The 144,179-nt window shown below is 43.7% G+C and overlaps 1 protein-coding gene across 1 annotated transcript; it reads right to left on the bottom strand.

Annotated features, from left to right (window-relative positions):
- Positions 1–25,630: 25,630 nt before the first annotated feature.
- LOC132871591 (galanin receptor type 1-like) lies at positions 25,631–81,184 on the bottom strand. Its single transcript, XM_060905869.1, has 3 exons — positions 80,224–81,184; positions 72,208–72,273; positions 25,631–26,220 (listed from the first exon to the last, which is right to left on the bottom strand). The coding sequence occupies exons 1-3, from the start codon at positions 80,929–80,931 to the stop codon at positions 25,909–25,911; spliced, it is 1,086 nt and encodes a 361-aa protein (XP_060761852.1). The 5' UTR covers positions 80,932–81,184; the 3' UTR covers positions 25,631–25,908.
- Positions 81,185–144,179: the final 62,995 nt, after the last annotated feature.

Below are 144,179 nucleotides of genomic sequence, written 5' to 3'. Positions count from 1 at the left end.
TAACAAAGTCCCCATCAGTAAACGGCTTTCCATGGGTAGCTAGTAGGTGAGCTACCTTATAGCTAGCTCAGACAGCAGCCTGGTTGATCTGGGTTTGGCAAAGGAATACATTCTGTTGTGCAGCTAGTCCGCATTTCATCCTCCGAATCCTGTCTTCTCTTGTTTGCCCTCGCAAACTAGCATACTCTTTGTGGCGGGTTTCGTAGTGACAACGCAGATTATATTCTTTGAAAACCGACACATTTTCTTTACATACAAGACAAACTGCACGGTCCTTACACTGAACAAAAAAATAATCGGTAGTCCACTGTTCTTTAAAAACTCTGCACTCTCTGTCAACTTTTCGCTTACCGCTAGCCATTTTGCTGTCCTGAACACTGACAGTTCTCTGCGCGTGCGCTGCCTGTCACTGCTTGATCGCGAGTATATGACGAAAATTCGGAAAATATGAATAGTTCATTTTATAACTAAATATCAATTTTAATTGATAAAATCAACAAAATACAAGATGCAGACATGTTATTATTTGCCAAAAAGCAATTGAAAATAAAATTTAAAAAAATAGGCCATGACCACTTTTGGGGATTGCCTCATAGGGCCGGTTCAAGTGGTGAGGGGCAGAGGGGCTGGGGGGCCAGTCAAAGGGGGGTGGCGGGCCGGAGTCGGCCCGCGGGCCGTAATTTGATGACCCCTGCTGTGAACAGTTAAGCAAGCTGAAGATGAAATGATTGCCAAAAGGCAAAAAGTTAAAGATGACTCATTCCTTTTATATTTAAAGCAAAAACATTTTTTTATTTTCATCTTTTGCATTTTCAAAATGACAAAAAAGGAAAAGGGCCCGAAGCAAAAGTTTGGGTACCCTGCATGGTTAGTACCTAGTAATGAGTCATCTTTAACCCCCTTTGGCAAGTATCACAGCTTGTAAACACTTTTTGTAGCCAGCTAATAATCTTTCAGTTCTTACCTGGGGGATTTTCACACATTCGTCCTTGCAAAAGGCTTCCAGTTCTACAAGTTTCTTGGCCTGTCTTGCATGCACTGCTCTTTTGAGATCTATCCACAGATTTTCAATGATGTTTAGGTCAGGGGACTGTGAGGGCCATGGCAAAACCTTCAGCTTGTGCCTCTTGAGGTATTCCATTGTAGAGTTTGAGGTGTGTTTTGGATCATCGTCTTATCGTAGGACCCATCCTCTTTTTAACTTCAACTTTTTTATGGATGGTGTGATGTTTGCTTCCAGAATTTGCTGGTATTTATTCGAATCCATGCTTTCTTCAACCAATGAAAATGTGCCCTGTGCCACTGGCTGCAACACAACCCCAAAGCATGATCGATCCACACCCATGCTTCAGAGTTGGAGAGGTGTTCTTTTCCTGGAATTTGGCACCCTTTTTTCTCCAAACATACCTTTGCACATTGTGGCCAAAAAGTTCTATTTTGATTTCATCAGTCCACAGGACTTGTTTCCAAAATGCATCAGACTTATTTAGATGTTCATTTGCAGACTTCAGATGCTGAATTTTGTGGCTAGGACACAGGAACGGTTTTCTTCTGATGACATGAAGGTCATATTTGTTCAGGTTTCGCTGCATAGTAGAACAGTGCACCACCACTCCAGGGTCTGTTAAATCTTTCTGAAGGTCTTCTGCAGTCAAACAGGGGTTTTTATTTGCCTTTCTAGCAATCCAATGAGCAGTTCTTTCAGAAAGTTTTCTTCATCTTCCAGACCTCACCTTGATCTCCACTGTTTCTGTTAACTGCCATTTCTTAATACTATTATAATCTGAGGAAACAGCTACCTGAAAACACTTTACTACGTTCTTGTAGCCTTCTCCAGAGGTGGAAAATAACGAATTACATTACTCGCGTTACTGTACTTGAGTAGCTTTTTTGTGTACTTAATACTTTTATACTTTTTCAAGTAATTTTTAAAGAGTGTACTTTTACTTAAGTATGTTTTCTTTTAAGTAGTGTACTTCGGTACATTTTACATCACAACCGTTACTGAGTAAAAAATAAATAAATAAAAAATAAAAAAAAGGCTAAACGGAGAAGGGGAAATGCGTTCTGGAAATGAATCACAGGAAGGACAGTTGTCGCGTGCGCGAGTCTCACACAGACGCTGGCGGACATGCACCGGCGCTTTAAGGGGGGGGCTTCAGGGGGCTCAAGCCCCTGGGCCACAGCCAATCAGGGGCCTTGTAATATTAATAAAATAATAAACTGTCGGAATCGTGGGCCTACATTAATGTACGGATAGAAATAAGGTTAGAAATAAATGAGTGCACAGTAGCCTGCTGTAAGAGACATGGTGGATGTGGTTCGCGAAACGAACACCCACAACTGGACCAGAATAAAATGTAACAAAATGTAACGTCACGCACGAAAGCGCGCCAAAGACTGCAGACTACAGAGACACAAATTTAGAGGCTTTGAAAGATGAAGCGTTCACGTTAGCGGGGCGCATAAAAGGAAAAAAAAGAGAGATGCAGGTAATGATAGAATCGTTGCCTAAAGTCACAGACTTTTTAAGGTAAGGATCACCAATCTGTTCAGAATATCAGCTACTTATCAATTATCAGCCTACCAGCAGCTAGGCTAGATATGCTATGATCTGTCCAACAGTAAAATAAATCAGTTGTGATTTGAATACGTGTCGTGTGATTTTGAGTTATAATCCTGTTAGTATAATAGCATATGTCGATGGGGATAATATGTTTAAAATGGCATCTACTGAAGAAATTGATGAAAAGATTGTAGCCTATAATTTTCACAGTTCGGGCAGCAGACAGAGTAAGCATACTGAGGGGAATAGCAATACAAAGCTAGCGCAGATCCACATTTCTCGCTAGCTGTGTTGGGTGTGTTGTTAACCCGTGTGGATTTAAGTGAAATACTTGAGAAGTTCTGTGGTCAAGACAATGTTTTAAGGTAAGGACACTTGATTATTAATGTTTGCCCGCTGTGGCTTGTTGTTGACGAAAGCCCCACATGATTTTGCCTTATGCAGCTACTGCTAGCGTCATGCTTTGAACTAGGTTAAGCTCATTTGCGCTAAAGGATGGGTTTATTGAAGGACTTTGATGTAGCTAGTTTCTTTTTAAAAAATCGTATGCTCAAAACAGTATGCCCATGTTCATCATGTTTAACTTTTTTCTTGATGGAGTGTGTGAAATATTGTTGCAAGTGGTATTTCGATGCAGTCATGTCAAAAAGGCAGTTGAATGCACGGTCTTATTCAAGGAGAAGGAAGACTTGCATGATGCTTGAACATAGATCGGTAAAATAGACCCTAGTAGGACTCGGTTTCGTGTATTTCGGTCTGTAGAGTTATGAGTTTGGCCGCTGTCCATGGTGTTTACGTTTCTGTGGCCGCCGAGCCAAGTACCTTCATCATCATCATCATGTTCCCCTGTCAAAAGTTAAACTCTCTAGGGGTGCTTCTGCTGTAGCAGTTGCTCAAAGTTTGATTTGTCCATCATCATACGTCTTATCTGTTGGGTGTCTATGCCCAGCAGATTTTCCCATTTCGTCCATTTGTAACCATTTTTGTCAAACAGGAGCTGCTTTTGCACTTGGTTATTGCCCATCCGGCAAACGTGAGCAATATATTTTAGTTGTTGTACGTAGCAGGATAGTTTTATATCCTGGGTTCCTGTCAGTTTCCGGAGGTCAGCATTGGACATCTTGTAGCTCCAGTCTATATCTTCATTTGTAGTGTTCTTTTGGTCAGGGGCATTCTTTCGTTTATATCCACCTTTAATCATTTTCCTTAGGAAGCCGTGCCACACTACCTCAATTTTGTGAATTTCACTGGATCATAGTTGCCATGCCTGTGTGCTGTACAGGAGACGAGATCAAGCGCATGCCACTAGGAACTTTATACGGGTTTTTAGTAGTATTCGGTGGTCAGTTAGAACGTGTTTCGGTTCATTCCATTTCATGAATGCAGCACTTATCCTAGCATGCAGGAAGTGTGAGGATTCATCACAGTTGCTGATATTATAACCAAGATATTTAAAGGTGCGGACGTTTTTAATATTAGTGCCGCCAAGGGAAATGATACTTGGTTTACATTTGATATCCTCATTGACGTTAAAAGCCATTGTTTCTGTTTTGACATATGATATTTGTAAACCAAAGCGGGTGTAGGTCTTATCATACAACTGAAGAATATTCTGAAGCTCCTCGATGGATCCAGCGAGTATGGCCTGATCATCTGCGTATAGAATCTCTGTTATGCAACCCTCTCCTGATGCTCGTGCTTTCGTACGCATTTCTCTTGTGGATACCTCATTTGGAATGCAATATCTGAACTTGAAGCCTGTATCTGGGTACAGTTTTGATATCTCATGCTGTGCAATCCTGACAACAAAGTCCATATAGATATTAAAAACTGATGGCGATTCTAGGGCACCTTGTCTTGCAGTGAATGTTTGTTTTCATGCCGCCGAGCTATTTTTATGTATTTTATTTTTTAAAAGGACTTGTCTGTAGGTGTGTGTGTTTTATGTTTACAACACATAGGTCTACATTAGCGCACGCGCGCTTGTATGGTTATCTCTGGCCATGCCCCTGCGTGAAAGTTACGCAGTATCACTGTCCTGTCCGTGGTAATAATCAGAACCGGCTCTGTAATGATAATGCGCGCGTTCTTCTCTCCCTCTGTCGTCGGATGTGTTGAGCGATGTGAGCGTGGGCCTTGCGCAGCTACGCTGAGCCAACTGTAACCTATCGTAGGCTTCTAGGCTAATTACGCGCTTACACTGTAAATGCTTGACACGTATTGCAAATAAAATAAGAGTGTTTTCCTGGCCAATGGTAAGGGTAGGGTTGACAGGTAGCCTATGAGGGGCCTAGCCCCTGGGCCACGGGTGTTGATAAAGTGCCCCTGCGGACATGGAGGAGACCGAGGAACCTGTGGTGGACGACCCTGCAGAAAACGCAATTTCTTCCAGTAATGAAGTGCACCCCTGGCCCTACATACGTGATCACTTCAGCTTCGTAGAGAAAAGGGGTGACAGTTTCATTATGCAATGCAGATTATGTGTGCCCAAGAAGACAACCATTGCAGCATACAAAAATTCGACGTCTAATCTGCGCAAGCATGTTGAGGTAAGTATTGTCATTGGCATCATAATCACGGGCGCAGATATAGGGTGCGACGGGTGGGATTCGTCCCACCCAGATTTAAATTCACCTCGTTCGGTCCCCCCCACTTATAGGGAGGAAAAAACGTCTATGCTGTCTTTCTTTGCATAAGGCAAACCTCACGGAAAAATCAAAAGACTAATTACCATTCGGTTTATTGAGGTGCACAGCAGTGTATACATAGTTGCAACAACTCACATAAAACAAAACAAAAACTGATATTCGGTTGGTTGAGCTGCGCAGACTGCACAGGTTACGAGCTCGAGCTTGGTTGCTATGGTTACCCACAACAAGTTTGACAGGCATATTGGGGTTGGGGTTGGTTTGCTGGCAGCTTTGTCCCCCCCAGTTTTTTGTCCCCCCCAGTTCAAAAAAACGTATCTGCGCCCCTGATCATAATGTTTCCTTTCCATAGTAAAACCGACAATAGGCTGGTTATATTCCAAAAATAGTGGATGGCATTGCTAATGTTGAAGTAGCAACCTGTTGGTACTGTAACATAACGGTAACTAGTCTGTTATTCGGCTGGCTAATCATGCAAGCAAGTTAGCTCACCAACCTGACGTGATCAGTCCTCCTACCATTCTACATCCAACAGGCCAGAAAGGAATACTAAGCAAAACAAATAATGTTTGAATTGAATTGTTCAATAACACACAGTGCACACAGGCAAGCTACGAGATTTCGGTGCAACATTTCACTTTCATATTTCGTGTACAATGCTTTGTGTGTGGTCAGGGCGATGTAAACGACATGACTGTGTGTATTGACCTTTTTTGTTTGTCTCAGTTTTAATGCAGCATTATCCTAAGCATTCAATTTGATACACTTCCTTTAAATAAAACATCTGGGTTGAGATGTACATATATCCTTGTTTCCTCTTCTTTTTCATTTTTGCACAACACAATGGAGGCAGAAAACACCCATTGTTAAAAGTAACGTTTTACTTTTACTCAGAGTACATTTTAAATGATCTACTTTTTACTTTTACTTGAGTAGATTTTTTGTCTGGTAACTTTACTTGTACTTAAGTAAAATTTCATCAGAGTAACAGTACTTGTACTTGAGTATAATATTTTAGTACTCTTTCCACCTCTGGTGATGGATCTATTTCATAAAAGAATATAGTTTCCATATGTATGTTTTTTTTTCTCTCCCGGTATACCTTTTCTGTTATTTCTGAATAATTCAGATTCAGTAATCACGTCTGTAAAAACAATCCTTTTGAGCTGAAACGCACTTGTGCTCTGGAAATCATTAAAACACAAAACTTGACCTTTTTTAAAATTAATGTTCTTGTTTTAGCTATAAGTCATAACCTCATGTGATATTTTTTCAGTGAAAACCTTTTACGTCATACCCGCCAGCATATCAGTCCACATGAGCTCTGTTAGACGTCCATAAACCATGATGTTTGTTTTACAATTTGCCTCTATTCAAGTCCATAAAATGCAATAAACATCATTTAAATTCATCTCATGATAAAAGGATTGTGCAGCCTGTAGCTGCAAAGTGTTTTTACTGTACTGATACATCTATATACACTCACTGTTCATGTTATTAGGAACACATGTACACCTGCACAGTCATGCAGTTACAGTATCTAATCAAGTGATCATGTGGCAGCAGTGCAATGCAAAAAAATAAAATAAAATAAATCATGCAGATACAAGTCAAGAGCTTTGCGTTATGTTCATATCAAACATCAGAATGAAGAAAGTGCGATCTCCGTGATTTGATTGTAGAATCAGAAACTGCTGATCTCCTGGTAATTTCACACACAACAGTCTCTAGCATTGAAACAGAATGGTGTGAAAAACATTCAACATTGAGCAAGTGACAGTTTTGTTGATGGATATGACTTGTTGGTAAGAGTGGTCAGAGTGTAGATTTATTCTGTCATACCTGCATTGGCTCCCAATCAAATTTCATATTGATTATAAAATACTACTATTGACCTTTAAAGTACTGAATGGTCTCACACCACAGTACCTGAGTGAACTTCTGGTCCTTTATGACCCGCCACGCCTACTTAGATCAAAAGGTGCAGGCTATCTGCTGGTACCTCGTATAGTGAAGCCTACATCAGGGGGCAGAGCCTTTTCTTACAAAGCCCCACAGTTATGGAACAGTCTTCCAAGTAGTGTTCAGGAATCAGACACAGTCTCAGTGTTTAAGTCTAGGCTGAAAACATATCTGTTTAGTCAAGCCTTTTGTTAATGGTGTTTATGAGGTAAAGGTGTAGATCTGGAGGGTCTTCAGACATACACTAGAGTGTTTTGGTAAACTGGGATGTATGGATGCTGTCAGTTCCCCACTCGCTTACTCACTTGAGTTTGTTGACTGTGTAGTGGCTGGCTGCTTTATGTCCTGGGGCTCCCTCATGTCTGTGTTACCTTCTGGCTCTCCCCTTTTAGTTATGCTGTCATAGTTAGTTGCCGGAGTCCCTGTTTGTACTCAGTGCAATATGTATACTGTTCCTACTTATTCAGGTGACATTGGGCATACCTAACAACTTGTGTTTTCTCTCTCTCTCTCCCCCTTCCCCAAATCTGTCCCTCTGAGTTACAGTGGTGCTTGAAAGTTTGTGAACCCTTTAGAATTTTCTACATTTCTGCATAAATATGACCTAAAACATCATCAGGTTTTCACACAAGTCCTAAAAGTAGATAAAGAGAACCCAGTTAAACAAATGAGACAAAAATATTATACTTGGTTATTTATTTATTGAGGAAAATGATCCAATATTACATATCTGTGAGTGGCAAAAGTATGTGAACCTTTGCTTTCAGTATCTGGTGTGACCCCCTTGTGCAGTAATAACTGCAACTAAACGTTTCCGGTAACTGTTGATCAGTCCTGCACACCGGCTTGGAGGAATTTTAGCCTGTTCCTCCGTACAGAACAGCTTCAACTCTGGGATGTTGGTGGGTTTCCTTATATGAACTGCTCGCTTCAGGTCCTTCCACAACATTTCCATTGGATTAAGGTCAGGACTTTGACTTGGCCATTCCAAAACATTCACTTTATTCTTCTTTAACCATTCTTTGGTAGAACAACTTGAGTGCTTAGGGTTGTTGTCTTGCTGCATGACCCACCTTCTCTTGAGATTCAGTTCATGGACAGATGTTCTGACATTTTCCTTTAGAATTCGCTGGTATAATTCAGAATTCATTGTTCCATCAATGATGGCAAGCTGTCCTGGCCCAGATGCAGCAAAACAGGCCCAAACCGTGATACTACCATCACCATGTTTCACAGATGGGATAAGGTTCTTATGCTGGAATGCAGTGTTTTTCTTTCTCCAAACATAACGCTTCTCATTTAAACCAAAAATTCTATTTTGGTTTCATCCGTCCACAAAACATTTTTCCAATAGCCTTCTGGCTTGTCCACGTGATCTTTAGCAAACTGCAGATGAGCAGCAATGTTCTTTTTGGAGAGCAGTGGCTTTCTCCTTGCAACCTTTCCATGCACACCATTGTTGTTCAGTGTTCTCCTCATGGTGGACTCATGAACATTAACATTAGCCAATGTGAGAGAGGCCTTCAGTTGCTTAGAAGTTACCCTGGGGTCCTTTGTGACCTCGCCGACTATTACATGCCTTGCTCTTGGAGTGATCTTTGTTGGTTGACCACTCCTGGGGAGAGTAACAATGGTCTTGAATTTCCTCCATTTGTACACAATTTGTCTGACTGTGGATTGGTGGAGTCCAAATTCTTTAGAGATGGTTTTGTAACCTTTTCCAGCCTGATGAGCATCAACAACGCTTTTTCTGAGGTCCTCAGAAATCTCCTTTGTTCGTGCCATGATACATTTCTATCAACATGTATTGTGAAGATCATACTTTGATAGATCCCTGTTCTTTAAATAAAACAGGGTGCCCACTCACACCTGATTGTCATCCCATTGATTGAAAACACCTGACTCTAATTTCACCTTCAAATTAACTGATTATCCAAGAGGTTCACATACTTTTGCCACTCACAGATATGTAATATTGGATCATTTTCCTCAATAAATAAATGATCAAGTATAATATTTTTGTCTCATTTGTTTAACTGGGTTCTCTTTATCTACTTGTAGGACTTGTGTGAAAATCTGATGATGTTTTAGGTCATATTTATGCAGAAATATAGAAAATTCTAAAGGGTTCACAAACTTTCAAGCACCACTGTACATGTCGGTCCTGAGATTGAGATGCTGACCTCTTCTGCTCCTTGGATCTGCTTGATCCATCCTGGTGTCCTGTGTCTGGTTGGAGTCTCATCACATCGCTCCTGTGGAGGGCGGCCCTATGTGGGCAGTTGGGGGTCGTGCCTGGAGGATGCTCTGGACTCTTGCAGTGGTGATTTTGTGGCTGGGGACTGCAGCTGACTTGCTGACTTTAGGGCTGCAGTTTAGGGCTGCGGTTGACTTGCTGACTTTGGGACTGCAGTTGTCATGAACGGTTTTGCACTCGGGTTTCCGTCGATAGGGGGCTTATAGCATCAACGAAGCTGACTTTATGTTAGGACTGTTAATGTTATAGTCATGTTGTCTGTTGTTGCCCAAATGAGGATGGGTTCCCTTTTGAGTCTGGTTCCTCTCGAGGTTTCTTCCTCATGTCATCTGAGGGAGTTTTTCCTTGCCACCATCGCCACAGGCTTGCTCATTGGGGATAGATTAGGGATAAAATTAGCTTATATTTTAAGTCATTCAAATTCTGTAAAGCTGCTTTGTGACAATGTTTATTGTTAAAAGCACTATACAAATAAACTTGACTTGACTTGACCTGTGTGAGTCAATGATCACACTGACTTCTATCAAAACTTGGTTTATTAACACTAAGCAGGACCTTGACATGGCGGCATGGTGGTGTAGTGGTTAGTGCTGTCACCTCACAGCAAGAAGGTCCGGGTTTGAGCCTCGTGGCCGGCGAGGGCCTTTCTGTGAAGAGTTTGCATGTTCTCCCCGTGTCTGCGTGGGTTTCCTCCGGGTGCTCCGGTTTTCCCCACAGTCCAAAGACATACAGGTTAGGTTAACTGGTGACTCTAAATTGACCGTAGGTGTGAATGTGAGTGTGAATGGTTGTCTGTGTCTATGTGTCAGCCCTGTGATGACCTGGCGACTTGTCCAGGGTGTACCCCGCCTTTCGCCTGTAGTCAGCTGGGATAGGCTTCAGCTTGCCTGCAACCCTGTAGAACAGGATAAAGCGGCTAGAGATAATGAGATGAGATGAGGACGTTGACATGAGACTGGTAAACTTGCATGGTCTGCCTGGTGGAACAGAACTAATTAACTGATCACAGAGCACATCAGTAGATATACATACACCTAGAGGTACGGTAGCTCATCATGGACATACAGTACAATAATTTCGTCAAATGATCTACATCCCTTTCCTTTAGTTTACATCTCTTATATAAAACACAATAACTTTGGTTAAGTGTAAACATTACAAAACATTTCTGTATGCTTTTACGGTTTCAGTGCACAACCCAACAAGGATACACCTTGATAAAACTTAAAACGATTCAACTGTAAATCAAGGTGGATGAACGTATCGCTTTAAGAAATAGGTTTATTCATAAAAACATACAATCACCATAGGTGCATAAGTGAAACAACTTAATGCAAATATTCAATTAACATTACATAATATACTGCACATTGGTAACTGTCACATGAACTGTGTTATGCACAGGAAAGGTTTTATTTTCATAACTTCCATTTCACTGCATATATTTTTGGTTTGGTCTGCAGATGCAGCTTGAACGTGTTGTGTAGTATGTTACTGTTCTCAGTGGGTAAGTATGCTGTGTGTGTTGGCCAGGGAGGGGATGTGTGTTGTGAGTGCATAGTGTTTGGCCTTGGTGTATGTAGTGTGAGGGGTGCACTGTCCATTATAGAGGAGTTGATGTTCTCCAAGTCTGGGTCCTCTGTGTGGAACTGTGGTGGTGGTGGCGGCTCTGCAACAGGAAGGATGTGGCAGCAATTCCTCCTGTATGTCTTCCCGTTGGACTGGATGGTGTAAGAGCATGGATCCTTGCTCCTCTCCATTATAGCCGAGCCAGCACACAGCTTTTGGTTTTTGTGGGTGGCCCGGTGGTGTAGTGGTTAGCACTGTTGCCTCACAGCAAGAAGGTTCTGGGTTTGAACCCAGCAGCCGGTGGGGGCCTTCCTGTGTGGAGTTTGCATGTTCTCCCCATGTCTGCGTGGGTTTCCTCCGGGTGCTCCGGTTTCCCTCACAGTTCAAAGACATGCAGTTAGGTTAACATGGGGTGGCCTTGGGCTGAAGTGCCCTTGAGCAAGGTACCTAACCCCTGACTGCTCCCTGGGCACTGTAGTATGGCTGCCCACTGCTCTGGGTGTGTGTGAGTGTGTTCACTGCTTCAGATGGGTTAAATGCAGAGGGTGAATCTCACTGTGCTTGAAGTGTGCATATGACAAATAAAAGGTTTCTTCTTCTTCTAGTCCCAAGTTGGTCATACCCTTTGGGGGTCTGCATATGAACCACCTGTCCCTCTGTTAAAGGCTGTAGTGGGCAACTTGACTTGTCGTACTGGTGTTTTAGAGTGAGCCTTTTGTTGAGGAGCTAGGCACTGACTCGCTGGGTGGCCTTCAGAACCAGTTCCAGTAGTTTGGTGCACACTGGAATGGCTGTGCGTGTTTGCCGTTCAGCAGGGGAGCTCAGTTTTGAATCACAGGGGAGGTTTCTGAGATTCAGGAGATTGAAGAAAACATCAGATCCATCTCTATGAGATTTCTCCATCACTTGTTTGGCACTGCGGACTGCTCTCTCTGCGAGCCCATTCGACTGTGAGAATTCAGGGTTGTTGGTGGTATGGACAAAATCTCATTGTTTGACAAAGTCCTTGAAACGGTGACTGGTGTATTACCTAGCATTATCAGAGAAGGGGGGTGTGGTGTGCCATGGACTGAGAAGTGTCTTTTCAGTTTGGATATCACAGCTGATGATGTTAGGTCACAGAAAAGGTCAATTTTAAACCAGCCAGAATATGAATCTATGTGCACTTGGTAGTGTTTGCCATGCCATTCGAACATGTCTGTGGCCACTATGGAGCATGGGAGATCTGGAACTGGTTGGAGTTGCAGAGGTTCCTTTTGCTTGTTGGATTTGGTGCTATTACATACTGCACAGGTGAGTAACTTTTCAGTGATGTTGTTTGACATTGTCGGCCAAAATATGATGCCTCTAGCTCTGTACTTAGTTGCTTCAACACCTGGGTGTCTTTTGTGCATGATGTTGATGTACACTTTGCGCAGAGACTGGGGAATGACTGTCTTGTGGCCTTTCATGATGATCCCATTCTCCACTGTGAGTTCATCTCTGTAGGGGAAGAAAGGAATGGCAGCAGGCTTGAGCTGGCTTTCTCTGGTGGGCCATCCTCTTTGAATGACTGCACTGAGGGTTTGTAGCACTTCATCCTCTGCTGTGTGCTGTCTGAGCTCTTCTAGGTGAGCTGTGGAGATGTAACTCACCAACATGACTTCATAGGCATTGTTTTCAGCAGGGCTCTGGGAGACTTGTGTATTTGGAGCTCTTGAGAGAGTGTCAGCCAGGTACATGTGCTTTCCTTTTTTGTAAACCAAGCTGATGTCATAGCTCTGAAGGCAAAGTAACATTCTCTGGAGACAGGCAGGGGCGGTGTGAATGGGCTTCTTTAGGATAGTCACTAAAGGTCGATGGTCGGTTTCCATGACTGTGGGCTTTCCTGGGGTGTAGTTTGGTGGTTTTTGCTAGAAACTGGCCTTACTACATCAACATTGGTAATCTGTGTGGCTAATGTTTTGCTGTTTTCCTCTGTCATTTCGTGACATTCGTGCCATTATCTTTACGGTCACAGATAAGCTCATCAGTTAAATCTCCAAATTGGCTTTGATCTTCAAGTCACCGTTGAAGGATTCTATCCTCTCACCTTGTTTCTGATTTCTTGAGTGAAACCTGTGTCTTTCCATTGTTATGTTGCTTTGGAGGTTGCACATTTACCTGAACTTCCTCTTCAAGCAGTCTGGATCCTCTCTGGACTCCGCTGGGGTGATCACTGCTCCATTTTCCCCGGGCACGTGCACTTCAGCTGCATAAACAAATGAACACTCCCATTCAATGGCTTCAGGTCCAGTAATGTTGAGGAGAATGTAAGCCTTTGTCTTTGCAGGCTTGTGTAGGTACACTCCCTTTAAGAACTACAAATCCCATCAACCAACTTCCGCGTTGACCTACGTCACGCCTGGACAGGATTACCTACGTCACATCCTCCCTGAAGCCATAAGTTACTGAGTCAACTTCCGTTCTGTCTCTTTGGGGCTGGAACCACGCGGGAACAGACATAAAGAGGCACTCTCTCATCGGACCGTCCAAAATCACGACTTCTTTCTTGCAAGAAGAGAGATTTAGCACGCTTTCGTTTACCATTGGCCACGGTAAAACTACTTGAGTTGCGCTCTCTCTCTTGGTTGAGTTATAACCGGTTTCATTTGTTTATTATAAGTAATGTTACGACTGCCGCCCAAAGCAGTTAATTAAAAGTTAGAAGCAACCGGATTCCTTCTGACTTAATCGCTGTGCACATTGTTTGATCAGAGACTTTTCCTGAAACTGCCAAAGCCTGCTCCAAAGCCTGAAACTGACTTCATCAAACTTTAAAGGCTGTCTGATATATACAACTTTATATATTCACAGCGCGCCTTTTGGCGGATGCCGCCTGAATCGCACAGATCCGGGGGTTTTTTTAGGAGGGGCGTTGGAGTGTCTGATTATAATTTCAAAGTAAATTCTGTATTAAAATTACTAAATAAGCAAATCCGTTACAGCCCATGAAACAGGAAGTATAAGGATGAGAAAAAAACAGTTTAAATCGGGAAGCTGCGCACATTTGCGCAGTCCTGCACACCGCTCGGGCTGCACAAATGTGCACAGCTTCCCGATTTAAACTGTTTTTTTCTTATCCTTATACTTCCTGTTTCATGGACTGTAACGGATTTGCTTATTTAGTAATTTTAATACAGAATTTACTTTGAAATTATAATCAGACACTCCAACGCCCCCCCTAAAAAAAAAAAATCGGATCTGCGCGATTCAGGCGGCATCCGCCAAAAGACGCACTGTTTGCATCCCAAACACAAATTAAATCATACAGAATAGACCTAAAATGTTTTTCAAAAATGACCCTTGCGTGAGTGAAGTGACAAGTTTCAAATAGAAACGTGACAAACGAGCGATATTAAGTGTACATTACAATGTAAACGTACACTCAGCGGTTCCAGTTAGGCATTTTCCAGAGATTGTTCACACGATGTTTTGGTTTCCAAAAACAAACTTAAACACAATTGATTGTTTATTTAAACAACTTACCACTTATAAAATGATCGAAGCAGACTTTGCTGTGTTTGGAAGGCTGATAATCCTTGCGGTTGATTCTCGCAAGCCATAGATTTCTCCTTTGTATGCTCAGTTTCTTTGTTTGCTTGCCTTCGTGTTCCCGTATAGTGGGAATTCCATAAAAGTTCCGCTTGACTTCATCATCTGACCTATTACGACAGCCGTGAATACAACAGGTGTGCACCATTGCTAGCTTTAAATAGTAGTAATGTAACTATAAATGTAAATAATATATAAATGAATGTAACTCGCGTGCTACAATGTGTGCTCAGTGACCCGTACGGTAAGCTTGCCCTCCAAGATGGCCCCCACCAGGGAATCCCCGACTCTGTGACGTCATGTGAAAACTATCTATACGCAGTGAGGAATCTAGTCTTCTATGTAAATCTATGTTCAAGAGAAGCAGCATGCGCGCAGTGTTGCCAGATTGGGCGGTTTTAATGCATTTTGGCGGGTTTTGAACATATTTTGGACTGGAAAACGTCAGCAGTATCTGGCAACACTGCATGTGCGAGACAATGTTTATATAGGTTTAAATTCTGTTACTGAAAGTGTGTTATGTTTACAGTGAAGGACTGTATGCACTTTACATTATTTTTTTACTTAATACAAGAAATTAATGGATGCCAACATTTTTGCCAAAATGGTATTTTATTTTCCATTGTTTAGGCAGCTTCAGCATCATACTGTGAGATTCTGTTCAAATTGGTTTTTTTTCTTCTATGAAGCCTGAGCCATTTATTTTATTAGTTTATAATTATTGTTTAATTTAGTCTTCAGGAGAGACTGCCTGCACACAGTACTAGTATTAATAGTGTTTTTTTCTTACATGAAAGCTGAGGCATTTATATTATATTTTAAGGTAACTTCATGTTGTGCTGTGAGGTTCTATGCACTTTAACTTTTGAACCAACAGGTGCATTTGGATAAGTAAAGCCTATTTTTCTGCATTTTTGTAGTCCTGGTAATCTTTTATATTGGTAAAGTTGTTTATAAGACAATTTCTCAGTGTCTTTGTTTCTTTTAATCAATAGTTTTTCGATAATAGCTTAATATTTAACATATCACTCAATTTTAATCACAAAAAGAGAAAATCGCAACAATTTCTCGCAACTTTCACTTCCTCTCGCAATGCAATCGCAACAAAAACCTAAAAAACACCGCAACTTTCATCGCAATTTTTTGGAAAACCCCCGCAACATCAGACATTTTAGCCCGCAACAATCACAAAAAAGGCCTGCGAAATCCTGGGGGGACTGAAAAAAGAAGGAAGTATGACCACGATTATTTAAAGTTTGGATTTTCATGGACTGGATCTGCTCCACTGCCACAGTGTGTTGTCTGCCAAGAGGTGCTAGCTAACGATGCTATGAGATGTTTAAAATGTGTAAAACAAGGTGTTTTAAAAAGAAAAGCACAGATGTTTAAAATGTGTAAAAAAAAAAAAAGATGTTTTAAAAAGCACAGATGTTTAAAATGTGTAAAAGAAAAAAATAAAAGTGTACAACAACCATTTTTTTTTTAAATACGAATGGAACATTAAGTAGCCAGGGGGGATCGGAGGGTTCGTTCGATCCCCCCCCCCCGCGACACCGCGCCCCGGACACACACGCCTCAAGATTACTCAAGATTTATTCATTTGTTCATGTCCGATGAATATACATTGATTCACATTTAAATTTACAATATCAAATCCAGACTAATCAAAAAAGAAAAGTAGACTAAGTGAGGACGAGTTAGAAAAACGGGTTCATTTCTCCTATGTTTATGTTTACACGTTTTGTTCAGACTGCTTTACACCCCAATCCAGTGGGTGGCGGTAATGCCCCCATTAGACCCCTTTCACTGACGTCACCCGAAACCGGAAGTAAACAAACCCTGCGCCACATTGGAAGACCAACAAACTCGTGATTTGGGGGAAATAAAGGCAGCGCGCGGTATGTGAACCCACGAGGCACTTGGTTCATCATAAACTTACAATGGTAAACTTTTGTGCTGTGTTAGGGTGGTCTAACAAAGCTGATGGGAAAGGTGAAAAGAAGTCTTTCTACAGAATACCAGCTGTGATTGAGACACAAGCAAACCAAGGAGCTTTCTGCCAGGAGACAGAGAGAGGATTTAGCTGCTTTATGCAGAGCGGATCTGAATACTTCAAGTCTATTTTGTTACTGGTAAGTCACTAGGCTAGAGTGTTGTAGAACATTTTTTTAAATGTTTACTGAATAAAAACATCCTTAATTTTATCAAATATTCTCTACTCTATATTTCATTTCTTTCTTTTGTTTTAATTTTCCTCCCTCCATCCCTCTTTGGATTTTAAATATAGTTTTTCCCCCCCCCGCGACACCGCGCCCCGGACACACACGCCTCAAGATTACTCAAGATTTATTCATTTGTTCATGTCCGATGAATATACATTGATTCACATTTAAATTTACAATATCAAATCCAGACTAATCAAAAAAGAAAAGTAGACTAAGTGAGGACGAGTTAGAAAAACGGGTTCATTTCTCCTATGTTTATGTTTACACGTTTTGTTCAGACTGCTTTACACCCCAATCCAGTGGGTGGCGGTAATGCCCCCATTAGACCCCTTTCACTGACGTCACCCGAAACCGGAAGTAAACAAACCCTGCGCCACATTGGAAGACCAACAAACTCGTGATTTGGGGGAAATAAAGGCAGCGCGCGGTATGTGAACCCACGAGGCACTTGGTTCATCATAAACTTACAATGGTAAACTTTTGTGCTGTGTTAGGGTGGTCTAACAAAGCTGATGGGAAAGGTGAAAAGAAGTCTTTCTACAGAATACCAGCTGTGATTGAGACACAAGCAAACCAAGGAGCTTTCTGCCAGGAGACAGAGAGAGGATTTAGCTGCTTTATGCAGAGCGGATCTGAATACTTCAAGTCTATTTTGTTACTGGTAAGTCACTAGGCTAGAGTGTTGTAGAACATTTTTTTAAATGTTTACTGAATAAAAACATCCTTAATTTTATCAAATATTCTCTACTCTATATTTCATTTCTTTCTTTTGTTTTAATTTTCCTCCCTCCATCCCTCTTTGGATTTTAAATATAGTTTTTCCCCATGTCCAAATAATGAGGTAGGGTGGCATTTAGAAACCCATAGCCTACTGCTGACTTTCTTTATCAATGCTGCATCAAATTAATTTTGGTTATGTTTTTCTGTTTCCATGTACAGGTCTGCGCCGCAGGAGGAATAGGCCACAATTATAAATAAATCATAAAATGTTTCTAAGAACTTGTTCAAGTGTGTTCTGTTCCTTATAAATGTTAAAAGTTATGCCTCATTAGATAGCTTGACAAACATTAGGAGAGGTGCATTGTTGCATGCATTTTTATATCCTGTTGTACATTAAACAGGATGTAGCCTACGCACATTGATATAAATTAAGTTTCACTTTCATGGTTGAAGTATGCATGTGTGTGTTCATCCTAGGCAAGAGCCCCGATGCTTTATTGTTAGCTAGTTTAATTTAGCCTGTTTTGCTTAATTTGTAGCCTTCCTGTTGTACATAAAACAGGAAGTAAAGTTGGATGAATCATCGCCGAAAATTCAACTATAAATCGACCGAAATACGTAGTTGAATAAAGGGTGAAAGGGGGTCTATTCTCTGTCGACCACCAGCCACTTTTCAACGTCGTTTCAACGGAAACTCGTATGAGCAAAGCGGTGTTGAATCAACGTCGGTGATCGACGGTGATTCGACGGCGTATAGGTCGAAGAACATGCCGATGATTCCACGTCGAATCAACGACCCTCTGCTATCTGGGATAGCAACAACAAAAATTGTGTGTGGGGGGCGCTGTTTATTTGCTCTCTGAGGGGAGGCTGACTCTCCCACACTTTGAAAACCCCTGAGCTAGTGGGTTAGCTGCCACGGCTAATTTCTTTGTCTCAGAACACGAGGTGGGTTGTCACCCTCCCCCAACACACACACACACCTTAGATAACATTCCAAGGCCTGATTTATTCCAAACTTTACAGCGCATTTTCCCGTGCCCACATTCAAACTCTCTTTTACCCCTTTTCCACCAAATCAGTTCCAGGGCTGGTTCGGAGCCAGTGCTGGTGCTGGTTCACAACTCGTTCAACTTGCGAGCCAGCTGAGAACCAGCTTGCTTTTCCATCGCTCACGGTGCTAAGAGAAGACACGTCATTATGTCGCTGTATACGTCAGTTACGTCGTTGTATACGTCATTACGTCGCTGTATATGTCAGTTACGTCGCTACGTTTGCATAAACCTTGGCGCGAATATCGAAGCAAAAACAACTAGGAAGAAGCAGCAGCAGCAACAACAACAATAATAATAATGGATGACTTCACGTTTGTACAGCTGCTGCTTCTCGTCGCTTAAAAATGGCGATCTTTCGTGGTCTTGTTATTGTTGTCGGTCTTAACAACTCCGCCCCCCCGCTGACGTAAGCGGTTCTCTCCTCTGGCCCAGCAGAGAGTTGGTGCTAGCCTGGAACCAGTTTTTCTGGCCCCAGAGCCAGTTCTTTGTCAGTAGAAACAGAAAACCCGGTTCCAAACTAAGCACTGGCCCCGAACCAGCCCTGGAACTGCTTTGGTGGAAAAGGGGCATTTGCCTCCTCCTTCCCATACTGCGCAGTCGCGCATAGGACACACCCTAAGAGCTCAGTGGCTCACGTAGTGGTAAGGAGAAAATCTCTGCCACCCCCCCCCCCCCCTTTTCTCTCCCACCCACCCACCCACCCACACACATATGCGCATACACTCACACACATACACACACGCGCATACACGCTCAAGTATATGACCATATTGTATATAATGTATTAAACTGCTATTACTCATTTTTATTATTGTTATAATAAATTCAATTATTGTGAAACTGTGTGTTTATTTGTTGCTCCTATATACTTGAAGTCACCCAGTCTCAAAGAATTCCAAATTGCCTTCAGTGTACCATTGGCTGTAGCTTTTATGTAGCTTGGTAAGTGATACATTATTGCTGCATTGGAAGTGATCATAATAATTTGGAATATACCATAATTTAGCTGTTTGGTAATTTATTATTAAGCATCAAAATTAATGTTATTACTAATGAGACTGATTTAATGATTTAATGAGACTGATTTAATTATTTAATGAGATTGATCACTTAAGACCAATTGCCCCTACACTTGTCTGAGTGTGCTGCGGCGATAAAAATGTCATATTCCCACTCAAAAATCCGCCAATTCTCGGCGACATTTTCATCAAAAACAACAGGGTTGGGTCTGCGAAAACCATCCGCCATAATATCCAACAATCAGTGTGTCTCTGGCTAGTTAACTCAGGCTAATTGATTAGCACTAACTGTAGCAACTGGTCCGATGAAAAAACACGCAATTCACTGGTGAGAAGTCCTTACTGTCTTCTGACCCCATGTAGATTTATTCTGTCATACCTGTGTGAGTCAATGATCACACTGTTGGTTTATTAACACTAAGCAGGACGTTGACATGAGACTGGTAAACTTGCATGGTCTGCCTGGTGGAACGGAACTAATTAACTGATCACAGAGCACATCAGTAGATACACATACACCTAGAGGTATGGTGGCTCATCATGGACATACAGTACAATCATTTAGTCAAATGTACAATGGACACAGAGGAAAATAGCCAGATTGGTTTGAACTGCCAGGAAGGATATAGTGAAAGTCAAAGTCCCCCCAGTGCCAGGACCTGGTCTTCACAGGCAGTCTCCCATCCCAGTACTAACCAGGTGCACTGGGTGCGGTGCCAATCTCTGTTTCTATAGCCCTCGGACTTTTGTCTATTACATAGCTAGGGTTACAGTGGGGGGCCATTCCTCTGGCAACCGCAAGAATTTGACTCTCTACTTGCATCTGTATTGCAGCGTAGGAAGGATATAGTAACCCATATAATCACTCTTTACAACCATGGTGAGCATAAAAGCATCTCACAAAACATTGAAACCTGAGGTGGATGGAGTACAACAGCAGAAGACCACTCCTGTCAGCCAAGAACAGGAATCTGAGCCTATCAATGGCACAGAGTCACCCAAACTGGACCAGTGAATATTCTTCTCTCTTCTTCTTCGCCTATCCAGTGTGTTCTGGGTTGGGTCACTTTCCTAGGGTTTCTTAGCCAAGTAAGTACAGCTGGCTAGCCACTCCTCTGCTGCACTGCTTTTGGTCATGGACAATTTAGAGTAGTCAATTTGCCTAACCAGGAAAACCAGAGCACCCAGAGGAAACCCATGCAGACACAGGCAGAACATGCAAACTCCACACAGGAAGGCCCCTCATCAGCCATGAGGTTCGAACCTGGAACTTTCTTGCTGTGAGGTGACAGTGCTAACCACTACACCATCTTGCCACCCAATGAATATTAGAAGAAAAAAAAAACATTCCCTGGTCTTATTCCAGTCTTCAACAGTCCCATATACAATTATAAGATATCACCAGACTCTGAGGGGACCTCATCTCATCTCATTATCTCTAGCCGCTTTATCCTTCTACAGGGTCGCAGGCAAGCTGGAGCCTATCCCAGCTGACTACGGGCGAAAGGCGGGGTACACCCTGGACAAGTCGCCAGGTCATCACAGGGCTGACACATAGACACAGACAACCATTCACACTCACATTCACACCTACGGTCAATTTAGAGTCACCAGTTAACCTAACCTGCATGTCTTTGGACTGTGGGGGAAACCGGAGCACCCGGAGGAAACCCACGCGGACATGGGGAGAACATGCAAACTCCACACAGAGAGGCCCTCCCCGGCCCCGGGGCTCGAACCCAGGACCTTCTTGCTGTGAGGCGACAGCGCTAACCACTACACCACCATGCCGCTGAGGGGACCTAACGCTGATAATAACAATTGTGACATTTCTATATTAAAAGGCTCAGATTTGAAGTGGGTAATAACTCACCCTATAAATGCTATGTGGTTATGTGTTCATGATGTAATTCCGAACGGGTCTTCACTAATCTGCAGTCATTGATAGCTGCTGGAGGTGCACTCCATCATGTCACTGTGCTAGACAGTTCAGACTCGGTGATCAGATCACAAGTGGACAAAGATATAGTAGGGGCTGCATCTTGCTAGCATTTTATTGCGCAATTTTATTTTGAATTGTGTTGCTTTTCAAAAGGAAGAGAACTTGCCTACCTGGAGCTTGGAAAAGAAAAAGAAAACAAGAAGAAGATGAAGCAGAACTGTGGTAAGTGGTGGGGATAATTTAATAAGGAAATTATTAAAATGGTAATGGGACCACCAGAAGTCAACAGCGTTCTATGAAAGAAAAGGCGCTAGTATCGTATAAAAAAATACACTCACCAAAGCAGAAGAGAAGAGGTGGGAGGAGGATATCCCCAGATTTAGAGGAGTGGAAACCTGCAGCTCTGACTGTAGTCACAAGTGGAGTGGAGTGGAGTAGAGACCTCTAAATACGGACCACTTTATTGTGATTCAGGGATTGTTTGAGAAGGAATATAGGCTTTAATACTGTATATTGTATGTATAATGTCAAAAAAGGCTTCTTTTTGTTATGATGTAGTGGTCATGCAGAGCCACTGTCATCCAAAAGTGTGAGAATAAATAATTGTGATAAATATAAATGTTTGTGTTTTCAATAATGAGCAAAATAATCATAGTATTCATTTTCAACAGGCAGACACACAATTTAAATTATGCTTTAATACTCAGGTGTGTGACTCAGTTTCAGGTTAAACAAACAAACAAACAAACAAACAAACACACACACTACTGACTTCACCAGAAAAAAGCAACTCATGTTTCATTATAGCAGCCGAGTGGCTGAATACAGTTTCACGTGAAGTACTCCATGAAAAGAGGCACACAGACTTCCTCTCAATAATATACAACAATATCATAAGGTCATTAATATAGGCACAATAAACACAAATACACATGAAACATGCACAGTGTTATTTGCACAAAAGTTAACACTTATAGCACTGCCTATTTCCTAGCATAAGCAGTGAAACTTATTCAGTAAACATGCGAGATATATTGTGAAAGTTTGAATAGAAAGAAAGTATTTTTGAAATCAGAGATATATGTGTTAGAGCTTTGAAATACTCTTATTTTCAAGCAATGGCTCAGAGATATCTAATCTAATATCCATTGAAAGGCTTCATTCATTCATTCATTCATTCATTCATTCATATACACCTCACGTGTTTGGTCTTTCACTAGTTACGCTAAGGTCACACATAGCCGGTTGATCTGTGAGAACCATGACTGGGGCTACTGTGGCCATTCTGGCAGATTTTAGAGGTCATCCGTCACATAAATTTGGGTGGAGTAAATATGCAAATGAACCCATGGTAGTTGCAACGGTAGACACCGGAAGCACTGCTGGCAACGACGGATGCCATTATGGTTGCCAACAATAATGATGATTGACTGGAAGTAGACTCTGCAGTTGAGGCTGGGTGGGTGATGGCAGCGCTATATAGCGATGTACGGCCTTACGGCAATCACAGAAGTATGTACGGTTTTCACGGCTGCAGTATGGCATAGCCAGGGTAAGAAGAAATAAGCCATGCCCCCTAGGCAAACATTCACTTTCTGCAGAATGTTGTTCTGTTAACATGTTCAGCTCGATGGTTCCGACGGAATGCTATGGTAACCCCTGGCAGCCCACGTAAGCCTCGTATGCTTCAAGGATGCTCACGGATGCCTTCATTGTTGCGATGGATGAATTCATCCAGCGCTTGACCCATGGCAATTTTCAACATGACCAAACTTTCCAGGGATGGAAGCCACACCCTCCTGGTTGTCAAGGTAGCTCCCAAAGGAAGGGCCCAGAACATGTGCTGGTTGACCCCCGGAAGGCCAAAAATCACCTACCGTCCAGTGATTCTGGCTATGTGAGACTGAGGCATTAGTTATCACTTGTAAGGAGAGGCTTTTTGGTTTTTGGTAGATTGGCCTTTGGTCATTGATTAACTTTTTCATTGTTTGGTTTCACTCTTTTGATTGTTAGGTAAGCTTTTACTCAGTTAGCGTAATTGGTAGGCGAGCTTTTTCTTGCTAGGTTAGCTTTCACATGCTAGTTAATGTTCACGTTTTGGTAGGTTTTGTTACACACTAGCTTACTTCTGAATTTAAATGGTTTTAGCTCATTGGGTTCATTTTCACTCACCAGGTTAAAACCATTCGAATGTGTATTCATTGTATTTGAGAAATACAATATGGGACATGACAAGAAACAACCTTGTGATGAAGAGAGTGAGGAGCAGTTAGAGCTGCCAATGCCTAATGTTCATGACAAGGCTTTGAAAAGCATACAGTTGATCTACTGCTTACATTATATTTCCTTACACCAGAAAGGATCTCCAACACAGATCATAAAAGCAGAGCTTCAGAACTTCATATCTTCAGGTGTGTTAAGGTTCTCATGTTCTGCATTTTCTGTCTACACAAACTACAGTACCAAAGGACCCTTCACAAAGCTCACTGTCCTTGTACAACCCCGATTCCAAAAAAGTTGGGACAAAGTACAAATTGTAAATAAAAATGGAATGCAATTATGTGGAAGTTTCAAAATTCCATATTTTATTCAGAATAGAACATAGATGACATATCAAATGTTTAAACTGAGAAAATGTATCATTTAAAGAGAAAAATTAGGTGATTTTAAATTTCATGACAACAACACATCTCAAAAAAGTTGGGACAAGGCCATGTTTACCACTGTGAGACATCCCCTTTTCTCTTTACAACAGTCTGTAAACATCTGGGGACTGAGGAGACAAGTTGCTCAAGTTTAGGGATAGGAATGTTAACCTATTCTTGTCTAATGTAGGATTCTAGATGCTCAACTGTCTTAGGTCTTTTTTGTCGTATCTTCCATTTTATGATGCGCCAAATGTTTTCTATAGGTGAAAGATCTGGACTGCAGGCTGGCCAGTTCAGTACCCAGACCCTTCTTCTACGCAGCCATGATGCTGTAATTGATGCAGTATGTGGTTTGGCATTGTAATGTTGGAAAATGCAAGGTCTTCCCTGAAAGAGACGTCGTCTGGATGGGAGCATATGTTGCTCTAGAACCTGGATATACCTTTCAGCATTGATGGTGTCTTTCCAGATGTGTAAGCTGCCCATGACACACGCACTAATGCAACCCCATACCATCAGAGATACAGGCTTCTGAACTGAGCGCTGATAACAACTTGGGTCGTCCTTCTCCTCTTTAGTCCGAACGACACAGCGTCCCTGATTTCCATAAAGAACTTCAAATTTTGATTCGTCTGACCACAGAACAGTTTTCCACTTTGCCACAGTCCATTTTAAATGAGCCTTGGCCCAGAGAAGACGTCTGCGCTTCTGGATCATGTTTAGATACGGCTTCTTCTTTGAACTATAGAGTTTTAGCTGGCAACGGCGAATTGTGTTCACAGATAACGTTCTCTGGAAATATTCTTGAGCCCATTTTGTGATTTCCAATACAGAAGCATGCCTGTATGTGATGCAGTGCCGTCTAAGGGCCCGAAGATCACGGGCACACAGTATGGTTTTCCGGCCTTGACCCTTACGCACAGAGATTCTTCCAGATTCTCTGAATCTTTTGATGATATTATGCACTGTAGATGGTGATATGTTCAAACTCTTTGCAATTTTACACTGCTGAACTCCTTTCTGATATTGCTCCACTATTTGTCGGCGCAGAATTAGGGGGATTGGTGATCCTCTTCCCATCTTTACTTCTGAGAGCCGCTGCCACTCCAAGATGCTCTTTTTATACCCAGTCATGTTAATGACCTATTGCCAATTAACCTAATGAGTTGCAATTTGGTCCTCCAGCTGTTCCTTTTTTGTACCTTTAACTTTTCCAGCCTCTTATTGCCCCTGTCCCAACTTTTTTGAGATGTGTTGCTGTCATGAAATTTCAAATGAGCCAATATTTGGCATGAAATTTCAAAATGTCTCACTTTCGACATTTTATATGTTGTCTATGTTCTATTGTGAATACAATATCAGTTTTTGAGATTTGCAAATTATTGCATTCCGTTTTTATGTACAATTTGTACTTTGTCCCAACTTTTTTGGAATCGGGGTTGTACTTGTTCCTGACTCATCCACCAGGAGATCCCTCTCATGCTCTAAATGGTTGTTTTTACAAAATGGATATTGACATGGAAACTAGGCTGGGAAAATCACATCACTTAAGCACAGGCAGGACAATTATGGTAAGGATTGTATACTGTACACTCTGCATAAGGGAGGCTTTATATACATATACTGTAGTAGTGTAACTGTTTTTCATGGTCCTTAGCCCAGGTCAGGTTTTATTATGTTCAGAAAGAAAATGCTTTTTCATTTTAACATGCAGTGTGTATTCATTAAACACTGGTACAGTTGGTGATTGGTGGCGGCTCGGCTTTGCTGCGTACTCCCTTTAACATCGTTAAATGCCTCTTGCTCTGGCATTTGAACACTTGCTTGTATGCTTTCCGGAAATTTTCCGAGAGAAATGCGTAGATGATTGGGTTGACAGAGGAGTTGCTGTAGGCCAGGCAGTGTGCAATGATGCGGAACATAAAAGATGCTTGGTTCAAAGGGAATGAGCCAAACTCCACCCACAGATGGATGATGTGATGAGGGAGCCAGGAAAGGCAGAACACCACCACGACCACCAACACTGTCTGTGCTGTCTGAGGAAAAACACACATACATAGATTTAACAGTCAATACAAGAACTCCCATCTTCATCTTGGTACTGAGCTTGGGGCTGAAGAGAGCCCCAGAAAGGGTTAGGGTCTGAAGGCGTCAAATGAACAAAATAATAATAATAATAATAATAATAATTCTATTGGCAATTCCTATCAATTGGCTAGTTCTTCCATCATACAACAGTTACCAACTGGGGAGGTTGAGGGTGTCCTCCAAGCACGACTTTGAGGAGATCACAGAAGGATATGATTACCTAATGGCTAGGGATCAAACGCTATAATTGGCTATTGTCCATGTCTCATCTCATATTGCCCACATGAGAGCTGTGCTGTTTAGCATGAACGCTGCCACTAAAGAAAATCAAAACATATCATTATCTAATTTCATGGAAAAACCCCCCATCTTGTCATAATGAGATAAATATATTATAAAAAACAACATAATCGATTTTAATTTTTTTCAGTATAGCCTTCATGGTTACCATAGAAACATAGAAAGGTACAAAATTGTGTAATTAGTGCCTTTTAGAAGGGAACAAAGTGCATTTTCAGAGGAACATAAACACTTTTAGCTTCACAGAACAGCAAAGTCACTAAATCGTATATAATGAATTAAAGCATCAAAGTAAATGTAATTTTAATTAGTGGTTATTAGCACAAAATGGAGTTCACAATTTTTAAGGTTATGACATTAATTTATGGTTACTGGCTGCATAATTAGCTACATAATTAGCTTCTGAATTGTTTTGTTTAGGTTTGGGTTAATTAAGTGCGTGGGTACTGGATGGGATCAGAATTGCAAAAAAAAAAAAAAGGTATTCCAGGTGTTCAGCCAGAAATTACTTCACTGAGATTGTTTTTGTTTAGTGTATTGTCAGCGAAGGGAAGATAAAATTAACTCTCAAATAGGCTGTTATACATTTATAGTAGGAGACGTGAGCACTATTTTACAGAGGTGAGATCATTAAGGTCAGGCCTTGGCTGCTTGGTGCTCAGACAACAACCTCTCCCCAAACATCAGTAAAACAAAGGAGCTGATTACGGACTACAGGACAAGTGGACAAGAACACCCTTTTCCACATCCTTCATTTACCTGAAATGGTGCCTGAGGAGAGCCAAAAAGATCATCAAGGACAGCAGTTCTACATGACACTCTATCAACTTTATCAACTGCTTCCATCTGGCAGGTATGACCAGATAACCAGGGGACGCATAAACAGACTACATAACAGTTATTTTCCCCAAGCCTTCAGACTCTTAACCAGTCAATGACAGCACGATTTGCATAGCCATCCTTTTTGCATACTACGTTGCACACCGCACATTTAGTATATATCATATGGATACGAGTGTTTTACTGGGAAATACGCCACTAGTGTTTTTTATACGAACTACATCAGGGACATGGAGATCCAAAACCATAGCATAAATCTCTATATGTCACTGGTGAGGAAATCAATGAATTGTTTTGATAAATTTGAGTAGTTTTTGTTTGTGAATGTGTCTATATAATAGAAGATATGAAGTTTATCTTCTCGTGTTGAAAAACTTGCATTTTACATATGAAATACATCACGGATCTGAGTCTCATCTCATCTCATTATCTCTAGCCGTTCTACAGGGTTGCAGATAAGCTGGAGCCTATCCCAGCTGACTATGGGCGAAAGGCGGGGTACAAGTCGCCATGTCACCACAGGACTGACACATAGACACAGACAACCACTCATACTCACATTCACACCTACGGTCAATTTAGAGTCACCAGTTAACCTAACCTGCATGTCTTTGGACTGTGGGGGAAACCGGAGCACCCGGAGGAAACCCACGCGAACACGGGGAGAACATGCAAACTCTGCACAGAAAGGCCCTCGCCAGCTACGGGGCTTGAACCCGGACCTTCTTGCTGTGAGGCAACAGCGCTAACCACTACACTACCGTGCCGTGTACTACATTTGACCTCACAGTGACCTTGACCTTAGACCTTTTGATCTCAAAATCTAATCAGTTCATGTTTGTCCCAAAGCGCACAAATGGTGAAAGTTTGGTGAAATTCCTTTCATTAGCCTTTGAGATATCGCGTTCAAAAGGTTTCGGGACAGATGCACGCACGCACACACGGACGGATGGATGGACAACGCGAAAACATAATGCCTCCTGCACCTTATGGTGGCGGAGGCATAAAAGTATATCAATCGTTCGCTTCACTCACTCATGATATATACACTCACTGATCAGAGATAAACTTATTATCTTAATGGGTAGTGTAAACAGTGTATCATCTGTTTACACTACCCCTTAAATTACATATATTTTATGTATATCTTTGCATCCAGAAAGTATATTCTTGATATTGCGTTTCATGGATATACTTGATATTGTATTTACATTTATATATTTTGTTTAAGGCCCGGTCCCACTGCACTTACGGATGCAAAAAGGATGTAAAACGTAAAAAAATCTTTGCCATCCGTTGGAAAACGCTATGCATCCGTTGTGTACTCATTGCATACGTGCTTCATACGCTCTATCCATCGAGCATCCGTCCACTGTGATTTCATCCATGCAAAAAGTTTTGAGCTGCACAAAACTTTCAGAACGGATGAACTTTCCGCCGTGTACGATGTAAATCCGCGACATATACGAGCAACAAACGTTCTATGTCCGTTATCATCCGTTAAACGTCTGCTGTATCCTCTCTGCATCCTCTGGGCATCCTCGCAACTCACATCCGCTGCAGCTGAAAACGGAAAGAGGGAGGAAAGATAAGGTACATGAAACGTCTATTCATCGTTAGTAGCACGGAAATAGAAAGGATGTAAGCGTATGCATCTCGTATATAAAGTATTCAAAACGGACAAAGCGTTTATATCTGGGATGTATCTCGTATATTTAGGATGTCTGGAGTATGTCTAGAGTATGTAGAAGGACACCTAGCGGACAATCGATATTTTGTATAAAAAGGGGGAGAAAATCATCTAGTAGTAGAGATGTATCGATGTAGCCGCCAGCACGTCTTTCCGCTTTATGCTGACGGCGTGCGTGCTGCATCCCTTTATATCCGCGGAGCAGACGCAATTCATACCCCCCGCATGCGCAGTGAACGGTCTGCATCCGATATACATCCGCGCAACATCCCCTTTGTTTCCGTTAGGCGTACGTGATGCATCCCCTTCATCCGCTATGCATCCACTCTTTCTGCTATGCGTCCGCTTCTCAGTTATCACCGGTAACCCCTTCGGAGCTGTCATCCACTTCCATCCGCTTTCATCCGCTAGGCTTCCTATGAACATGCGTTTAACATCCCCGCTATATACTACCCACGTCCGTTCTTTTCCGTTCTGTTTTCGCCAATTTTTGCCAATTTTGTCCATTTCTGGAGCGGATGAAAACGGATAGCGCCACCCCCGAAATTTTGCTCGTCCGCTGTGTCCTTTTTGCATACGTTTTGTGTCCATCGGCCAGTGGGACCGGGCCTTTAGTAGATGTTATATGTTAATATCACATTCAGGCAGTGTATGATGTACTCCCAAGTCCAGCGAACCTACACACATGGTGCACTGCAGAGTCACCAGCATGCCCTGTGTTCCAAGTGAGGAACCCTGGAACACATCCACAATTGCTGCAAAAAGGCACATGGAGAGGGACAGTACCAATGGAGGCATGATCAGCTCCTGAAGTCCAATGCTGAAGCCATCAGCACAGGACCTGATTTGGCCAAGGGGTGCAAACCCTCCAAGAAGATCATTGCCTTTGTCAGAGCGGGAGAACAGCCCAATCCTACCAAAAAAACAGCATCAACAGGCATCCTTACCTCGGCATGTGAGTGGCAGCTGTTGGTTGACATTGGATGACAGCTGAAGAGCCCCAGCCACATCGCAGCCACCACCATGCAACCAGACATTGTCTTAGTGTCTGAGTCAACCAAGCAAGCTGTGATGCTGGAGCTGACAGTTCCATGGGAAGATTGCTTGGAAGAAGCTTTCAAAAGGAAGCTATCAAAGTATGCGGAGCTGGTTAACACCTGTCAGCAGACTGGATGGAGAGCAAGGTGTCTCCCAGTGGAAGTAGGGTGCAGAGGATTTGCAGCTCGTTCCCTAGTCAGAGCCTTTAGCAATCTAGGCATTGTAGGAGAGAGGAAAAGGAGAGCCATCTGCAGTATTACCAATGCGGCAGAGAGAGCCTCAAGATGGCTGTGGCTCAAAAGAGGAGAGCCATGGAGCCAGTAGCTAACCACCTGGACACAAGCTGGGGTCCGATCAGCCCTGGCTGGGTCACCTGGAGGAGGGTGTATGATGTTGAAAGACCTGGAATACCCAATGATTCCAGGAACATCACTGAGGATGTGTCCAGAGGCAGCATCGGAAGATGTACGTTTACAACACAGTGTTGGTAGATATATATATTATATGAATTTCTCAGTGGAGCTACCATAAGAATTTCAATGTGTAATTTTCCATGTGCCAACTGTGCAAATGACAAATAAAAGACTCTGACTTACAATTATACTGGTGTGTCTAGTAAAGAGAAACTAAATAAACACATTAACTATTTGCTGCATAAAAGATGTTTTTGTGTACCATGTTTCCATTAACTTGATGTGTTACATCAAGTTAATAAAACAGTGTTTATTTATCAGCCTGGTTTACTTGCTGTCTCCAACACAGCAGGCGGAATAAGAATTATTTTTACGTTAGGCTAATATTCAAGACACTATTCTTATTAATCAATTTGAAATCAATAATAAATGAGACGATAACTTGACATAACACGATATTAACTAGAAATTTCTAAAGATTTCAGCCAAAATAATGACATGTTAAAATATCTTAAAAGTAGAAGGGCAATCAGTAGAGTAGAGTCCATACCGCCACCAAGCCACATATTATCAACATCAAACTCAAATCACTTTAACTGAGGATAATATTAAAGCAGTATGCCAAATTTCATCAAAATCCGTTCATTACTTTTTGAGTTACATTGGGAACAGATACAGGCTCCACATACATATCCAGATTTGGATCAAAATCTACTCAATTGTACCTTGGCCCGTAGCTCACTTTTCCTCCAAATTTCATCAAAATCTGTTCACTACTTTTTGAGTTACATTAGAAAAAGAAAGCAAAAACAAACAGAGGAGAAAACATAACCTCATCCAACAAAGCTGGAATAATCTTGAATACCTTGAAATAATTAGTTATTAAACTAAAACAACAAGTCCAAATAACAGTATAATACTGTATTTTGAAATAATGAGTTATAAGCAATGTACTATTTTTGAAATAATAACTTATGTTGGAATAATGACAGAAATAATTTGATAGTAAGTTGAAATAATATAATTTATTTTTTTCGTGGTCCGGTTTCCATCAAATCCTGCGCTCTGATTGGCTGGCGAGCGGGTCCGTATCCGTATCCTACGATACGGACCTCTGGCGACTCGCTCATTGACAACAACAAACATAGTAGCAATTTTTGTCATCATTTATTTTCACATTTCTCAGGAAAATAGCATTAATTTTACAGCATGGATAGCGATAACGACAGTATTCACAGCGAAAGCGAGTTTTACTACCCTGATGAAGAAGAAATAAAAGAAAACATTGCAGGAGAAAGCGAAAAACCTGTAACTGTTGCTAAGGTCGAGCAAAAACATGGCTGAATCCTGAATGACACAATTTTGTATAAATAGGGGACTACATACAGTAGGTGGCAAAATGTAGGTTTTTTCCTGCCATGGAAGTGCACTTGTATACAGAGGAGGAAGCCATTTGCATGACAGCCATGAATGAGGATTCAAAATGGCGGTTCGGCTAGGTTTTCCCTTTCGGGCGCTCTCATTTCCTGTTAGAATTTGGTAAAGAAAAAATAAATATATTATTTACCAGCTTAAGGTCGGTCCGTATGGTGAAATACTGTGACCTCGGCCTTGAATACTGACCTCGGCCCAGAGGGCCTCGCTCAGTACTTTCAAGACCTCGGTCATGGTATTTCATGATACGGACCTCCCAGCTGGTAAATAACATATTTATTTTTTTCGCGGTCCAGTTTCCATCAAATCCAGCGCTCTGATTGGCTAGCGAGCGGGTCCGTAACCTACGATACAGACCTCTGGCAACTCGCTCTATCACAGCAACAACAAACATAGTAGCAATTTTTGTCAACATTTATTTTCACATTTCTCAGGAGAATAGCATTAATTTAACATCATGGATAGTGATAATGACAGTCTTCATAGTAAAAGCAAGTTTTACTACCCTGATAAAGAAGAAATAAAAGAAAACATTTCAGGAGAAAGCTAAAAACCTGTAACTGTTGCTAACGCCGAGCAAAAACATGGCTGAATCCTGAATGACTCAATTTTGTATAAATAGGGGACTACATAGGCGGCAAAATGTAGTTTTTTTTTTCCTGCCATGGAAGTGCACTTGTATACCAAGGAGGAAGCCATTTGCATGACAGCCGTGAATGAATGAGGATTCAAAATGGCGGCTCACCTTGGCTTGGTTTTCCCTTTCGGGCGCTCTCGTTTTCTGTTAGAATTTGGTAAAGAAAAAAAATATTATTTACCAGCTCAAGGTCGGTCCATATGGTGAAATACCATGGTATTGGCCTTGAATACTGACCTGGGCCTAGAGGCCTCAGTCAGTACTTTCAAGACCTCAGTCACGGTATTTCACCATACACTGTAAAAAAATTATTTTGTGGGGTTGTATATTTTACTGATAAAAAATGATTATTTTTTCCACAAAAAAAATAGGTAAGCAAAGGTAATTGATTGCAAGGGGTAGATCATACAGGCGCTACCTATTAATATAGAGTATAAACTTCTAATGGTGAGAAATGAGTAAACTACACCCAATTGAACTGATGAAAATGGATTAAATAATAATCAGAAATATTAGGCAGGAAATAATGTAACGCAATAGGTAGGGTATAACTACCTAAAATGACTAAAATATAGCCTACTCGATTCTACGCGCAATGATTCATAGGAGCATGCTCGTACTGTGCTCATGATTTAGCAGAAAACAGCACTCATGCATGCAGTGCTCCCAGAAGAAGAGACTGGAGCGAGTCTGCGTGTCTTCGTCTCGAAGGGAATTGCGAATTGCGAAGGTAAGTAAGTTGAAAATGTTCTGTATTTTACCTTGCAACAAAATGCAACAATACATGACTTCAAAAGGAACATTTTTTATCACCCTCAAGTTGTAGTTGGCATGTTTCTAACCAAAGCCATTGTAGGCTAATTCCGATTTCACCACTGTAGCTAATTCTTGCGCCAGCGAGTTCGCAGTTAGCCATTTCACAATTCTCAAAATGTAAGAAGCCAAGTACCATACTATGTGTTCAAGGGTATTACCGTCCTCACAATGTAGAAACTTAATGAAAAGTGCCGAAGCCGATATTTGCAGTCGCGTTTCCCTACCTTGTAAAATGGGAACTAATTGTGGTAGGTCTGATTAAGGTGGGTGGACGAATCCAGTACAACGGCAGGTAGCTGTTCTTACCATGTGCAGTCAATAAATTAAATTCAAAGATGATGGAGTGGCTGACTTATCGTGATAATATGCCACCTTAAGTGCTTTTTATGCACGTTATGCACGTTTAGAAGGCCAAGTGGTGGCTAATGTGAATGAACACGTGTTGAGCTTAGGTTAGCCACCTAAGGACATGCTTAGTTTTACAATGCAAGTAAGCCATTCATTAGTTCCATATGACTGCCTGTTGGTGTGTTTAATTAATTAACATTGATTTCTTGTGAGTTATATGAACATATTTTGCATATGCAGAGCATAACGATAGTCAATGTAAAGCGCAGTACTTTTGGTGTCCCCACACCATCTGTTTCGACGAAGGGCAGAGCAGTGAAGGCACCACGCTTACAACACTCCATGTTTTCGATACAAACCCCGCACATCAGCGCCAAGCTATGACCTATTTTTTTTGTCAGTGCCAATTGACTAGCTGCTATGGTCGGAGCATTTTTGAATCTGACCATTTAGCTCCGAATGCAGCAAACGTAGCATAGTGGTCGGTAGATTGAACAGTTTTATTGAGTGTTTCTCAATCGTAATCTAATCAACAGGTGGTGGCGTTCGACGTTGTTGACAACAATGAACAGTGGTCTGCGCTGTGTTGGAGTTGGTGTGCCTGTGCTCACGGCGTGGGGCAGAAGCAGAACAGGTTTGTTGGTTATTCTTATTAAGTGTTCCAGCAAAACCCTGCACTGCGGATTTCAAGTATAGTGTAATAGGTAATGCATATAATAGACATTTAAATTTCACTTTGTTACATATGCTGGCATTATAACAATGCCAAGGGTGTATAATTTGCCCTTTGACCACTTATTTTTTAAGAAATGGAAACAAATCTTTGGCATGTGCACATCTGAAAACATACATTTTCTCTTGTCCCCGTCTGACTACAGGTGCTGACGTCTTCTAACTGGTGCTACAGCCATTGTTGAACCGATCTCCTCAGCAGTCCAGTAAGTTATCATCATATATCTGAACTTCACTCTAACCAAGCCCTTCACACGTTCCTTAATGAATTGGCTGTACAAAAAAAGCAGCTTCACAACACTGAAGCGACTAGAGCTACTACAACACTATACATTACATCATGGACAATTCGGCTGAAACCAGCCCATACCCTATTTGCTTTCTGATTGCCATTGTGCCTTCAGAACACGAGTTACATTACATTTAGCAGACACTTTTATCCAACTCGACTTACAAAGAGGACATTACGTACACATTTGTCGAGATTTAGCTAGATGTGAAGAACAGGCAACTAGAAGAAGCAACGCCAGTCTCTTAACAGTAGCCTGGCACAAGTTCTCATCCTCAACCTTGTTACTTAACACTAATTCACTTTCAACTAATTCACTTTATTATACATATTTTACCTGAAAGACAACTATACTTCTCTTTTTATGAGTAGCGCAAGGCACAGGTGTAATTGATCAGTTGCATTGCAAAATGAAATCCTTGTTTAGGCTCTCTACCCTTCACCTCAGTTCATTCTTGGCCTTTCATTGTGAAGAAATTGAAACAAGTCTTTTGCAATGTGTGCGTCTGAAAGCGTAAATATTCTGTTTTGTTGTCCTTGTCTGAGTACAGGTGCTGACGTCTTCTAACTTGTGCTACGGCCATTGTTGAACCGATCTCCTCAGCAGTCCGGTAAGTTAACATATATCTGAACTTCACTCTAACCAAGCCCTTCACAGATGCTTTAATGAATTGGCTGTGTAAAAAATGCAGCTTCACAACGCTTAAACATCGAGAATTACTAAAACACTATAGATTACATCATGTGCATTTTGGCCGAAACCAGTCCATACTCTGCCTCCATTCTGATTGCCCCTGCACCTTTAAAACATGGGGTGCATTACATTCACATTTGTCCAGGTCTCATGAACAGGCAAATAGTCCCGGTCAGCTTCTTTGTTTCACTTGTCTAGTATGTAATTCTTGCAGTTTTAACACAGAGCGGCAGTATTTTGAGCACCTTGGTGGCGACCTTAAGAAATTTGAAACCGTATCTTGTGTTTTTCAAGGATGCGATTATGAGACGAATATATACAGAACATTTCACACTCACAAGATCAGAAAACAGTCCACATTCACTGGAAAGCTTTAAGAGCGCAGTTCTTCAACAATATCAAGTCGAAAATCCCGAAGAAAGTGAATTAGTTGAAAGTAACAGCTACTGTGACTCTTTGCTTGAAGATGATGTTGAGGTTGAGGATTTGCGCCTGACTATTGTTAAGAGACTGGGTTTGCTTCTTCTCAAATTGGATTGCTTTTACAATGTTTCTAACACATGCATTGATGAACTAGTAGATGAACTTCATTTTCTTGTGTCATCTGCATCTGGACCAGTTATAAAAAACATTATCCTGAGCACCTTAAAGAGGCATGGATGTACTTTTGAAGATGCAGTGATTGCAAAACTGGTGAAAGATCTTTGTCAGTTTAACCCTTTGTCTGCTGCATTGGACACAGGTGGTCCTTTGCGCACACACTACAAGAGGTACCAGTTTTTGAAGGAGAATTTCATCGTGACTGAGCCAGTTGAATACTCACTTGGTGGAAATGACAGACAAACATTTCAGTATATAACAATTCTTCCATTGCTGTCTGAACTTCTGAACAACAGACACATTCAAGCTACCGTACTGCAGAATAGAGGTCCTTCTGTTGGTGCTTCTTCTGTGTACAGATCATTTCATGATGGTTCATGTTTCAGAGAGAACAGATTCCTCTGTGGAACTGAACTTACCATTTCTCTCATTCTTTACATCGACGACTTTGAGATTTGCAATCCTTTGGGAACGTCCCGCAAAAAGCATAAAGTTACAGGTGTGTACTGGGTGTTTGCAGACATTCCTGCTTACTTGCGGTCTACTTTGTCTTCCATTTACCTTGCCATTCTTTGCAAAACAAAGGATATCAGCACACATGGATACAGAAAGGTGTTGGAACCCCTACTTAGGGATTTAAAATGCTTTGAGGACTCTGGTGTCTTTGTGCCAAGTCTTGGCAAAGTGGTAAAAGGCACTGTATTTGTAGTTGTTGCTGACAATCTCGGAGCTCACTCTTTAGGTGGATTTGTTGAGAGCTTTTCTTCATCCCACTTTTGTCGATTCTACATTGCTGATCGCTCAGAGATCCAGTGTCATGAGGTTGCAGAGGCAATGTTTCCACAAAGAACAGAGTCCAATTATGCTTTGCATGTCGAAGTGGCAATGTCTGATGCTGCAGAGGCTCATCACTTCGGAATAAAAGATAAGTGTCCCATCTCTGAAACACTGAGATACTTTCATATCACTTCCGGGTATCCCCCTGACGCATTGCATGATTTGCTGGAAGGAATAGTTCCTTTAGAACTAGCCCTGTGTCTTGATGTGTTCATGAGGAAAAAATACTTCTCTCTCCAGGAATTAAACCGTTTCATTCTTCAGTTTCCATACAAGTGGAATGATAAAGTCAACTCTCCACAACCAATTCCTGCTAATTTTTGGAGCACGCAAAAGGCAATGCACATGAAAATTGGTGCTTGTTACGTTTGCTACCATTCATGATTGGTGACAGAATTCCTGAGGATGATTCAGCATGGCAGGTTTTGATGACCTTAAAGGACATTGTCGAGCTCGTCATGGCTCCTGTACACACAAATGAAAGCATAGGATACCTTGAAAGTAAAATTAGTGAACATCGTTACAGGTACTTGAATGTATTTCCAAACCAGACAGTGAAACCGAAGCATCACTTCCTCGAACATTACCCTTCACTCACAACTGCTTTTGGACCACTGGTGGCTCTATGGACCATGTGCTTCGAGGCGAAGCACCGATTCTTTAAACGGTTGGTGAGGCAGACCGGGTCTTTCAGAAACATTCTCTTGACTATGGCCAAAAAACATCAAACAATGATTGCATGTTACATGCAAAACGCTATTGCTTTGAGACCAATACTCTCTGTGTCCAGAAAGACTGAAGTGGCAGTGGAGGTTCTAAAAGACAGCATTAAAGAGTCTTTTTCAAGAAAATTTCCTGGGATGGTAGCTGTGAACCTGACAGACAAGGTTACTGTTTTGGGCACTCTGTATTGTGTGGGGATGTTGTTGCCTTTTGGCTCAACAGGAGGACTGCCTGATTTTGGGGAGATAATTCAAATTATGTTAGTGCATGACAGCCCTGTCTTTGTTTTGAAATTGCTGAGTGGATGGTACCACAAGCATCTGAGGAGCTTTGCAGTACAGCCCACAGGAGAGATTCAAAATGTTCAACATTCACAATTGAAAGACACATACCCCTTTGCTGCCTACAACACAGCCCATGGATGAATGGTCTCCTTGAAACACTTCATTTGCACATCAGAGTAATACAAGTTACATTACTTAAGTATCATACGTCAGCTGTCTTGACGTTACACCTCTTAATGGCATCCTTTCTACACAAATAACTCATGCTGGCCCTTTCATGTGAATGCATGTAAAGCCTGGGTCATTATTTTTCTTTGTGTAAATTCTTGAAAAGCAAGCCATGATCTATCTGGGGTCATTTGAAAGGAATGGGTAACACGGTGAAGTACCAATCACATGGGTGATATATAGCATCATTACTGGTGCTCTGGTCTGAAAGAGGCTTGTGTGTGTGTGTGTGTGTGTGTGTCTGTACGTGTCTACGTTTCTGTCTCACGCATGCACTTTGTCTCTCATGTGTGCACTCAGGCTACATCCACACGACAACGGCAATGAGATATTATTTAAAAATATATCGCGTCCAAATGGGCAACGATCAGTAAAATATCAGGTCCATATGGCAACGCAATGCTTGCTGAAAACGATGCAATACACATGCCACACCTCTAGGGGCGCTGTAAGACGGGCCCTTCGGAGACACCAGAAGAATAGAAGAAGTAAGGACGCATGCGCATAAACTATTATGCGCGAGACTTCATATTAGCCACAAAGTCAGGAAAATCTGTTCGTAAAATTACATTATAATGACCAAATACAATGAAAAGTATTTTTCCAGTCTCACCTGTGAAAGGTAATCCCATGTGATCCCGTTTGGACGGTACAGTTAAACGCAGCTAATCTTTATTCTCTGCTTTGACCTATCCAACATGGCGGCGAGGATGACGTATGATTCTACGCGGAAGGCGGCGTCTTTAATGGTCCGGAATAAATTGAATGCTACACGTTGATGGATTAATTTGTTGTTTCTCACCTGTGAAAGGTAATCCCATGTGATCTCGTTTGGACGGTACAGTTAAATGCAGCTAATCTTTATTCTCCGCTTTGACCTATCCAATATGGCGGCGAGGGTGACGTATGATTCTACGCGGAAGGCGGCGTCTTTAATGGTCCGGAATAAATTGAATGTTACACGTTGATGGATTAATTTGTTGTTTCTCACCTGTGAAAGGTAATCCCATGTGATCTCGTTTGGACGGTAAACCTGTTGGTACAGTTAAACGCGGCACATGAATCCTTATTCTCCGCTTTGACCTATCCAATATGGCGGCGAGGATGACGTATGATTCTACGCGGAAGGCGGCGTCTTTAATGGTCCGGAATAAATTGAATGCTACACGTTGATGGATTAATTTGCTCTTCTACGCCCTTTTTGAGGAATGTATTGTAGGACTTACTGTAAACCAACATCTGAAGAGGTGAGATCGCTCCTTTTTTTCCCTATTTTTGCTGGCGGGATTGACTCTGCCCTAAGGACAGAGTCTCTCTCTCTCTCTCTCTCTCTCACTTTGCACCATTACACAATAAATATTCACAGTGAAAATATTTTGTAAGCGTGTTTCATGAACCAAGTTATAGGATTTGTTGACAACTCGCATCGAGTTCGTTACACTTCTACCCGGCGTGAAGCACTCACAGTCATGTGGTTGTGACATCATCGTAAACAAATCCGTTCTACTCATCCAGAAGACTTCACAACGGCAACGTTGCCAGATCTTTCCACTCTGGAACCCGTTCTCAAAAAGACTGCGTTTTGGGCACCCAAAACGCCGGTGCCGTGTGGACGCCAGGCCTAAACGATAAGCAATTGTATCGGAGTCACCTGAATCCGTTGCCGTGTGGACAGGGCCTCAGTCTCACGCGCGCACACTCACACATGCGGTGTGTGTGTGTGTGTGTCTATGTTTCTGTCTCACGCATGCACTTTCTCTCTCACGTGTGCACTCAGTCTCACGCGCGCACACTCTCACACATGCGCTATGTGTTTTTGAGTAAAATGTATGTACCAGCCCTTAACAATCAACTTCTCTCTTCTCTCTACAGCTAATCACAACACACAAAACAATGTCTGTTCGGTTACGGATCGTCATGGGAGATGACGAGATACACAAATTAATGCTTCCAACTGGGCTTCCAGACCAAGTTGGAGATCTCATTACAATAATAGCCAATACCTTTAACATACAGGGGGAGATCTCCTTACTTTATGAAGACAAAGATTTTAATAACCAATTGTTCAGCCTGACACACACTTCGGACCTGTACGACATGGCCACTGTTAAAGTTGTGAAAAAGGAGCCTACAGTTGTCCTAGACCTGCACAGCATTGACTCATCAGAAGAACTGTCCCCTGTGTTGGCTGAAATAAGTTCTATAGACTCGAGTTTAGATGTTAGTGAGATCTTCCCCGATGCTTCAGATGACCAAGCTTTGTGTAGCTCACAAGATACACTAATACTGCCAACATCATGCCGCTCTACTACATGGCCAGTGCCATTTAAAGTGCCTGATTTCTCGAGAGATGTGGAAAACATCCTTGCAGATGCCAACAAGACGTACCATGCCACTGGAAAACGATTCCATGATCCAAGTGTTAAATCTGCCATAATGCAAAACCTTGCAGAAACAATATTTCACTACACAGCTTACCCCTCCAACCTCCAAATTGCTGCAGTGGCTGAAGCCTTAATCGCCAAATTCCCCTGCCTTAAAGAGCCAGGATCGTTCACAGGAATGTATGGCTGGCAGCAGCGTCTAAAATACAAAATGCATAACTACCGCTCAAAACTGAAGTCCCGATCATATGCATCCTACCCTGAATTGGAAGTGAACATGTTAAAAAGAAAGGCCCCAACCGATGCTGCACCTGCAAAAGGCATAAAAAAAAACAAAGAAAGCCAAAGTAAACTACCTCCCTCCACACCCCGTGGGACTTGATAGCCATACACTGGAGGAAGAGAGAATCCAGCTGATTCAAGAGGCACAAAAAACCAACAACACCAACATCATAAGTGAAAAGATGTCCAAAACTTTTTCGATCCAGAGGCAGGAGGTGGTGGCCCAGAGTCCTGTGAGCGCACTTGTGGAGAGATGGCCGGCATTTTTTACTGAGGCACAGGTAAGACTGCCTGGGGCCGATGTTGCAACTTGTCTGTCTTCAGGGTTTCCCTCAGCACTTTACAGTCAAGGTGGCCACCTTCACAACAACCACTTACCACCTTGACTAGATCCTCAGAAAAGATAAAGATTGTGTATTGTGAATGTCATTTCTAATGTTGCTTTCCCCAAAATCATGAACTATTTTTGTAGGTTTTCTTGTCATATTTCATATGAAACAACATGACCTTTCGAATGATGATGGTCGCATGTCTCTGACCCCTGCTTGCCCCTGACCACCTTGACTAATGTTCTGCGGGAAATGCTGTGTTGTATTGTGTTCTGTGGTGCTGATATTGTGCAAGTGTTTTTTGTCCTGTTGCCATTTTATACTCCCTAATGGAGCATAGGATGGGGGGGTTCATGTCTTCTTTTTTTCTCTTCCCTCCTACACTCATGCTGTGCTATGCTATGAAATGCCTTAATTTTCTTCAGGATGACTAAAATATCTCTACTACTCTACAATACAGTAGCTATGGGAAACTTGAAATTATTCTATTGACTTTTGTGAACTGAAATACATGTCCCGTTTCTATGTCATATTTTGTAGATAAAAGAAGAGTTTAGAAGGGTCACAACTATTCGACTTGAGGAGGAATTCATTTGGCATCTTGATCAACATACCCCCCGACTGCTGACACTGATGCGTGACAGAGGAGGGGCAGCTGGTACAAGACTGCGTCCTTTCCTAAGCATTGTTGATGAGGTATTTATGTGCTTACGTGATTTAACAAAAAGTGCAAAAGTTCCTTTTTGAAACTGTCTCATCAACAAAATACATTTCCTTACAGCACCGACGTGTGGAGAAAAAAAGGGATGCAGTTCTGTGCGGTCTGATGGAGTACTTGGGAGAAGATCCACGTGACCTTTTCCAGGACTGACAGGTGTGTGTGTGTGTGTGTGCGTCTTATACGCGTGTGACATGGTTCAGTAGCCTCTTTGTGCAGATGGGCTCGCCGGCGGGCCCGTTCACACTTTGCCGGAAAGACTCAACTACATCATAACAACATTTGCTATGACATTACTGAGTGCCTTAAGTAACAGATTAAGACTCGGTCATTACGATATTGAGGACAATAAGGTTATAACATAGGCTCTGTGCAAAGGGGTTAACATGGTTGTCTCAGGCTGCATCTTTCCTGAGGGAGAAATCAGAAAACAATCATTTTCTACAAGAATAAATTGTTTGGGGTGGAGTGTAATACAACCATCTAGCCTTGTGGAGTCCTCATTAGTGTTGTTAATATGTTATAATTTATTGCATTGTCTTTCTTTTTTAACATTTAGAGTGATTATGAGGACTACGTGGACCAGCCGATGAAGCTGCTTGTCATTCGCAGTTCACCAGCAGTGGAGGACCAAGACGATGTGGTCATCGTAATCGAAGGCATCAAAGTCCTCAATGGCTGTGGAAACAGAACGAAAGCATGTGTCCTACTTATGGGTCTGATCTACGCTCTGAACCTCGAGTATCCTAAAAAACTTAAGTATACTTTTGAGGTATTTCAGAAGATTATTTTGGAGCTCGACAAAACCAAGTTTCGGAAAAAGGTCTCTACACTCCGAAGCAAACTATTGGCGCGAACTGCTTTTACTCAGGTTACGCTACTAACGTGCGCGCACACATCCAAGCACTTTTTTTTTCTTTTTAACTTTGTTCCGTCTTGACTTAACCTCTGTCTGCAGTATACATTTTTGAAACAAAAACTGAGATCTTGGTCTGAATATGTGAAAACTACTGTAAAGGAAAAACTGCTGAATATGTACAAGGTCTCAAGCAGCTGTGCAGTTTTTTTCTCTCTCCACGTTGACATATGCGTGCCCACCCATATACACACACACAGCTTGTGTTGTGTCATTGACTTAACCTGAATGTCTGTTGCTGAACATGCAATGTTCAGTGATGACTGCATGGAAGATGTAGATGGTTCTTAGCTATTCCGATTTACTGTAAGGGGAAAACATACTGAAAACAAGGAGATTTCCTTACTATATGAAGACAAAGACTTTTACCAATTGTTCAGCCTGACAAACACTTTGGACCTGTACGACATGGACAACTGAAGGTTCCTTTCTCACAACTTTAACAGTGGCCTAGACCTGCACAGCACTGACGTATCAGAAGAACTGTCCCCTGTGTTAGTTTAAATAAGTTCTAAAGACTCAAGTGTGGGTGTTGGTGAGATCTTCCCTGATGCTTCAGATGACCAAGCTTCGTGTAGCTCACAAGATACACTAATATTGCCAACATCATGCCGCTCTACTACATGGCCAGTGCCATTTAAAGTGTGCCTGATTTCTCGAGAGATGTGGAAAACATCCTTTTTTGAGCTGGACAAAACAAAGTTGCTGAAAATGGTATCTACACTCCGAAGCAAACTATTGGACTGAACTGCTTTTACTCAGGTTAAGCTACTAACGTGCGCACACACGTCCAAGCACTTTTTTTTTCTTTTTAACTTGTTCAGTCTTGACTTAACCTCTGTCTACAATATACATTTTTGAAACAAAAACGGGGATCTTGATCTGAATTATGTATAAACTATTGTAAAGGGAAAAGTGCTGAATACGTACAAGGTCTCAAGCGGTTGTGCAGAGGTTTTTTTTCTTCCTCTCTCTGTTAACACATGTGCATCCATATACACACAGCTTGTGTTGTCATTGACCTAACCTGAATGTCTGTTGCTGAACATGCAATGTTGAGTGGTTGTTGCATGGGAAATGTAGATGGTTCTTAGTTTTTCCAATTTACTGTATGTGAATGCCATGTAAGCTACTGTAAGGGGAAAACGTGCTGAAAACAAGGAGATTCATTTAATATATGAAGACAGACTTTGTCAGGCTGAACAATTGGTTATCAAACACTTCGGACCTGTACGACATGGCCACTGTTAAAGTTGTGACAAAGGAGCCTACAGTTGTCCTAGACCTGCACAGTATTGACGCATCAGAAGAACTGTCTCCTGTGTTGACTGAAATAAGTTCTATAGACTTGAGTTTAGATGTTAGGGAGATCTTCCCTGATGCTTCAGATGACCAAGCTTCGTGTAGCTCACAAGATACACTAATACTGCCAACATCATGCCGCTCTACTACATGGCCAGTGCCATTTAAAGTGTAGGTTCCTTTCTCACAACTTTAACAGTTGTGCTAGACCTGCACAGCATTGACGTATCAGAAGAACTGTCCCCTGTGTTAGTTTAAATAAGTTCTAAAGACTCAAGTGTGGGTGTTGGTGAGGTATTCCCTGATGCTTCAGATGACCAAGCTTCGTGTAGCTCACAAGATACACTAATACTGTGTGTAAAGTGCCTGATTTCTCGAGAGATGTGGAATACATCCTTGCAGAGGCATGCAAGATGCAAGTGTTAAATCTTCCAAGATGCAAGTGTTAAGTCTGCCATAATGCAAAGCCTTGCAGAAACAATATTTTACTACCCAGCCTACCCCTCCAACCTATACCTACCTCTATAGAACTTATTTTAGCAAACACAGGGGACAGTTCTTCTGTCACATTTTCAGGCCAAACCCACTGATATCCTAACATTGATACGGACGTGAATACCATGTAAACTTTTTTTTTTTTAAAGCTGAACAAAGCAAAACTGCTGAAATGGCAAAACCTTCCAAAACAAATTATTAGTGAATGGCTTTTACTCAGGTTAAGCTACACACAAACATTTATTTTTCCTTTTTTGAACTTTGTTCAGTCGAGTCTTGACTTACCTCTGTCTGCAGTATACATTTAAAAAAAAATCTTAGTGTGTTTTATGTGTGTACTTTGTAAGCTACTGTTATGGGAGAACTGCTTAACATTTACAAGGACGCAAACAGCTGAGCAGGATTTATTTTGTTTTTTTGTTGTTCACACACACACACAAGCTGTGTGTGTGTCAGTTGACCTGAATGTCTGGCAGAAAAGAGAACCATTTAAGAGATATGAACACATGTAGCATCACTCCACATTCTAAATTATTCTGATTTATGTGAATACTGTCTAAACTTGTCTTAGGGGGAAGAGTGCTAAATATGTACAAGAATAACCTTTTCTTAAACTTTTATCTTGGCACTAACTGTTTTTTTGGAAGGTTTTTACCTTTGGCACAGCAGAGAGAGAGTGAACTGCTTTTACTCAGGTTAAGCTACACACAAACACAGATTTCTCTTGTCTTTTTTGAACACACACACACACACACACACACACACACACACACACACACACACACAGAGCTTGTGTTGTGTCAGTGGCTTAATCTGAATAATTGGTAAAACGCACTGTTGGGTGAGTGCTGCAGGTGTTCATATTTTTCTTAAATTGTTCTTAGTTATTCTCATTTGTATGAACACGTGCAAACTTCTCTAAGGGGAAAAACAGTTGTGTGGTGTATTTTTTTCTATTTTTGTAACAGCTTTTATTGTTTTATATCTACACTGTGCACTCCACTCCTGTGTGTCTCATACATAAACAGTCTCACACAGGGATGAAGAACAGTGGGGGGGTGGGGTGCTTTTTCTCTCATCTTGCCTTGTTCTCTGGTTGGTTAATAAAAATACCGAATTACAGCTGATTTCTTCTGTGTCTGTTAAATTATTTCATTCTGTTAAGATATGGCTAGTTAATAGGAATAATAATAATATAAAAGTAAAAGAATCAGAATAAATAATAAATAAATAGCTATATTAAAAGGCTATATGGAATGAGTAAATGTTACCCCATTTTTATCAGTAATTATTGATGCTAAAAGGCTATATGAAATGAGTAAATGTTACCCCATTTTTATCAGTAATTATTGATGCTAAAAGGCTATATGAAATGAGTAAATGTTACCCCATTTTTATCAGTAATTGTTACTTTGATATACTCAGTAAGACCAAGTGATTTTTTTTAGTATATCATAACTACTGGATGGGCGGCACGGTGGTGTAGTGGTTAGCGCTGTCGCCTCACAGCAAGAAGGCCTGGGTTCGAGCCCCGTGGCCGGCGAGGGCCTTTCTGTGTGGAGTTTGCATGTTCTCCCCGTGTCCGCGTGGGTTTCCTCCGGGTGCTCCGGTTTCTCCCACAGTCCAAAGACATGCAGGTTAGGTTAACTGGTGACTCTAAATTGACCGTAGGTGTGAATGTGGGTGTGAATGGTTGTCTGTGTCCATGTGTCAGCCCTGTGATGACCTGGCGACTTGTCCAGGGTGTACCCCGCCTTTCGCCCGTAGTCAGCTGGGATAGGCTCCAGCTTGCCTGCGACCCTGTAGAACAGGATAAAGCGGCTAGAGATAATGAGATGAGATAACTACTGGAATTGGTTAATCTTTACTGAAAATGTAGGGGTAAATAATACTCTATTTAGGTGAGTGTAAATACTTGCACTAATTTTATTGAATAAATTCTACAGGTTGCTTTTTACAGTCCTCCCAGCTGGTAAATAACATATATTTATTTTTTTCGCGGTCCAAATCCTGCGCTCTGTTTGGCTGGTGAGCGGGTCCTACGGTACGAACCCCAGTTACGGACCCCGGTTACGGACCTCTGGCGACTCACTCGTTCACAACAACAACAAACATAGTAGCATTTTTTTGTCAACATTTATCTTTATTTTATAAGATTTATTTATAAGATTATCAAAAATCTTATAAATTTTTGCCAGCATTTCTCAGGAAAATAGCATTAATTTTATACAGCATGGATAGCGATAATGACAGTGTTCAGAGCAAAAGTGAGTTTTACTACCCTGAGGAAGAAGAAATAAAATAAAACATTTCAGGAGAAAGCTAAAACCTGTAATTTGCTAATGCCAAGCAAAAACATGGCTGAATCCTGAATGGCTCCTATTTGTATAAATAGGGGACTACATAGGCGGCAAAATGTAGTTTTTTTTTTCCTGCCATGGAAGTGCGCTTGTATACTGAGGAGAAAGCAATTTGCATTACAGCCGTGAATGAGGATTCAAAATAGCATTAATTTTACATCATGGATAGCGATAACGGCAGTGTTCACAGCGAAAGCGAGTTTTACTACCCTGAGGAAGACAAAATTAAAGAAAACATTTGAGGAGAAAGCTAAAAACCTCTCTAACTTGCTAACACTGAGCAAAAACATGGCTGAATCCTGAATGACTCAATTTTGTATAAATAGGACTACATAGGCGGCAAAATGTAGGGGTTTTTTTTCTGCCATGGAATTGCACTTGCACTATGTTCAGACTGCAACCTGAAACGACTCATATCCGATTTGTTGTGAAATCCGATTTTTTTGTTAGGCCGTTCACATTACCAATTATATGAGGTATATATCTCCAATATGAACACGAAACAACCCAAAAGTGTCCCGCATGCGCAATTTGACACGTAATAAGCACATCTACGTAATACGTTAAAAAAAAGTGCACTCTTCATGTTTAATAATTTCTTTTTTGTTTGTTTAATTATCTGGTTAGTGTTAAAGTGTGAGGTCTCGTGTGTGTTTTTGTTTCTGAACTGAAATGAAAACGTGTAGCCTGGTAACGAGGGTTGACTCCTAAATGTCTCTCTAATTTCTATATAAGTGCACTACATGTTACTAGGAAGTAATGGATTTTTAAACTCTATATAGTGCACTCGAGCTTCAGTAGCCAGTCATTTGGGATACGGCCGCTGTATTACCAAACTCTTAATTCAGGCTTAATAATTTGCACATATATTTATTTCGTCATATTAATAAACTTTTTCTACATTTTTATAAATATTTATTTAGATTGTTTATAGCCAGCTGAATTCTGCAACTTCTCAGCGCTGGCTCAAGGTGCATAAACACCAGTGCAGTTTGCTATGGAGATGAGGCGAGACCTGGCGATGTGGTTTTTGTGGCGGCGGCGGAACTCACACAATAATCTGATTAACAGCAGACTAATGAGACCGAAGGTGTCAAATTACTGGAAATTTCCAGAACAATCTTATAATCTTGTAATACAGGATGGTTTAAGTTATAAATCAGTTATAGAAACTGTTTTATTTAATCAGGCTAACAGATCAACATCCAGGTCTCTACCAAATCCACCATTAGCTTGATCAATTCTATAAAAGTCTATTTAAATTCTGAAAACTGTACAAATGTTGTTGTTTTCCACCAAAGAGGCGGGATTAGCCAACGCAGAATAGTGATGTTTGTCTCTTGTTGATGACGTGTAGGTCGCATGAATGCGACCTGTCCGGTCAGACTGCAGTCGCATGTGAAAATATCGGATATGCATCGGATTTAGGACCACATATTAGGGTTGGGCGGTATCCAAATTTTGACACCTTTAAACTGTCTCTGTGTTTTCCCGGGGTATACGGTATTACCGAGAAAAAAATATTTTGTTTCGGCCTACTGTGTAACGTGCGCCTATACCGGCGGACCTTGTCCAGACCTGCGCCTATGCCTCAAATGTACTACTATTTAAAAGCAGCATAGCGAATTATGTGCATTGTGGTATGGATTAAGCAGCAAAGCGAATTTTGTGCATTGATGAATGGATTAAGAGATATTTCAAAGCATCACGCAACTCTTCCTTCATCTTGAAAATAGCATTCAACTGTCGTTTACACGTCTGCGTTGAAACGCCATTTGCAGCACTATTTCACCTACTCCATCAAAAAAAGTACACGATGAGCAGGATCATACCCTTTCAAGCATGGGAAATAAAAAAAAGAAAAGAAAAAGAATCAACCAACACCCAAGTCCGTTTAGACTGCGCGATAAACCATATTCTTCAGCGCAAATGAGGCGAACCTAATTCAAATGCGCGGTAGCTGCACAAGGCAAAATCATATGGGCCCACGTCATGCCATGGCGGGGAAATTAATAATCAAATGGCCTTACCTTGCTTAAAACGTTGTCTTGATCACATAACTCCTTACAATTATTCCACTTAAATCCATACGGTTTAACACACCCAACAAAGATAGCAAGCGCATTGCTAATTCCCACCAGAAACCTAACAGTTTACGCTACGATGTTTTCTTCAGTAGATGACATTTCAAACGTTTATTACCCACATCCCAAATGTCATACGTTATATTACTTTACCTTGTTGTTACTCATGTAACCTACTCAAAACACAACTCATTGGAGAGATCTCGTGGAAGTGGAGTACCCCAGGCTATGGTGTGCCTTAGGGGACATATTAGATTTTTTTCGATTTTGCGCGGTCATTTACATTATTGCTGGCTCTTCCTTTTCGTTTGGTTTGAAACCAAAATACTGCCACACTGCCGATGTTGTATTTTTTTTTTTTTGCCACTAACTCGTTATCTTGACTTGCCATCTTTCAACCGCGGTCTCAGTCTCTTGCGAAGCTTTCTGTCAGACTCCAAATGTCACGCAGGGTTGCCATGGTAACGACATAAACAACCCTGCACGCGATGAGAACTTCTTTAGGAAATTGATAGAATTAGTGAAAATACGATCACACAGTTATTCGGGATGATCTTCAATTTATTATTTTATATTATGACTTCATGTACTCCATATTTATTTAGATATTATATATTTTTTTAAAATGACGGTAATGAGACCGATACCGTTGGTACTTTTGGATACCTCGGGATACCTTCTTACCGTAATACCGCCCAACCCTACCACATATCCAAGCGGCCTGGGTCGCATGTGAAAAAATCGGATCTGTGTCGTTCAGGTTGTCAATAACAAATCGGATACAGGTCGCATATGGGCAAAAAAATTGGATATGGGTCGTTTCAGGGTGCAGTCTGAACGTAGTCTTGTATACCGAGGAGGAAGCCTCGGTCAGTACTTTCAAGACCTCAGTCACGGTATTGCATTACAGCCGTGAATGAGGATTCAAAATGGCGGCTCGCCTCGGCTCGGTTTTCCCTTTCGGGCACTCTCGTTTTCTGTTAGAATTTGGTAAAGAAAAAAAATAAATATATTATTTACCAGCTTAAGGTCGGTCCATATGGTGAAATACCGTGACCTCGGCCTTGAATACTGACCTCGGCCCAGAGGGCCTCGCTCAGTACTTTCAAGACCTCGGTCACGGTATTTCACGATACGGACCTCCCAGCTGGTAAATAACATATATATCTTGAAAGGTTATGTTGAAATAAGAAGATAGCAAGTCAAAATAACAATATCATAAAGCAATACGTTATCAAAATAAGTCAAAATAATTATATAATATATTGAAACAATAACTTAAGTTGATATAACAACTTAATATCTCGCAATATTGAGTTACTCTGTTGAAATAATGAGATATTAAGTCAGGAATAATGTACAGCAAGCTAGTCATTATTGTGAAATAAACCCCAACAGGATGACCCAGAAGGGGTTTATTTCACAGGAATGACTGGATAAAAGCTTATCTAAATCCTTTTTTTTTCTCTTTGTCAAACACACAAAGATGAAACAAAAGTCTGTGTAAATCACTTGTGAAGTGCTGCATATTTGAAAATGGGTGTTAGTAAAATTAGAATAAATCTGAATTTGGATTTTTTTTAATATTGTGTTAGAATTACAAACAAACAAAAAAAACCTCTAAACTTGTCTGAGCTATATAACAAGGAAGGTACATGAACATCACACCAAGTAGATGGATTAATTAATGAGGCCTGTGTGTGTGTGTGTGTGTGTGTGTGTGATTTGATTTTAATTAACTTGAATTATGACTTGATTAAGACAGGGGTTTAGGATGATTTTTATTAATCACAAGCCGAGCTGAAGTGCTCTGTGTGTGTAAATTCAGATAGTAGCTGATGTTTTGTAAACGTAGCGATAGTGCTGTTTCTTCAGCTGTATTTAACGGCACTGTTCTCAGAGAACGGCTTCAGTAATGTCCATCTGAATGCTGCTTTTAACCTTCAGCAGTGACACTGATAAGAGAGGCTCCACTTTGCTCAGCTCACGGTGGCTGCACGCAACTCACTGTAGCAAAATTAATCCAGCACACACCTTAAAAATAAACAAAACCCAAAGAGATGTTTCATCATATCATGCCATTATCTTATCTAACCACTCAGAACAGCACTTTATCATGTTAACATGAGCATTTTCATTTGTTTCATGATAGACGCTGTTTGGTCTGTTGAGTCGGACTTTTAAAATCAACACTGAAAATGGTGAAGCTTCAGAAAGCGCGTTGAGCTTAATAAACAAAGTGCATTGTTTATTATGCTTTTTTTCCCCCAGAAAGACTGTACAGTTCTAAAACTAACTATCCTCTATGTTTTTGTTGAGTTTGGAGAGGAAGTCCATGTTGATTGTAATGCAATAAATTGTAAATTTATTCACTCACTCCTTCCAGCTTGTCCCACTTATGTGTGTAGGGGTTACTGCCATGTTGACCCTGTTGATCCATATGTCATATTAATTGGAGCATAGTTTTACTCCGGATGCCCTTCCTGCTGCAAACCTCCCATTTCCGGGCTTGGAAAGCAACCATTCACACACACAGTCACACCTATGGACAATTGAGGCCCTATCCACACGGCAACGGATTCAGGTGAATCTGATAAAATTGTTTATCGTTTCAGCCTGGCGTCCACACGGCACCGGCGTTTTGAGTGCCCCAGAACAATATTTTTTGAGAACGGGTTCCAGAGTGGAAAAATCTGGCAACGGCGCCGTTGCAAAGTCGTCTGGATGAGTAGAACGGATTTGTTTACGATGACGTCACAACCACATGACTAGAACAAGCAGCACTCTCGCTGTTTTGTATGAACCACTGCATTGCATTCACTTTTGTATACAGCTTTTCTTTTAAATAAACAAGTAACTGAACAATTTCTTGAATTTCTTTTTTATTGGATAAGACTGCTTTTCAAAATGTTCACACACAATATAAAAAGTTATATAAATTATATAAAAATGCTTTTCAAAATGTTCACACACAATAAGAAAATTAAGTTATATAAAACTATGCACACTAATAAAACTTATTTGTACACACAGAAGGCACGATTTCCTCGCGTAGTCGCAGCCATCTTCTTCTTGTTGTGTGTTTGTTCCTGACAGTGCTTCACACCGGGTAGAAGAAGGGGTTTATGCGCATGCGTCTACTTCTTCTATTGTTCTGGTGTCTCCGATGGGAGCGTCTTACAGCGCCCCTAGAGGTGTGGCATGTGTATTGCATCATTTTCAGCAAGCGTTGCGTTGCCATATGTACCTGATATTTTACTGATCCGTTGCCCATGTGGACGCGATATTTTTTTAAATAAAATCTCGTTGCCGTTGTCGTGTGGATGTAGCCTTAGACAGTTAACCTAACTGCATGTCTTTGGACCGTGGGGGAAACCAGAGCACCCGGAGGAAACCCACACAGACACGGGGAGGACATGCAAGCTCCACATATGCCCCTTTTCCACCAAAGCAGTTCCAGGGCTGGTTCGGGGCCAGTGCTTAGTTTGGAACCGGGTTTTCTGTTTCCACTGACAAAGAACTGGCTCTGGGGCAAGAAAAACCGGTTCCAGGCTAGCACCAACTCTCTGCTGGGCCAGAGGAAAGAACCGCTTACGTCAGCGGGGGGGCGGAGTTGTTAAGACCAACAACAATAACAAGACTGTGAAAGATCGCCATTTTTAAGCGACGAGAAGCCGCAGCTGTACAAACGCGAAGTCATCCATTATTATTATTGTTGTTGTTGTTGCCGCTGCTGCTTCTTCTGTGTTGTTTTTGCTTTGATATTCGCGCCAAGGTTTCTGTAAACGTAGCGCTGTAACTTCCATATACAGCAACGTAACTGACATATACACTGACGTAATGACGTATACAGCGATGTAATGACATGGCTCCGCTTAGCACCGCGAGTGATGGAAAAGCAAACTGGTTCTCAGCTGGCTCGCAAGTTGAACGAGTTGTGAACCAGCACCAGCACTGGCCCTGAACCAGCCCTGGAACTGATTTGGTGGAAAAGGGGTAACAGAAAGGCCCCTGTCAGCCACTTGGCTCGAGCCCAGACCCTTCTTGCTGTGAGAAAGCAGTGCACCGAATTGTAATATTGCTGGGTTTCACGTGATGTCACATTTGCCTCATTAGTTATTCAAAACTTTAGCTGGTGGTCTACCAAAGCTCAGCTGACAAAGCGTTTGTACGGAGAAGGTGCACTGCTTGCATGAAAAATGCCTTATGCTTGCGTTGTTTTAGGTTGTTCGAATCGATCAAACCATGAAACTGATAAAACTTTCTTCAGGGTTCCCTGTGAACTAATAAAAAAGGGTGAACGAACACAGGATTTCACAAAAAGACATCGAGAAAGGTGGCTTTTGAACCGCTCACTGAAATCGAAGGGAGCCAAGTCGAGTTTGTAGTGACCACTTCGTGAAAGGTTTGTATATCCCTCTCAGCTATGTCGTTAGTGTTTTCCAAGTACTTTTCTTGCTATGTGTCGTTATTTTACGGTACTTTTTTTAGTCACAAAGCACTAAAGTCCCCGGCTGTTTACTTTGTTTACTCCTCACAAAGTCCATATGCATGAAGGTTGTGACAAAACTCTTACCGAGCTATACAGTTACAATGCACCATGATCACTTCTCCATCTTGTTTAACTAAAGCTAGCCGCACACTATGCCGATTTTCAGCGTACCGAGCCAACTGAAGTCGCGAGTCAGGCGTAAAGACTAGTTTTCGATGGTACCGACTCATCTCACAGCCGATTCGAAAAACTAATCGGGAGCCAGACTGATCGGCGAGAGTCGCTAGCAATAGCCAATCATATCTTTCGCATATAACACGTGACATCATTAAACACAATTTCTAGCGCGAGAAATACGTGTTGGTAGCATCTAATGTACTGTAATATACTGTAATTCCATAGACTGAAGCTTTATCCATAGACACAGTGGGCTGGAAAGCCACTCTGCTCAAGTTGTGTGGCTGAATTCCAAATCGCTTTAACACCCCTATATAAATGCACTATTTAAGGTTGGAAATAATAGCTCATGCAGCCTAGATAGTGCACTACATATTCCATGTTGTGTCATTTGTAATTCAGCCTGTAGCATCTTCAAGTGTTGGATTTAACAGTAACTATATCCAATAGCCAATCACAAAGCTACTGTCACGTGATATTTAACGTAATGTTTGTTATGATGTTTAGTTCGCATAATCTCGTTTGGTGTCGCTTCAATCGCGACTGCACTCGTCAACAGTCGGGGGATATGTGCATGCCCTGTCGGGAGTCGGCTCTGAAATGAGTCGGTTCGGTACCGCGTGGATCGGCGTAGTGTGCGGCTAGCTTAAGATCCAGGTCTTTAAAGGGGTTTCTGACGATCTTTGTGAATGATTTACCTGAGCGATAAGAGCCAACACAAGTGAGAATCAAGCGAACTGTTGTTTGTTTACACTTCAACTTGCAGCACTTCGTTGTAAAGACGCAAATGAAAAGCTTTAAAAAAAATACTTACACGAGCAAAAACAATACAGGATTCATTCGGCAGCGACTTGATACCGAGGTCCTTTACCCAGCCACATACAAAAAAGTTGTAAGCGGCCATACCGTACTCTTCCACACTTTCATCTGTTTTGTGGTGTAGAAGGACGTCTGCAACACCAGATAGTTCGAGATGTCGGGGAACTCAAGTGATGGGTAGTTTTCGAGATCGTATGACAAATCCTTCTTTCCCAGACTGTAGGGTTTGATTCCATTGCACATAGCAATCTTCTGAATATATCTAAAGCAATCAGTCACTACGTTTACATGCACATAGAGAGAATCGAATTTCTGCCGTTGCTCGACTGAAATCGAAGTTCAAAATGCCATGTATACACCTTAATTCGGCTGAAATTGAACCGAACTTGATTTCTCGGAATCGAGCTACACGACCTAGTTTATGCGATTTCTGCCGAGCTACTTTGTGCATGTATACCCTATCGAGCTACTTGTCGAGCTACTTCCGGAAGTGACGAGTGACGAGACCACAAGCGGGAAACACAACAGCCTCGGTCGGCATGACAACGAATCATGACAACGGCATGAATCTTTTCTTTTTGTGGCATTGTTTGCACTGTTAAAATGTAGCTCACTTACTGTATCACCAAATACATCTGTACAGCTGTTGCATAGCTGTGAATTGTGTACATAAACAAGTCATTGTATTTGTGTGTGTGTGTGTGTATATATATATATATATATATATATATATATGTCCAACATCTGAAGAATGTCAATAAAAACAAAACAATTGAACTTTTTGTGTGTTTATTAAGACATAAGTTAAATTGTAAGCAAAAAATGGACTTTAGATAAATATTATTGTGCAAAATAAGTTGTCTTACAAAACAGTGGTCTGTGCCGGATAGTTTGTAGCCATAGTCTGTTAGAGCAAGCTTAACAGCTTGAACACGGAACTGCTAGTGTTGCCAGATTGGGGGTTTTAAGTGCATTTTAGCGGATTTGAACATGTTTTGGGCTGGAAAACGTCAGCAGTATCTGGCAACACTAAAGCTCTTCTTCATGACGACAACCGGAAGTGTACCAACACGATGGGGCGTGTAGCGCCACGTGTGGCTCGGGTGCACAATGCACCTTGCACAATAGCCCGATTTCACTTGTGCATGTAGGATTGGATTTCTCTGGCACCCCTGCTGGGACCCTTTGCTCGATTACCAACAGCAGCTCGATTTGGACGTGCATGTAAACGTAGTGACTGGCTTCTACATTGGTGCTTGAAAGTTTGTGAACCCTTTAGAATTTTCTATATTTCTGCATAAATATGACCTAAAACATCATCAGATTTTCACACAAGTCCTAAAAGTAGATAAAGAGAACCCACTTAAACAAATGAGACAAACATATTATACTTGGTCATTTATTTATTGAGGAAAATGATCCAATATTACATATCTGTGAGTGGCAAAAGTATGTGAACCTCTAGGATTAGCAGTTAATTTGAAGGTGAAATTAGAGTCAGGTGTTTTCAATCAATGGGATGACAATCAGGTGTGAATGGGCACCCTGTTTTATTTAAAGAACAGGGATCTATCAAAGTCTGATCTTCACAAAACATGATTGTGGAAGTGTATCATGGAACGAGCAAAGGAGATTTCTGAGGGCCTCAGAAAAAGTGTTGTTGATGCTCATCAGGCTGGAAAAAGGTTACAAAACCATCTCTAAAGAGTTTGGACTCCACCATTCCACAGTCAGACAGATTGTGTACAAATGGAGGAAATTCAAGACCATTGTTACCCTCCCCAGGAGTGGTCGACCAACAAAGATCACTCCAATAGCAAGGCGTGTAATAGTCAGCAAGGTCACAAAGGACCCCAGAGTAACTGCTAAGCAACTGAAGGCCTCTCTCACACTGGCTAATGTTCATGAGTCCACCATCAGGAGAACACTGAACAACAATGGTGTGCATGGCAGGGTTGCAAAGAGAAAGCCGCTGCTCTCCAAAAAGAACATTGCTGCTCGTCTGCTAAAGATCACATGGACAAGCCAGAAGGCTATTGGAAAATGTTTTGTGGATGGATGAGACCAAAACAGAACTTTTTGGTTTAAATGTTCTTATTATGTTTGGAGAAAGGAAAACACTACTTTCCAGCAGAAGAATCTTATCCCATCTGTGAAACATGGTGGTGGTAGTATCATGGTTTGGGCCTGTTTTGCTGCATCTGGGCCAGGACAATGAATTCTGAATTATACCAGCAAATTCTAAAGGAAAATGTCAGGACATCTGTCCATGAACTGAATCTCAAGAGAAGGTGGGTCATGCAGCAAGACAATGACCCTAAGCACATAAGTTGTTCTACTAAAGAATGGTTAAAGAAGAATAAAGTTAATGTTTTGGAATGGCCAAGTCAAAGTCCTGACCTTAATCCAATCGAAATGTTGTGGAAGGACCTGAAGTGAGCAGTTCATGTGAGGAAACCCACCAACATCCTCGAGTTGAAGCTATTCTGTACGCAGGAATGGGCTAAAATTCCTCTAAGCTGGCGTGCAGGACTGATCAACAGTTACCGGAAATGTTTTGTAGCGCGAATAGCGTGTGGGTGGAGCACAGAGGACGGCAGGACAGAGATCAAGGGTTTTCAGAAGGCTTTATTGCCGAACTTTTCAGTCTAACAATGTTTTAAACCAAGTAGGCAGAGAGGCACACACACAAACTGTCGGCTCTGCCGGGGAAGAAGCTCCCTTCCGCTCTCCCTTTCCCTCCTTAAGTAGGGCGGTTTACTGGGGAGAACACACACAAAACACAGGTTAATGACACTCAGGTGAAGCGATTCTGCCACTTACCTTCCCCAACTCCGCCCTCCTGTCACAGACCGGCGCTTGACCACGCCCCCGCTGCCACATACCCCCACCGCCCGACTCAGGCCGGGCGCCCGTCCGGCCCGCAGCCGACTCCCCCCCCCCTTGACGGGAGAGGAAGTCCGCCACGACCATCTGCGCCCCCGGCCTGTGGACCACCTTGAAGTTGAAAGGTTGGAGCGCCAGATACCAACGGGTGATCCGTGTGTTGGCATCCTTCATGCGGTGGAGCCACTGGAGGGGCGCGTGGTCCGAACAGAGGGTGAAAGAGCGCCCCAGCAGGTAGTAACGGAGGGCGAGGACCGCCCACTTGATGGCCAGGCACTCTTTCTCGATAGTGCTGTAGCGCCCCTCACGCACTGACAGCTTCCGGCTGATGTATAACACTGGGCGGTCCTCTCCCCCCACCTGCTGGGACAAAACGGCCCCCAGCCCTCTGTCCGACGCATCCGTCTGTAACAAAAAAGGGAGAGAGAAGTCAGGGGAGTGCAAAAGTGGCCCCCCACACAGTGCAGCCTTTACCTCAGAGAAAGCCTGCTGGCACTGCTCCGTCCACTGGACCGGATCTGGCGCCCCCTTTTTAGTGAGGTCAGTCAGCGGGCTGGTGACGTCCGAATAATTAGGTATAAACCTACGATAATAGCCAGCCAGCCCCAGGAACTGCCTCACCCCCTTTTTGGTCTTGGGTCTCGGGCAGGCCGCAATCGCTGCTGTCTTATTAATTTGGGGACGCACCTGCCCGTTACCCAAGTGGAAGCCCAGATACCGTACTTCCACCCGCCCAATCGCACACTTCTTCGGGTTGGCAGTGAGCCCCTCCCGCCTCAGCGACCTAAGGATGGCCCTCAGGTGTTGCAGGTGCCGCTGCCAGTCATTACTATAAATAATGATGTCGTCTAGGTAAGCAGCCGTGTAGGTGGCGTGGGGCCGGAGGACCTGGTCCATCAGCCGCTGAAACGTAGCGGGCGCCCCAAACAGCCCAAACGGAAGTGTGACGAACTGGTGTAAGCCGAACGGTGTGGAAAAGGCCGTTTTCTCCCGGGATAATGGAGTCAAGGGGATCTGCCAATATCCCTTCGTCAAATCCAGTGTCGAGTAAAAGCGAGCTGTGCCTAGTCGATCGAGCAGCTCATCAATACGAGGCATCGGGTACGCGTCGAATTTAGACACCGCGTTGACTTTTCTATAGTCCACACAGAACCGGACCGAGCTGTCGGCCTTAGGAACTAAGACCACCGGGCTGCTCCAGTCACTGTGGGACTCCTCGACGATGCCCATTTCGAGCATGGCCTGAAGTTCTTCCCGAACTACCTTTTTTTTGTGTTCGGGTAATCTATAAGGACGGCTGCGCACTACCACCCCCGGGGGCGTCTCTATGTGGTGTTTTATGAGGTTAGTGCGACCGGGCAGGGGCGAGAATACATCCGAAAACTCGGCCTGCAACTGGGCGACCTCCGTGAGTTGGGTCGGGGAGAGGTGGTCTCCACAGGGGACCGGAGAGGTATGAGATGCCAATGTCCCTTTTTGGACCTCCGGCCCCAGCTCCGCCTTCTCCGGAACTACCGACACCAACGCCACGGGGACCTCCTCTTTCCAGAGTTTTAACAGATTGAGGTGGTAGATCTGTAGCGCCCCCTCCCTGTCCGTTCGCCTAACCTCATAGTCGACGTCCCCGACTCTCCGTGTGACCTCAAAGGGTCCTTGCCACTTGGCGATTAATTTGGAGCTCGACGTGGGCAACAGGACGAGTACTTTATCTCCCGGAGTGAACTCTCTAAGGCGCGTGCCCTTGTTGTACAGGCGGGTTTGCCGTTCCTGGGCCTGGCGCAAATTCTCCTGAGTTAGGTGGGTGAGCGTGTGGAGTTTTGCGCGCAGATCCATAACGTACTGAATTTCGTTTTTGCTCTGTGAAGGTCCCTCCTCCCAATTTTCCCGCAGTACATCTAAGATGCCGCGCGGCTTACGCCCATATAATAATTCAAATGGAGAGAACCCCGTGGAGGCTTGGGGGACCTCTCGCACTGCAAACAGCAAGGGTTCGAGCCACTTATCCCAGTTATGTGCGTCCTCACTTACGAATTTTTTGATAATATTCTTGAGGGTGCGATTGAACCGTTCAACTAAACCGTCCGTCTGTGGGTGATAAACGCTGGTGCGGATCGGCTTAATACCCAGTAGCCCATACAGTTCGCTCAGTGTTCGTGACATAAACGAGGTGCCCTGGTCAGTCAGAATCTCTTTCGGGATTCCAACCCGGGAGATGACGTGGAAGAGGGCCTCTGCAATACTGCATGCTGAGATATTGCGAAGAGGCACCGCTTCCGGGTATCGCGTTGCATAGTCCACCAGAACCAATATAAAGCGGTACCCACGTGTTGACCGGTCTAATGGCCCGACGAGATCCATCCCAATTCTTTCGAACGGGGTCTCAATTAATGGTAGGGGGTGCAAGGGCGCTCTTGGAATGGCCGCTGGATTTACTAACTGGCATTCGCGGCACGCCGTACACCACTTACGGACGTCGCCGCGAATCCCCGGCCAATAGAATCGGGCCATTATCCGGGCGAGTGTCTTATCCTGCCCGAGGTGTCCAGCCATGGGATTAAAGTGAGCCGCCTGGAATACCAATTCCCAGCAGCTCTTTGGAATTAACAACTGGGTGACCTGCTCTTTCGTCTGAGTGTCCTGCGTCACTCGGTATAACCTATCCTTCAAAATGGAAAAATAGGGGAAGGGCGGGGTGGCGTTCGGCGGGAGCGTTTGACCATCGATTACTCTCACTTGGTCAAACGCGTGTCGCAGAGTCTCGTCTCGCGATTGTTCCAGTGGAAATCCGCGAGGGATTCCCCAATAGAAAGAGGAGGGGCCGGTGGCTCCTCACTCTGTCGCGGAGATGACGTAGACGGCTCTGCGACCGCCGCTCCAGCCAAAGCGACACCGGGACCCTCCCCTATCAACCGGCAGGACCCACTCTTTACTAGGCGTGCCATCAAACCCCGAAATCCCGGCCAATCAGTCCCCAAGATCAAAGAGTGGGTAAGGCGAGGATTAACCGCCACCTTCACTATTGATTTTGCCCCTCTGAAATATATGTGGACCGACACCAACGGGTAGCTGTGAATATCCCTGTGCACACACAACACCTTCACCCCTTGTGCTCCCCCCAATGCCTCGTCTTGCACCAGGCTTTGGCGGATTGAGGTCTGATTGCAACCTGAATCCACCAACGCCTGATATGTAGCCCCTTGTACACTTACCGGTATGCGATACGCTCTGGCCCGATCGAGGGCAGCCTCTGGCGCGTCGGGGATCCGCACCACCGCCCCCACCTCCATCGCTGCACACTGTTGCTGCAGGTGGCCCGGTTCCCCGCAGCGCCAGCAAACCGGCCCAGGCCTTCCCTCTGCAGCTGTGTTCTGAGGCTCACTCACCTGAGGGGGGGGAGAGACAGACACAGAAGGGAGAAACGGGAGGGCACCACGGGTGCGGCGGGCCGGCTGGGGTGGAGCCGGCCCCCACCTCCGTGGTGGGGGAATGGGGCGAGGACGAGACACGGGAGGAGGGGGGAGAGAAAGAGAGAGAGGAGAGGAGAGAGAAGACGATGTCGGTGGTTGTCCGGCCGCCGGAACAGCCACCAGATGATCCTCCGCCAGTCCCACGGCCTGATCCAGCGACGCCGGGCGGTGGCACTGGACCCACTCTGCGGTTCCGGCTGGTAAGCGGGCGGTGAACTGTTCCAGCGCCACCTGGTTGATGATTCCCTCGGCGTCGCGATCTTCGGCCTTCAGCCACCGCCAGCAGGCGTCCCGGAGCTGCTGGCCGAACGCGAATGGGCTGCCGACTTCCTCCATCCGCAGCGCGCGGAAGCGCTGGCGCTGCTGCTCCAGTGTGCGCCCCACGCGCTGGAGGACAGCCCGGCGAAGGTCGGCATAGGGCAGCCGGCGATCGGCGGGGAGCTGTAGTGCGGCCAGCTGCGCCTCTCCCGTCAGGAGGGGGAGGAGGCGCGCCGCGCGCTGCTCCATCGGCCACCCCGAGGCTTCTGCGACCTGCTCGAACAACGTGATGAAAGCCTCGGGGTCGTCCTGCGGGCCCATCTTAGTTAAGGTGAGGGGAGACGGGCCCGCGGCCGGGGCGCTGGTGGACCCCGCCGACGCGAGGAGACGCCGGAACGCCTCTCGATCTTCCTGTTGAGCCAGCACCAGGGCTTCGAAGCGGAGCTCCTGCTCCTTCCGGAGCGTGACGAGTGCCTGGTGCTGGCTCTGCTGAGCCGTGGCAAGGGCGTGGACCAAGTCCGCGAACGGGGAGGATTCCATGGGGCTGCAGGACTGATGCTCCACCTTGTCCCGGGTTTCGGCACCACTGTAGCGCGAATAGCGTGTGGGTGTAGCACAGAGGACGGCAGGACAGAGATCAAGGGTTTTCAGAAGGCTTTATTGCCGAACTTTTCAGTCTAACAATGTTTTAAATCAAGTAGACAGAGAGACACACACACACTGTCGGCTCTGCCGGGGAAGAAGCTCCCTTCCGCTCTCCCTTTCCCTCCTTAAGTAGGGCGGTTTACTGGGGAGAACACACACAAAACACAGGTTAATGACACTCAGGTGAAGCGATTCTGCCACTTACCTTCCCCAACTCCGCCCTCCTGTCACAGACCGGCGCTTGACCACGCCCCCGCTGCCACACATTTATTTGCAGTTATTGCTGCACAAGGGGGTCACACCAGATACTGAAAGCAAAGGTTCACATACTTTTGCCACTCACAGATATGGAATATTGGATCATTTTCCTCAATAAATAAATGACCAAGTATAATATTTTTGTCTCATTTGTTTAAGTGGGTTCTCTTTATCTACTTTTAGGACTTGTGTGAAAATCTGATGATGTTTTAGGTCATATTTATGCAGAAATATAGAAAATTCTAAAGGGTTCACAAACTTTCAAGCACCACTGGAGATTACGAGCATACTCTGAGAAGTTATCGCTAGTTGTTTGCAATATGGCAGCCGTTTAGGCCACCAGCTATTTCACTTCTGGTAAAACTGCTAAGAAAAGTCATGTGACTGAAACCCAGCAATTGTCAGGAATTGTCCATTAATTCTGAAAGGGCCACTTTCTAAATTTTGACAGAGTAAATAATCCACCTTGTATATCTGTGACTATAGTTCTCATTTCCCACAGAGATCAAATCTAGAGGGAGTGTCACTGCGTGTAATCACACTGGACACTTACAGTAATGCTTTTATGGCTGAGGACTACAGTTGACTTCCTAACTTTAGGACTGCAGTTGTCATGAACAGTTTTGCACTCAAGTTTCCATCAATGAAGAGATTATAACATCAATGAAACAGACTTCATGTTAAAACTATTAAAAATTTTATAATCACATTGTCTGTTATCACCCAAATGAGGATGGGTTCCCTTTTGAGTCTGGTTCAAGTCAAGTCAAGTCAACTTTATTGTCAAATATGCTATACATGCTTGACATACAGCACAGATGAAATTTCAGTCCTCTCTGACCCACGGTGCAAACAGGCAATGCAATAAATAAAAATAAAAATAGAATAATTGAAAAAACAAACAATATAAACAGTATAAACACTCTAGATAGGAACTAGACATAGACTAAACACTCAAACAATATAAACAGTATAAATAAACAGTATAAACACTAGATAAGAACTAGACAAAGACTAAACACTCAAACAGACAATATAAACAGTATAAACACTCTAGATATGAAGTAGACGTAGACTAAACACTCATATACACACACACACACACACACACACGTTCAAATAAACAAAACAGTCAAGGGCACTTGAGGTATAGCAGGTAAACATGAAATAAGCAGTATAAACAAACTAGCAGCTGTTAAGATGAGGTAGTGAGGAATAGTGTGGAATTATGTCGTCTGAGGGAGTTTTCCTTGCCACTGTCGCCACAGGATTGCTCATTGGGGATAGATTAGGGATAAAATTAGCTCATGTTTAAAGTCATTAGAATTCTGTAAAGCTGCTTTGAGACAATGTCTATTGTCAAAAGCGCTATAAAAATAAATTTGACTTGACAATCACCTGATAAGTCCTGGGTATGACTTTAAACTGCAACTGGTGGTGAGTCTCAGGTCCGGGAGAACTTGAGTATTGGGGAAAGTGGAGTTACCCCTTAATCACCATTGCTCCTAGGTCCGCTCTGACTCAGAATGGTAGCACCTGCCTGGATTCCAGCTATGGGTTAAATAGTACATCACCAATAAGGCGCTAGCAGCAGGGCGCTTTTTGGTGCAATGTGGCAGATGAACCCAACAGGGTCAATGGCACACCACCTGATGGCATGCGGAAGAACCACTCAAATGGCCAATGGATGGCATCACTTGGCAAGTCAGTTGTCACTGCGGGGCAACTTACAACATACCCATCAGGTCTGTGGCACTTTTGTGCACAACTTGGCATCAGGTCTGGAGGTCCAGAGAGACAACACAATGGGGGCACGACATTGTTTGTCTTACCTCACTGTGGAAAGCACTTAATTCGGAGAAGAAATAGGCTCATTCATGCCACCACTGCGGACAACTCTATCGCCCTGGTGCAGGCCTCACGGCCCATCTGTGTTTCTGCACATCCTAATGAAGCAGTCATCATCGCTAGCGATGGACAGCCGATGGACGGAGTAATCACCTGACACAACTATTACTAAGAGGCTGTTATATCTACAGTCTGGGCTAGAAAGAAATCAGCCCCAGATTCATCACAGTATCCTTAACACTGTTGCTGGTTTTGTTTTGATTCATTCCACAAAAGCCATTTGCATTTTTTAAAAAGCACAAATGAATGCTAAATACAAAACCTTGTCTTGATGTATTTTTTATACATGCTCATGACCAGACTGGATCTTTTTACCTTGCTTTATTTTGTGTTTCTTTCTATTTGTTGAGATCCATCATTGATTCATTGCTTTCCGAAAACGAATGAATGTCTGAGTTATGTGTTTTTCTATTTGATTTTTGGTCAGAAAAAGTCACTGTGTTTTATGTGCTGTATATTGTACACTGATTTATGGATTGAGGAAACACTAAAGCGGTTCAGTTCTCCAAAGAGGTCTTAGTGTCTGGTGTAACTTTTGACATTACAATCCGCATCACGACTATACTGCAGGACATAATACATTTTTAATGAGGCAGTATTTAAAACACGCAGCACAATCTTATTGTACATAATGTCATGAATAAGACTCACTATGAGAATGATCAGACCGATTCATTGATGTACAACATAATACAAGAGTGTGTATGAGAATATCAACTCACGTCTCGATTGTGCATGTTTTAGTAGATGGATATAATTAATCTATTGCATGCAAAATGCCCAAACCCCAATGCACCTGAGGCAATTAACCCACTGCAGCAGTTTAAAAGTACAGCAATTCCCCAGAAAACAATGCACAGCAGGTAACAGTGGCCTGTTATGCAATGTTAGCTCATGTTAAGTTCATATTAAGTCAACGGATTTGGCAACTTTAGTCAATATTTATGCAGGGAATGTTCCTTGTATTCAGATTCAAGTTATGCAGCTACACAAGTCCATTTCCTGGGCCTGTTCAGAATACGCAAATTGCCAAAATTTGTTGCATAGCAAGTACATGGCATTTAGTCCATGGCGGCCATATCCGGAGGTCGTGTTGTGTTCTGGATATTGTAGCTGGATGCAGTTTCCAACGTTGGCATGACAGTATTTTCAAAATGCATAAAGTAATATCCTCTGTAGCCGAAAGTATTTACATTCTAAAAACTATCTGCATTTTGAAAAGTTATCATGTTATCACATGACTTGCAAACCTGATTGTGTTTCATGAGCCCGTCAAGTGTGATAATGTCAGGAAAAGCACAAACTTTATGCCTGAAGTGTGCTGTTAAAAAAGTGATGTTAAAAAATAAGTAAAATAACTTACTACACACCAATCAACCATAACATTAAAACCACTGCCAGGTAAAGTGAATAACATTGATTATTATCCATACAGGACACTTTTTCAATGGAAGAAAAACATGTATTCTATTCCGTTTTAGCGGGTTTCATTCATTTGGTTTGATAGCATGCAATATTGTTAACATATCGCTTATCCTATGTGTATTACGTCACTCTACCCCAGTGGTTCCCAAACTTTTTTTCTCAAGCCCCCCTTTGATGATATAAGAACATTGTAAGCCCCCCACCCCTCACCGCACCCGATCCCACCCACCCCAAATCTATCGCACCTTCTTTGTTTTGAATAAATTAAATAATATATAAACACTATATAAAGATCTTTTCTTTCTAAAATATGTACATATCACTTCACATTTCAATTTCACAGTTTTTATTGTTTGTTATGCTGAAAACTAGCAATACTAACAAACTTTAAATTGAATTCTAGTATTCATTCAGCATTCAGACAGTATTACATTCTTGAATATGTGTTCAGGTAAATTTAACTTCATGTTTTAACATTTAATTGAGGAACAGTGCAACACCAACAAATTCCAAACTGAAATGAAAACCTTATGTGCACGCTATTTCTGCAGTGACCTGCATCAGCATCATTCAAAGTGCTACATATGAATCAGTGACTGGTGTGGGCTTGCTTTGTTTTGCAAATTTTTTCAAAGTGGGGTTGCTGTTTGGAAATAGCCACTCTCAGTTCATGTTCAATGTTCAGCTTAGATCTGTATTTGGTCTTGATTGCAGCAACTGCAGAAAACCGTTTCACATAAATAGGATGTGGCAAAAGGCAACAGTATGTCCATAGCTCTTTGACCAAGTAGTGGATAGTCTTTCTCCACTCCAATCCAAAACACAGTCAGTGAAGTGGATGTGAACTGTAATCTCTTTCTTGAGTCAGATGTCATGTCAATGTACTGTTCTTCCTCTGTGGCACTGAAGTCTGCAGGTACAGTTGCTTGAAAGGGGTCTCGTATCCAGTCATAATCCTCAGGGAAGTACCTCTGAAAGTGCTTTTGCAGGGCCGAGATATGAGCCTTCATACATGGAAGAATTGTATTTTCCAGCTCATTTTTGTCAAGGTATGCTTTCAGGTTTTCAAATGAGTCCATGTTTCCCTCTGCAAGCCTTCTCTCCCACATCTTCATTTTTTTTTTTTTGTGAAAGAAGTTATTTTGTCTGTGAGTTGTGGAAGATGAGTGTTGGTGCCTTGCAACTGTAAATTCAGTTCATTTAGCTTCTGAAATATGTCACTGAGATAGGCAAGCTTTTGTAAGAACTTTTTATCATGAAACTTGCGGGCAAGTTTCAGACTGTCTTTTATATCTTCCTCGTCAATATACCTGACGTATGTTATTAACAGACTGTCTTTATTACTGTCCGTTGCCTCATCCATTTGCAGCGCAAAACGACCATCTTTTATCTTTTCAATAAGCTGCTCTTCCATATCTGCAGAGAGGTCACTTATACGTCTTGAAATAGTGTTGTTTGACAACGGGATAGTTTTCAGTTTACTGGCAGTTGATTCATCAATTAGAGTTGAAACCATGTCAATAGCTGCGGGTAGTATTAACTCCTCCGCTATGGTGTGCGCTTTTTTGCACACCACTTCTTCAGTCAAGAAAACTCCAATCTCATCCTTCAGTTCAAAAACCCTGGACAGAACCTTCCCTCGTGAAAGCCATCTATACTCACTGTGCCACAACAGAGCTGTGTGCTGAGATCCCATTTCTTCACATATTGAAGATAAGATTCTGGATTTCAGGGGTCTGGTTTTTATGTAGTTGACTGTTGTGATGACATCTATCAACACTGAGTTTAGCTCAGGACTTAGGTCTTTGGAGGCAAGTGCCTCTCTGTGAAGCAGGCAGTGTGTCCACTGTGCTTTGGGGGAGACGCGTCTGATGAGAGCTTGCAGTCCGCTGTGTTTACCAGCCATCGCCTGAGCCCCGTCTGTACAAACTCCCACACAGTCCTCCCACTTCAGGTCTGCCTCTTTCAAATATGTGTCAATAATTTGGAAAAGTTCCTCTGCAGTGGCTCTGTTAGGGATATATTTGCAGAAAAGCAAATCCTCTTTTATATCTTCCTCGTCAATATACCTGACGTATGTTATTAACAGACTGTCTTTATTACTGTCCGTTGCCTCATCCATTTGCAGCGCAAAATGACCATCTTTTATCTTTTCAATAAGCTGCTCTTCCATATCTGCAGAGAGGTCACTTATACGTCTTGAAATAGTGTTGTTTGACAACGGGATAGTTTTCAGTTTACTGGCAGTTGATTCATCAATTAGAGTTGAAACCATGTCAATAGCTGCGGGTAGTATTAACTCCTCCGCTATGGTGTGCGCTTTTTTGCACTGGGCAACTCTGAAGGCTACCTTGTAAGAAGCAAGTTGTGCTTTCGCAGGGACAGATGCACTTTGGACAAAGTGACTCTGCTGGGCATGACAGTTTTCCAGTTTCTTTTTAAAAAAATCAAGGTGCTTGTTCACATGTTCAGGGTGGTGGGTTTCCAAGTGTCTTTTCATTTTATTGGGCTTTAGACTGTCGGCCGCTAGTATTTTTAGACACACAACACACTGCGGTCTCTCTTCTTGGCCGACCACAGTGCTTGTAAAGCCCAGGGACAGATATGCCTCGTCATATTTTCTTGTTTTTACCTTTTTCTTTTCCGTTGTTGTTGGGGTCGCATTACATGTGACTTGCCATCTGATTTTCGCTTTGCGCCTGTCACAAACCTGTCCATCTTTACTTTTCATTCTACTTCTCACTCTACTTTTCACTCTTAGGCTACTTCTCACTCTACTTTTCACGTCTTCTTCTACGGTTTCTGCAGAACAAACGTCGCTCGTTCTTCTTGTTTATTTTATTGCGGTTTGCAAACCCAGTGAAGGTAAGTGCATTACCGCGATTAGCTGGACTGGAGTGTATGGAGCACTTGCATGTGACGTCACAGCCGATCCAGATTGTGACAGACGCCATCTTGTCGGTCAAACGCCATATTCCGCCTTCTACTTCTGCTTTTACTTCTACCTTTTCTTCTGGAAAACCCTACTATATACAATTCTACTACAACGGCTGCGGCTACAAGCTCTCACTACCTGTGCACGTTTTTTATGTTTTTTGTGTGTATTTTTGCGTGTTGTTCGTCTGTACCGGACTTCAATATCCACTACAACCGTATGGACTTACTGGACATTGGTTTCCAGCAGAAAATGACGGTTTGTAGCGATTTCCATCGCATGCACAACATTCCGGATGAGATAGCGAGACCAGCGGGGTCTCCGTGGATTGTTATCAGAAGCAAAGCGAAGGAGGCAGCGCCGGGAGCGGAAGCAAAAGCGAGGCTGCAGAGCCGGCCTGTTGACTAAGCTCAGAAAACAGCTACTCAAATCTCCACTGCCAAGCCTCTACCTCTCCAACGCCAGATCCATGTAAACAAGACGGACGAGCTGGAATTACCTTATTCTATAATCGGCTGGTCAGTGCTATACTCAATACTTAAGTGACTTACCCGTCCAATGAGGATTCTTGTTTACAAGATGCCACATCTGAGTCGCTGACAAATCCTGAATTTCTGTAAAGATAACTGTCCAGAAATTTATAAGCACGCAGTGCTTCACCACTGAACAGCAAGGGAAAGTTAATGAGGTAATTATACACGTCCGGGTATTCCGCTGGCAGTTCAAAATCCAGTCGTGAAAACTCCGTCCGGTAAGCCATAAGGGTCACAAATCTGTAGATCGTTTATTTTAGACATATATCTAGTTATCTGTTCATTAGAAAAATGAGCCGTGTAGTCCGTCGGTTGAAATTGATCCATTCTGTACACGAGTGCAGCAGTATTCAGCGGTGTTTTTGACTGACAAGATGGCGGTTGTGTACTTTCCGGTCATGTGACTGCAAGATCTCTATAGCAGGAGATCCTTTGACGCCCCCCCTGCAGTTCCACTGCGCCCCCCCCCCCCCCCCCCCCCCCCCCCCCCAGGGGTCGCACCTCCCAGTTTGGGAACCACTGCTCTACCCAATGGTGAATGAGCATTGAATATGGTTTATGATATTGTATGGTTGTCAAGACATCATGACATCACACGTCAGAGATGTAAAACTAGCAAGTGACTGTGACAATTTGGCCACTGGGTTTGCTTTATTACATACGGAAAATTTTGAGAGATTTTGAAAGAGAAAGACGTGTTGAACACCCAAAAGGAGTGTGTATGTTTATAATAATAATAATAATGGCTATTTTTCGTGGTATATCAGATATATTCCATTCAGCTACTTGTTTTCGACTCATTCAATATCATGCTAGCTGAATGGAATATATCTGATATACCACTCAACGCCAGTCAATATTACTTAAGTATCTCATTATAGTGGCACCTGTCAAGGGGTGGGATATATTAGGCAGCAAGAGAACAGTCAGTTCTCAAAGTCGATGTGTTAGAAGCAGGAAAAATTTGCAAGCGTAAGGATCTGCGCAACTTTGACAAGGGCCAAATTGTGACGGCTAGATGACTGGGTCTAAGCATCTCCAAAATGGCACATCTTGTGGGGTGTTCCTGGTATGTAGTGGTTAGTACCTACCAAAAGTGGTCAAAGGAAGGATAACCGGTGACCCAGCGACAGGGTCATGGGCAGCCAAGGCTCACTGATTTGCATGGGGAACGAAGACTAGCCCATAAGGTCCAATCCCACAGAAGAGCTACTTTAGCACAAACTGACCATATGGTCAAGCCTTTCTGCCCCATGCAAATCAATGAGCCTTCGACACCCATGACCCTGTCGCCGGTTCACCGGTTGTCCTTCCTTGGACCACTTTTGGTAGGTACTAACCACTACATACTGGGAACACCCTACAAGATGTGCCATTTTGGAGATGCTCAGACCCAGTCATCTAGCCATCATAATTTTTCCCCTGTCAAAGTCACATGGATCCTTACACTTGCCCGTTTTTCCTGCTTCCAACACATCAACTTCAAGAAATGACTGTTCTCTTGCTGCTTAATATATCCCACCCCTTGACAAGTGCCACTGTAATGGGATAATGTTATTCACTTCACCTATCAGTGGTCATCATGTTATGACCGATCGGTGTATATCGAGCTTATTCAAATAGTAAAGTGATAGAGGTTAACTTGGTTAAATACTTTGCTGCAGTATGTGGCATACAGTGCATCCTACACTGTAAAAAATGACTGTGAAATTTACAGTAAAACTATATGAAATGCATACAGAACAGCACTGTAAACCACGAAACATATATTTGTTGTTCAAATCACTGTTAAATTTTGTAAACCAGTAAACAGAACGTTTTTGTTATATTTACAACATCAATATGTAAATTTATTTGTTAAAGCTACAAGTACTGGTAACAAAAACAGAGAAATACTGTAACACTCATAACAGAAAACTTGTGTCAATTTGACATGCACTTACTGCAGAATGAAGGGTTTTTCTTAGTAAAAGTACATAGCCTTCTGGGCTATGCATATAAATTCATTGCTTATGCCAGCCTGCATGAAACTAGAAACACTATTCAATTCCAACTCGCAACCATTTCTAACTGAATTCTAACGATTTCTAACAACATTTAGGCAAAGTTATTAAAATGTAAACAACCACCCAACAGTGTTATTAACTGCAGCAAGTGCAGTGTTTTAGTGTGATTTCAGCCATGATTTCATTCACTGTAAATCACTTTACATGTTCGCCAGTAAAGTGATCTACTGGGGTGCTGTATTTTTTACAGGGATTTTCTGGTCACCCCAGCTGCCAGGGTTTTCCTGTTAAAATGACAGATTATTTTTACAGTGTAGTTAAACTTATGACAGTTAATATTCAGTGTTGCGATGGTGCTGTAAATAAGTCCCATACGAACTTCTTTGCTGTTAGTCTGGGTTGAAGAAGTACACGTGTAACTAAGGCATGTCTAAATTGAAGGAAATTCCTGCATTATTTCTGCATAGTGCATATTTACAGTGTTATGTCTGATGACAGAATACCAATTTTGTTATTCAATCTTCATTGCACGCAGAATTCAATTCTGAATCCAACCTGAACTGAGTAAAAGGTAGCAATGAGAACTTCAGGATGCAGTAGAAATGGCTACTGTAGGAGTGTGGGTCCCTAGTACTTCATCAGAAGTTAAACATAATGTTAAATGCAAGTGTTAAGACATTTAAAAAAAAACAGACATGTGGCTTCTACTAAAACTTTATCTCAGAACTCATGGAAAGTCAGTCTTGTCGATCTTGTATATTTTGTATATTGATTCATCTCTTTGACATTGCACATCAGATATTTTAATGGAATCCTGCATTTTGACATATGACATTTCCATGAAGTTAAATGAACTGTGTTTGGGCGCCCCAGTGTTCAGGCCCCAGGCTTGTTGCACACTGTAACATTAGTTCGACTAGGCAATTAGGTGCTTCATCAATCCCACATTTCAGGGCTAAGACTACAGTTCATTTTTACATTTATGCCACATTTGCAGTATATTTTCAGCTAAATTAGTTATGCCAGCATCAAAAGTGTAGGTCAACCTACTTATCCATCCACAGCAATCAGAGCAGATCTCAGGTACCTACACACCAGCCCTAACACAGTATAAGTGAATTTTTAAAGTGAGAGCAATGGGTAAGGAAAGAGACTTATTTAACCAGACCAAGCTGGAAAAACCCTTTGGGGCTTAAAACCTGAAGGTGCAGCCCTAACATCACCCATGAGTTATAATCAAATATAACTGGAGATAATATAAATATATAATCAAATCACTGCCATTTGTAGTTCAATTTGTGATGCTAAACAACATTATTAAAATTTTATAAAAGGTGCATTTAAAAGCCTTACCTTCCTCTTAGATGCCTCTGATTTTTTGGACATGTTCTTCAACTTTTTACGCAAGTGATTTAAAACCTGTAAACAGAACATACAGAAATAATTTACAGCTATTACACCACAAGATTTAAATAAACCACAAAGCAAATGAAGATAATAAGCATGGAAGCTAATCTTTCTTTCTTATAGTTTTTCTTTCTTTCTTTTCTTCATTCCTTCCCTCCTTTCTTGCTTTCCCACATTCTTTCTTCCTCTTCCCATTTCCTCCCTTTCTTTTTTCCTTTTCATCATCTATTCCCTCCCTCTTCCCATAATTTCTTTTTTTCATTCTTTCTACTTCATGTGCATCTATATCTCAGATTTTTCTTTCTTTCTTTCTTTCTTTCTTTCTTTCTTTCTTTCTTTCTTTCTTTCTTTCTTTCCTGTAACTTTAAGTCCTGTCATAGCCACAAGAGCACATCACCCATGAGTTATAATCAAATATAACTGGAGATAATATAAATATATAATCAAATCACTGCCATTAAAACAAAATGAAATCATAGGAACATGGGGAGAAAAGTCTGTCTGTCTGTCTGTCTGTCTGTCTGTCGCACTACAGTTCCTCAGTGTGAACATACTTATCCACAGTAAAAGTGAGACACTGCTTGAGAGTACACACTTCACACTTCAAGTGCACACTTTAGAGGAGCAGACTGAGGCTACGTTTACATTAGACCGTATCTGTCTCGTTTTCTTCGCGGATGCACTGTCCGTTTACATTAAACCCCCTGGAAAAGCCAGGAAACGGGAATCCGCCAGCGTCCACGTATTCAATCCAGATCATGTCAGCTCCGGTGCTGTGTAAACATTCAGAATACGCGAATACGCTGTGCTGAGCTCTAGCTGGCGTCTCATTGGACAACGTCACTGTGACATCCACCTTCCTAATTCGCTGGCGTTGGTCATGTGACGCGACTGCTGAAAAACGGCGCGGACTTCCGCCTTGTATCACCTTTCATTAAAGAGTATAAAAGTATGAAAATACTGCAAATACTGATGCAAATACTGTCCATTGTGTAGTTATGATTGTCTTTCGGCTTGCCATCCTTCCACTTGCAAGTAGTAAGTGATATGCGCTGGGATCACACACACAGCGGCTCAGTCCCGAATCGTGACTTGTGCACTTCACTCACGCGCTCTGTGAGCTGCGCAGGGCCGGAGTGCGCACCCTCCAGAGGGCACTCGCTGTTCAGGGCGGAGTGATTTGGAGCGCAGGATGCCTGCGGAGCCGAGCGTATCCGTGTATTAGGCTTGCCATCCTTCTACTTGCAAGTGGTGAGCCTTGCGCGGCTTGCCATCCTTCTACTTGCAAGTGGTGAGCCTTGCGCATGCCCTAAATGCACTGGGATCATGTTACGCGCCGTCTGAAATGCACTGGGATCATGTTACGCGCCGTCTGAAATGCACTGGGATCATGTTACGTGCCGTCTAAAGTCATGTGATTAGCGTATCCGCGTATTGGCGTTGCTGTGTGCACGGCTAACGGTTTTAGTGTAAACGCGAATCGTTTTAAGAATGTTAATCTGATGATCCGCTGATTCGACGTAATGTAAACGTAGCCTGAGCACACTGATCTTTATCTAATCACTCTCTAGAAGTCTTGTACTTTTGCTTAGTCCATATTTAACAGGTACACTTACATTTAAGTGCACTTGCTAAGTGTGCAGTTACTGACTGTTGCATACAGACTGTAGTGTTCTGACTGTAGTGTACTGACTGGATAGTGCTCAGTCAGCACTATCCAGTCAGTACACTACAGTCTAGTGTACTGCCTGGATAGTGCTGACTGCAATATACTGACTGTAGTGCATTGCCTGGATAGTGCTGACTGTAGTGTACTGACTGTAGTGCATTGCCTGGATAGTGCTGACTGTAGTGTACTGCCTGGATAGTGCTGACTGCAATATACTGATTGTAGTGCATTGCCTGGATAGTGCTGACTGTAGTGTACTGACTGTAGTGCACTGCCTGGATAGTGCTGACTGTAGTGTACTGACTGGAGTGTACTGCCCGGATAGTGCTGACTGTAGTGTACTGCCTGGATAGTGCTGACTGCAATATACTGACTGTCGTGCATTGTCTGAATAGTGCTGACTGTAGTGTACTGACTGTAGTGCATTGCCTGGATAGTGCTGACTGTAGTGTACTGACTGTAGTGTACTGCCTGGATAGTGCTGACTGTAGTGTACTGACTGGAGTGTACTGCCTGGATAGTGCTGACTGTAGTGTACTGCCTGGATAGTGCTGACTGCAATATACTGACTGTAGTGCATTGCCTGGATAGTGCTGACTGTAGTGTACTGACTGTAGTGTACTGCCTGGATAGTGCTGACTGTAGTGTACTGCCTGGATAGTGCTGACTGTAGGTGTACTGCCTGGATAGTGCTGACTGCAATATACTGACTGTCGTGCATTGCCTGGATAGTGCTGACCGTAGTGTACTGACTGTAGTGTACTGACTGGATAGTGCTGACTGTAGTGTTCTGACTGTAGTGTACTGACTGGATAGTGCTGACTGTAGTGTACTGCCTGGATAGTGTTGACTGCAATATACTGACTGTCGTGCATTGTCTGGATAGTGCTGACTGTAGTGTACTGACTGTAGTGTACTGCCTGGATAGTGCTGACTGCAATATACTGACTGTCGTGTATTGTCTGGATAGTGCTGACTGTAGTGTACTGACTGTAGAGCATTGCCTGGATAGTGCTGACTGTAGTGTACTGACTGTAGTGTACTGCCTGGATAGTGCTGACTGTAGTGTACTGACTGGAGTGTACTGCCTGGATAGTGCTGACTGTAGTGTACTGCCTGGATAGTGCTGACTGCAATATACTGACTGTAGTGTACTGACTGTAGTGTACTGCCTGGATAGTGCTGACTGTAGTGTACTGCCTGGATAGTGCTGACTGTAGTGTACTGTCTGGATAGTGCTGACTGTAGTGTACTGCCTGGATAGTGCTGACTGTAGTGTACTGACTGGATAGTGCTGACTGTAGTGTATTGACTGTATCGTGCTGACTGTAGCGTACTGCCTGGATAGTGCTGACTGTAGTGTACTGCCTGGATAATGCTGACTGTAGTGTACTGATTGTAGTGTACTGACTGGATAGTGCTGACTGTAGTGTACTGATTGTAGTGTACTGCCTGGATAGTGCTGACTGTAATGTACTGACTGTAGTGTATTGCCTGGATAGTACTGACTGTAGTGTACTGCCTGAATAGTGCTGACTGTAATGTAGTGACTACTGTATTGCCTAGATAGTGCTGACTGTAGTGTACTGACTGGATAGTGCTGACTGTAATGTAGTGACTAGTGTATTGCCTGGATAGTGCTGACTGTAGTGTACTGCCTGAATAGTGCTGACTGTAATGTAGTGACTAGTGCATTGCCTGGATAGTGCTGACTGTAGTGTACTGACTGGATAGTGCTGACTGTAGTGTACTGACTGTAGTGTACTGACTGGATAGTGCTGACTGTAGCGTACTGCCTGGATAGTGCTGACTGTAGTGTACTAAATGTAGTGTACTGACTGGATAGTGCTGACTGTAGTGTACTAAATGTAGTGTACTGACTGGATAGTGCTGACTGTAGTGTACTGACTGGATAGTGCTGACTGTAGTGTAATGAGTGGATAATGCTGACTGTAGTGTACTGACTGTAGTGTAATGACTGGATAATGCTGACTGTAGTGTACTGACTGCACAGTGCTGACTGTTGTGTACCTACTGTAATGTATTGGCTGTATTGTAACAAGAGCGCTCTGACAGCACAAAATCCCCCGCTGGCAACTATATCTATGCTATAAGGCCATAACTCAGGTAAAATGTGACTGAATTGAATGAAATTGCAATATGCGTATTACCGACATATAACAAAGAATCCTGTCAAGTTTTGTTAAATTCCTCCAAAAATTGTGAGAGGAGTTGATTTCAGAAGGTGAGTACCCTTCCCGGGACAGATGGACAGACAGACAGATGGATGGACGGATGGACATTGCCACGATATAATCCCCCTTCGGGCCTTTCACCCAGCAGGGGATAATAACTGAAGTGTACTGACTGTAATGTACTAACTGTATTGTAATAACTATTGTACTAACTGTAATGTACTGACTATTATACTGACTGTAATGTACTAAATGCAGTGTACTGACTGCAGTGTACTGACTAATGTACTGATTATAGTGTACTGACTGTATAGTACTGACTGTATAGTGCTGACTGCACAGTGCTGACTGAACTGTACCTTACAGTAATGTACTGACTGCAATGTACTGATAGTATTGTGCTGACTGTAGTATACCTACTGTAGTGTACTGCACTGTAATAACTGGAGCAATGACTGTAGTGTATTGATTGTATTGTGTTAACTGTATCAGAATCACAGAATCAAATTTGTCATTTCTAAATATACATTTCAGCATGTAGAAGCAAAATGCTGTTCTCAACAAGTTAGAGTAAAATAGATCACATTTAAAAACAACAAACACACACACTCACATGTCTGAAAGTGAACATTTCTTTAAAAAAAACAGATTGAAGAGGAAAGTGCTGGTGCTTTTTGCAAGGTTATAATACTGGAACTGATAAAAGTGTATGAAGTGCATTTGAGCGCAGAATTGTGTGCCATCTTGATGTTTTCTGGGGGAGGGGAGGGGGCAACATCCAATGTGAGTTCAGTGTCCTAATGACTTGGTGGAAAAAGCTGTTACTCACTCTTGCGGACCTTGCTCTGGAGCCTGCTGCCAGACAGTAAAAGTGCAAAGAGGTGGAGGGAGGGGTCTGATATTATTTTTGTGGCTTTTCTGACACACCGATCTGTGTAGATGTCAGATATGGCACAGAGAGAGACACCTGTGATTTTTTCCACTGCTCTCACTAGTCTACATATGAGCTTGCAGTCTGCAGTTGTACAGTTCCTATACCATGCTGTGATGTACTGAGTTAAGGTGCTCTCGATGGTTTCCTGTAGAATGTTGTGATAATGGGTGGTGGTGGTGGTGGGGGTGTTAACTTTTCTTCATCTCTGCAGGAAGTGGAGACGTTGCTGGGCTTTCTTGGTGAGAGCTGTGGTGTTGATGGACCAGTTCAACGTATCAGCAATGTGCACCCCCAGAAACTTGGTGTTCGATGCTGATGCCATTGATGGTCAGCTGGGGGTGTGCACTGCATCCTTTCCTGAAATCAACAACCATCTCTTTGGTCTTCTCCACATTTAAGGAGAGTCTGTTTTTGTTACACCACATGACCAGCTGCTGTACCTCCGATTTGTACTGTGTATCATCGTCATTCATGTTTAGACCCACCACTGTTATGTTGTCTGTGAATTTGTTGATGTGATTGGTGCTGGTTCTGGCAGAGCAGTCAGGGGCCAGGAGGGCAAAAAGGAGTGGGCTGAGCACACAGCCCTGTGGAGAGCTGGTGCTCAGTGTAGTGGTGCTGGATGTCTTGACTCCTATCCTGACTGACTGCAGCCTGCTAGTGAGGAAGACCAGGATCCAATTACAGAAGCCCAGTGCAAAAGATGTCAAGTCAAGTTTATTTGTATAGCGCTTTTAACAATAAACATTGTCGCAAAGCAGCTTTACAGAATTTGAACGACTTAAAACATGAGCTAATTTTATCCCTAATCTATCCCCAATGAGCAAGCCTGTGGCGACGGTGGCAAGGAAAAACTCCCTCAGATGGTATGAGGAAGAAACCTCGAGAGGAACCAGACTCAAAAGGGAACCCATCCTCATTTGGGCAACAACAGACAACATGAATATAACATTAACAGTTTTAACATGAAGTCAGTTTCATTGAAGTTATAAACTCTTCATTGATGGAAACTTCAGTGCAAAACTGTTCATGGCAACTGCAGTCCTAAAGTCAGCAAGTCAACTGTAGTCCTCAGCCATAAAAGCTGCAGATGTCTGTGAGTGCATTCTTCAGTTGCTCCACACAATCCCTGAGAACCATCCCTGGTATCTGGTCTGCTCCTGCGGCCTTGCGGGGGTTAATCCAGGACAGGACTCTCTTTACAATGGTAGGGGTGTAACACAGGGCCGGTTCACCAGGCTGTGGTGGGGCTTTCAGGGCAGGGATGTTGTTTGTGGCCTCAAAGCATACATAGAAGTCATTTAGCAGGTTGGAGAGGGAGGGGTCACTGTCAGAGACTTGTGGGGGGCTTTGTAGTCTGTGAAAGCCCAGATTCCTTGCTACAGACGATGTGTGTCTCTGTTGTCTGTAAAGTGACTATTAAGCCTCTCTGGGCACTGGCATTTTTGCTCTCTTGATCCCCCAAGACAAGTTATTTCTTGCATCTCTAAGAGATGCCTTGTCCCCTGCTCTAAAGGGTGGTTTCAGATTTTTAGAAAGAAAGAAAGAAAGAAAGAAAGAAAGAAAGAAAGAAAGAAACCTTTATTTGTCACATGCACACTTCAAGCACAGTGAAATTTATCCTCTGCATTTAACCCATCTGAAGCAGTGAACACACACACACACACAGAGCTGTAGGCAGCCACACCAGGGCGCCCGGGGAGCAGTCAGGGGTCAGGTACCTTGCTCAAGGGCACCTCAGCCCAAGGCCGCCCCACGTCAACCTAACTGCATGTCTTTGGATTGTAAGGGAAACCGGAGCACCCGGTGGAAACCCACGCAGACACGGGGAGAACATGCAAACTCCACACAGAAAGGCCCTCGCTGGCCGCTGGGTTTGAACCCAGAACCTTCTTGCTGTGAAGCAACCATGCTAACCACTTACACCACTGTGCCACCCCACGGAGAACAAACAGAGAACAGAGAACAAACCTCACCAGTCATCTATGGTTTCTGGTTGGAGTGCAGAGCCACTTAGTCAATCTTAGTCACTGTTACATCATCAGTGCTTTTGTTGATATAGTTCATCACAGTCTCTGTGTATTCCTGTAGGTCAGTCTGGTGGTCGTAGGTGGCTGCCTTTCTGAAAAGATCCCAGTCTGTAGTTTTCAGCCAGTCCTGCAAAGTTGAGGCGCTCCCCTCTGACCACACTCTGATTTGTTTTGTACTCTATTGTACTGACTGTAGTATACTGACTGTATTGTGTTGACTATAGTGTACTGACTGTAGTGTACTGACTATTGTGCTGACTGTCACGTACCTATTGTAGTGTACTGAATGTATTGTGCTGACTGTAATGTACTGACTGCAATATTCTAACTATAATGTATTGATTGTATTGTGTTGACTGTAGTGTACTGACTGTACTATACTTTCTAGTGTACTGACCGTTGTGTACCTATTGGAGTAGTATACTGATTGTTGTAAACTGATTGTAGTTGACTGACAGTATTATACTGATTGTAATATTCTGACTGTAGTACACCTACAATGTGTGTGTGTGTGTGTGTGTGTGTGTGTGTGTGTGTGTGTGTGTGTGTGTGTGTGTGTGTGAGTGAAACAAGTTCACACATTGTTGAAAGGCCAGAGGCAGTTACCGCACCTGATTACGATATATTTGTTCCCTGTGCGTTTTTATCTCTTTTTCCTATTAGTCACATTCTCATGTTCTCTTTCATTCCCCCTTTCTCTAATCCTTTTCATACCTCCTTTCCTTTTTCCCTTCTTTCTTTCTTTTCCTTTTCTCTATAGTTTATCTATTTTATGCAATTTTTATGGAATTTTATTCTCAGCTACTCTTTTTCAACTTCTATTTTTTTCTGTTTCCATTAGTTATTTTATATTATTGTTCTCTTTCTTTCTTTCTTTCTTTCTTTCTTTCTTTCTTTCTTTCTTCTCTAGCGTCTCTCTTACTCTATTTGTATTTTTCTCAGCTTTTTTTCTCGTCTGCTATTTTTCTTTTCCCTTTATCATTTCTCTCTTTATATCACTTTTTCTTTCTTTGCTCATTGTACCTGTAAATGAAATGTATAATAAAATAATAATAATAATAATAATAATAATAATAATAATAAGTTGTTGCTGTTGTTGTGTATAATTTATTAGTGTTGATTGTATTCACTCACGCTGGCGTAGCAGAAGCAGATGAGCAGTAGCGGCAGGACGTAGCCGAACACGAACGTGCACACCACGTAAATCTTCCGGTCTCGCTCGCTCGGCCATAGCTCCCAGCAGTACGTGACGTTCTCCTTGGACTTGATGATGTTCTGATAGTGCGCCACGGGGCCCGCCATGGCCAGCGACAGTGCCCAGATCACGGCGATGGCGCGCACAGCGTGTCGTGCCACGCGCACTCCGGAGCACCTGCGCGAGTGCACGATGGCAACATAGCGATCCACGGACATGGCAGAGAGCGTGAATATGCTCACGAGCATGGAGACGGTGAAGAAGTAGTGCGTAAACATGCAAAGGAACGCGCCCAGCACCCAGGTGGGCAGCACGTACACGATGGCCTGGAAGGGCACGCAGAAGAGCAGGTAGGACAGATCGGCCACGCTCAGGTTCAGGATGAAGATGTTGGTGGTGCCACGCGGCGCTCCGGGACGTCTGCGCGCCAGCACCGCGATCACCACCGAGTTGCCCAGGACGCCCAGCGCGAAGATGAGCGCGAACGCGAGCAGGACAACCACGTTGTCCACATCGACGCCGAGCGCCAGCGTCTCCAGTGCCGCTGCATCCTTGGTCCCGTTTTTACACAATCCAGCGGTGGGGTCGCTCACATCGGACCGGTTCATCCCGTCCATAAGGTCCACTGGGTTCCACAAACACTCCATGAAACACGCAGGCGCGCGCGCACACTCTCACAGACTCTCCGTGCGCTCTTTCTAAATGACTCTCGATGCGCACTATGCTGGTTATGCGTTCATTTCGGCTCTAGAAAGTCTCAGCGCATGCAACTCACGCGCGCGCTGTCACACACTATTCACTTCTGAGCACAAGAAGTATTCTCTTAATCCAGTTTTAAAAAAGGACTAATTTAATATTATAGTCTAATAGTAAAGGTCTCACTGGCTAATGAGGAGTGGATCGGTGCACTTCGGAGAGAACTGTCAGCGTGCGCGCGCGTGAGAGAGAGATATGTGCGCGCTCTCGGTGATAATGGAGCTGCGATGCGCGCTCCCTGCTCCAGCTGTATTTGGAGTGATTTGAGAGTTATGATGATTCTTATTTATAATTAGTGTGATGGCGATCATCAGCTTCTGAATACATCTCTCTCTCTCTCTCTCTCTCTCTCTCTCTCTCTCTCTCTCTCTCTCTAATGGCTTTTACATTTCTTTCATATGTCTTCATTCTTTCCCGGCAATCATACAGAGGATGTTTTGTGAATAAAGTTACATTATGGTAAGCATAGATAGATAGATAGATAGATAGATAGATAGATAGATAGATAGATAGATAGATAGATAGATAGATAGATAGATAGATAGATGTTGATTTCCCCTGTGTATTGACACTTTTGGGACACCTTGTATTTATCATTCTATATCTTCTAAGACTGTGGTGACTTAAATAACCACTGTATACAACCGTGTTGAGCAGAAAAGCATCTCAGAAGATCAGAAGACGATGTGACGAAAGGACAGACGAATGGATTAAAGTGCCGCTGCATTGGTTACTTTTGGTACAGATGAATTGAGGACTAAATCCAACTGCACCATAACCAGCAGGTAGTCAAATGGTATTGTTAATTAAGGAATAGACTGTGTCAAGAAGAAGAAGAAGAAGCTTTATTGTCATTGTACAAGAATACAACAAAATTCCGTTTGGCAGCATTTCTCTTATAGCAGCTACATATCACAGTCACAAGAAAATATATTAAACATAAATAGTAAAAACAGCTGTCAGCCCTGTGATGATATGGCGACTTGTTCAGGGTGTACCCCGCCTTTCGCCTGTAGTCAGCTGGGATAGGCTCCAGCTTGCCTGTGACCCTGTAGAACAGGATAAAGTGGCTAGAGATAATGAGAATGAGATGAGTAAAAACAGCAAAGTGCAGATAAAATATTATATATAAATAGTCTGTATTAAAAGTGCAGTCTATATTTGAGGTGCAAGAGTTATTGTCCATTGACTGGGAGGTAGTAGTGTGTGTGTGTGTGTGGGTGTGGGTGTGTGTGTGTGTCATGATTCCTGCAGCAGTCTCTTCACAGCCGTGGGGAAGAAGCTGTTCTTCAGTCTGTTGGTGCGGGCTCTCATGAGTCTGAGTCTGCCAGAGGGGAGGTTGGAAAATAGAGAGTGTCCTGGGTGGGCGGGGTCATCCTGGATCTTTGTGGCCCGTCGAAGGAGCCAGCTCGAGTAGATCTCCTCTAGGCGTAGGAATGGGGAGCCGATGATCCAGTGAGCAGTCTTGATGACCCGCTCCAGTTGTTTCTTCTCGGACGCAGTGCAGCTGGCATACCACACCGTACATCCATAAGTCAGGACACTCTCTATTGTGCAGTGATAAAAGTTTTTCAGCAGAGGTGGAGGGAGTTTGTTCCTCTTCAGCGTTCTCAGGAAAAAGAGATGCTACTGGGCCTTTTTAATAACGTGAGTGGTGTTCACAGTCCAGCCCAGGTCCTCTGAGATGTGCAGTCTGCTCCACTTCTTCCCCATTGATGCTCAGGCCTGAGTGTAGTGTAGTTCTTGTCTTCTGGAAGTCAATGATGAGTTTTTTTGTCTTCTTGGTGTTGAGGTGGTTGTCACTGCACCAGGCCGCCAGTGCTCGGACCTCCTCCCTGTATGGTGCCTCATCATCATTGTTGATTAACAATGCTTGTATCGTCCTCAAATTTAATGAGGGTGTTGGAGCCATGGGTGGCGACACAGTCGTGGGTGTACAGCGTGTACAAGACTGGACTCAGAACACAGCCCTGAGGAACACCAGTATTGAGGATGATGGTGGAGGATGTGGAGGTGCCCATCCTGACATGCTGGGGTCTGTTAGTCAGGAAGTCCTTGATCCACAGACAGAGGGAGGTTCCAATTTGCAGTGTCTGCAGTTTGGTGATCAGTCGGCTGGGGCTGATGGAGTTAAATGCGAACTGAAGTCAACAAACAGCATCCTGATGTATGTTTTGGGACTTTCAATGTGGCTGAGAGTGGTGTGGAGGGTGATGGAGATGGCATCGTCTGTGGATCTGTTGGACCTGTAGGCGAACTGATGTTGGGCAAAGCCAGGTGGAATATGGGCCTTGACATGCTGTAACACCAGTCTCTCCATACATTTCATAATCACCGGTGTCAGGGCCACAGGCCAGTACTCATTCAACCCTGTGATGGCAGAGGATTTGGGCATGGGGATTATGGTGGCAGTTTTCAGGCAGGTGGGGACTATGGCTTGCTGCAGCGAACAGTTAAAGATGTTAGTAAATTCATCAGCAAGCTGATGGGCACATGATTTCAGCACCCTCCCTGGCATGGACGTAGCGGACGCGGGGTATGCAGGGGACATGTCCCCCGCACTTCCCATATTTGTGCCCTCTGTCCCCCGCACTTTTTACAGCCATTACAACCACTCAATTCATTTTTAACATGTGGAAACGCATTTTTCCGAGCCGACTCTAAACGCATCATGAGCAGGCGGAGCTAAGGCGGCAAACAAACACTGCTGTCGTGTGTGATCAGAGACGCTTTAGAAAATATTGTGATTATCTTTGGTGTGATTCAGATCTGGGCAGTGCTTCTGTATGTTCAGCAAACCAGCCAAGAGGCTAAAGACTTTAGATAGTTTTTTCCAAACAAACCGTGTAAGTTGAGTAATGCTGTTGAATGTAGATAATGTTTAGCTAAAAGATGACAAACAGATGTCAATTTAGTTAGTTAAGCTAGCTAGCTAACTTAGAGGCGGTAGTAACTAGTTACATTTACTCCGTTACATTTACTTGAGTAACTTTTTGGATAAATTGTACTCTTAAGAGTTGTTTTGTTGCAAAATACGTTTTACTTTTACTTGAGTAATATTATTCTAAAGTAACAATACTCTTACTTGAGTAACGTTACTATTTTGGTTACTCTAAGATTACTCACTTCTGGGTAGAAAATAAGAATATAAATGTATTTGTGTTCCTTTGACTTATTTTCGTAAAAAGATTTAATTTATTTTTGTGGTAGTTAAAGTTTAAAGTACATGAATTTGCTGATTATTATTATTGTATTCCTAATTCTATTTCAAAATGTTGCTTTCCACATATTTTTTAATCTTTATTGCCACAATAGAAAAAGCAGGGTGAGAGAGGAGACAGTGGACCAGAGGCCAACAGGGATGATTATGCAGGGTCACAGGTGAGAAGAGAATATAACTAGCTATGCCACTACTACTATTCTTAATTCTATTTATAAATTTTACTTCATAGATTTATAGATTTTGACTTTAGATTTTGATAGTATATCATTTTAAAGAACTAAAGTCGGTTCCCTGGTGCTGTGCTGTTTGTGGTTATGTGGTTCTTTAGCTGCTAAGGAGAAGTGCAATTGAATGCGAGAGGATGATAAATCACTCAATAGACCTCTGAACAATTTGTCCCCCTCACTTCTAAAATGATGGCTACGCCCCTGCTCCCTGGTACTCCATCCGGTCCTGGTGCTTTGCTGGTGTTGATGCCTCGCAGGATTCACAGTACCTGGTGTTGGTGGATGATGGGGGGCTGGTCATGCTCTGATGGTGTCAGCTGTGTGTCCTCTGCCTGCTTGGTGTCCTCTTCAAAGCGGGAGAAAAAAATGTTAAGTTGGTCTGGAAGAGAAATGTCAGTGGGGGAGGGGGTGTTGTGGCATTGCTTGTAGTCTGTAATGTTCTGGATGCTTTTCCACATGGAGCAGGGGTTGTTTTCCCTGAAATTGGCCTCTATCTGCTCTATGTATTTTGTTTTAGCAGCCTTGATGCCTCTGTTCAGGTCCACTCTAGCCTTCCTGTAGGCCTCCCTGTCTCCTGACCTCAGTGCTGAATCCCTGACCTGGAGTAATGCTCTGATATTGGTGTTAAACCAAGGTTTCTGGTTGGGGAATATTTTCACCCGTTTCCTTGTTGTTACATTGTCCATGCAGAAACTGATGTATGACGGTACAGAGGAGGTGTGGAGCTCAATGTCTGGTTCCTCAAATAGCTCCCATATGGTGTCCTCAAAACAGTCCTGCAAGGATAGTGTGGCCTCCTCAGTCCAGCACTGCATGGACTTGTACTGTGGCTTAGACCTGCAGATGAGGGGCTTGTAAGCTGGTGTCAGGAACAGGGAAAGATGGTCTGAGTGTCCGAGGTGAGGTGAGGGGTGGGCTTTGTAGGCTCCAGAAATGTTGGTGTAAACCTGGTCTAGTGTTCTGCTCTTCCTTGTTTTAATGTCCACATTCTTATAGAATCTGGGGAGCACAGTCTTTAAATTGGTGTGGTTGAAGTCCCCAGCCACGATGAAGAAGCCCTCTGGGTGTTTGTTCTGCTGCCTGCTGATGCTATCATGTAGCCTGCACATAGCTACATTAGCATTAGCTCGCGGGTGGATATACACAGCAGCTACAAACACTTGAGTGATTTCCCTGGGCAGATAAAAAGGTCTGCACTTTAACAGTAAAAACTTTAATTCTGGACAGCAATGTTTGTCAATAACAGCAGTGTCCGTGCACCAACTGTTGTTGATATAGATGCACACACCTCCTCCCCCATCTTACCCAAGTCTGATGTGTGGTCCGCCCGGAAGATTGTACAACCTGCTAGCTCCACAGCGAGGTCCAGGATGTTTTCATGCAGCCAAGTCTCCGTTATCACCATGATGCAGCTGTCTGTCCGGTTGTTAACATCCCGTAGTTTAATCTCGTCCATCTTGTTGACCAGGGAGTGGACGTTGCCGAGAAAAACGCTTGGAATTGCTGGTTTATGCGGAGTCTTGGTTAGCCTAGCTCTGATGCCAGCTCGTTTGCCCCGCTTCAGGCGTCTTTCGCAGTGCTGCCATCGCCTCCTCTCTGTCCGTTCTCGCTGGCGTATCCTCTCCGGGAATGAGTCAAACCCTTCCGGGGTCCAGCTGGTCCAGTGTTGTTTGAGGCTGATAAGTTCAGTTCGGGTATAAGTCCTTCTCAATGTATAGCTGCTAACTAAAGAGGAGCACCGGGTCACTGCGTCTCCATGCACCGCCATGAGTAGGATTATGGATTATGGACCAGGCCAGTGAAGCCAGTGCCCCAGGGTCGCATACTGTGCTCGGCCCAAGACTTCTGAAGGAGGCTGAATGCTAGGGCCCTCAGTGCACACAGCACAAGCTGACCACTAGGCCCCTGGGTGTTTAAAGTACGAGATAACCACTAGGACCCCTCAGATGCCTCAGCACTTACAATGCGAGGGCCCTGGGCCATTTGGTGTATAAAGTGTGAGCTTACCACTAGGGCCCTTCCAGATCCTTCAGCACTTACTATCTGAGGGCCCTGGGTCACTTGGTGTTATGTGGGATTACCACTAGGGCCTCCCCAAACCCTTCAAGTGCTTAAAGTGCAAGGGTCCCCAATCCCCCTGGTGTTTAAAATGTGAGCTTACCACTAAGGCCCACAGACCCTTCAGACACTTACAATGTGAGGGCACCCAATCCCCTTGGTGTTTAAACCATGAGCTGACCACTAGGGCTCCATAGGAAACTACTAGGGAAGCCATGGCCTAAAGGTTAGAGAAGCAGTTTTGGGACCAAAAGGTTGCTGGTTTGATTCCCTGGACCAGCAGGACTGGCTGAAGTGCCCTATCCCCCAACTGCTCCCCGGGCTGCCCACTGCTGTGGGTTTGTCAGGGTCTTGTTGTACTGGATTCAACCATAATTAAACTTGTTAACAGTAATTAGTTAGCTAGCTGTCTGCCATTTTTGCCAGCTAGCTTCCTTAGAATAAAATTAGCTACACTAAAAAAACAGTCATCAGCTTAAAACTCAGCTGCCTAACTCGTTAAGCAGGAGTCTCTTTGGAGTTCTGTTTACGTCTGATCAAGTGTCTAACAGTGAGGTCATAGTGGAAAAGGTAAATGCACTCTCGGTTGCATATCCATCAGACCTGGACATGAATTTTTGCCAACGAATCCATCCAATTCAAGTCTTTCAAATCAAATCTGATGCTGAGGGTGAAAAGTACCCAACAAAAATGCCTGAGACATTACAGGCACTTAATCTGGAGTCAGTGTTCTCCACTGTTTTGTGGCACTTTGGATTTTTCTAATTTTGTCCGTGACAAACTGGCAGGGTGAGCGGACATTTTCCCTTCAAGGCAAAATAAAAGAAGAGCTGTAGTGTAGCAAGTGCCAAACACATCTCAGCTCATTGTCATTTATGTCAATAGAGTCAGACAGCTAGATCTGGATGAACTAGTGGATGATTTTGCAAGGAGAAAGACAAGTAAAGTACCAATATAGGAAAGGGGTGGATCTCCAAAAAAAAAACATGTGCCCAGGGGCTTAACAGGACCCAAATAAATCTTACACACCATTAAAGATCACATGTTAATTATGAATAGTAATCAGAAGTGGACAAAGTACCCGACTTCATTACTTAAGTCAAAGTACAGATCCCACTGGTCAAATGTTACTCTGATACAAGTGAAAGTTGTACAGTCAAATTTTTACTTAAGTACTGAAGTACTTGCTTTTAAAAATACTTAAGTATTAAAAGTACATTTTCTGTCAACGCATTGTTGTATTATTGCCACAATGCTTACAATACCTAATGCAGCTACCAAGGACAGAAATGTGAATTCACAAAATGAACGCATGCTGTGCCATCATGGTGGTTTAACGTTAAGCTAGCTAGTTAGTGACGCTCCACCTGACATGCTAGCAAACTCTTTTCAAACTCGAAATCATATTGGGTAGCTAACTGTAGCGCGTATTGAGTGTGGGTGGAGCACAGAGGACGGCAGGACAACGTTTGGAGGCAGACAAGGCGATTTATTTTTATAACTTTTCAGTTTCAGTAATCTCATTCATTCATTCACACACACACACACACACACACACACACACACACACACACACTCGTCTGGTCCCGGGTTGCGCTCTCTCTCCTCTCTCTCTGCCTCCTTAAATAGGGAGCGGTTACTGGGAAAACACACACACAAACACAGGTTAATTATCCTCAGGTGTCGCGATTCTGCCACTCACCTTCCCCGGCTCCACCCTCCTGTCACAGACCGGCGCTTGACCACGCCCCCGCTGCCACATACCCCCACCGCCCGACTCAGGCCGGGCGCTCGTCCGGCCCGCAGCCGACTCCCCCCCCCCCCCCCTTGACGGGAGAGGAAGTCCGCCACGACCATCTGCGCCCCCGGCCTGTGGACCACCTTGAAGTTGAAGGGTTGGAGTGCCAGATACCAACGGGTGATCCGTGCGTTGGCATCCTTCATGCGGTGGAGCCACTGGAGGGGCGCGTGGTCCGAACAGAGAGTGAAAGAGCGCCCCAGCAGGTAGTAATGGAGGGCGAGGACCGCCCACTTAATCGCCAGGCACTCTTTTTCAATCGTGCTGTAGCGCCCCTCACGCACTGACAGCTTCCGGCTGATGTACAGGACCGGGCGGTCCTCCCCCTCCACCTGCTGGGACAAAACGGCCCCCAGCCCTCTGTCCGACGCATCGGTCTGCAACACAAAAGGGAGAGAGAAGTCAGGGGAGTGTAAAAGTGGCCCCCCACACAGTGCAGCCTTTACCTCAGAGAAAGCCCGCTGGCACTGCTCCATCCACTGGACCGGATCTGGCGCCCCCTTTTTAGTGAGGTCAGTCAGCGGGCTGGTGACGTCCGAATAATTAGGTATAAACCTACGATAGTAGCCAGCCAGTCCCAGGAACTGCCTCACCCCCTTTTTGGTCTTGGGCCTCGGGCAGGCCGCAATCGCTGCTGTCTTATTAATTTGGGGACGCACCTGCCCTTTGCCCAAGTGGAAGCCCAGATACCGTAATTCCACCCGCCCAATCGCACACTTCTTCGGGTTGGCAGTGAGTCCCGCCCGCCTCAGCGACCTAAGGACGGCCCTCAGGTGTTGTAGGTGCCGCTGCCAATCATTACTATAAATGATGATATCATCTAGGTAAGCGTGGCGTGGGGCCGGAGGACCCGGTCCATCAGCCGCTGAAACGTAGCGGGCGCCCCAAACAGCCCAAAAGGAAGTGTGACGAACTGGTGTAAGCCAAACGGTGTGGAAAAGGCCGTTTTTTCCCGGGATAATGGAGTCAAGGGGATCTGCCAATATCCCTTCGTCAAATCCAGTGTCGAGTAAAAGCGAGCCGTGCCTAGTCGATCGAGCAGCTCATCAATACGAGGCATTGGGTACGCGTCAAATTTAGACACCGCGTTGACTTTTCTATAGTCCACACAGAACCAGACCGAGCCGTCGGCCTTGGGAACCAAGACCACCGGGCTGCTCCAGTCACTGTGGGACTCCTCGACGATGCCCATTTCGAGCATGGCCTGTACTTCCCACCTTTTTTTTGTGTTCGGGTAATCTATAAGGGCGGCTACGCACTACCACCCCCGGGGGCGTCTCTATGTGGTGTTCTATGAGGTTAGTGCGACCAGGCAGGGGCGAGAACACATCCGAAAACTCAGCCTGCAACTGGGCGACCTCCGTGAGTTGGGTCGGGGAGAGGTGGTCTCCACAGGGGACCGGAGAGGTACGTGATGCCAATGACCCTTTTTGAACCTCCGGCCCCAGCTCCGCCTTCTCCGGAACTACCAACACCAATGCCATGGGGACCTCCTCGTTCCAGAGTTTCAGCAGATTGAGGTGGTAGATCTGTAGCGCCCCCTCCCTGTCCGTTCGCCTAACCTCATAGTCGACGTCCCCGACTCGCCGTGTGACCTCAAAGGGTCCTTGCCACTTGGCGATTAATTTGGAGCTCGACGTGGGCAACAGGACGAGTACCTTATCTCCCGGAGTGAACTCTCTAAGGCGCGTGCCCTTGTTGTACAGGCGGGCTTGCCATTCCTGGGCCTGCCGCAAATTCTCCTGAGTTAGGTGGGTGAGCGTGTGGAGTTTTGCGCGCAGATCCATAACGTACTGAATTTCGTTTTTGCTCGGTGAAGGTCCCTTCTCCCAATTTTCCCGCAGTACATCTAAGATGCCACGCAGCTTATGCCTATATAATAATTCAAACGGGGAGAACCCCGTGGAGGCTTGGGGGACCTCTCGCACTGCAAACAACAAGGGTTCGAGCCACTTATCCCAGTTACTTGCGTCCTCACTTATGAATTTTTTGATAATATTCTTGAGGGTGCGGTTGAACCGTTCAACTAAACCGTCCATCTGTGGGTGATAAACGCTGGTGCGGATTGGCTTAATACCCAGTAGCTCATACAGTTCGCTCAGTGTTCGTGACATAAACGAGGTGCCTTGGTCAGTCAGAATCTCTTTCGGGATTCCAACCCGGGAGATGACGCGGAAGAGGGCCTCCGCAATACTGCGTGCTGATATATTGCGAAGAGGCACCGCTTCCGGGTATCGCGTTGCATAGTCCACCAGAACCAATATAAAGCGGTACCCTCGTGTTGACCGATCTAATGGCCCGACGAGATCCATCCCAATTCTTTCGAACGGGGTCTCGATTAATGGTAGGGGGCACAAGGGCGCTTTTGGAATGGCCGCTGGATTTACTAACTGGAATTCGCAGCACGCCGTACATCACTTACGGACGTCGCCGCGAATCCCCGGCCAATAGAATCGGGCCATTATCCGGGCGAGTGTCTTATCCTGCCCGAGGTGTCCAGCCATGGGATTAAAGTGAGCCGCCTGAAATACCAATTCCCGGCGGCTCTTTGGAATTAGCAATTGGAAGACTCGCTCTTTCGTCTGAGTGTCCTGCGTCACTCGGTATAACCTATCCTTCAAAATGGAAAAATAGGGGAAGGACGGGGTGGCGCCCGGCTGGAGCATCTGACCATCGATTACTCTCACTTGGTCAAACGCGTGTCGCAGAGTCTCGTCTCGCGATTGTTCCAGTGGGAAATCCGCGAGGGATTCCCCAATAGAAAGAGGAGGGGCCGGTGGCTCCTCACTCTGTCGCAGAGATGATGTAGATGGCTCTGCGACCGCAGCTCCAGCCAAAGCGACACCGGGACCCTCCCCTGTTAACCGGCAGGACCCACTCTTTATTAGGCGTGCCATTAAACCCCGAAATCCCGGCCAATCAGTCCCCAAGATCAAAGAGTGGGTAAGGCGAGGATTAACCGCCGCCTTCACTATCGATTTCTCCCCTCTGAAATGTATGTGGACCGACACCAACGGGTAGCTGTGAATATCCCCGTGCACACACAACACCTTCACCCCTTGTGCTCCCCCCAATGCCTCGTCTTGCACCAGGCTTTGGCGGATCGAGGTCTGATTGCAACCTGAATCCACCAACGCCTGATATGTAGCCCCTTGTACACTTACCGGTATGCGATACGCTCCGGCCCGATCGAGGGCAGCCTCTGGCGCGTCGGGGATCCGCACCACCGCCCCCACTTCCATCGCTGCACACTGTTGCTGCAGGTGGCCCGGTTCCCCGCAGCGCCAGCAAACCGGCCCGGGCCTTCCCTCTGCAGCTGTGTTCTGGGGCTCACTCACCTGAGGGGGGGGAGAGACAGACACAGAAGGGAGAAACGGGAGGGCACCACGGGTGCGGCGGGCCGGCTGGGGTGGAGCCGGCCCCCGCCTCCGCGGTGGGGGAATGGGGCGAGGACGGGACACGGGAGGAGGGGGGGGAGAAAGAGAGAGAGAAGAAGAGAAAGAAGATGCTGTCGTCCGCTGTCCTGCTGCCGGAACAGCCGCCAGATGATCCTCCGCCAGTCCCACGGCCTGATCCAGCAACGCCGGGCGGTGGCACTGGACCCACTCCGCGGTTCCAGCTGGTAAGCGGGCGATGAACTGTTCCAGCGCCACCTGGTTGATGATTCCCTCGGCGTCGTGATCTTCGGCCCTCAGCCACCGCCAGCAGGCGTCCCGGAGCTGCTGGCCGAACGCGAACGGGCTGCCGACTTCCTCCATCCGCAGCGCGCGGAAGCACTGGCACTGCTGTTCCGGCGTGTGCCCCACGCGCTGGTGGACAGCCCGGCGAAGGTCCGCGTAGGCCAGCCTGCAGTCGGCGGGGAGCTGTAGTGCGGCCAGCTGCGCCTCTCCCGTCAGGAGGGGGAGGAGGTGCGCCGCGAGCTGCTCCATCGGCCACCCCGAGGCTTCAGCGACCTGCTCAAACAATGTGATGAAAGCCTCGGGGTCGTCCTGCGGGCCCATCTTGGTCACGGTGAGGGGAGACGGGCCCGCGGCCGGGGCGCTGGTGGACCCCGCCGACGCGAGGAGACGCCGGAACGCCTCTCGATCTTCCTGCTGGGCCAGCACCAGGGCTTCAAAGCGGCGCTCCTGCTCCTTTCAGAGCGTGACAAGTGCCTGGTGCTGGCTCTGCTGAGCCGTGGCGAGGGCGTGGACCAAGTCCGCGAACGGGGAGGATTCCATGGGGCTGCTGTGTTGGTGCTCCACCTTTTCCCAGGTTTCAGCACCACTGTAGCGCGTATCGAGTGTGGGTGGAGCACAGAGGACGGCAGGACAACGTTTGGAGGCAGACAAGGCGATTTATTTTTATAACTTTTCAGTTTCAGTATTCTCATTCATTCACACACACACACACTCATCTGGTCCCGGGTTGCGCTCTCTCTCCTCTCTCTCTGACTCCTTAAATAGGGAGCGGTTACTGGGAAAACACACACAAACACAGGTTAATTATCCTCAGGTGTCGCGATTCTGCCACTCACCTTCCCCGGCTCCACCCTCCTGTCACAGACCGGCGCTTGACCACGCCCCCGCTGCCACACTAACGCTACAAGAAAAGAAAGATTTCTACATTCTGTTTATTTGGCAAGATTGTGCCGAAACACATTTCTGAAAGAACTTCAGATAAGTTAACATTACTCATGTTAACATAACTCCATTTTTACATGCTAACTAACAGTGTCCAAGTTAACTAGCTATGTGTAAATGTTTGCCATGTACAAGGCTATGGCAACTTGGCAGGCAAATCCATAGAAAGTCATTTGACTAACCAGACCACATAGCTATATTTGCAACGTTATCACTATCTCTAAAAGCACAGACAACTTCATTGCAAGCTTTCTCTTGGAAAGAAACGTTTATATACCTAAATATGCTTCTGCAGGTTGGACGGCGAGTTTTTGTAGGCTGTGATGTGGTTTGTTTTCGGCAAACAAAGCAAACATTTAAAACAAAACCAATCTTTAATCCTATCAGAAAACTGAAACATGGGTTCCAGGTATGGCAATGAGTGTGTGCATTCCCCAGAAGAACTGCCTCCTTCCATTCTGCCATCAAATGATCATATGCTGTTGAGAAATCATTGAGCTTGATTTTATACAGTCTATGGACGTGACCATAGTGATTACTGATTGTTTTTTTCGCAGGTTACACTGAGACAGCCTATCATATTTTAGAAAAGAAAAAACATCCACTTTCAAAGCTGCTTCATAGTAAAGAGTAACGAGGACCTTGACAGAAATGTAGTGGAGTGAAAAGTACAATATTTGTCTTTCAAAATGTAGTGATGTTAAAGTCATAAGTTGCCAAAAAAACTCAAGTATAGATACTCAAAGTGTACTTAAGTACAGTACTCAAGTAAATATACTTTGTTAATGTCCACCTCTGATAGTAATAGGCAACTTGTTCATGGTGGATTTTTTCCTTTAAGGGCCTTTCAGAAAGACCATTAGCACTTGGCACTTACCCAGCTCCACCTTAAGTGACGTATTTAAAAAAGTGTTATTAGCATTACATTATGCAGTAGTAATTGTAACAAAGAGGAATCGAACCGCCAAAGGTCCTGCTGCAGCATGGCTTTAGTGCTATCGCAGTTAACGACCCATAACTCATGCTTTTTTTAAATTCATGTTTCCAAATTAGCCTACTTTATAACAAAAAAAAAAATCAATAAATTAAGCAGAAAATAGCAAAGGTAGCAGCACAGGGAAGTTTTCACTGGTTATTATATACTCACTGGCCACTTTATTAGGAACTCCCACACACCTTCTGTTTTACGCAGTTCTCTAATCAGCCAATCCCTTGACAGCAGCACAAGTGCATAAAACCATGCAGATACAAACCAACAGCTTCAGTGCTTAATGTTCACGTCAAACATCAGAATGGGAAAAATTGTGATCTTACAGTGAAGTGTGATTTTTCTTTCACTGTGGCATGGGTGTTGGTTTGAGCCAGATGGACTGCTGGTTTGAGTATTTCAGAAGTTGATCTCCTGGGGTTTTCACACACAACAGTCTCTAGAGTTTACACAGACAGAATGGTGCGGGGAAAAAAAACATTGAATGAGTGAGTGAGCGACAGTTCTGTGGGTGGAAACAAATGCCTTGTTGATAAGAGAGCTCAGAGGAAAATGGCCAGATTGGTTCAAGCTGCCAGGAAGGACTCATATAGCAATTCATATAATCACGCTTTACAACCGTGGTGAGCAGAAAAGCATCTCAGCATGCAACAGAAGACAGAAAAACACATTGGGTTCCACTCCTGCAGCCAAGAACAGGAATCTTAGGATCAAGAATAAGTTCCTATTAAAGTGAGAGAACACTTGTTACTGTTGATAATTGTAGGTTGAATTGGGATTAATTAAATTATAAATTATGTAATAATTGATAATTAAATTAATCAATTTATAAATAAAGATCAGTCTCATAAAATCTTAAATTATTAATCTTAATACTCACCGTGAATGGTTACATTCAAGATTAATGGTAGCTCTGTATTAGATGGGAAACCCAGTTGTATACAAAAGCTAAATTCTGAAGGAAAAAGGAGTTCTAAATAGTTGACCTTGTGAATAAACAACAGGAACAAGTAAAATGCAATTCAATTTTATTAGCTTTTATTTGTCTACTACTCACTAATAATAATAATCTCAAAATACATTCAATGTCGGCAAAGGTAATAACAAGACAAAACAATGGAACAATTACACCTGGACTATAAAGTTGAGGGAAAGAGAGAGAGAAAGAGATAGAAGAAAAAAGAAAAGAATCCCTTGTGTGTGCGTGTGTGTGTGAGGCTAGGGCAAGCCGATGCGTGTGTGTGTGTGTGTGTATCTGTGGGCAGATGCTAACGACTAGCCACTCTGGCAATGCTTAAACAAAATGGCGGTCAGTGCCTAGGTGTCGTATCACAGGTAACTCAATGAGGAAGGTATCAAAATGGCGTCGGAAAAATGGCGCCTGCAGGCCTAGTCGAGAACACAAGCCTACGAGCTAGCGTATCACCCTGAGGTAGCTAGCAATCAGTTGCTAAGGAGAATCTGACCACGTTACAGCTGGATCCAAACACTGTACTTAACAACAATTTCCAACAGACTATCTAGGCAAAGAACTCAACACGAGAGAGAGAGAGAGAGAGAGTGTGTATATGTGTGTGTAATAGGTGTTGGATGGAGAGGACTAGGCCTTGTAGCGGTCTAGCCTCGGAGCTTAAAATAACAAACTTGTCGCTGCGCTGCTAATCAGATAGGGAAGCTAGCAATGGAGTTAAGGAAAGATATCATGCAAGATACCCTGTCTAACAAGTTCAAAGAAAAAAACAGAACCAAAACAAACAATAAAAACAAACAAACACCTTCCGTGTCTGAGCGGGTATGCTAAATAGCTCAAAGCTTAAACATGACCCTAACAACCATCTGAATAAGCTACAAATTAAAAATTTGCCCAAGTGCCTACTCAATGCGATGGAAGTTCTTTCTCCGATGTCCGCGCTGAGGGTCGCGGTCCGAGGAGAGGAGGTTAGCGGCGCGTTGCGTCCAACCGCGGCTAACGAAGCAGGGAGATGGAGGCCTAGCTGGCCCACGGTGCTTCAGGAGAAACCTCCGGTGATGCGTCGACGAAAAAAAACTGAGAGGAGCGAAGCTGTCCGCAAATGCCTCTTAGCGTGGAAAACTACTTAACTGTAGTTAAACTTTGCAAAGGTTAGAATCAAAACCACTATAATCGCTGAAACTTAGCGGGTCGTTCAAAAGTTCGGCCGAAACTAATTTGAACAGGCTGTTCTCAGACAATAGCGGTTAGTCTCAACACTGTAGGCGAGCGTGCCAACAGTCCGTCCGACCACTCCAGTAGCCAGAACACGAGAGGACGAATCGAGGCGCTCTCGATACAGTTAAAGCAGTTCCACTTCACGTCACATCCGGGTGGAGCGCGCAAGGAATTGTGGGATCGTTATAGGGGGCGCTGGCGAGTTACCAACATTCCCCCCTTGGCCATAGGCGCTGAAAGGAGTGATACCCTATGGGCACATGGTGTTTAGTCTGCGACCCACGGTCCCTAGTATTCCACAAAGAGGTAGTTCCACAAAGAGGTAGTTCCACAAAGAGGTAGTTCCAAGGGTCCTTTCTGTGAAAAGTCTTTCAGACACAGTTCAACAGTTCACTTCATTTCATACAGTCCATAAGATGCATAGGCACTTGGGCATGAAAGCATAGGCACTTGGACATGAAAACAATTACACTATGGCTACTTAATTACCTTCTACATAACATTTCACACAGCAAACAAAAAAAAAATAATCAAAACTCCATAAAAGAAAATGGAAAAGAGGGGTTAGTTAGCGTGTTAGCAAGCCTACTCTTCAAGAAAGTTAGTGGAGGCCTTAGGCCTGATGGAGAATCGGACAATGCCACGATCTAATTTCTCAGGTGCGTAGATCGTTTTGTCCAGTTTGCGGTGTAGTGTCAGTATGTACCTATGTAGAGTGATGGCTATGAAGACTGTGACCAACCGCTAGCTAGAAATCCCAGCGCAATTCGGCTTATTAAAGATCCTTGATCGGACGCAGGGTTTGCGCGGTTATTCAAGAAAGTGGTAGCGATGCCAGTGGGCTTAAGATCGAATTGCACGGTTTGGTCCCTTCCAGCAGTAGTTGTGCTTGGAGGGTGGAGTTTATCTCAAGTTCGTGACCTGGGAAGGCATCGGGCATTTCTATCTCGGTCTCATACTGGTCAGCGCTAAGGTGATGGAGGGTGATGTCACCCACGTGAACAGTGGCTCCTAGTGGGACACTTAGGAGAGAGGTTTCGTTAGGGATCTTCATTCTAGTGGCAGTGTTATGTTGATCATATGATACCAGAATCTCAGTTTGGGGAGTGTTGATTAGCCACCGATTACCAGCTCTTTCTACTCTAGTTCCTATTCCTTCATCTTTAATAGACAATTTGCCTGCACACTTCTGCTCAGGGACTTTTGTCAATCCACAGAGACGGTCTGTGGTGTCTCGGATAAAGGGATTGCTGGGGCAGACCCAGTGGATATCTTTGGTAGAGGTGCACATGTCTAAGTTAGGGACGAGGTAGATAAAGGGGTTGTCATCGTGATAGGCTATGGTGGGAGGTGTCTGCAAACGTACGTGTACGTCGTTGTTCCAGAAACCTACATTAAGGACAGATTTGATTCTGTATATGTTTTGCCGTTCAATAACGGGGAGATTGAGGATGAAGCCTATTTCTAGGTTTTGAGGGTTCACAAAAATGGGGATAGCACTGCCAAGACTATAAGCCAGATGAATCTGTGATGAGTAAACGTTAGTCGTGGTAGTAGATCGGAGTATGCTGTCAACCATGCTGAGGGGTATCAAATATGGTGGGATTTTACCTCCACTCAGGGTGCTGAGAGAGCTACTTACTTCTCTCATCAGGTCCTGCATTAGGTCTCGGATTACTCGGACGTACTTGACTTCGCTTCTCATGATTGCTGCTAGCCTGTCTACGGCATGTACTGTGTTCTTGATTAATGTAGAATGCATGTTAACGGTTAGTATGGTTCCCTGCAGGGTTTTGCCTAGGCCCTGCAGCTCCTCCTGTTGAGTTAGTAGTCTACCCTGGATTTCTGGCATTTCTTCCTTAAGAATGTTCATTTCTCGTTTGACCGCGGTCAGGCTAACGGTGTTAACGGCAGACAGGCCCATTGAGAACAGAGAGCCAATGGCGGATGCAGCAGTAAGTAGTCCTCCGAGGAACCGTTTAGGGCGTGTTTTGCCGCTGAGTTCCTCCTCAGTGACTATGAACTTCTGTAACTGTTCGAGCATGTGAACTGTGGTACGCTTGGCGTGTTCGATGTTGGACCCAATCTCGGAGTCAGGCCCGGTTTCGAGGTTTGTTTGTGTGGGCGATCTAAAATGCTTACGGTACACGTCCCAAGGATCGAGGCGGGTGTACACGCGCTGGGTATGGACGCGGCAATTGGTGAGGAGCAGTCCTGGGGCATCTTGGAGAACAATGCCACTCGGCGGACCTGGTTCCACTATGTTACCGGCCAATGTGGTCTGCAGGACTAGGAAGATACCGAGGATGCAGAGAGGGGCCATTCTGCAACATACAGGAGTTTGTTATTCCGATTTGAGTGGTAACAAGGGTGGTTGCACGCTTATGGATTGAGAGGCATGCAACTAAGTTGGGCAGGCTATAACTTATTGTTTGTCCACCCCCCTATGGAGTGTGGACTGCTCAAAAAGCTTTATTTGGTTGTTATGGACCCATCTATACGAAGGCGCCTGGCTGGGCTTCGAAGTTTTGATGTGGTAGGCGACGGGGGACAGTTTACCGACGATTTCGAAAGGGCCGGACCAACGGGGTAAGAATTTTCTGGCTACTCCTACCGGTTTGGTGAAATTGAAGTATAGGACTCTGTCGCCTACTTCGTACTCATGGTGTGTCGCCTTTCTGTCGTAGTAAGCTTTCTGTCCTTTTGCACTCTTTTCGAGGTGTTCCTGGGCCCACGCAAATGTGGCCTGCAAGTGGCGTTGCAAGTCGGTGACGTACTGGTGTGCGGTGTACGCAGTGGCAACGCTTAGGTCCTCTGGTCGGTAGAGGAGGTGTAAGGGAAGAACCATTTCACGGCCAGTCATCATTTCGAACGGGGTGACTCCGGTGGTGCGGTGAGGAGTGGACCGAATGGCCATCAGCACCAGAGGGAGTTTGATGTCCCAATCTTTGCCATGGTGACTCACATACTTGCGAAGCATGCTCACGATGGTTTGGTTGGCGCGTTCGACCTGACCGGAAGACTGAGGATGATACGCGATGTGGAATTTTGCCTCGACTCCGAGCATCTCCCACAACACTCTCATGACCTCTGCGGTGAAATGAGTACCTCGGTCGGAATCAATGGATAGGGGCAAGCCCCAACGGCTGAACACATGGTTCATAAGAAGGAGAGCGGTGGTCTCTGCGGTTTCGTTTGGGGCGGGCAAGCATTCCACCCACTTCGTGAACGCGCAAGTGACGGTCAGGAGGTACTTATTACCTCGAGCCGATTTCGACACCGGTCCGACCCAGTCTATCTGGAGATTAGACCAGGGGAATGAGATGCCTTTGCTTTGCAGTGGGGCGCGGTTCAACGGTTGGGCTGGTCGGAATTGGCAGCAAATCAAGCACCCTTTGACATACTCGGTAACGTCCTGAATCATGAAGGGCCAATAGACAATCTGTTGGAGTGTCTGGTAGGTTGCCTGAGTGTTCCTATGGCCCCCGCACGGGCTGTCGTGAGCGTACTGCAACATGACCCCCCTATGATCTGTGGGCACGACCCACCGGGGAGGTCCCTGGTTGCGTGGTGTGTACACCAGGAGTCCTTTCTCGAGTTTTAAGCCGTTTTTGAGATTGTGAAGGTGATTTAAGTCTCGGGACTGTTGCAACTCTTGTGGGGAAATTGGGGACGCCACGGGGTCCGCAAGGAACTTACGGATTTGGTGGATCACGGAATCCCTTTCCTGCATAGACACCAGGTCGGCATCCTGGGGCAGTCGGCCGAGTTGCACTGTTCCTGCTTGGGGTACTGCGTCAGTTTGACCTGCTCTAGCCTGTCGGCGAGTAATCGCGGTTACGTTATGGCGTGGCGTCTCGGGAAGCCATGACGGCTGGAATTCCCAAAGGGGGCCGTCTACGGCTCCCGCTTTGGCGAGGCCATCTGCCTCATCGTTACCGACTTTGTCAGGTCCTGGGACTTGAGAATGTCCCTTCACCTTCTTCCAATAGACGCACATTCCCTGTTCGGTTACGAGTCGATCGCATGCTAGGAAGAGTTCGGAGTGTTTCACTTCCTTGCCCCTTGCGTTTTTCATGTCCTGCACCTTCCACGAGGGAAAGTGTGAGACGAAGCTATGCCTGGCATAATTTGAATCAGAGCAGAGGACTAACCGCTTGATGTTCTCACGGGCAGCTTGTTGCAGGATGATGAGCACGGCTGCTACCTCCGCATATTGGCTAGTCTTAGCCCCGAGTCGATGTTGGTATTTCCCTTGTATAGGGCCGTTCGCCCATACGATACCGACACCGGCTTGGACTTTGCGTTCATGATGGAATGAGCATCCATCTATGTAAGCGGTGGGGAGGTCTTTGCAGACGTTCTCGTCATAGTAGTGGTGGTCGGAGGGGAGAGCAGGTACGGTTGTTAGTTCGGTTTGATCCGGACTATTCTCGCAGTCGCAATGCTGGCATTCCGCCAGGCCTCGGCCAAGCGCCATCTTGTGGTTCTGGGCGTACTTCACCTCGACATCGTAGCCCTGTAGTGCCATCATCCAAGCTGCGATGCGACTGTTCGAAACTCTTCCCTCTCTCAGCCTCTGGCTGTTCAAGAACGAGACCGGTTGATGATTGGTCTCTATCACCACCTTCTGGCCACCAATGTAACTGCGAAAGTGTTCAACGGCCCAGACCGTGGCCAGCAGGGCTTTTTCGCAGTCTGAAAATTTCAACTCCACAGCACTGAGGGGCCGACTGGCGTATGCTACGACACGGCGATCTTTGTCATGCTGCTGTGACAGTGTGGCGCTCAGGCAGTGGGTGGAGAAACTAGCCTCCAAGAAGAACGGTTTGTCTTTGTTGGGATACGCGAGGCAGGGAGCGGAGCAGAGCTTCTGCTTCATGCTCTTGAACGCGAGTTCTTGAGGCTCACTCCACTGGAAGGGTTTATCCTTTCGGAGGAGCTCGGTGAGCGGTCGTGCTATCTCCGCGTAGTCCTCGATGAACTGTCGGGAGTAGTTGCAGACCCCTAAGAAGCTCCTGAGTTCGGGTACGTTGGATGGGGCTTTGATGTCTTGGATAGCCCGCACCCTCCCCGACTGGGGTTCAAGGCCATCTGGCCCAACGCACAGCCCAACGTATTCGACTTTGGTGCGACACCACTGCCCTTTGGTGACAGAGAGCTTCGCTCCTGCTCTGGACAGCTGAGACAGAACATGGCGTATCTCTTCGAGGTGTGCATCAAAAGTCTGTGACCTAATGAGGATGTCATCGACATAGATCAAGTTGCCACGAGCTGCGGCATCGCTCACTGCCTTATGCAAGAAGATGTTGAATTCAGCGGGGGAGTTCGCGTAGCCGAACGGACATCGGTTGAAAGTTAGCTGGCGGTTCCCAAAGGAAAAGGCCAGCTTGTGTTGGTCAGCTGGATCCACGCGCATGGTCCAGAATCCACTCGCCACGTCGGCGGTGGAGAAGAACTTTGCACCCTTCACCTTGGCAAGTTCTTGATCCAGATGGATCATGGGCCATCTTGACAAGGGCACTTGCTTGTTCAGCTGCCTATAGTCAATGGTGAGATGCCACTTGCCGTTCGGTTTCAGCACCGGCCACAAGGGGGAGTTGTAAGTCGAGTTACACTCGCGAATGATCTGCTTTTCCAGCAGAGTGTCCAGTGTTTCTTGTATTGAGTCGTATGCGGCTAACGGGATTTTGTATTGCCGCACAAACGTTGGTGGAGCGTTCGGATCTGTTGGGATTCGGACGGTGTGGATGTCCGTGACTCCGCAGTCATTAGAATCTCGCGCCCAGATCGCCTTGAAGTCGTAGAACAGTTCACGGAGCTGTCGTCTCTGGGCGTCCGTGGTCAGGCTGTCAGCTTTCACCAGCTGTTGTTGAACTTCTCGTTCGAAGCCTGGGTACGGTTCACCTAGAGCTGAATCGATGACCTCAGTTGCAGGGGTGTCGTTGCTCGATTGCGTGGCAAGAGCGTACACCAGCATGTGTTTCGGGGTGTCAGTTTTGGTCATGACTATGCGCTCGTCGCGAAGCATGTCGTGAGGTTCGACGCGGATCATGTGGAAAGGAAGAGTGATCCAGGGAGGTTCCACTGGATCGGAATGAGTGTCCGGCGTTGGCAGCTCACCGATGACTGGAATGGTGAGTTCAAAGTCATGGAATGCCTGGTCTATCAGAAGGCCTAAAGGCCGACGGGCAGGGATCGTGATGGCGTCCCGCGTGGAGTTTTGAACCAGGAGGTAAGCGGAACGATGACTCACTTCAAGCAGCGGAGTCCCACACACGGCTAAATCGAGCTCCATGAAGAATCTGAGAGGCTGGAAGAACGCCTGGGGGCTACGAAACTGTTGGTCTTTCATGATGACCAGCTTAAGAGGGGAACCAGCAGTCCTAGCGGGAATGACGATGTCAAATTCGCTAGCGACATGGCAGGCTTGGGGAATCGTTTGTCCTGACCGCATTTGTTCCGGGTCAGCTTGGAACGGGTGCTTAGCAGCGTCGGCTTGGGTCCAGATGACCCGGTTGACTAGGTCCAGTTGGGCTCCCAGTCTGACCAAGATGTCTGCCCCAATGACCAGTGGGTCAGGAAGTCCGGGGACGACACTCAAGAAATGAAGGAATTCTCTCTGACCGATGGCGAGCGACACGGCGCAGACGCCCGTGGCTTTGATGGGGCTCTGGGGTTGTTCGGCTGACAGTAGCCGGTGGCTCTTCTGCACAAAGACAGGGGAAGGAGTGCTCTGACGCACTATGTCAAACCACGTTTGGCTGATGGCTGACTTCTCTGACCAAAGCGCTAACCTGACGCCCGGTGCCGTGACGCCGTTGACAGTAATGTTGCCAGATATCCAGGGGTAGTACCTGGTTGGGGCAGATTCACCAAGAAAGCAAAGGAAAGACGGGTGGCCATCAAGCGCGTTGCGGTTGAGAAGAGTGTCGGTTGAGTTTGGTACGTCTTGACTCGGCTCAGGTGGAGCGGAGTGGTCTCGAGGTTCTCGGGGACCTGCCCTGACTCAGCTATCGGTGGAGTAGCCTCCACGCTAACTTCATCGCAACAGGCTCGATCGTGACGACGAGGATCTGGGGTCTGTGGGGACGCGACCTGGGCCCACAGTTGCCCACGACGACAGTCAATGAGGGGCGCTAGCCTATCTAGTAGGTCTTGGCCAATGAGGAACGGTTCTACCCCAACAGAGCAGATGTAAGTGGGGTGAGTGATGGACATGCCCTGGAAGGTGAGTTCTAACCATGCAATGGTTGTTACTGGGGCTTGATTCTGGGTGAAGCTAACCAAGTTGACGTCACAACGTTCGGTTCTGATGGGTCTACCTTGCGCACGCCGTGCATCAGAAACCTCTGCGAAGACTTTGGAACACATCAGGGTGATTTCTGACCCGGTATCCAAGAGAGCTTGGAGGGAAACGTTGCCTTCTACCACCACTGGGGTATAGATACGCTTGGCGTTGCCTTTCCTAACCAAATCTCCAAGAAACTGCGTCAGGGGTGCATCCTGCGGGTCAGGCTTCACTACCGGGGGGGGTGGTTTCAACTCATCGCTGCCTATTGGGCAGGGGTCCTTTCCCCACCCCACGAGGTAGACACGCGGTGGTGGTGGGGATGGGTCCCGGCCTAGTCATGCTGACGGTTCGTCCCTGTCCTTGCTCGGCTTACCCTTCCTGTTCTTATTGCTCAGCAGTTGTTTAACTCGTGCTAATTCGGTCCTCAGTTCTGCCATCCCAAGCGGCTCTTGGTTGGCTTGTTTAATCCGTGCTAATTCAGCCCTCAGTTCTGCCATCCCAAGCGGCTCTTGGTTGGCTTGTTTAGCGGTAGCTAGCTTAGGGCTCCGCTCCCTTCGAGAGGAGTTGCAATGGGGCCTTGACTGTCCGCTATTCTGAGATTTAGGGCCATGACTGCCAGGTTTGCGGTTACCTTGCCCTTTGGCGTTGGGGCCCTGTTCCCCCTTGGCTCCAGCTTGTCGAACTTTCCAGTTACCTTTGGGTTGACTCGACGTCTGGTGGCCAGGGTTTGGGTTCGCCCAAGGGGGCCCGCGGTTTGGGGCTTCACCCCCTTCTAGGCCTAAGGACTGACCTTCCTGCTCATATAGGCTGAGGACTCTGGGATCGTCCTCGTGGCGGTCTGTGGGTCGGACGAACGTCTCCCACGTTAGTTGTGCGGTGCGACGCATTTCTCTCATAGTATGGGGGCGCTGGCGACACGCGAGTGTTACTTGGTTACGGATGCACGGGTGAAGGTTATGGAGGAAGAGGGACTTGAAGTTGCGATCTTCCTCTAGCCCGGGCTCGCTTCTGCCCTGAAAGTACGCTGCACGGAGCCGACGGTAGTACTCGCGAGGGTGTTCGCTTCGTTTCTGTCTGATCAGAATGGCACCCATCGTCGCAGCAGTCTCGTCCTCGTACAACGAGTATTCCTCTTTCAAGTACTTACGTATTTTCTTGTAGTCGTCGAGGACTGACTGCGGTAGGGTCTAAACGAATGCTCGTACGCCACTACCTAAAGTTTTCCAGACTAGTCTGGCCTTTTCATGCGACGTAGCCTCTGGCAGGTCCAGGAGGCTACGCTCGATTTCCCGGAAATAATCATTAACGCTTCGGTGTCTATGATTTTCCGGCTCAAAACGCTCTATGTCTTTCGCAAGGACGTCGATTTGGCGGATCCTAGTTTTGCGTTCTGCGACGAGGCGTTTTGATTTTGACCCGTAGGGGTCCTCGCTGTCTTCGCTATTTGAGCTGCTCTCATATCGCCTATGTCTGCGTTTCGGCTTGTAGGCGGCCTCTCCGTCAGAGGAGTCTGAGGGTACGTAGCGCGGCGTTTTCTGCGGGCTAGAGGCTGCAGCGATATTGAAGTGCGAGGGGGTGTAGTGGGGAGTAAAGTAAAAACTCCCAGCGCCACGAGGTGGCGATAGCGCGACTTTCACGCGAGTTGAGCTTGAGTGCGGTGTCTGATCTACCGTTCTAAGCTCAGGTTCTTCCTCCTCCAGAGCGGAACTCTGTTCTTGGGAGGGTTTGGCCGATCCCTCATCTGAGCGACGTGCTTGCGTCACTTCTTCTCTGAGGTATTCTATTTCGCGCTTTAGTTCATCTTGTGTGGCTCTCAGGCCCACGAGGCTACTCTCCGCGCTTTCTGCTCTCCTTTGAGCTTCGGCCAGTTGTCGTTTTAGTGTTCTTTTCTCTTGTTCGAGGGTCATACACACATGTTCCATTTCCTTATAGTAGATCATGAACAATTTGGGCAGCCCTTCTGGGAGAGTCATAGTACGCTCCTTAAGTTCCCTAACGGCTATGTGTATTTCATCAAAGCGAGCCTTTTGGTCCAGATCACAGAAGTAATTTCTCCTATCCTCCGGGACTTGGCCTAAATCGCCTACAACGTCGAAGAGAGAGAGGAGGGGCCCTTCTGACTCCCTTGATGGGGAACGCGACATTTTGTTCGAAATGTATTAATTAACTTAAAGGAAATTAATACTAGGGGTTGATTAGGTTAGAATTTAATTTAATCCAAGTTGCTAAATAATTGATGTGGTTTCCTAGCTACTTTGTTTTCACTAATGTTTCACTTGTATTAATTAGCTCAATTAATAATTAGTTAATAATAATGATTATTATTAATAATATTAATTAAGTACTTGGATTAGATATTATTCTAATGTACTAATCAATTAAACCAGTTTATCAGCTAACTGTGGTTGGCAGCTGAATTTCAGTTCTGTGATTAACACACTGTTAATGATTCACCATTAAAGTCATCTGTGTTATACCTTGGCAGTTGATTTTGGGTATACAGCAGTTTACAAGTTATTGTTGAGAAATTCACAAAGTCATTAAACTATTCCTCACACGGGGCACCACTTTAATGTAGGTTGAATTGGGATTAATTAAATTATAAATTATGTAATAATTGATAATTAAATTAATCAATTTATAAATAAAGATCAGTCTCATAAAATCTTAAATTATTAATCTTAATACTCACCGTGAATGGTTACATTCAAGATTAATGGTAGCTCTGTATTAGATGGGAAACCCAGTTGTATACAAAAGCTAAATTCTGAAGGAAAAAGGAGTTCTAAATAGTTGACCTTGTGAATAAACAACAGGAACAAGTAAAATGCAATTCAATTTTATTAGCTTTTATTTGTCTACTACTCACTAATAATAATAATCTCAAAATACATTCAATGTCGGCAAAGGTAATAACAAGACAAAACAATGGAACAATTACACCTGGACTATAAAGTTGAGGGAAAGAGAGAGAGAAAGAGATAGAAGAAAAAAGAAAAGAATCCCTTGTGTGTGCGTGTGTGTGTGAGGCTAGGGCAAGCCGATGCGTGTGTGTGTGTGTGTGTGTGTATCTGTGGGCAGATGCTAACGACTAGCCACTCTGGCAATGCTTAAACAAAATGGCGGTCAGTGCCTAGGTGTCGTATCACAGGTAACTCAATGAGGAAGGTATCAAAATGGCGTCGGAAAAATGGCGCCTGCAGGCCTAGTCGAGAACACAAGCCTACGAGCTAGCGTATCACCCTGAGGTAGCTAGCAATCAGTTGCTAAGGAGAATCTGACCACGTTACAGCTGGATCCAAACACTGTACTTAACAACAATTTCCAACAGACTATCTAGGCAAAGAACTCAACACGAGAGAGAGAGAGAGAGAGAGAGAGAGAGAGTGTGTATATGTGTGTGTAATAGGTGTTGGATGGAGAGGACTAGGCCTTGTAGCGGTCTAGCCTCGGAGCTTAAAATAACAAACTTGTCGCTGCGCTGCTAATCAGATAGGGAAGCTAGCAATGGAGTTAAGGAAAGATATCATGCAAGATACCCTGTCTAACAAGTTCAAAGAAAAAAACAGAACCAAAACAAACAATAAAAACAAACAAACACCTTCCGTGTCTGAGCGGGTATGCTAAATAGCTCAAAGCTTAAACATGACCCTAACAACCATCTGAATAAGCTACAAATTAAAAATTTGCCCAAGTGCCTACTCAATGCGATGGAAGTTCTTTCTCCGATGTCCGCGCTGAGGGTCGCGGTCCGAGGAGAGGAGGTTAGCGGCGCGTTGCGTCCAACCGCGGCTAACGAAGCAGGGAGATGGAGGCCTAGCTGGCCCACGGTGCTTCAGGAGAAACCTCCGGTGATGCGTCGACGAAAAAAAACTGAGAGGAGCGAAGCTGTCCGCAAATGCCTCTTAGCGTGGAAAACTACTTAACTGTAGTTAAACTTTGCAAAGGTTAGAATCAAAACCACTATAATCGCTGAAACTTAGCGGGTCGTTCAAAAGTTCGGCCGAAACTAATTTGAACAGGCTGTTCTCAGACAATAGCGGTTAGTCTCAACACTGTAGGCGAGCGTGCCAACAGTCCGTCCGACCACTCCAGTAGCCAGAACACGAGAGGACGAATCGAGGCGCTCTCGATACAGTTAAAGCAGTTCCACTTCACGTCACATCCGGGTGGAGCGCGCAAGGAATTGTGGGATCGTTATAGGGGGCGCTGGCGAGTTACCAACAATAATTATCTAGTTTTGTACTGTACTTTGCTAAGATATTTAAAGCAAATCCACCTTTGGAAATGAATGGACCTATAAACAACTCATTATCCAAAATTACTGTCAGCTCCAGAATTATTGGCACCCTTTATAAAAATGAGTAAAATTGTTTGTTGTTGTTGTTGTTCTTCTTCTCCTCCTCACTTTTCCCTTCTTTCTGATTTCTTGTCCTCTTTTATACCGTCAACATTTTCTTCTATTTCTTCGAACCTAATAAATAAACAGATAAAATATAGCATTGTTATGTACCAAAGAAAAACATATGGTGAAGTTTTCTGTTAGAAGTCTTCAGCTTTGTAATGTTTTTTTCCACGCAAGAAAATGTCTTCTGGACATACTTGGTGTCATGAAACACTGCATGAACTTTGGGAACAAAGAACAAAAAGGGAGGCTGGTGAGAGAATGGATGTTTATAGCTGCAATAACATAAAGGATAACATGAACTACCTGTGTTTTGCTGATTGTGGCAGCGGGGGCGTGGTCAAGCGCCGGTCTGTGACAGGAGGGCAGAGCCAGGGAAGGTGAGTGGCAGAATCGCTACACCTGACGGTAATTAACCTGTGTTTTGTGTGTTTTCCCAGTAACCGCTTCCTGAGGGAGAGCAGAGGAAGCGCATCCCGGGACCAGAACACAGAGTGTGTGTGTGTGTGTGTGTATGTGTGTGTGTGTGTGTGTGTGTTACGCCGCATGCTAGAAACTGGTGATTTAAACTGAAAAGTGAGAAATAAAAAGCCTTCTCTGCATCTAAAGCGTTGTCCTGCCGTCCTCTGTGCTCCACCCACACTTCGTAAGCGCTACAGTGGTGCCGAAACCCGGGAAAAAGGTGGAGCATCAACTTTGCCGCCCCATGGAATCCTCCCCGTTCGTGGACTTGGTCCACGCCCTCGCCATGGCTCAGCAGAGCCAGCACCAGGCACTCGTCACGCTCCGAAAGGAGCAGGAGCGACGCTTCGAAGCCCTGGTGCTGGCCCAGCAGGAAGATCGTGAGGCGTTCCGGCATCACCTCGTGTCTGCGGGGTCCACCAGCGCCCCGGCCGCGGGCCCGTCTCCCCTCACCATGACCAAGATGGGCCCGCAGGATGACCCCGAGGCGTTTCTCACCTTGTTCGAGCAGGTCGCCAAAGCCTCGGAGTGGCCGATGGAGCAGCGCGCGGCGTGCCTCCTCCCCCTCCTGACGGGAGAGGCGCAGCTGGCCGCACTACAGCTCCCCACTGACCGCTGGCTGGCCTACGTGGACCTTCACCGGGCCGTCCTCCAGCGCGTGGGGCGCACGCCCAAACAACAGCGCCAGCGCTTCCGCGCGCTGCGGTTGGAGGAAGTCGGCCGGCCGTTCGTGTTCGGCCAGCAGCTCCGGGACACCTGCTGGCGGTGGCTGAGGGCCAACGATCGCGACGCCGAGGGAATCATCGATCAGGTGGTGCTGGAGCAATTCATCGCCCGCTTACCAGCCGGAACCGCGGAGTGGGTCCAATGCCACCGCCCGGCGTCGCTGGATCAGGCCGTAGGACTGGCGGAGGATCATTTGGCGGCTGTTCCGGTGGCAGGACGGCCGACGGCGGATTTCCCACTAGAACAATTGCGAGACGAGACTCTGCGACACGCGTTTGACCAAGTGAGAGTAATCGATGGTCAAATGCTCCAGCCGAACGCCACCCCGTCCTTCCCCTATTTTTCCATTTTGAAGGATAGATTATACCGAGTGACGCAGGACACTCAGACGAAAGAGCGAGTCACACAATTATTAATTCCAAAGAGCCGCCGGGAATTGGTATTTCAGGCGGCTCACTTTAATCCCATGGCTGGACACCTAGGGCAGGATAAAACACTAGCCCGGATAATGGCCCGATTCTATTGGCCGGAGATTCGCGGCGACGTCCGTAAGTGGTGTACGGCGTGCCGCGAATGCCAGTTAGTAAATCCAGCGGCCATTCCAAAAGCGCCCTTATGCCCCCTACCATTAATCGAGACCCCGTTCGAAAGAATTGGGATGGATCTCGTCCGGCCATTAGATCGGTCAACATGAGGGAACCGCTTTATATTGGTTCTGGTGGACTATGCAACGCGATACCCGGAAGCGGTGCCTCTTCGCAATATCTCAGCACGCAGTATTGCAGAGGCCCTCTTCCACGTCATCTCCCGGGTTGGAATCCCGAAAGAGATTCTGACTGACCAAGGCACCTCGTTTATGTCACGAACACTGAGAGAACTGTATGGGCTACTGTGTATTAAGCCGATCTGCACCAGCGTTTATCACCCACAAACGGACGGCTTAGTGGAACGGTTCAACCGCACCCTCAAAAATATAATCAAAAAATTCGTAAGTGAGGACGCACGTAACTGGGATAAATGGCTCGAACCCTTGTTATTTGCAGTGCGAGAGGTCCCCCAAGCCTCCACGGGGTTCTCCCCGTTTGAATTATTATATGGGCGTAAGCCACGCGGCATCTTAGATGTACTGCGGGAAAATTGGGAGGAGGGACCTTCACAGAGTAAAAACGAAATTCAGTACGTTATGGACCTGCGCGCAAAACTCCACACGCTCACCCACCTAACTCAGGAGAATTTGCGGCAGGCCCAGAAACGGCAAGCCCGCCTGTACAACAAGGGCACGCGCCTTAGAGAGTTCACTCCGGGAGATAAGGTACTCGTCCTGTTGCCCACGTCGAGCTTCAAATTAATCGCCAAGTGGCAAGGACCCTTTGAGGTCACACGGCGAGTCGGGGACGTCGACTATGAGGTAAGGCGAACGGACAGGGAGGGGGCACTACAGATCTACCACCTCAATCTGCTTAAACTCTGGAACGAGGAGGTCCCCGTGGCGTTGGTGTCAGTAGTTCCGGAGAAGGCGGAGCTGGGGCCGGAGGTTCAAAAAGGGACATTGGCATCACGTACCTATCCGGTCCCCTGTGGAGACCACCTCTCCCCGGCCCAACTCACGGAGGTCGCCCAGTTGCAGGCCGAGTTTTCGGATGTGTTCTCGCCCCTGCCCGGTCGTAGTAACCTCATAGAACACCACATAGAGACGCCCCCGGGGGTGGTAGTGCGTAGCCGCCCTTATAGGCTACCTGAACACAAAAAAAAGGTGGTTCGGGAAGAACTTCAGGCCATGCTTGAAATGGGCATCGTCGAGGAGTCCCACAGTGACTGGAGCAGCCCGGTGGTCTTGGTACCCAAGGCCGACGGGTCGGTCCAGTTCTGTGTGGACTATAGAAAAGTCAACGCGGTGTCTAAATTCGACATGTACCCAATGCCTCGTATTGATGAGCTGCTCGATCGACTAGGCACGGCTCGCTTTTACTCGACACTGGATTTGATGAAGGGATATTGGCAGATCCCCTTGACTCCATTATCCCGGGAGAAAATGGCCTTTTCCACACCATTCGGCTTACACCAATTCGTCACACTTTCGTTTGGGCTGTTTGGGGCGCCCGCTATGTTTCAGCGGCTGATGGACATGGTCCTCCGGCCCCACGCCACCTATGCGGCCGCTTATCTGGACGATATTATCATTTATAGTAATGACTGGCAGCGGCACCTGCAACACCTGAGGGCCGTCCTTAGGTCGCTGAGGCGGGCGGGTCTCACTGCCAACCCAAAGAAGTGTGCGATTGGGCAGGTGGAAGTATGGTATCTGGGCTTCCACTTGGGCAACGGGCAGGTGCATCCCCAAATTAATTAGACCGTAGTGATTGCGGCCTGCCCGAGGCCCAAGACCAAAAAGGGGGTGAGACAGTTCCTGGGGCTGGCTGGCTACTATCGTAGGTTTATACCTAATTATTCGGACGTCACCAGCCTGCTGACTGACCTCACTAAAAAGGGAGCGCCAGATCCGGTCCAGTGGACGGAACAGTGCCAGCGGGCTTTCTCTGAGGTAAAGGCTGCACTGTGTGGGGGGCCACTTTTACACTCCCCTGACTTCTCTCTCCCTTTTATGTTGCAGACGGATGCGTCGGACAGAGGGCTGGGGGCCGTTTTGTCCCAGCAGGTGGAGGGGGAGGATCGCCCCATCCTGTACATTAGTCGGAAGCTGTCGGTGCGTGAGGGGTGCTACAGCACGATTGAAAAGGAATGCCTGGCGATCAAGTGGGCGGTCCTCGCCCTCCGTTACTACCTGCTGGGGCGCCCTTTCACCCTCTGTTCGGACCACGCGCCCCTCCAGTGGCTCCACTGCATGAAGGATGCCAACGCGCGGATCACCCGTTGGTATCTGGCACTCCAACCCTTCAACTTCAAGGTGGTCCACAGGCCGGGGGCGCAGATGGTCGTGGCGGACTTCCTCTCCCGCCAAGGGGGGGGGGGGGGGGGAGTCGTCTGCGGGCCGGACGGGCGCCCGGCCTGAGTCGGGCGGTGGGGGTATGTGGCAGCGGGGGCGTGGTCAAGCGCCGGTCTGTGACAGGAGGGCGGAGCCAGGGAAGGTGAGTGGCAGAATCGCTACACCTGACGGTAATTAACCTGTGTTTTGTGTGTTTTCCCAGTAACCGCTCCCTATTTAAGGAGGCAGAGGGAGAGCAGAGGAAGCACATCCCGGGACCAGAGTGTGTGTGTGTGTGTGTGTGTGTGTGTTACGCCGCATGCTAGAAACTGGCGATTTAAAAAAAGGGGGTTTACCTGATATTCTACTTAAACAGTAATAAAAGCATAAAAAATTAAACACAATATAACATACTGTAGTTACATTTAAAGTTGTCAAATATCAGTGTAGCGCTTACGAAGTGTGGGTGGAGCACAGAGGACGGCAGGACAACGCTTTAGATGCAGAGAAGGCTTTTTATTTCTCACTTTTCAGTTGAAAAGTGAGAAATAAAAAGCCTTCTCTGCATCTAAAGCGTTGTCCTGCCGTCCTCTGTGCTCCACCCACACTTCGTAAGCGCTACACTGATATTTGACAACTTTAAATGTAACTACAGTATGTTATATTGTGTTTAATTTTTTATGCTTTTATTACTGTTTAAGTAGAATATCAGGTAAACGCATACTGAACACAAGCAGCTCAGTGGATAAGGTTCAGAGAGTCACTGCTGGGTCCTTTGAACTTTATTGTTGATCTTATTAAGGATGTTACATGGTTTTATAAATCCATAAAGGTACATTTGAAATGTTTTTCATTTCCTGGTGTAAGTTTCACCTATAGACGCTAAAATCGGGGTGTAATATTTACAGAAGCTCTCCATGAATAATATTATTGCTGGAAGAGAAGGAATACATAGCAAGAAGACGTCGTCATGGTCTAGACAATTTCATATTAAATGGCACATGAACTGAATATTAAATTGATTTGTGAGATTTCACTCCAACACACTGATTATGCAAGTGTTTGCTTTGGTGGCAGCTTCCTTTATAGATTTCACAGTACCTCTTTCCAAAACACGGAGGGAGCAGGAGACCCACCTGATGAGCCCCTTTCGACCGACACACACAGAGCTCAGTGAGATACAGATCTGCTCCTTCAGCAGGAACTCTGAGCAGGAGGCTTAATGAAAGCAACATTTTTATTTCTCCAGCATTGTTTATCATTAATTAATTAGTAAAGGCCTCATTAGTAACACTGCACACATCCTCATCTGTCACAATCTACACACTTTCTCCTTCTCTTCCATATGCTTCTTCTCCTCCCCTTCTTCTGTTCCTCCTGCTCTTCCTTTTCATCTCCATCTATTCCCCTTCTCTTCTTTATTTGTCTTCTTCTTCGCTGACTTTTTTCCCTTATTCTTACTAGTATTTCCATCTCTCACACACACACACACACACACACACACACACACACACACACACACACACACTCTTTCTTTACTCCTGAGGAAGAAGATTACAGCCCTCCGAGTATGTGTGCGCACGCACACTGTAATTGAGGATCATTTGCCAACTGAGTGTAATAATAATAATACCCCGCCTTTCGCCCGTAGTCAGCTGGGATAGGCTCCAGCTTGCCTGCGACCCTGTAGAACAGGATAAAGCGGCTAGAGATAATGAGATGAGATAATAATAATCCCTGTCTTATTTTTCTTTATCCATTTTGCCTCCACCTTCTTCTTCTTCTGATCCCCACATCATCCTCATACTCCTCCTTCTCCTCATCGCCTCCTCCTCCATGTTCTTCTTCTCATTCCCACCTCCTCCTTGTTCTCATCCCCCCTCCTCCTCATCTTCTTCTCAGCCCCATGTCCTCCTCCTTCTCATCCACACTTTCTCTTCCTTAATTTTCTTATCATCTCCTCCTCCTTTTCCTCCATCTTCTCATCCCCTCCTCCCGCTTCTTATCCCCACCCCTTCCTCCTTCTCATCCCACCTCCTCCATCATCTCTTCCTCCGCTGTCTTCTTCTCATCCCCACCTCCTCCTTCTCATCCTCACTGCCTCCTCCTCCTTCTTCTCATCCACATCTCCTCCTCATCCCTTCCTTTCATCTCCTCCACCTCCTTCTTCTCATCCCCACCACCTCCTCCTCCATCTTCTTCTCATCTCCTCCTCCTCTGCTCTTTTTCTTCTCCTCATACCCACTGCCTCCTCCTCCTCATCCCCTCCTCCCGCTTCTCATCCCCACCTCCTCCTCCTTCTCATTCCACCACCTCCTTCTTATCTCCACCTCCTCCTCCTTCTCATCCCCACCTCCTCCATCATATCTTCCTCTGCTGTCTCCTTCTCATCCCCACCTCCTCCTTCTCATCCCCACTGCCTCCTCCTCCTTCTTCTCATCCTCACCACCTCCTCCTCCATCTTCTTCTCATCTCCTCCACCTCTGCTCTTTTTCTTCTCCTCATACCCACTGCCTCCTCCTTCTCATTCCACCTCCTCCTCCTCATCCCTTCCTCCCGCTTCTCATCCCCACCTCCTCCAACAGTTTTTCTAGAAAGCAGTTCAGATCCAAATCCAGTTCACATGCATTTTATAACAGCTTAGGAGGCTAAAGGTTCTTTTTTTTTTTAAATGTACCTAGAGGTGGGCGGCACGGTGGTGTAGTGGTTAGCGCTGTCGCCTCACAGCAAGAAGGTCCGGGTTCGAGCCCTGTGGCCGGCGAGGGCCTTTCTGTGTGGAGTTTGTATGTTCTCCCCGTGTCCGCGTGGGTTTCCTCCGGGTGCTCCGGTTTCTCCCACAGTCCAAAGACATGCAGGTTAGGTTAACTGGTGACTCTAAATTGATCGTGAGTGTGAATGGTTGTCTGCGTCTATGTGTCAGCCCTGTGATGACCTGGCGACTTGTCCAGGGTGTACCCCGCCTTTCGCCCGTAGTCAGCTGGGATAGGCTCCAGCTTGCCTGCGACCCTGTAGAACAGGATAAAGCGGCTAGAGATAATGAGATGTACATCGAGCATAATGATTTTCTGGAACTTTTTTCAGATTTCCTACATGCAATTTATTGGAAATAATAATGGCAGTAAGAAGAACTTTAGACTGGAGCTGTTAGATTGGGAGCCACTGATAAAGGTTTTCCACTATGGTTATGGTCATAATGTATCGATATAATTGGAGTCTTTTCCTCGCACCAGATTTAAATGAGTTTAAATGAGCTCTATAGGGAATAGCGCTTTCTTTCGAGACTCATTAATTGCTCCTGCTGAAGGTCAGGTATCTAAGAGAAAAACCTGCAGCATCTCCTAAAAACACTGATCATGTATATTTATAGCCTTCTACAATAACACACTGCCGCTGTATTCATCAGCATATGAAAAGTGGAAAGAAAACATTGAGGCTCGTATTATTGTATTGTTATATTGAACTGTAATGAGCACAGAGCTCCAGAACGCAGTATAGTGAACTCCCAGAGAAGAGGAAAAAGATGAGAGGGTAATAAATGTGAATGAGTGCCGGTGTTATGGCAACAAGGAAACATCCCCATGACCTCCAGAACATGAAAAAAAGCAGATTAAAAATGAATACCAGAAGAAGGAGAAGGAAACAAGAATTGAATAAACATTGACGAGGGTTAAATAGAAGCAGGACCATCATAAGGAGAAGAGATGGATTTTTTTAAAGAAAAGAGAATAGGAAAGAAGAACAGAAGAAACAGAAGGCAGAAGGTATGGAAAGCAGGAAGAGGAAGAGGAGAAGGAAAAGAGGTGGAAGGAAAGACAGAAAAGAGCAGAAAGTGATGGAGAGGCAAAAGAAAGGGGGAGAGGGAGTGTGAAATGAAGATCAGAACAAGAGAAAAACAGATGAGCAGATGAATGAGAAGAAAACACAAAAGGACACCAGCAAGTAAATAAAAGATGATGAATGATAAATAAAAGGACCATCATGAGAAGAGATGGATTAAAAAATGAAAGCTGAAGAAAAGAGAATAGAAAAAAATAAGAGAAGGATGAGAAGAACCAAGATGAGGAAAGCAGGAAGATGAAGAGGAGGAGAAGTAAAACATGATATATGATAGAAGAATAAATAGAAGAAGGATCATTCTGAGGAAAGGAAACAGAAAGAAAGAAGCAGGGAGAGGGGGAGAAGAAGGAAAAGAGGTGGAAGGAAAGAAAAAAAACAAGAGCAGAGAGTGACGGAAAAGCTAAAGAAAGCAGGAGATGAAGAATGAGAAGAAGAAGAAAGATGAGGACAGTAAAAATGAAGAATAGAAGAAGGAGAAGAAAGAAGAAAATGAAGCAGGAAGTAAATAAAAGATGAAGAATGATAAAGTAAAAGAAGGAATATCATGAGGAGACGAGACGGAATTTTAAAATAGCAGAAGGAGAGGAAATGAAAAAAGGAGCAGGAAGAGAAGAAGAGCAGTGAAATATCCGACCAGAATTCTGCCAGATGTGTTGATTTTAGAAAAGTCAAAATAAATTAACTTGTGCACTAACTTTTTTTTTTTTAATTTTCAAAGATGTTGTACACAGAAAAAAGAACAGTTCAAATAAATCACTGAAAGCCCAATATTGCTCTACTACATTTAGAAACAGAAGAATAAACACTAAAACCCAGAACAGATTTATATATTTGATTTATGGAAATAGAAGGCATTAATGTGCTTCATTTATTACAATGAGTCTGAAAATATTCCTCTTAATATCCATGAAATCACAGTGATGTGACAATATCAAACTGAAACACACCAAGAGATGTCATGGTTATGGATAAAGCAATAAACAAGGCTATTATTTTTCATTTCTCTTTTTAAAAAAAAACATATATTTATATACAGTTGTGGTCAGAAGTTTACATACAGTGACATGAATGTCATCTTGGATATGAATGTCATGGCAATATTTGGGCTTTCAATAATTTCTTTGAACTGTTCTTTTTCTGTGGCAGAATGATTGTACAGCATACATCTTTAATTAAAAAAAAAACACTAGAATTTGGTGCACAAGTTTTCATTTTCTTTGGGTTTCCTGAAATCAATACAGGGTCAAAATTATACGTACAGCACACCTAATGTTTGGGTAAAATGTCTCTTCGCAAGAGTCACCTTGACCAAACATTTTTGTTTACCATGAATAAGCTTCTGGCAGAATTCTGATTCAATATTTCATGACTCTTCATGATAGAATTGGTAGAGTTCAATTAATTTTTTTTTCTTGGCATGGACTTGACTTACAAGCACGGTCCATATATTTTCAATAGGGTTGAAGTCAGGACTTGTTTTAAGCTTAATGTTAGCCTGCTTTATCCTCCACAACCAGCTCTGATGCGTGTTTGGGTTCATTGTCCTGTTGTAACTCCCAAGTCGTGTTCAAGTTTCTGATGGTTTATGCTGAAGAATTCTGAGGTGGTCCTCCTTCTTCATTATTCCATCCACTTTGTGCAATGAACCAATTTCCTTTCAGCTGAGGGTGACAGTTTGTGTTTTCTTGAAGCAAAGTGGCTTGGCAAAGTAACCATACCTCACAATAACTTGGATACAATTGTTTGAACTGATCTTGGAATCTGCACTTGTTTAGAAATGGCTCCAAGAGACATGCTGGAGTTGTGTATGTCTGCGATCCTCTTTCTCAGATCTGCACTGAGCTCCTTGGACTTTCCCATTTTACTGCGTTGGCTAATCCAATGAGTGCTGTAAACAAACCCTTTTTATGAAGGCACAGAGAAGCTACCAGCTGTAGTCAATCATAATCGCTAACAGGAAGTTAAGAGACCTCGGCCTTGGTAAGATAAGTGACATTTTGGAAATTTCAGCACCTCTGAATTAATAATCTAAATGAGCATTTTTGACCCTGTATGTATAATTTTGACCCTGTGTTGATTTCAGAAAACCCAAAGGAAACGAAAACTTGTGCACCAAATTCTAGTGTATTTTTTAAATTAAAGATGTATGCTGTACAATCATTCTGCCACAGAAAAAGAACAGTTCAAAGAAATTACTGAAAGCCCAAATATTGCCATGACATTCATATCCAAGATGACATTCATGTCACTGTATGTAAACTTCTGACCAAAACTTTAGATTTACTTACTGTACAAGTCTAACCACTAGAGGGGGCAGGGATGTATGAGATGGTCATGGTGAATGTACAGTACACTGCTACAGCCTAAAGGTGATGATACACTGGGCAACATTTTGGGCAATGTTGCTGAGAACGGGCAACCAGGTGAGACACAGGGCAACTAATTCGGGCAACAGACAATTGGCAACAACCAATCAGATAAGAGCAAATCTATTGCCAGGGAGACAGACACTGCAAAGATGGACACTGAAACATTTGCAGTGGTCACTTCTGTCTTGGCTTCAGCCTTTATTTTGTTCAAGTAAATATCACTTCTGGAACAAAATTGAATATATAGCTAGCGATAACTTTCAGCTAACTATGTTAGCAAAAACCACCACTAGTTAGCTAAAGCTCATTCAATCTCTATGGAGCGGTGGTTAGCTAATGGCAGTTTACACTTGGCTGAAAAAAACTGATGTCTTAATTACAACCTGAGCACATAAAAATAGCTGTCTGTTGGTTTTCTAAGCATTTGATGAGGTCAGGCTTGTAGTACTCAAGTCCAGGACTCGGACTCAAATCCGACTTGTGCCCTGATTTTAAGGACTCGTGACTTGACTTGGACTTGAGTACTGATGACTTGGATTTGGACTCATGTATTAACTGCATTCGCACTCGTAAATTGGAGACGAGGACTCAGATGTTTTTTCTTTATTTTTGTAACATGCCATAATAATTTGGCACAAGATATTTATATCTACATTCATTTTTATACTAATTTCATGCAAGAGAATTCAACTGTTCATATGTTATGTTCAGGAACAAACTAACGTTAATGGCACTAAAATGCCTGGAGAGAACGCCCCTAGGATTGTCCGCTTTGCTTATACAGACTTCTCGTGCAGTGGGAAAAAATGCACTGCTATGTGTTCCATATGTAGAAGAACTATCGAGGAGACGACGGGGACAACCTCAAACTTCAATTGTCATTTGGCAAGACTCCACCCAGAGAAGGAAGTGACACGCTATGTTCATTGCTCTGTTGATAGTGGGGCTTGCTTGCTGACCGATGAACTAGCTAGTGTTAACCCTCTCTCATGTTATTTGCCCTGTTGATAGCGGGGCTTGTGTCAGACTCAACTCGGTCAGTAGTGGACTCGACTCAACTCTAAATTTTCTTTAATGGCTTGGACTTGAACACTGGGGACTTGAGACTGGACTCAGACTTGAGGTTTAGTGACTTGACTACAACACTGGATGAGGTAAATTCACTACTTTGGGTTTACACATAACCCAAACCGGTGTAACAGGCCATAGTATACCCCCAGTCCAGACTATACCTGGGGTTAAAGCGGCCTAGGCTAGATTATACCCTGGGTATGTTATAGCCTAGGCCAATTTATACTCTGAGGTATATTATAGCCTAGGCCAGTTCATACCCCTCAGGCCAAATTATACCCCCATGATATTAGTAGCGTTGAGCGATATACACAAGAATTACTTAATTTTCAACATTTTATTGAGAATTCAGTTTTGTCAGGTAAGTTAAGTGAGAAAGCTAACTGACCTAAATCTTAAAACTCTTAACACACAAACTTTTATTACTTCAACCAGAAAAACTTTAATCACTAAAAATATTAAACTTCCACAAAGATCAAAGATTACTGCCACACTTCTCAGTAGTGTTTACACATTAAAATAAAAGCACATATCCAAAATGTTATAATGCAATTGTAATATAATGTTCAATTAATTTGACTATTCATAATATAATAAAACTCATAACGAACTGAAACTCCAACTACTAACATGTTGGTCCTGGGCAGAGGTGGGCAGAGTAGCCAAAAATTGTACTCAAGTAAGAGTATTGTTACTTTAGAATAATATTACTCAAGTAAAAGTAAAAAGTAGTCGTCCAATTAATTACTTGAGTAAGAGTAAAAAGTATTAAGTGAAAAAACTACTCAAGTACTCAGTAACTTTGTTTATTGATCAGGATGTCATAACAGGCAGAGATTTCATATATATTTCACATAAACTGTGTGTGTGTAGTTCTGTGTATTAACAATAACAACAAGAAGCTCAAGGCAGTCTGCACATAAACCATAACACTGTGTGTGTGTGTGTGTGTGTGTGTGTGTGTGTGTGTGTGTGTGTGTGTGCATGCGCGCGCACGTGCACGTGCATGTTCACTCAATGAAGTGACTGTTCAGCTTTAACAGCAGCTGAACATCACACGTAATATCTCCTCGTACGAAAAAGACTGGAAATAATCCTGTAAGATGCGATCAACAATGTTAATCCTTTCATCTCCCAAAAAGTTGTTTACTGGCTCCATCTCGCAGAGGAGTTAGCAAGTGGAAGTAACAAGCAAAAAGGTTGCTAACTAGCTGCCAGTGCCCAGCTTGGCTGGGTGGTGGTGGGGATTGCTAGCAAGCAGTCAAGCTAACAAGCTAATGCCCTTCCTTTTGTGAACAAGCACTTGTAGACAAATAATAAAACAAATCTCACAGAAAAAAAAACACCTAAAGTCTTCACAAATCCCTCTAATCCACAACAAATACAGTAGCTTGAAAAATGGAGATTTCACAAACGATATGTTACGCGTTTTGTTATTTAGTAAGTTTTCACCAGTCTTCCATTCCCAGTTTTTGACCAGAGCCATGTACAACTGTAACACTATTGAGGAGCTGACATTAGGTGAGCAACCTTATTTTCATGAGCATTTTTTGGTTTCACATCAATAAAAAGTGATTGTTAGGAAGATTTTTTGTAGTTTTATTTCTTGGTTCTCTGGTGTGTGTGTGTATCTTGCCGTCTGAGGCCGCAGTGCGTCAATACATTTCCACAAAATGATGTATTTTACAGTTATTTATGATGTTACAACAGGGCTAACATCTGCCTATGAAGACAGCCAAAAGCACACAGCCTACTTACCGCAATGTGTTTCCTCAAATTCGACGTTGAATTTTTATAAGCTGAAACGTCCACTGGTTTGGGGAGACACATGTGACACCGCATAACATTATTATTTTTTGTTGTTTGGAGAGTGAACATGGTTTGTATGTGTGGCCAGGGGTGTGCCTCTTCGGCTTGATGAGAAACGCTGGCCGTTGTCTCTGCCATTTTTCTTCTGCTTGGGCAAATTATCAATAAAAATTCAATTTTGTATCACTGCTATGCAGATGATACCCAAATTTATTTTGCTCTATCACCAAATGACTATGCCCCCCTTGAATGTCTCTACCAGTGCATCGATCAAATCAATAGCTGGATGTCACAAAATTTTCTTCAGTTGAACACAGATAAAACAGAAGTAATTCTATTTGGAAAAAAAGATGAAAGACTCAGGATTACCACTATTCTTGACACAAAAGGGATTAAAACTAAAGAAATGGTTAAAAATCTTGGTGTTTTCATTGACAGCGAGCTAAACTTTGACAGTTACATGAAAGCAATCACTAAAATGGCATTTTATCACCTAAAAAACATTTCCAAACTAAGAGGACTTATGTCAAAAAATGATCTGGAAGAACTAATACATGCCTTCATCTCTAGTAGGGTTGATTACTGCAATGGCCTTTTCACAGGCCTGCCAAAAAAGACCATCAAACGACTTCAGCTGGTTCAAAATGCAGCGGCGAGGGTTCTCACACGAACAAAAAGAACAGAGCACATTACCCCAATTCTAAGGTCCCTTCACTGGCTTCCAGTAAGCTACAGAATTGACTTTAAAGCATTGCTGCTGGTGTACAAATCTCTAAATGGTACAGGGCCCAATTACCTCTCTGATATGTTGCAGCGGCCTAACCCAATCAGATCTACCAGATCGCAACAGAAAAATTTACTATTTAAACCAGTTGTTAAAACAAAGTGTGGTGAAGCAGCTTTTAGCTACTATGCAGTACATCTATGGAACCAACTGCCAGAGGACATTAAAAATGCTCCTGCTGTTGGCAGCTTCAAATCTAGGTTAAAGCATCTGTTTTCAGATGCTTTCTGTTAAATAATTAATATTTTTACATTTTTTATAATCTTTACTTTCTCTGCATGTTTTAAATTTACTTTAATTTTATTCTATTTTATTCCGCTGGTTTCTTTTTCTTTTTCTCCTTTTTTCTTTTTGGCATTTTATTATTTTATTTCTACTGTTGTTTAATTCTTATTATTTTCTTTTAATTCTTTTAATTAATTGTTTTAGATTAAAAATAAAATTATTTTATGTAATTTTATTTCTCTATTGTTTACTGTTTTTGTTTTTGCTTCTGTAAAGCACATTGAACTGCCATTGTGTATGAAATGTGCTATATAAATAAGCTTGCCTTGCCTTGCCTTGCCTTGCCTTGCTTCCGTGCTCTTTTCCACCTGGACTGGTCTTGCTGCGGGAATTTTGTGTGCGGGCATGCGTGGCGGCTTGGCTCTGTTTGATTGGCGAAACGGAGTTAAACCATAGCTGCTACCATTATGGCTCTGGCTGCTACATTTGATCGGTGAGATGCTGTCATGTGACAGAGCCTCTGCTAGAAGTCTCGACAAAACATAAACAAACAGACCACGCATCGCACGGATCAATAAAAATAAAGTAGCGAGTAATGAGCAGAATATAGCCCAATGAAACGGAGTAAAAGTACCGCTTCTTCTTCACAAATATACTCAAGTAAAAGTAAAAAGTATGCTGCATTAAAACTACTCTTACAAGTACAATTCATCCAAAAAGTTACTCAAGTAAATGTAACGGAGTAAATGTAGCACGTTACTACCCACCTCTGGTCCTGGGATCGAGATGCTGACCTCTTCTGCTCCTCAGACCTGCCTGATCCATCCTGGTGCCCTGTGTCTGATTGGAGTCTCACTGCATCGTTCCTGTGGAGGACGGCCCCATGTGAACAGTTGAAAGTCACACCTGGAGGACGCTCTGGACTATTACAGTAATGCTTTTATGGCTGAGGACTACAGTTGACTTGCTAACTTTAGGACTGCAGTTGTCATGAACAGTTTTGTACTCAAGTTTCCATCAGTGAAGAGTTTATAACATCAACGAAACTGACTTTATGTTAGAACTGTTAATTACATAGTCATGTTGTCTGTTGTTGCCCAAATGAGGATGAGTTCCCTTTTGAGTCTGGTTCCTCTTGAGGTTTCTTCTTCATGTCGTCTGAGGGAGTTTTTCCTTGCCACCGTCGCCACAGGCTTGCTCATTGGGGATAGATTAGGGATAAAATTAGCTCATGTTTTAAGTTGTTCAAATTCTGTAAAGCTGCTTTGCGGCGATGTTTATTGTTAAAAGCACTATACAAATAAACTTGACTAAGACTGGCAAGTTCTAACTACAATATAAATGCTCAAAGTTAAACACTGATAACATCAAAATGATCATGCTTGTTTTCAAGATAAAGTGCATGTTCTGTTGTTGACTGCAGATTGAAGCTTGTGAGATAAGTCAACCAATCCATGGAGTCACCGACTTTTGAGTGGATAACGATGTCGCAACTCAATAGATTCGCTGTGGCCATGATTTCTGCATCTGTTACCCAGACTCCGTCACGAGATACATATTCATTCACATTTTGGTTCAAGTAGTCCTGTAGTTTTTTTGTCAAGTCAGTGTTCATGTGTTGGATGACTTTACCTCTGAGAAGGGAGTGGTTGCTTTCTGATCCTGTCAGGATGTAGCTGATGGCCCGGAAGTAGCAGTTCCCATTACCTTTGGTTTTATATATACGCCATGGTTATTTAGATGTATACTAAATAAAGATGATTACATTATGAAATGAAAAGTAAGGCCGCCTGCTATGCTCACTTTTAAGTCAAACCATCACTACATTGGCAGTGCGTCCCCCTCTACACACACTACATACACACATGAACTATCTTAGCCTTATTACTTAGTTACAGTGCCAGCAGTGTGTTAAACAGTCGAGTCCACTGAAAAATGTGCAAGGAAGCTCAAGATGTTATGTAAACATATTTCTTATATTGATTTCACAGACATCTATCCCCGCCAATAGGATTTAACATCGGCATCTCACTAGCTAGGCCCCTAGTAAAAATAGACTTTCCTAACTGTAATTTACAAAGATTTCAGTTTACAAACGATGATGTGTGCACAAAATGAGAAAAATATTAGTCACTTGGAAACAGGATTAAAAAGTGAGTATATATACTGTGTAAATACAATCAAATCCTCTTTACACAGAGGGGTATATTCTGGCCTGGAGGGGTATAGTCTGGCCTAGGCTATTTTACACCTTGGGTATAGTTTGGCCTAGGACAGTTTATCCCCCGGGGTATACTCTGGCCTGGGCCAAACTATACCCGGGTTTAATCTGGGCAGGGGTTAATTTGGCCTGCTGCACCTGTATAAAATATACAAGTTGTCTCTCTTTTTCTTCGCTCCACTGCTGTTGAGATGCCGCCATCTTTCTTGAAAATTTCAGAAGCTCTCAGGTGGTCATATGATTCACTGCTAGCACTCTGACTGGATGATCTTAAAACATTGCCCAAAATTATCAAAATCGTTCAGATAGAAATTTTGTTGCCCAATCTCAATCGGAATGTGTCGAAGCACAATTGCCCAGCAATATTGCCCAAAAAGTTCCCCCATGTATTATCACCTTAGAAAGAAGAAGAGACTTTGTGAATTATGGGTTCTCATCATTCTAATCCATAGACTGCTGCAGTGCATTGTGGGATTGCAATTTTAAGGCTCATTACAACAACTACTGTCACGTACCTACTATTATACAGCTCTGTCCCAAATGCTAGAGTTCATGTGCACCAGTGGTGAATGGTTACTATTAGAGCTGGGACTTGAGCTCAGCCAAAACTTAGCCAGATAGACCAAAAAAGCAACAAGGCAAAGGATTTTGCAAGGGATTAGCAGCAGCCTGCCAGGTTGCTCCGTTGAGTGTAGCTGTTGATGTTCATTTTAAAAGTAACTAAGTAAATTACAGAGGGAAATGAATATTTAAGTCTGAATGAAAAATACTGTAGCAAGCATGTGTGGAAGAATAGTCTGGAGACAGAAATCGTAGTTTCTCAGTCGTTAGCCTGTACTACTTGATCTCAATAGCACTGGCTTGACTGCTTTATTAGCATTTGCTAACCTAACACTACTGATGAACGCTACACTGCCTGGAAGGTGACTTCACTGCTGCGCTGACTCGTGGTTAAGCTCGCATTGGCCTTCGAGAAGGCTGAGGGTGATAAATTTTTGTTCCCTCCCACTATAAATCAAAATCTGATTGGTTAATTCATCTGCCATTTCCTACATAAACATACACTGCCATGGCCTTCTGTCCCAGCAATGAAGTCCTATAACCAATGAGTGAGCCAGCTCTAAACTCTTCTCAGCCTAGAGACAACAAACAAAAAAATCTCATTGGATAACTATGTTTTCAGGACAGTAACTCATTTCTGAAGCAAATTTGATAGAAAATGAGGCCAAATTAGAATTAGAAGAGAATAATTAGAATTAAATTATGACAGAAATTAAAGCATGAAAGAAATTAAATATAACATTTGAAATGCTGATATATTTGGGTCTTCTCTGAAGGTCTAGAAGGCCCTGATGGTTCCCCTCTGATGTGCACTTCGTATTCTTACTCGAACAATAACTATTTTGGCTTCGTCCCAAACACTAGGGTTCATGAGTCGTTAGTGTTTTTAGTACAATCTGTGGAATCTCATGGTTTTGTCCCAAACATTGGGTTCATGAGTTGTTAGTGTTTTTAGTAGAATCTGCTGGTCCAGAGAATCAAAACACTGACCTTTTGGTCCCAAAGCTGCTTCTCTAACCATTAGGCCATGGCTTCCCAAACACTAGAATACATGTCTAATTAGTTTGTTTTGAAGGCTATGTCCTAATTCATGACTAGTTAGTGTTCTTACTAGATCCATAAATCCACAATTAGTGTTTTTGCCATCCAAAACACTAGAAGGTAGACACCCTTGCTAGAACATCAGCCTTTTTTTTCTGCTCCGATCATCCAGCTTGTCTCGGTCCGAAACACTAGAACACACATCCTTTTCTATCCAGGTTTCTTTTGCATAGTTAGTTTAGTAAGATATCATTCTGCATCTGATGGAGTGAGTCTATTATTCATAATCCATCATCCATAAATGGTGAGTTGGTTTAGAAAAATAGCTTTCGATTGAGTGTGTAATGAAACAAAGTGTACATTTAGTTGTATTAGTTCCTGTAACATACGTCATGGAAATCTGATTATTGTCTTGTGTCCTCTGCAAGTGTGTGTTCATTTATGCAGACTGCCATGTAACCATGAGCATCTGCTTTCCACTTGGGTTGTCTTGTGCACAAATTCAACATTCACATTAATGCAACTGGATGAAACACACACACACACACACACACACACACACACACACACACACACACACACACACACACACACACACACACAGTAACCCTGAACCCAGTTGGTGGTATCTTTTGGTTAATCAGTATAATCTCAGTCTCAGCGGTATTGTTTTGTAGATACAGACAAAAGCTTCAATTATCAAAAATTACAGAAAATGACCTGCAACATTTTGAACATTTGGCCTTTGGGGCCGCTTGTTGCCATGGTACCCAGAGTGCTACAAGGCTTTCTAAGCTGAAATCAGGTCTCCAAACTGTAAACACAAACAGAATGTTACAGAGGTCCATCTCAGTGAGACAAAGACCATAATGTTTTTACTGCCACAAAATTATTATAACAGTTGCACTACTTCTGGGTGCCTTGATCAACAGTGGTTACTGGTACATACTAGGTCCAATATTCAAGGGGAGCAATATTCAAAAATAAACACACCTATTTACTTTGCTGCCTTAATAGTCACATCCTTTGAAGATACATTTTTTTTTTCTTTCAATGATTTGGAGGAAATGAATAGTTTTGTCCATTCTAGAGCAGTAAAGCCTGATTTGAGATTTGTCATTACTGTATCTAAGAATCCCCTAAACCAAAATCCTGGATCAGTCCAGAAGCTTCTTAAAGGCAGTATAACAAACAGCAAGCACTAACAGGTAAAAGCACGTTTTGTTGTTGCCTGTTTAACCTTTTTATGCATAAATTATCTTCAGATGTTTTTTATTCCTAAAAGTCACATTTTCTTTAAAAGTAGACAGCCTTTCAATTTTATAAAATCCGTGAAATTTGGTTATTGTGATATATGTTTATTTCTGGCGGCACGGTGGTGTAGTGGTTAGCGCTGTCGCCTCACAGCAAGAAGGTCCTGGGTTTGAGCCCCGGGGCCGGCGAGGGCCTTTCTGTGTGGAGTTTGCATGTTCTCCCCGTGTCCACGTGGGTTTCCTCCGGGTGCTCCGGTTTCCTCCACAGTCCAAAGACATGCAGGTTAGGTTAACTGGTGACTCTAAATTGACCGTAGGTGTGAATGTGAGTGTGAATGGTTGTCTGTGTCTATGTGTCAGCCCTGTGATGACCTGGCGACTTGTCCAGGGTGTACCCCGCCTTTCGCCCGTAGTCAGCTGGGATAGGCTCCAGCTTGCCTGCGACCCTGTAGAAGGATAAAGCGGCTAGAGATAATGAATGAATGAATGAATGTTTATTTCTGCAATATCTAAAAAAAAATAAAATAAATAATAACAACAACAACAGGCCATTCTGTGGCTGGGGATTCCCTAGCAAACAACGTGCATGAAATCGCTCGCTTCACAGAGGAAGTCTGTGTGCGCATGCGCATATTTACTGTCGTTCTTCTTCTCCATCTTTTGGGTTTTATGGCAACTCGCATCCAGTGCCATCTACAGGTTTACCTTGACCATGCACTGATAGTTACATCATTCTGTCACTAAACGCACAGCTGATCACACCGAGGTGCTCGCTGACCGCCGATATTTATTAGTTTGGTCCTGTGTTTCCTTTCCTTCGCAACATAACATCTTTTCTTCTCGCTTTCCATTACTGTAGTCGGTCTTTCACGTTTCATTCATGTCTTCCATTTTCCTCTCCTGTTTCAAATTTGTATTCCACAATGCCTTGCGAGAACGGCGAAAGCCCACCATGTGATGCATGATGTAGTATTTTGTATTGCGTCACGGTGAAGCAGGAAAAAAAATAGTAGGGAATTTAGGTCCACATGGCTCTCAATTCATTAATTGTTCCATTTAAAAAAAACTGATAAAATTGGAAGTCTGAATTGAATTCAGTAGCTTTCGGCCCACTAAACAAAAATAATTGAGTGTCAGGGAAAATTCCTTTGATGACCTACACTTAGGGGCGGCACGGTGGTGTAGTGGTTAGCGCTGTCGCCTCACAGCAAGAAGGTCCGGGTTCGAGCCCCGTGGCCGACGAGGGCCTTTCTGTGCGGAGTTTGCATGTTCTCCCTGTGTCCGCGTGGGTTTCCTCCGGGTGCTCCGGTTTCCCCCACAGTCCAAAGACATGCAGGTTAGGTTAACTGGTGACTCTAAATTGACCGTAGGTGTGAATGTGAGTGTGAATGGTTGTCTGTGTCTATGTGTCAGCCCTGTGATGACCTGGCGACTTGTCCAGGGTGTACCCCGCCTTTCGCCCGTAGTCAGCTGGGATAGGCTCCAGCTTGCCTGCGACCCTGTAGAACAGGATAAAGCGGCTAGAGATAATGAGATGAGATGAGTTGAGAGACCTACACTTGAAAAATCTGAAAGGCAGTATAGCTCGAAGACTGTAAAAAAAAAACAATCCATCATTAATAAAATAACAATAAAAAGCAACTATTTTCAGAAAAGCGAGGGCATTTCAAAGGTGTCAAGTCTGACACTAATATACAGCATTATTTATTTAATTTGTGATTTTTTTTAAGAATATTTTTCAGATATAGGCTGCATTGACAACAAATACAGTGTAATACTGGTTTCTGTTAAATTACAGTCATGCTCAGAAGTGATTTAAAAATGATTTACAGCTTATATTTTCCTAAAAAACAGCCTTAAACTGACTGTCCATGAGTGTTGATAATGTGTATGAAAGGGAAAAAAAATAGTGGAATGGATTTAAAATCACACATGTATTAGAAACCTTGTTTCAAAGAAATTCTAGATGTTAACATTCGTTTTATATACAGTGGTGCTTGAAAGTTTGTGAACCCTTTAGAATTTTCTATATTTCTGCATAAATATGACCTAAAACATCAGATTTTCACACAAGTCCTAAAAGTAGGTAAAGAGAACCCAGTTAAAGAAATGAGACAAAATATTATACTTGGTCATTTATTTATTGAGGAAAATGATCCAATATTACATATCTGTGAGTGGCAAAAGTATGTGAACCTTTGCTTTCAAAATCTGGTGTGACCCCCTTGTGCAGCAATAACTGCAACTAAACGTTTCCGGTAACTGTTGATCAGTCCTGCTTGTTGGTGGGTTGGTGGGTTTCCTCACATGAACTGCTCGCTTCAGGTCCTTCCACAAAATTTCGATTGAATTAAGGTCAGGACTTTGACTTGGCCATTCCAAAACATTAACTATTCTTCTTTAACCATTCTTTGGTAGAATGACTTGTGTGCTTAGGGTTGTTGTCTTGCTCCATGACCCACCTTCTCTTGAGATTCAGTTCATGGACAGATGCCCTGACATTTTCCTTTAGAATTTGCTGGTATAATTCAGAATTCATTGTTCCATCAATGATGGCAAGCCGTCCTGGCCCAGATGCAGCAAAACAGGCCCAAACCATGATACTACCACCACCATGTTTCACAGATGGGATAAGGTTCTTATGCTGGAATGCAGTGTTTTCCTTTCTCCAAACATAATGCTTCTCATTTAAACCAAAAAGTTCTATTTTGGTCTCATCCATCCACAAAACGTTTTTCCAATAGCCTTCTGGCTTGTCCACATGATCTTTAGCAAACTGCAGACGAGCAGCAACGTTCTTTTTGGAGAGCAGTGGCTTTCTCCTTGCAATCCTGCCATGCACACCATTGTTGTTCAGTGTTCTCCTGATGGTGGACTCATGATCATTAACATTAGCCAAATGTGAGAGAGGCCTTCAGTTGCTTAGAAGTTACCCAGGGGTCCTTTGTGACCTCGCCGACTATTACATGCCTTGCTTTTGGAGTGATCTTTGTTGGTCGACCACTCCTGGGGAGGGTAACAATGGTCTTGAATTTCCTCCATTTGTACACAATCTGTCTGACTGTGAATTGGTGGAGTCCAAACTCTTTAGAGATGGTTTTGTAACCTTTTCCAGCCTGATGAGCATCAACAACACTTTTTCTGAGGTCCTCAGAAATCTCCTTTGTTCATGACATGATACACTTCCACAAACATGTGTTGTGAAGATCAGACCTTGATTGATCCCTGTTCTTGAAATAAAACAGGGTGCCCACTCACACCTGATTATCATCCCATTGATTGAAAACACCTGACTCTAATTTCACCTTCAAATGAACTGCTAATCCTAGAGGTTCACATACTTTTGCCACTCGCAGATATGTAATATTGGATCATTTTCCTCAATAAATAAATGGCCAAGTATAATATTTTTGTCCCATTTGTTTAACTGGGTTCTCTTTATCTACTTTTAGGACTGGTGTGAGAATCTGATGATGTTTTAGGTCATATTTATGCAGAAATATAGAAAATTCTAAAGGGTTCACAAACTTTCAAGCACCACTGTATAATTTTCTTTTGAATGTTACTTTCACTTTGGTAAGCTACTAAACATAGTTAACTAAGCTTTAAAAAGTCCCTATAGTGAAGTTTTTTTTATTTTTTATTTCTGTAAGATGAGGTTTATGGAAGGAGACTCCAGGGTCAGTGCTTTGTAACAGACAGTAACTTTTTCACAATGGGAAAGTCTTCAGGACAAAGGCCTTAAACTGCATAGTTTATGCCTACTTATACTACAACGTTAATAAATTCTCAAATCGGATTCTGATTGGTCAGAAGACATGCATTATTTTTGTAGAACTGTCTGACTCGGACAGTAGTTCTGGCTGTAACATGTACACTAGGGTATGGTCATGGGTCAGCTGCGCACAAAAAGGAGGTGGATTCAACCTGTGAGGGACATATGACGATTCTCACTTGTGTTGTATTACCAGCAGCCGACATGTGTGGTGTTTTGGCCTTTTAGAAAGTGCTGTGAGCCAGAGAAACAGATGGAGCTGATGCACAAAACACTGGCTTTGAGCTTGAATGTAGCAGAAAGGAACTGCATGCTGTGTGGCAGCAGAGTTCATAATGGAAATATGTTCTTACTGCATGCTTCACAGGTCTCAGAATGTGGTCTTCCTCTCTGGCTTGGCTATGATGAATGCCCTCATTAAGGCATCAATGTCTTGGCTGTCAAAAATATCATTATGTCCAAAAACTTGCATAAATTGCTGCATGTGTGTAGTTAATAATAACAACAACAATAATAATAATAATAATAATAATAATAATAATAATAATAATAATAATAATAATAATTAGAGGCTTTGCAAAGAAGTCAGACATGCATTTCTGCACCATTTTTGGTGGTCTGCTAGATAAAGCTCATCATCCAAGATAAGATCAGTAGTTACATCTGTAAGGTCATGGTCAAAGGTGGCCAGTTCAAGTGACTAGATACAATGATTTGGCAACAAACCATTGGATTTTTACAGTATATCAACAAACTGTTGCTGCATTTAAAGCTGCAGTCAGTAGGACTGAGAAGAGAGTGGACCGAGCATGAAAATTTCAACCAGAACATCTTCCAGGTCCCTCTCCATGCCTCTCTGCTGCGCTCCAGCCCTGCCTTCAAAGCTCCTCCCTGTAGAGGAGGCTGTTGGGCACACGCCGGGCACACTGCTGGGCACACGCCCTGCCTAGCGACCACAGCAACTGAAATTGTTTGATAAAAGAAACTGTAATAAATAATGCTAAATAACACGAATATTGGAACAAACACGAAACTGATATGATTTTTTTGGGCACTTCACAAAGATATTTTCAGCAACCAGTAGCCTTTTCATTGGAAGCAAGCTAACGTTCGCCTGACTGCTACTTCCCAGTAACATGAAATATTTGCTACGTAGTATTACTGTAACCATTACCATCTTAGTTTTGTGGTTGATTTTTTTTTTTTTTGTCAAACATCAAATCAAACAAACTAGAAGGGCATTCTGTAGAGTGCATACCTCTGCCAAGCAACATATTATCAACATCAAAATCAAATCACCTGAACCTAGCATAATACTAAAACTAATACATAATTGTAGTGGTGCCATATTCTTTCCAGTTTGCTATAATGGATTTAATGGTGCTCCCTGGGATATTCACAGAGGTGGACAAAGTACCCAACTTCATTGACTTAAGTCAAAGTACAGATCCCACTGGTCAAATGTTACTCCAATACAAGTGAAAGTTGTACAGTCAAATTTTTACTTAAGTTAAAGTACTTGCTTTTAAAAATACTTAAGTATTAAAAGTACATTTTCTGTCAACGCATTGTTGTATTATTGCCACAATGCTTACAATACCTAATGCCTCTGAAGCAACCTACTATATTTACTGACTAGCTGGTAGAACCTGCAGAATAAACCCCTTTAAACACAGATTTCTACATTCTGTTTATTTGGAAAGATTATGCTAAAATACTTTTCTGAAAGGACTTCAGATAAGTTAACATTATTCATGTCAGTGTAACTCCATTTTTACATGCTAACCAACAGTGTCCAAGTTAACTAGCTATGTGTTAACGTTAGCCATGGACAAGGCTATGGCAACTTGGCAGGAAAATCCATAGGAAGTCATTTGACTAACCAGCCTGCATAGTTATTGCGTTATCGCTAGCTCTAAAAGCACAGACAACTTCATTGCAAGCTTTCTCTTGGAATAAAATGTTTACATCCCTCAACATGCTTCTGCAGGTTGGATGGTGAGGTTTTGTAGGCTGTGATGTGGTTTGCTTTAGGCAAACAAAGCAAACAATTAAAACGAAACGAATCTTAATCCTGTCAGAAAACTGAAACATGGGTTCTAGGTAAAGCCATGGATGCATGCATTCCCCAGAAGAACTGCCTCCTTTTATTCTGCCATCAGCTGATTGTGTTCAAATAATACTGCTGAGAAATCACTTAACTTGATTTTATACAATCTATGGACGTGACTTGACTCTAGTGATTACTGATAGGCTGTCTCAGTGTCACCTACGAAAAAAATTAATCACATTTTAGAAAAGAAAAAATATCCACTTTCAAAGCTGCTTCATAGTAAAGAGTAACGAGGACCTTGATAAAAATGTAGTGGAGTGAAAAGTACAATATTTGTCTTTCAAATGTAGTGAAGTTAAAGCCATAAGTTTCCAAAAAAATAAAGAAATACTTGAGTAAAGTACAGATACTCAAAAAGTGTACTTAAGTACAGTACTCAAGTAAATGTACTTCGTTACTGTCCACCTCTGGATATTCAAAGTCTGGGATGTTTTTTTATAACCCAACCCTGATCTATTCTTCTTCACACCTTTGTCTCTGACCTGTTTGGAGGCTCCTTGGTTTTCATGTTGCTTGCTTAGTAGTGTTGTAGAGTCAGGGTCCTTCCAGAACAGGTTGATTTATACAGACATCATGTGACAGATCATATAACACTTTGATAGCACACAGGTGGATCTTAATCAACCCTGTTCTTATGAAGTGAATTGGTTGGACCAGTTCTTATTTAGGGGTTTCATATGAAAGGGGGTGAATACTTATGCACACTCCAGATTTCTGCTTTTTCAACTTAATTATTGTTTGTGTCACAATAAAACAACAATTTTCAATTTTAAAGTTGTAGGCATGTTGTGTAAATCAAATGGTGCTAACCCTCCAAAAATCCATTTTAATTCCAGCCTGTAGTGCAACAGAACAGGATAAACACCAAGGGGGATGAATACTTTTGCAAGACACTGTATAAACAATGCTGTGCAAAAGTCTTAGGCGCATGTAAAGAAATGCTGTCGACCAAAAATGGCTTAAAAATAATTAAATGAAATGTTTCAACATTAAAAAAAAAACTATAAACAGCAGTAAGCCATAAAAAAAAATTTAAACAAAGTTAATATTTGGTGCGAGACAACCCTTTGCTTTAAGAAAAAAAAAGTAGTCTCAGGTACAATGAGTGCAGTTTTATAAGGAAATGAGCTATAGCTTTTGCTTCTTCATTTTGCACCAAAACCCAGTAGCCTTCATTATGTTTTCATTTTTAATCTGAAAAGTGCTCTCTTCTGTAATATGCTGCTCAGATACAAGCATTTTTTCCTGTATCATTTAATTTTGTGCTGGAAAACAAACATTTGGAACTCTAAAATGTTTGTGTTGACTCTGTAATGTAGAAGTCTCATCTCATCTCATCATCTCTAGCCACTTTATCCTGTTCTACAGGGTCGCAGGCAAGCTGGAGCCTATCCCAGCTGACTACGGGCGAAAGGCGGGGTACACCCTGGACAAGTCGCCAGGTCATCACAGGGCTGACACATAGACACAGACAACCATTCACATTCACACCTACGGTCAATTTAGAGTCACCAGTTAACCTAACCTGCATATCTTTGAACTGTGGGGGAAACCAGAGCACCTGGAGGAAACCCACACGGACACGGGGAGAACATGCAAACTTCACACAGAAAGGCCCTCGCCGGCCATGGGGCTCGAACCCGGACCTTCTTGCTGTGAGGTGACAGCGCTAATCACTACACCACCATGCCGCCCTAATGTAGAAGTCACAAAATAGAAATCTATAACAAAGTTTGTATTAAAAAAAAAAAAGGGTGCCGAAGGCTGTTGCACAGTACTGTAGATCTTTTGCTATATGCATAAGAGCCTGCTCTTATATGACTGAAATAACTCCCCAGGATTGTTGCCAAGATGGCTACTAAGTGAACTTTTCCAGAAGAACTTTGAGTCAAAATTCCTGCAAGCCTGAAGCTTTCCAACCATCTATGTTGCTACTTTTCAGTCAGCTGTTTGGACATTTCTGTTTTAAACTGCTTTCCCGAATGGTGTCCTTGCAGTCTTGTGGATTTGAACATATTTACAAAATCTGATTGTAAAGTTCTTAGGTGATCCTGTCTTTATTAGTTTAGGGTTCAGAAGCTCATGATTGTCTCCTGTGCACTTTAGAGATTTAGTTGTACCCCAAAGAAGAAACTTGGAAAGCAGGAATATGATGTCTCTGTCATGTCAGTCTGAATTCTGTAGTGTGTCATCCATCTGTGTTGAACCTCTCACAGACACTAAGTTAAACTTAATGGATGAAATGAATGATTAAGCATGGGTATGTACAGTGCATCTGGTCAGGTTATTCCAAGGTCATTCTGTACTGAGTAGAGTGTTTCATGTCCTCAGTGGAGGCGGCATGTATATTAACTTTTGTGTGCTTTTGCTTACTGTTCACTTTGGCCCACATGACCTGTTATACACTACTTAATGAAATTAGCCAGTAAGTAGGAACAGAACGTACCTGAAAGGCAAGAATCATAAATCTAATAAAACGGTGAAATCAACAGGTTGAACAAGGAGCCACATTTTGAATTGTTTTGTTTGTTTTTTCACTCACACCTGCTTTCAGGGCTCCATTTCCATCAGCATTGTCTTTATTGATCAGCACGGAGAGGACAAGAAGCAAGATATAGAGTTTGATATAGGGCTTTAAAGGTGACGTCATACCCCTTTTCTACAAGTTGACACAGTTCACTGAGGTCTTAATGAAATGTCTTTGACATACTTTGGTGAAAATACCACAAGGATAAAACACCACAGCTCTCTTCTTACCCATAGACTGTAAAAATAATGGACAAAGCCTCTGTGACATCACTGATAGGATTTCTGAAGAGTGAGTTTGAAGTTCAGATAAGGAGGCTGCGGGTGTCGCCATCTTGGCAGCGCCTGAGTCCGCCTAACTCCTGGCTAGTCCATAAATGGAGAAAGGGGCAGGGATAGTGAAGCTGGGCCGCTGGAATAGTATGGCTGGAACACGCCTACTAACCTCAAAGCTAACAAGCTAGCTATGCAAGCTAGTCAACAAGCTACTGGCTAAAATAAAAGAAGCTGCTCCATAAAATACGGACCATAACCTCAATGGCCGGTTTACAAAAAACTAAAAAATAACTAGCTCCATAAATTATTTACATAAATCCATCACCTGCGGTGAATTTGGCTTGAGTTCTAAGGTAATGCCAGCTAACGGCTAACAAGATTACACAAACCCAGCTGTCACTCAAATCGGTCCCGCCCCTAATTATGCATAAATGTATGGCTCAGTTTAATTTAAACTGTTGATTTCTATAAAAATTCACGCCACATACATTTGTCATGAAGGGGAAAACTAGCTATAGAGACCAGAACTGTTTTTTTGTACCAGGTTGTAAACATGTTTGTTTTCGCTATAAAGTTGGACATTTTAACATGGGGGTCTATGGGAATTGACTCGCTTTTGGAGCCAGCCTCAAGTGGCCATTCAAGGAACTGCAAATTTTAGCTGTTCCGCAATGACTTCACTTTTCAGGAGCGGAGGTTGCTGCTTTTTCTCACCCTAAACAGCCCTGTTCAAAATGGCCGATTTGAGCCTGTGCCTTTAAAATATTCATGAGCCACTGTTCAGCCCACCCCCATCTTCCACTGACCAATCAGGTAGCACTTTCTTCATGAATATTCATTCGCAAAGGCAGTTCTCAAGCCATGAGTGGAGATACTCAGATGAAGGGGCAGAATTATTCTAATGAGCTCTGCTTGTGACATAGAAAGAGGAGTCAAATCTGACCGGCTTGTTGAAGCACACGTTTTCTGAAATAGGCAGCGCAAAAAAAAAAAAAACCTTAATGAGTGTCTTATTTCAGAGTTTGTGGGTTGATAGGCTCTAGATACCCAAATGTATGTGCACAAGCACTGAAAAAAGTGAGTTTTTATAATATGTCCCCTTTAAATAGAGCCCACATTGTAATAATTACACTAACTGGTCATGAATAGTCCCCAAGCATAACTACGTCACCACTTGTTTACTGCAATACATTGTGGAGGATAGCCAGGGTTGGTAGTTGAGCGATATGATGGATGTCAGATTAATTTTACGTGAGAGCAATGTGAGAGGAGTGATTTTGTTGTGCTCTGTCGTGGAAGACAATGAAATTGGTGATTTAAAGAAGTGGATAACATGTCGAGGGTTTACAGCAGGAAAATTGAAATCCAAATCAAGCTTGGTGAGAATGTAAGAGTCTAGACTGAGTCTACCATACTGTACTACAACATCAAATCTCAGAATGTCTTATTTTTGAGGACGTATATTGGATCACGAAGCAATCTTAGACTTAAGCCTAAATTTGTTTCTTTTAATCTTCAGTTATTCCTTACCATTTTCTAAGAAGCTTTGTTCTAATGAAATCTTAGCCTTGTACTTAAATCTTGATCCAGCACAATGAAAGTTACAGGTGCAGTAAGGGAAACTATTATGAAAAATCAACTGTTGACTTAAGTCGAAGATTGCTTTGTGACCCCGGGCCCAGATGAACAGCATCAAAACATTTATAAATGAGTGATTAGTTAAATAAAACTTGATATCAGGAAACATTACCAAAAAAAAAAAAAAAACAACTTTGGAAACCTGCTGATCTGCTGAGTCATTTTCAGTATAAATGCATTTTCTTCAATAACTGCCACTATAGTGAGGTACACTGAACATTATACATACCCAAAAGAGAACCATTTGTGGTTTGGGAGTTTTATCAGTCCGACAGGCTCATTTGGCTGCCGAGTGTTTCGGTATGTTGAGAGGCAAAGGCTCTTTGTTTTACAGGCTTTGGAATATCACTAGTTTCAGACAATGAACAGTGTTGATTGTTATAATCTTCGATAATCAAAGGCCATTCCACAGACCGTGGAAATATTGCTGGGTCACGGTTTAAGTACGTCTTTTTTCCACCAGAGAAATGTAAGCTACAAACATTTGTCCATTTCGATTAAGTACAAAGGTTTTTGTTGCAAATTAAACTTATCCATTTCTTTCTTTTCTTCTTCTCACCTGGCAGCTGATAAAAGCTCAAATTAGGTGTTCTCTTTGTTGTGGAGACACAGTAAGGCACATGGTTAAAACTGGTTAGACAGAACAATGCAGTGTTTAACAAAGGCGAAAGTAAACAATACGGCGGAGCTGACCCTGGGTATCGCCCATAATACATTGCGGTAAACAAGCGATGACATAGTTATGGGTTAAGGTCATTATACCATTTGTGAAGGTGCCATGAAATGGCTAATAGTGTACTAAAAACACTAATACCGTGATAGTTGTGATGTTACATGGAAGAGCTAAAATCTAATATTTATCAATAATTTGCCCTAAAACTATTATGAATGAGCAATACATTGTATCATGATTCTATTTTAACACTAACTAGGCTTGAAAGGCAGCATTTAGGATGGTACCTGAAATAGCTGATGTTCTTGTATGAGGTTCACAGGGACTCAGATCACTTGAGACTAGAGACGCTACACTTTTTCTACATTTTTATGTAGGTGCACAGTGTGTATGTAGTATCTGCCTGTGTGGCGAGGTCTAAATTAAGATACTACTGTAGTTTGTTCATATTTTGTAAAATGTTGTGGAAAATATTGTAGGCAGGTACAGGTACTCTTTAGTTGAGACTTTTTATAAACTGGAGTAATGTGGCTGAGACTGAAGACTCATCAGAAACTTGATACTTTGCTGCCTGTTGAGTACGTGTTTTAAAAGAATGAGCTTCTAGGATAATCAGTGATACACTTTCAGCCAGATAGAGGCGATCTCAGCATGGATGACTGTATGCTAATATAAGTTTTTAGACCTGCTGACCTTTCTGCCTCCAAATACAGCCTGAACAGGTGGCACTTTTACATTTCAGATGTCATCCAGTTTCCAGGAAAACAGGATGTTTTGGACAAAAGTCTTCCAACAGCCCTGCAATTAAAGTGCCGTAGCAGGTGTGTGTAGGTGTGAGTTTCACCTCATCCAGCTACAAATGCAGACTGAGTATACAACAATTGGTGCTACATCTACATATATTCCTTTGTTACTGAGTTCCATCACCTACTCACTGGATTCTTTTCTGTATATCATCGAGCCATGTATGGCCCTTGAGGTCCTCATGGTTTAATGATGTATTCTGAAGATGACCATTTATAATAGTGCTGCTGATGACACTGCCGGTTCTCTCACTGCTGAGGAAAAGGAGGAAAAGCAGCATGTCTCAAGATGCATCAGTCCTCAAAACACGCAAAATGTAAAATAGCTATGACTTGGCACTGATGAGTCAAGACTCAGAATTGAGCAATAAAATCAAGTCATGCAGAAACATAGTCAGGAGGGATTTTTTTTTTGCTATGCAATAACCTGCTTGCGTGCACACACACAGAGCAGGGTGTTCGTGCATTTGTATCTACTACCTCACATGGCTTGATTTTCCAAGATTTTTAAAAATAGCATAAACAGGCCTTTACACCAAGCCTTAGCTCATCCCAGGTCTTTCTTTCTTTCTTTCTTTCTTTCTTTCTTTCTTTCTTTCTTTCTTTCTTTCTTTCTAAGTGTATTCAGAGAGGGGTTATGTACCTGCTTCAGACTCCCCCCCCCCCCCCATAGGGTCTAGAGAACCAGCTTCAAACAAAAAAAAGTACTTTCTTGCCTTTTTGTTAATTTGATGTGTTCTCCTGTAAAGAAAATGTGCCCATGGATTTACACACAGTATAAGTTGACCAGGCATTTATGTGTCCTGCTTACAGCTCACTTTAATTTAATTCATAAAATTCAGTCCTCAAGATAACCTTCCTTGGCTTTTAAGGGACAATACTCTTAAATAATTCATATATTTTTTTCGCGGTCCAAATCCTGCGCTCTGATTGGCTGGCAAGTGGGTCCGTATCCTACGGTACGGACCCCAGTTACGGACCCTGGTTATGGACCTCTGGTGACTCGCTTGTTCACAACAACAACAAACATAGTAGCATTTTTTGCCAACATTTATCTTTTTTTTATAAGATTTATTTATAAGATTATCAGAAATCTTATAAATTTTTGCCAGTATTTCTCAGGAAAATAGCATTAATTTTACATCATGGATAGTGATAATGACAGTGTTCACAGCGAAAGCAAGTTTTACTACCCTGAGGGAAAATAAATAAAATAAAACATTTCAGGAGAAGGGCGGCACGGTGGTGTAGTGGTTAGCGCTGTCGCCTCATAGCAAGAAGGTCCGGGTTCGAGCCCCATGGCCGGCGAGGGCCTTTCTGTGCGGAGTTTGCATGTTCTCCCCGTGTCCGCGTGGGTTTCCTCCGGGTGCTCCGGTTTCCCCCACAGTCCAAAGACATGCAGGTTAGGTTAACTGGTGACTCTAAATTGACCGCAGGTGTGAATGAGAGTGTGAATGGTTGTCTGTGTCTATGTGTCAGCCCTGTGATGACCTGGCGACTTGTCCAGGGTGTACCCCGCCTTTCGCTCGTAGTCAGCTGGGATAGGCTCCAGCTTGCCTGCGACCCTGTAGAAGGATAAAGCGGCTAGAGATAATGAGATGAGATGAGATTTCAGGAGAAAGCTAAAACTGTAATTTGCTAACACTGAGCAAAAACATGGCTGAATCCTGATTGACTCCTATTTGTATAAATAGGGGACTACATAGGCGGCAAAATGTGGGTTTTTTTTCCTGCCATGGAAGTACACTTGTATACTGAGGAGAAAGCAATTTGCATTACAGCCGTGAATGAGGATTCAAAATGGCGGCTCGGCTCGGTTTTCCCTTTTGGGCGCTCTCATTTTCTGTTAGAATTTGGTAAATAAAAAATATATATATTATTTACCAGCTTAAGCTCGGTCCAAATGGTGAAATACCGTGACCTCGGCCTTGAATACTGACCTCAGCCCAGAGGGCCTCGGTCAGTACTTTCAAGACCTCGGTCACGGTATTTCACGATACGGACCTTCCAGCTGGTAAATAACATATATATATTTTCATTTATATTTAAAGCTATACAGCCTTTCGATTTCATAAAATCAGTGAAATTTAGTTCCCTCTGAAATCTGGTCATTGTGATATATGTTTATTTTTGCAATATCTCAAAAAAAAAAACCAGGCCATTCTGTCTCTTTCACGTTTCATTCACATCCTCCATTTTTCTCTCCTGTTTCAAATTTATATCCCACAATGCCTTGCATGAACAGGGAAAGCCCACCACGTGATGCATGACGTAGTATCTTGAATTGGGTCATGGTGAAGCAGGAAAAAATAACTAAATTCATTAATTGTTCGATTAAAAAAAACTAATAAAATTGGAAGTGTGTGATTCGAATTCAGTAGCTTTCGGTCCACTAAACAAAAATAATTGGGTGTCAGGGAAAATTCCTTTTATGACCTACGCTTGAAAAATCTAAGACTACGTTCAGACTGCACCCTGAAACGACCCATATCCGATTTTTTTGCCCATATGCGACCTGTATCCGATTTGTTATTGACAATCTGAATGACACTGATCTGATTTTTTTCACATGCGACCCAGGCCGCTTGGATATGTGGTCCTAATTCCGATGCATATCCGTTATTTCACAAGCGACTGCAGTCTTACCGGACAGGTCGCATTCATGTGACCTACACGTCATCAACAAGAGACAAACGTCACTATTCTGCGTTGGCTAATCCCGCCTCTTTGGTGGAAAACAACAACAATGGCTTTTTTTTTGTTTACGTATTATGTAGATGTGCTTATTACGTGTCAATTTGCGCATGCGGGACACTTTTGGGTCTTTTTCCATTCATGTTGGAGATCGCATACAAGTCTCATATAATTGGTAATGTGAACGGCCTAACAAAAAAATCGGATTTCACAACAAATCAGATATGGGTCGTTTCAGGTTGCAGTCTGAACGTAGTGTAAAAGGCAGTCTACCTTTAAAGGTCCCATGGCATGGTGGTTTGTTGATGCTTTAAACGGGCTCGTGGAGGCTTCCGGATGTTATATCCGCAGCCTTTCTCGAAATGAACCCTCGGCACGTAAATATAGCCTCCTGGGAGAAAGCCCCATTTCAGCGCTTTTCCCAGTGCGTCGTTTTGCTAATGAGAAGCAGGAGGCGGGGAACGGTAGAGGGTGGGGGCGGGCCATGGGGGGAGGGGCTTGACCAAGCTGCGCACACACATACTCACTGCTATCAGCGCCTGTAGCCACGCTGCTAAGACAAAACCCCGTTCTCCCTCGGACTCCTTTCGTAAACTCAACGTGACACAGAGAACAGAGAGTGAGAGTGTTTGGAGTGGTAGTTTACGAACGTATAATACCCTAGGCTTGAACATGCACTCCATAACCAAAGAGGATAGAAGCAGCAACTACAGCAACATACTGTAGCGCTTATCCAACAGAAGACATGCATTGCGGAGCAATAGTCAAACATAAGCTCATAAGTTACAGTCAATTTCCAGACTAAACTCAGTTTAACAGAGCATGCTGCATGCTCTTTAGTTTTGTAGTGCAGATTACCTGGCTAACTGCAGGAAGCGGTTAGCTGCACAGCTAATGTAGCCATTGCTAGGCTAACGCACCGATTTTAAAATACGGCAAAACGACCAGTTATACACTTACTTGTTCGGTGTTTGTGGCTGATGCGGCAGGGATGCTTAGTATGGACCCAGTCTTCAGTGACAGCTGATGTGCAAAACCTGCCCTGTACTGTCCCAAGTTGTGGAAACATTCCTCAGGAAAATGCTTCCGACAAACATACACACCGTCTTAGGTAGACTCGATGGCGTATTATTGAAGTAAATAAAATTAAGCCACTGCGTCTTCAGGGGCTCTCCCGTCGGCAGTAAAAACAGACTCTTTTCTGTGTTGTCACATCCATGTACAGCGCAATTTCCATGTTTCGCTCGCTTAGGTGATGCCATGTTGTTGTGTCCTCTATGGTCTCCTCACTACAACTGGGCGGGGCAATCCATACAGTGGGTGGGAATCCAGAGGGGGGGGCGTGGGGATCATCTCCCTTGCTGACGTAGTAAAGGGAAGAGCTTATCAACGCACCGTTTTGACGCGCCATTCTCAAATGTTGGGCATAGTTTGGTTTACACATTATGAAATTTCTAGCCACTGGGGTGACTTAAGAAGGTCAGAGGAACTCATTTTAATGTTAAAAAACCTCAGAAAGTGAAAATTTCATGCCATGGGACCTTTAATATTGTCTTGGTATGGTATTCCATAGTATTTTTGCCCCAAAATTTCAGCATGATATATTAGGTTTATATCAAACTATCAGACAGTGGTACTGAATCCTGATGCAGTTTTGCGCAAGAAAAATGTTGGTCACAATCATGCATAACTGAGACATGCCTCTACTTTACTCAAATTCCATTCCATAAATTCCACATCTCTTTTATGCAAGTTCTGTATCATGCTTAAGTTTGTACTTACTATCTATTGTGTACTGCTGTCTCTCGGACACTCCTGGCTGGTTTTTGACTCATATTATGAAAGGAAAGCCCACATAGTAGAGACATTGTGCTTTAGTTTTGACTCTTGTTCTGCCAAGTCAGTATCAGTGCTGACTCTCATACCATGAGCAAAAAGGACAATGGAATGAAGAAACGTGCAGTGAAGGGACGTGGAATGTCTTCGGAGCATATTGAAGTGAGGCAGCTGTGGTACATATGAAATGGACACTCAGATGCTGGCTCCATGCTGAGCATAGCTCTGGGTCAGGGCAATGATGTTTGACACTTTGGTCCTGCTTGAAGATAGACTCTAATGCCACTCAAATCTATAGCTTCTTCTTGATCATATTGAGGATAGACATAAGCATGGGGTCTGGAAGCGCTTGAAGCTCCTTGACTTTTGTCCTATCCTCCTGTCATGAGGCACTTTTGAAACAAACAGTTCTAGGGACTTATTTGAGAGGAACTACGCACTGGGGATCACCACCAAAAACTACATACACTCACTGGCCATTTTATTAGGAATACCCATCCACATGCTGTTTTATGCAGTTATCTAATCAGCCATTCCCTTGACAGCAGCACAATGCATAAAATCATGCAGATACAAGCTTCAGTTAAAGGTAGACTGCCTTTCAGATTTTTCAAGTTTAGGTCAAAAAAATAATTTTCCCTGACACCCAATTATTTTTGTTTAGTGGACCGAAAGCTACTGAATTTGAATCACAGACTTCCAATTTTATTAGTTTTTTTT

This window comes from Neoarius graeffei, chromosome 23, assembly GCF_027579695.1.
Source record: "Neoarius graeffei isolate fNeoGra1 chromosome 23, fNeoGra1.pri, whole genome shotgun sequence".
Taxonomy (NCBI): Eukaryota; Metazoa; Chordata; class Actinopteri; order Siluriformes; family Ariidae; genus Neoarius; species Neoarius graeffei.
The sequence above is the reverse complement of the archived record's forward strand: the minus strand, read 5'-3'. Positions and strand labels throughout refer to the sequence as shown.

Excerpts from the sequence above, each read along its gene's own strand:
- LOC132871591 (XM_060905869.1), bottom strand. The coding sequence starts at position 80,931 with ATGGAGTGTTTGTGGAACCCAGTGGACCTTATGGACGGGATGAACCGG. Across the intron at positions 72,274-80,223 it reads TCTGCTTCTGCTACGCCAGC|GTTTTAAATCACTTGCGTAA; the intron begins GTGAGTGAATAC and ends TTCTGTTTACAG. Across the intron at positions 26,221-72,207 it reads CAGAGGCATCTAAGAGGAAG|ACAGCACAGACAGTGTTGGT; the intron begins GTAAGGCTTTTA and ends GTTTTTCCTCAG.